The sequence below is a fragment of the Vicugna pacos genome, chromosome 3 (genome assembly GCF_048564905.1).
Source record: "Vicugna pacos chromosome 3, VicPac4, whole genome shotgun sequence".
NCBI classification, from domain to species: domain Eukaryota; kingdom Metazoa; phylum Chordata; class Mammalia; order Artiodactyla; family Camelidae; genus Vicugna; species Vicugna pacos.
Genome location: NC_132989.1, coordinates 14,358,050 through 14,471,079, shown reverse-complemented (window position 1 = coordinate 14,471,079; position 113,030 = coordinate 14,358,050). Strand labels below are relative to the sequence as shown.

Here is a 113,030-nt window from a genome sequence, read left to right as displayed (position 1 = left end):
CTTAAACTGCAGACTCCCTGCCTGAGATTTCTGTCCAGCAGGTGCAGGGTGAGGCCCAAGCACCTGCATTTTTAACAACCTCTCCAACACACAGAGACCCCCACCCTGGGAAACCCTGGCTCAGATAGATGGTTCCTATGGCTTCTAATTCATTCAAAGTCCCAGTGTCTGAGGAATGAACACTTCGGGTGAAACAAGTGCCTTTCTAGCCCTCCCAGCCGGACTGAGCACCAGATGTGCAGTGGAGGGGCAGAGGAGGGGAGCAGAGAGGCCCTGGCAGCTATCTGCAGTGCGGGGGGGGGGGGGTCTGCCCCGCCCCCTCAGAGCCCCCTGCGGAACTTTACAAAAGGGGACAGGGACCCTGAAGTGTGGCTTTTAAAAGCCTGCTGCACAGGGAAGTGTGGGAACACCGAATCAGGTCACTGAGTGTGAGCAAGAGACGGTGCCCAGGCTTGTGGACGGCTGCCACTGGGGCGGGCTGGGACACGGCTGGGAGCTTAGTGCGGGTCCTGTGGCGACAAGGAGAACATGGCCGGAGGCTGCATCAGTGGGAGCAGTGGATCTGCCTGATACACAAGGGATTCCTGCACCAGGTGAGCAGTCAGGCTACATCAGAGATTTCTGAATGTTTTAACAGCTGACTTTTTTTTTTTTTTTAAGAAAAGAAACTGCATTGAAAACCAGATAAAGGCAGGGTGTTCTGATTGGAGTTGGGGTGAGGGTCTGGACTAACCAACTCAGCTCCTCCCCTCTGTCCTGAGAACCCTAAGATGCCTTGAGACACGTGAACGCCCAGCATAGCTGCTCTCAGAGGCCCCAAGAATCCTGCAGTTCTAACAGGTTGAGTGGAGGAAGGCACCCTGGGCCTTCCTCACCGCCTAAATAAGTCCCCTCAGGGAATTTGGTGCCCGAGGGACAGTCCCAGATCCTGGCAAAGCCCTGGATTGGGTTCCCTGGAAACAACCTAGATGTCCATTCACAGAGGATCAGTGGGAACACGATGATGTTGAGTCATCAGCCCCAACTTCCCCCAGGGAAGTTTCTTTAAGACTAGCCTACAGTGTGACCATTTGTGGGAAGAGAATGCTACATCGTGTGTGTTCTTCCTGACACTACAGCTTTCCCTCTCTCATGCCAAACTGATAACGGATTACTTCTGGAAAAGAGGGGGAGGGAACAGGGTGAGGGGAGAGGAAGATTTCAAAGGGGACTTCAGCTTTGGCTGAAATATTTTAATAAAAACAAAGATAATGTATTCATGTGTCATTTGTGGGGTGAAAAATGCCTCAGAAATAACCAGAATTGAGTGAAGCAGAAAAGGGGGGCCCAGGCAGCTGGACTGTTGTGTGATACCGCCCTAAAGACTTGCCTGCTGTCCGCCCAGCCCACAGGCACCGGCAGTGCAGGCCCTGAGGAGACCCTGGCACCGGGTGGTGGTGGGGGGACGTTCCTGCCTTGCTGCAGGTACCCTGAGCACCTGTCAATAGCCTGCGCTGAGGGTCCAGACTTGCTGTGTGGTTATACGAGAGTCTCAGCTCAGAGGTTGGGGAGTTAGAGTGAACATCAGTATTGGGACAAACCACCATCCATCACATGAGAAGAACACAGCCTAACACCTGTGAAAATCTGCACAAAAAACATGAAAGAATGCTACCAGGAGGAAACAGCAGGTGCATCCATGTCGAGGGACATTCTGCCAAGTAACTGGCCTGAACCCTAAAGTGCCAAGGTCACGAAAGATAAACAAAGGTTCATCTGAGAAGTGGTTCCAGATTAAGGAATACTAAAGGGACTGGGCAATCAAACATCCCTGGTGATCCCGGAAGGGTCCTAGACCAAGAAGCAATTACCTATAAAGAACACCGTATGGAAAACAGGCAAAAAGTGAATAGGGCCTGTGTGGATTGGGTAATAGTATCGTACCAGTGTTGAACTACCTGATTTTGATTACTGTACTGTTATGTAAGAGTATGCCATTGCGCTTAGGTAGTATATGCTGAAATACTCATGGGTAAAAGGGAAGCAATAAAGCTGATTTTTGACTGGTGAGCTTTCTCTAATGGGTTACCTGATGCAGTTCAGGCCATGTCCGCCAGGGGGCACTGTCATCCCAGCCTCTCGCTGGCTAGGTCTGCGTGATCACCACCACAGACTGGGCCGGTGGTTACGGTGGTGAGGTCATGGTATTAAGAATAATAACATGAATAAGATAACTTATTTCTTGCTCTGGCAGGAAGGCTCTCTGCTTGTCAAGTATCACCTCTTAATCCTTGCCACAAACCCCAGGTAGCTATTACCAGCATTCCCGTTATGTACATGAGGAGTCTGAGGTTCAGAGAGATTAAGTAACTCTGCCAGAATCACAGAGCTCAGAGCCTTTGGTCTCTCAGACTCCACAGCCTGAAGCCCACGGGGTCGTCCTGCCTCCTGTCATGAGGCCGAGTGGGGGGGGGGGCTCACCGAACCTGCGCCTGCGCCTCAGCAGGCTGGGCACCGGGCAGTCCTGGGGTGCCGTGAAGGCACTTCATGTACATCCATCAGGAGAATAACAAACAACAGTGCCTGCAGTGACATCCAAGGCACCCTTTAACCCCCGACCCTCACTTCTTCCGGGGTAACCACCACTACCAGTTTCTGTGGATCTTTCCACAAATTATTTGACACAGAGAAGGTAAGCACACATCCTCTGCTGGCCTGTACCCCTCATGCCATTCTGCACTTTGCTTTCTCTCTGGGACCTCTGGGCACTGTGCTGCTTTGTGTGGTAGCAGACGGAGGTTCTCCTCTGCTTGAGGTATCTGGGGAGACTCCACTGTATTGTCCCTTTAGGGAGGGCTATGCTGAAGCTTAAATCCTCTAGCCTTTGCCCCATCCTGGGGTGCTGCCCCTTGGGAAGGGAGAAAGCTATATAGCACAGTGGTTGAAAAGTACAGATATGCAGACCTGAGTTCAGACAAGTTCCTGTTGGCGCTGTGACCTTGGGCAAGCGCCTCATATCTCTGAGGTGGTCTTCTCTTTTGTGAAATGGGAATTATAAGGGGTGACAGGTGCCAGGGCTATTCCAACAAGTAAGGCGATAGTGCCTAGAAAACCCTTGCAACGAGTCCACTTCACAAGTGCTCCGTAAAGCCCGATCCAGGTCTTGGCATCAGACTCACGCAGATCCCATGCCTGGGCCTGGGGGTGGCACTGCCACCTTTGTCCCAAGGCTGATGAGGATGGGATTGAGGGGCCAAGAGGCAAACTCATAGGGGAAACTCAGCCTTTATGATTCTTCTTTCTGGGACCCTTGAAATTATAATGGTTTGGTGATACGGGACACTGAGAATGACCCCTCCAAATATATGTACAACTACCAACTTCACAGACATAAAAAGGATACAAGACCACTATGAATTGCCTGTCAACAAATTGGACAAAATGGGGAAACTCCTAGAAATACACAAGCTGCTAAAACTGATTCAAGAAACAGAACATCTGAATAGACAAGTCTGGAGATTTAATCACTTATCAAACAACTCCCAGCATGGAAAAGCCTGGGATCAGAGGGCTTAACACCACTCCTCAAGTTCTTTCAAAATAGTGGTGGGAACACTTCTTACCTCATTCTGTAAGTCTAGCATCACCCTGATGTTGAAGCTAGTCAAAGACTCCACAAAAAAACTATGAACCAGTATCCCTAATGAATATAGATGCAAAAAATTCTTGAAATATTAGTAAACAAAATTCAGCAGCTTACTAAAAGGATGACAGGCCATTATCAAGTGGATTTATCCTAGGAATCCAAGGGTGGTTCAACGTAAGAATCAAGATAATATACCACATTTATAGAATACATGATCATCTCAACTGGTGCAGGGAAAACATTTGGCAAAATCCAGCACCCTTTTGTGGTAAAAACATTAGATGAACTAGGAATGGAAGGGAACTGTCTCATCCTAAGAATGGCCACATATGAAAAACACAGCTATCATCATTCTCAATGGTAAACTGAAAACTTTCCCCCTGGAATTACAGAAGGACAAGAATGTCTGCTTTCATCACTTCTATTTAAGATCAAGAACTTCTGTTCAACATAGTACTGGAATTTCTAGCCAGAGCAATTAGCCAAGAAAGAGAAATAAAAGACACCACAACTGGAAAGGAAGTAAAACCATCTACTTGCACACAACATAATCTTATGTATGCCCGTATATATGTCCACACACACACTGTGAGAGCTAATGCGTTCAGCTAAGTTGCAGGTCACAACATCAACACAAAAACCAATTTCACTTCTACATACCAGCAGTGAATAATCCAAAATGGAAATGAAGAAAGCAATTCCATTTATCATACCATCCAAAAGAATGTATTTTCAGAATACATTTAATCAAGGAGGTGAAAAGCTTGTACTCTGAAAACTGCAAAACACTGCTTAAATTAAAGATGATCTAAATAGGAAAAAAAAATTCCATGTTAATTGATTAGAAGACTTAATATTGTTCCAGTAACAATACTACCCAAAGCAATATATGGATTCAATTCAATTCCTATTAAACCTCAGAGTTCTCTTTTAGAAATGGAGAAAAAAAGTAATATTCATATGGAGTTCCAAGGGACCCAGAATTGCCAGAACAACCTTGGCCAAGGACATAGTTTACTTTAGAGCTAGACATACACACAGGCCGAAAGCGAAGAGTTGGAAAAAGATATTCCATGCAGATGGAAACTAAAAGAACGCCGGAGTAGAAACACTTACATCAGATAAAATCAATTTTAAGATAAATACTGTACAAGAGACAAAGAAGGACACTACATGATACTCAATGGATCAACCCAAGAAGAGGATGTAACTATTGTAAGTATATACGCACCCAACATAGGAGCACCTCATTATGTAAGGCAACTGTTAACGTGAAAGGAGAAACTGACAGTAACACAGTAATAGTGGGGGACCTTAGCACGCCCCTTACATCAATGGACAGATCATTCAGACAGAAAATCAGTAAGGAAATGCAGGCCCTAAATGACACATTGGACCAGATGCACTTAATTGAAACTTACAGAGCTTTCCATCTGAAAGCAGAATACACATTCTTCAAGTGCACATGAAACATTCTCCATCAATCACATGCTGGCCCACAAAGCTAGCCTCAGTAAATTTTAGAAAATTGAAATCATACCAAGCATCTTTTCTGACCACAAGGCTATGAGGTTAGAAATCAACTAAAAAAAAAAAAATCTGCAAACACACGAAGGCTAAACAATAGCTACTAAACAACCAATGGATCACTGAAGAAAACAAAGAGGAAATAAAAAAATGCCTAGAGACAACTGAAAATGAAAACACAATGATCCCAAAACCTCTGGATCATTCATAGCAAAAGCAGTTCTAAGAGGAAGTCTAGCAGTACAAGCTTACTCAGGAAACAAGAAAAATCTCAAATAAACAACCTAACCTCACACCTAAAGCAACTAGAGAAAGAAGAGCCAACAAAACCCAGAGTTAGTAGAAGGAAAGAAATCATAAAGATTAGAGCAAAAATAAATGAAATAGAGACTAAAAAATTTTAGAAAAGATCAATGAAACTAAAAGCTATTTCTCTGAAAAGACAAAATGGATAAACCTTTAGTCAGACTCATCAAGGAAAAAAGGGAGGGGGCCCAAATCAATAAAATCAGAAACGAAAAAGAAGTTACAACCAACATCACAGAAACACGAAAGGGATCATAAGAGGCTACTAACTACAACTAAACGCCAACAAGAAGGACAGCCTAGAAGAAATGGACAATTTCTTAGAAAGGTACAATCTGCCAAGGCTGGACCAGGAAGAAGCAGACAATACGAACAGACCAGTTACCAGCACTGAAATTGAATCAGTAATTTAGAAACTGCCAACAAACAAAAGTCCAGGACCAGATGGCGTCAACAGGTGAATTCTACCAAACATTTAGAGAAGAGTTAACACCTATCCTTCTGAAAATTATTCCAAAAAATTGCAGAAGAACACTTCTGAACTCATTCTATGAGGCCACCATCACACTGATACCAAAACCAGACAAGGATATCACAAAAAAAACAAAATTACAGGCCAAAATCACGTATGAATATAGATGCAAAAATCAACAAAATACTAGCAAATTGACTTCAACAACGCATTAAAAGGATCACACACCATGATCAAGTGGGATTTATCCCAGGCATGCGAGGGTTTTTCAGTATCTGCAAATCAATGTGATACATCACATTAATACATTGAAGAATAAAAACCATACGATCATCTCAATAGATGCAGAAAGAGCTTTTGATAAAATTCAACATCCATTTATGATAAAAATTCTCCAGAAAGTGGGCACAGAGGGAACATATCTCAACATAATAAAGGCCGTATATGGAAACCCACAGTGACCATCATACTTAATGGTGAAAAGCTGAAAGCATTTCATCTAAGATCAGGAACAAGATAAGGATGCCCACTCTCGCCACTTCTATTCAACATAATTTTGGAAGTCCTAGACATAGTCGTTAGAGAAGAAAAAGAAAGAAAAGGAATTCAAATTGGAAAAGAAGTCAAACTGTCACTGTTTGCAGATCACATGATACTACACATAGAAAACCCTAAAGCAGCGACCAGAGGATGGCTGGGGCTCAAGGAATCTGGTGAAGTTGCAGGTACATAATGAATACACAGACATCAGTTGCATTTCTATACACTAACAATGAAATAGCAGAAAGACAAATTAACAATCCCATTTACCATCACACCAAAAAGACAAAACACCTGTGAATAAGCCTACCCAAGGAAACAAAAGGGACCTGTACTCCAAAAACTGTAAGACACTGATGAAAAAAATTAAAGACACAAACAGATGGAAAGATATACCGTGTTCTTGGATTGGAAGAATCAATATTGTTAAAATGGCCATACTGCCCAAGCAATACACAGATTCAGAGCAATCCCTATCAAGTTACCAATGACATTTTTCACAGAGCTATAACAAAAAAAAGTTAAAATTTGTATGGAAACACAAAAGACCCTGAATAGCCAAAACAAGCTTGAAAAAGGAGAATGGAACTGGGCGAATCACACCCCCTGACTTCAGACTGTAATACAAAGCTACAGCAATCAAAGTGCTAGCATAAAAACAGACACAGATCAAAGGGACAGGACAGAAGTCCAGAAATAAATCTATGTGCTTGGGGTCAATTAATCTGACAAAGGAGGCAAGAATACACAATGGAGAAAAGACAAGTCTCTTCAATAAGTGGTGCTGGGAAAACTGGACAGCTACCTGTAAAAGACTGAAATGAGAACATTCTCTAATACTATATATAAAAATAAACTCCAAATGGATTAAAGACCTAAATGTAAGACCAGATATTCTAAAACTCCTAGAGGAAAACATAGGCAGAACACTCTTTGACATAAATCACAGCAATATTTTTCTTCGAACCAGCTCCTAGAGTCATGGAAATAAAAACAAAAATAAACAAATGGGACCTAATTAAACTTAAAAGCTTTTGCACAGCTAAGGATACCTTCAACAAAATGAAAAGACAACCTACAGAATGGGAGAAAATAGCTGCAAATGATGCGACCAACAAGGGACTAATTTCCAAAATATACAAACAGCTCATACAGCTTAATATCAAAAAACAAGCAACCCAATCAAAAAATGGGCAGAAGACCTATACAGACATCTCTCCAAGTAAGACATACAGATGGCCAACAAGCACATGAAAAGATGCTCAGCATCAGTAATTGTTACAGAAATGCAAATCAAATCTACAATGAGATAACTCCTCACACCAATCTGAACGACCGTCATTAAAAAGTCCACAAATGGTTGGCTTTATTCCTTTGATAACTAAGTAAGTTTAAAAGCTAAAGCTCGAGTAGATCACAGTGAAAAAAAGTGTGACAATATACGTATGTACATGTATAACTGAAAAATTGTGCTCTACACTGGAATTTGACACATTGTAAAATGACTATAACTCAATACAAAAAATGTAAAAAATAAATAGTAAAAAAAAAAGCTAAAGCTCAAAACGTTCTTAGAAACAATGAACAGTACATATGTGTAAATTTTAAAATGTACATGCAGTTTAAAAAAATGAGCTATCAAGCCATGAAAGACATGGAAGAACCTTAAAAGACATATTACTAGATGAAAGAAGCCAGTCTGAAAAGGCTACAAACTTTATGATTCCAACCGAAAGACGTTCTGGAAAAGGCACAGCTGCAGACACAATAAAAAGATTGTGGTTTCCTGGGGTTTGGGGGGAGAGAGAGAGGGAGGGAGGAATGAACAGAAAGAGCACAAGGGATTTTTAGGGCAATGAACTTACTCTGTATGATACCATAATGGTGGCTGCGTGTCATTACATCATTATGCATTTGTCAAAACCCATAGAATGTACAAAATTAAGAGTGAATCCTAATGTAAACTATGGACTTTGGTTGATAATAATGTGCTCATGCTGGTTCATCAATTGTACCAAATATGCCACAGTGATGAGGGATGTTGAGGGTAAGGGAGTATGTATGTGTGGGTGGGGAAGGCTATGTGCAAACTCTATTTTCTGTTCAATTTTGCTGTAAACCTGAAACTGCTCTAGAAGAACAAAGTATTAGAATAAAGAATAATATAATATTTTTTTAAAAAAGTCCACAAACGATAAATACTGGTGAAGATGTGGAGGAAAAGGAACACTCCTACACTATTGGTGGGAATGTAAATTGGTGCAGCCACTATGGAGGACAGTATGGAGGCTCCTTAAAAAACTAAAAATAAACTTACCATGTGATCTAGCAGTCCCGCTCCTGGGCATATATCCAGAAAAATATAATTCGAAAAGACACATGCACTTAAATATTCACAGCAGTAGTATTTGCAATAGCCAAGACATGGAGACAACCCAAATGTCCATCGACAGATGACTGGATAAAGAAGTTGTGGTATATATATATACAATGGACTACTACTCAGTTATTAAAAAGAAAAGAATAAAATAATGCCATATGCAACAACATGGATGGACCTGGAGATTGTCATTGTAAGTGAAATAAGAGAAAGAAAATACCATATGATATTGCTTATATGTGGAATCTAAAACACACACACACACACACACACACACACACAAATGAACTTATTTACCAAACAGAAACAGACTCACATAGGCAACAGACTGAATGATTTCCAAAGAGGAAAGGGGACAGGAAGGGATAAATTGGGGAGTGATGGAAATGTTAGCTATCTTGATCGTGGTGGCAGTTTCATAGGTGTATACATCTATCAAAATTCGTCAAATTGTACACCTGAAATATGTGTAGTTTGCTGTACAGAAATTATACCACAATAAAGATGTTAATTAATTTAAAAAATAAAATAGGAAATTAAAAAAAGAGAAGCACATAGTTGAAGTAATCTCATTTCCCTATTTCAAAATTTACTACAAAGCTACAAACAGTAATCAAAATAGCGTAGCACAGCATTAAAATAGACATGAAGACCATGGAGTAGAATTGAGAACCCAGAAACACACCCTCACATCTATTGTCACTTGTTGTTTTTTGGTAAGAGGGCTACAACTGTTCACTGGGGAAAGAAGTCTTCAGCAAATGGCACCGTATCACACACAGAAGCTTGAAGTGAGACCTTACCTTACACCATATACAAAAATTAACTCAGAATGAATCAAAGACCTGAATCTCAGAGCTAAGCTATAGAACTGAAAAAAACAAACACAGGTGCAGATCTCCATGACTTTGGATTTGGTAATGATTTCTTCAACATGACACCAGAAGCACAGGCAACAGAAGAAAAAAAATAGATAAATGGGTCTTCATTAAAGTTAAAATCTTTCGTGCATCAAAGGACACTATCAAGAGAGTGAACAGACAAACCACAGAATAGGAGAAAATGTTTGCAAACCACATGTCAGCTAAGGGTTTAATATCCAGAATATACAAAGAACGACTCAGCTCAAAAATGGACAAAGAACTTGAACAGACATTTCTCCAAAGAAGATACACAAATGGCTAATAGCACATTAAAAAAAATTTGGTGAGGATGTGGAGAAATTGCAACCCTCATACATTGCTAGTGGGCCTGTAAAATGGTCCAGCTGCTATGGAGAATAATTCCTCAAAAATGAAACATTTGTCATAATAGCCAAAGCTGGAAACAGCCTCAGTGTCCATCAACAGATGAATGAAAAAACAAAATGGGGTATATACACATAAAGGGAAATGCTAGTCAAAAAAAGGAATGAAGTTCTGGGCTATGTTACAACATGAATTAACCTTGAAACGTTATGTAAGTGAAATGAGGCAGCGTGGGGCTGCACCCCGCAGGCCTGCGAGCCTTGTAGCTGCTCACCCTCGAGACTGAAGAAACAGCCTGGAGGCAGTGACAGAGACATCAATGATTTTTTTGGGTAGCGGATCTTACATGTCCAAAACAAAGGGTCATAGAATAACTCCCCAGTGTACGGCAGACGCCAGGCAAGGCCTGGCAGCAATCTTTGCTACTTGGGGGAGAAAAAGGCTACCATTTTTAGGGAAAATTGACATCAGGTTGGCTCATCGGTTACCAAGGAAACCAGCAGCTGGGCACATCCTCACAGCCCCTCAGGTTAACGACCATCACGAGGGCATGTTTCCCTTTAATAAGCTCGCAGGTGGAGCTGTTCTGGCCTAAGGATTAGAACCATCAGTAGCTGGGGCAGAGGGCAGGCTCATTCATGTGACTAGGGTGTAGGTGAAGCAGGACTGGCTGAGCAGGGGTTGTTCAAAGAGCAAGACAATAGCCACCTCGAGCAGCCTGACCATACACTCCACCCCTACATACCCTGCTCGGCCCTTAGCATCTTGGTCCCCCTCTTCCGCTGGATCTCTGAGGTCCGGTCTGTACAGGTGCACTGCAACCGAGCACCACACATGCAGCAGAGACAGCAGCAGCCAAGGAGTATCAGGAGTCCAAGCGGTAGGCGAACTTTGGAGCCAGGAGCTTATCGGGTCAGTTTTGTCATGGAATTCGAGGAGGAGAACACCAGCATCTCGCTGTAGACTCAGAGTCAGACTCATTTCACAGTGAGGCCGCTGTGGCCACCCAGTTCTCAAACAGATTTTCTCCACTCGCACTAGGAACTGTAACCAGCAGGACTCTAGGGGGCCTCCCTGGGACCGACCCCTGTCCACGTCCTCTGCCTGCCTCCTCTTTGTACAAGAACGTTAGCCTCCTCGGCCGTCCCTGAGTTCTAACAAATAAATTTAATCAGTAGTGAGAAAATGCAGAAACTAAGGAAAAACAGTCAAAACAAAATAGTTTAGCCATTAAATAAAGTCAAGGACATTTAGCTCCCCCTCAAGGGCTATGGATACTATTTTGAGCCAAATCCTTTGAGCTGTTTTACAGGCGCTGAAACCCCTACCCAGGTGGAGGAAATTAATTGTATGCCGACCACAAGCACACAGACCTCAGACCAGCCGGAGGGGTGATGATGCTGACTCCCCATTTCCTCACCACCAACCGATCAGAAGAATGTCCACGAACTCATCACACCCCCCACCCCTCTCCCTCACCCTGTCTTTAAAATTTTTTCCCTGAAAGCCATTGGGGAGTTTGGGTCTTCTGAGCACCAGCTTTCTGGACTCCTGGTCCGGCATCCTGCAATAAACACTGCACTGTCCATCACCACAACCCTGTGTCGGTGGATTGACTTGACTGTACACAGGTGGGCAGACCGAAGTTTCGTTCGCTAACAGGACAAAATACAAGGTGTTTCAAGGCACAATACAGACAAGATCATGACAGTGAAGGAAAATGCCAGCTGTGACCGCATCCTCACACAGTCCCACCCCTGCCTGTGGTTCCTGTCCTGGCCTGCAGCACCACACCTCCTGTTTACCCGCAGTGCCCCCAGCTGGTGCCAAAAACTGGGCAGGCTCCATAACAGCAGTCCACAGGGGACAGGGTTAATATAACAGAGCCTTTCTTCAGCAGGGAGCCCAGGTTAATTATTTGAGTAGTCTTAGGTGGGGGTAGGCAGCGGGCAGATGAAATCTCTAAGTCCCTTTCTATCCTGTTCCCCACAGGGCGGCAAACCCTGACCCCCGGGGACTTACCTGCCAGTCCCGCAGCCACTTTGTGATGTGTTCCCCTGGGAGTAGATCCTGTGGCCCGGGCAAGAGGAGGTTCCTGTCCCGACCGAAAGTTGTCAATGGTCCTTCCGCGGTCAGTCGTTGAACTGGGAATGTGTTGATTAGTTGTCTCTGGGTTAACAGGCCGGAGGCGCTGGGATGATTGCTCCTGGGTTGTGCCACGTGTGCAGAGCGCCGGCTTCCCGGCTCAGTGGCTGCCTGAGTGGTCCATTCACAGCCCGGCAGCAGGGGGTGGTAAGGCAGGTGAAGCGCCAGTATATGTCGTTTTTATCCTGAAGCACATGGCCCCGTAAAGTAGGCTTCTTGGTTGCTACTGATGGCCACGCAGGTGCCGTGTGTTGCACACAGCGGTTCTAGTCTCGGGTGGCGGTGTGCTCGACAGCCCTCGCAATGTCTCCCAGCTGCTGGAAGGCCTTGTGGGCGGCGTATAGCTGCTGGCCCATCACGCTATACCGTTGCTCTGCCTCCTTCCAAAGCTGGGACCAGAAGTCCAAGAGTACTCTTATTATTTTGCCACTGCCACGGGCCCCAACAAAACCCTTTCAGGTAACTGGCCACGTCCAAGTCACAGGATTGTCTCTGAGGTAACACCCCTAAGGCCTGTGTCCATTACTGTTTAGGGGTGGACGGCCGGGGGTGTGCCTGTCTTACCCAACGAGGCAGCACCCAAGTATCTGATGGGTAATCCAGGTCCTTGCGTTTTGTCTGTGTTCACCAGCCATCCCGGTGCAGTCAGATGAGCCACGAGCACAGGGCTGCTACTTGTAAACTGGCAAGACGCAGAGGTTAACAGGATATCAGCAATTCAACAAAAGAGGAAGACATCTCTCAGGGTCATCGACTACCACAGGGCGCCAATGGTACTGGACGGCCATCCCCGGGAGCACTCCTGCAACTCTCTGTCCACCATCCTTGTTGCCGACCATCCCGGTGCTCGGAGGAGTTTCCTCGGTTGGCTTGCCAAGTGCTGGGCTGCACCCTGCAAGCCTTCAAGCCTTGTAGCTGCCCATCCTTGAGACAGAAGAAACAGCCTGGAGACAGCGACAAATTCATCAATGGCTTACTGGATGGGGAACCTTACACGTCCAAAAGCAAGGGTCGTGGAGCAACAACCCACCGTGTAGGACAGATGCCAAGTACTCCTTGCTACTTAGGGGAAGAGGTTGCCATTTATAAAGGGAACTGACGTCAGATTGGCTCATCGGTTACTAGGGAAACCAGCAGCTGGGGCACATCCTCACAGCCCCGCAGGTTAACGATGACCTGGAGGGCAGATGTTTCCCTTTAATTAACTAGCAGGTGGAGCTGTTCTGGCCTAAGGATTAGAACCATCACTAGCTGGGCCAGGGGGCAAGCACGTTCATGTGACTAGGGTGCAGGTGAGGCAGGGGCTGGTCGAGCAGGAGATGTACAGGGAGCAAGAGGACAGCCATCTTGAGGGACCAGACCATACACGCAGACACACAAAAGGACAAGAATTGTGTGATTCCTCTTGTATGGAACATCTAGAATGGGAAGATCCATAGTGACAGAAAGTGAATTAGCGGTTACCAGGGGCTGAGGGGAACAGGAATGGGGAGTTGTTGCTTAAGGGGCCGAGGGTTTCTGCCTGAGGGGATGGAAAATGTTAGAATTAGATAGTAGTGATGGTCGCACAACATTGTGAATGTAATGAATGCTTAAAAGTGGTTAAAATGGCAAATTTTATGTTATATATATTTTATCACAATAAAAATACATACGGGGGAGGGTATAGCTCAGTGGTAGAGTGCGTGCCTAGCATGCACGAGGTCCTGGGTTCAATTGCCGAGTACCGACATTAAAAATAAATCAACCTAATTACCCTCCCCCACATCAAAAAAATACATACAGAGCATCAAAGGCAGCTTTGAGTTTTAAAAATTCGCATACCATGAAATGATGCTTTCAAGTGCACGGCTCAGTGGGTTTTAGTACATCCACAAAGTTGTGCAGCCATCACTACTGTCTGATTTTAGAACATTTAATCATCTCAAAAAGAAAGTTCATATCCATCAGCAGTCCTTCCCTGTTCCTCCTTCTTCCCAGCCCCTGGCAAACACTAAATTACCATGTTTCTATGGGCTGTTTATTCTGGACATCCACATAAATGGAATCCTACAATATATGGCCTTTTGGTGTCTGGTTTCTTTCACTGAAACATAATGTTTTCAAAGTTCATCCATGTTGCAGCATGAATCAGTACTTCAAACTGTTTTCCACAGCGGCCGAACCAGTCTGCATTCCTGCCAGCAATGTCCAAGGGCTCCAATTTCTCCACATACTTGCCAAAACTTATTACTTTCCATTTTTTAAAATTATATCTATCCTAGTGAGTGTGAAGTGGTTTTTGACTTGCATTTCCCTAGTAACTAATGATGTTGAGCATCTTTTCATGTGTTTGTTGGCCATTCGTACATCTTTGGAGAAATGTCTAAGACCTTTGCCTGTTTTTGAATCGGGTTTTGTCTTTTTTTTTCCTTGAGTTGTGAGAGCTCTTTATACATTTTGGATACTGGACCCTTATCGGATAGATCATTTGGGTCTCTGATCCATTTTAAGTTGATTTCTGTGTATCACGTGCAGTTGGGGTCCAATTTTATCCTTTTGCATGTGGCTAGCCAGGCTCAGGGGAGGATGTGAGACTCATGAGTGACTCGCCCACCCCACATTCTATCCACAGACACTGGGAACTCTGGGCCAGAGGTTCCCAAACACCCACGTGGGCCGGACACAGACACTGCTGGCCTCAGAATCAACAGAGCAATCTCCAAAATTCAAACATCTGGCCCTACTGCTCTCGATTGTGATTCGGGAACTCCAGGAAGGGCCCAGGGATCTGTGTTTTACTAAGTTCCCCAGGGGTCCTGTTGTGTAGCTGAGTTGGGAGCCACTGGGACTGGCAAATCTTGACCATTTTAATCCAGTGTGCTCCCTTCCTGCACTCCCTTGTACCAGTCTGTGCTTCTGGGTTGGAAGATGGACGTGGGGCCCTGTTCCTCATGACTCCCCACGACCAACAGCCCCATAAATCTCTCTGTCAAGTTTCTCTCTTCCCTTTCCTCTCTCCTTTCTTCTGCCTGTCAAATTTGTAGCCCTTAAATCTCTCCTCCTACAGGAAGTCTTCCTAGCTTGTCTCTACATACTCGCTGATCACAGATATCCATGGAGAGGCACTTTAAAAATACAGAAATAAAATATTAGCATATGATACCAAGATATGTAGTATAATGTATGGATTATAGCATAGGTAATTTTGTTACAGCATATTTTACATTATCACGTGGTATATATTTCTATTATATTACATACAGGTAATTATAGGCATTTAGTCCCAGGGCACAGATTTATGAGATAAGAATGATGCAGTAGGGCTGAGAAGGCCCATCTAGTCTCTCAGTTCCTCACTTCTCCATCTTACAGAAAGTTAAATTGAGGCCAAGGGGCATAGATAACAGGGCTCACATGGCTCTGAGGATCCTTGGCCCCCACACCTCCTGCTCACTTGTGTAAGCTCATGCAGGATTGACCTGCCGAGTTCATAGCAGCTTGTGATCTAAGGAGGGGAGGCAGAGGCAAGTCCTCGGGGGCCGGCCCAGCCCCGCTGCAGCCCCCAGCCTGCACAAGGGCCAGGGCCCTCTACACAGCTGGAGTCAGTTACCCAGATGTTTATGGGTCTTTGCCTCTGGTGTTTATAGTTCCGCCTTTGAGTCTGCTCTGCATCCCCGCTCTAATGAGAACAATACTCCAGGAGGCGGTGTGGGGTGGGGGGTGGGGACCGCTGGACCTGCGCCCTGCCTTCTGCCTAGGCCTCGGCTTAACAAGGGTTTCAGGCCTTTTCCAAGGACGCAGGAAGGACAGCAAGATGGCGCCAATTAAAAACGGGTGAGAAAACAGGCGCACGGGGAAGAGGGAGAAAGCAGAGGCCAAGAAAAAGGTTACAAATACAGACAGCTGTGACTTTGACACAATACAGGCAAAATCTGGGGCCAAATCTTTCCTGTTGAGAAAACGCATTCTTCTAATCATGTAAGTTATAGATATCCCTTGTGGAAAATTGAGAACACACAGACAAATGAGAAGAAAATGAAAATGTCTGTGTCCCACCGCTCCGGGAGCACCACTGTTTGTATTTTAGGACTTTTCCTTGCTGTCTGGTGTATAAAGTCATTTTTGTAGAAGTGAGGGTACGCCAACATTCTGTTTTGCAAACCCTTCCATTGTGATCATCGTAAACTATCAACATCTTTACATGCTATTAAGTGTTTTTTTCTACTACATCAAAATATGTCCTTTCCCTTATGATCATGATCCAGGATTACTGTGAAAGAATTGCAGTCATCAATGAAGTACACAAAATCTAAGCATAAGTGTCCCTCTTGCCCCATCCCCTGGGGTAACACGTCAAATCTTGGGTGGGACTCATCTACACGTTTTCCTGTGCACATTGGAGAGCTGTGTTGTAGTTTATTGAAATGATCCCCTCGCATTGGACACCAAGGTTAGCTACACGGCTGTGACTTGAAGCCCACGGGCAGCCAGTGTGATTAGGGAAACCTGGTACCAAGAGCAGATCAACTTGTCCCAGAATAAGCTCATCAGTGTGTCGTAATGAGCAACATCGTCAGCAAGGTGTGGGCAGGAGAGGCGGGAATGAATTCCACCGGTCAGTTTCCTTGGGAAGTCACGTTTGCTTTTATTTTGCAAATTAATCCAAGTAATTCACACTTGCTGCAGAAAAAAAAAATTCAAGTACAAAGAAACAAACCTAAGAAAATTAAAATTACTCATAACACAGCAATAAGATGGCCCGCACTTTGGTATTGATAATCATAAACGCTAATGTCTACTGGGTGCTTCATCTGAGCCAGTCACACTGTGCTAGGTGCCTGGTACACTTCATCGAGGCCGTGTCATCCCCATTACAAATGGCGCAACCCGGCTTTGGAGCTTGGTGCCTTGTCCATCTTCTCCTGGCTGCAGGGTGACAGAGTCCGCCTACAGACCAGGCTCTGCGGCTTCTGAGTCCACACTTACCCCACACCTCCTGCGTCGTTTACACGTCTGCCTGGAGGGTTCCCTCTTGTGTTTTTATCTCCGACCATCTCCTGGTGTCATTAAATACTCTTAGGACTCGGCTTTGTGAATGTCCCACACTTAATTGTTGAATGTGTGGGTTAGTTTTAGTATCATAAACAAAGCCACCTGAATATTTTTGCAGCCTCACCCTTGAGCACATCCATAGTTACTTCCACAGGACCTCTTTCTCCCACCCACAGCAGTCACACCAAGGGCACAGGGGTCAGGGTGAAGGGGGGGGCACCCAGGGAGAAGTGGGAATAAGGTTTGTGCCTCCCCAGACACTTTTTCCCACCCCTCTGCTCTCAAACATCCAGGACCCTCTTCTCTGTGCCAGGCTATGCTGGTGCTAGGGGGGGAGGCGGGGAGGAGGACATGGGTCCTCGGGCCTTCTAGATGGGGCCTTTGGAAGCTCTGTGAGCGGGAAAGGAGCCTGAGCAGGGCTGCCAGGGAGCACTGGCCCCCAACAACCCCGTGCACTGGAGGCCATTGGAGAAGGGGCTCTCAAGTCCCTCGGGCAGGCCGCCTTGTGCCAGCCACCGGGTAGCAGGTGGTGGGGAGGCAGGAGCCACAGGAGCTGCGTCCTATGGCCTCACACTCAGTTCTGCCTCTCCCCAGGCCCAGTGGCTGCGGCCTGGTTGCTTACCCTTTCTGACTCAATTTTGCTATGTGTGAAATGGAAACATCACTAGGAGGAAGAGGAGAATTAAATGAGATGATGTGCAGTGCCCAGCAAGTGTTCAATAAACTTGAATGATTCCTGTCCTATCTGCCCCGAAGCTCTCTTGCTGCAAGAGAGGTGGGGCCACTGGCCAGGCCCTCCTGGTCTACCCCCTGCATGGAACTGAGGTCTGCTTCCACAGCTCCCTTGGTAAGGCCCCTCCGAAGTGTGGAGGGAGCTGAAGGAAACACAGAGCTGATCGCCACCTTTCCCCCTTCACAAAGGAAGTCACAGTGGAGGACAGCCCCCTTGCTCCAAGCTGGGATCCTCGCCCTTCCCCATTAAATGGAGTTTGCGAGGCCCCTGGTCCTCGCCCCCTGCCAGGTTGTGCTGGACTCTAGGTAAAGAGTGTCTACCACGTGCCAGGCCCTTTCTCTGTGCTAAGCCTCAATTCACTGATTCCGCCCAGCCCCCAGAAGGTCTCCCCTTTTCACAGAGGTGGAGCCATGCCCAGAGGGATTCTGTGAGTGGCCCAGACTGAGCTGTGGGTGGCAGGGCCAGGACCCCTCCCTTCTCTGTCTGACCACAGGTCCTGGCTCTTAACTGTGGTGCTGTCCTGTCCCCCAGCGCACCCCCACCCGAGGTGCCCTCGCACTCCTCCCTCCCCAAGGCTGCCCACCTGGCCGGTCATTTGCATCCTGTGAGGAGGTGAGCCCTGCCACGCTCTCACAAGGCACCATTCATCCAGGCAGGCGGCTGATTGAAACCATGTGTGGTGCAGCCGGCCAAGGTGGCGGCAGCTCCGGAAGCCGGGCCTGGCCCATGGCCTGTGGGCCCTGGGAGGACGGGACGAGGAGGTCCAGCTGACCCACAGGCCTGTCGGGCTGGGGGGAGCTCCAGGGCAGGACTGACCTCCCCTCTCTTATGCACATGGCAAGGGGACCCTGGGCTGGGCCCCTGACTCCTGCTCCCAGGCTGGGGATATGGGAGGCAGAGAGGCCCTCTCCAGATGAGGCTGGGGAACTGGGCCTGGAGCACCTCAGGGCCCTTCCCAAGGCTGTGCTCGGCAGGGTTAGGTTATTGGGGACAGCGTGCTCGCGTGTGCCTGTGTGTATGTGTGTGTGTGTGTGTGTTTTGACATCTATGCACTCATGACAAATTAGGGTTTCCAAAGGGCGGTCTGGTGCCGTGGTTAAGACTATGGGCTCTGGAGGCTCACAGACCTGGGTTTGAGTCCCATCTCTGCTGCTTCCCGCTGTGCAACCAGAGGCAACTTGCCCAGCCCCTCTGAGCTCCTCTCCTCATTCACCAAGTGAGGCCTGGTCAAACGGCCTGAGCAAAGAGGGAGCCACACTGACTAGGGTGGGGTTTTGTGCCCTATCCCCCAGCCCCAGGGCCCCTGAAGTAACTCTGGCCCTGACGCCTGACCTCTGAGTTGTTGCTTGTCTGGATGTTGGGAGGGTGCTAAGCGCGGGGCGTCTGGGTTTCCTCTGAGGCCCGAGGTGCCAGTAAGTGAGGGTGAGCTGGGGAGCACTGGCTCCCCAGCCAGAGTGAGGTGGGGCTGAATTAGCCACCCCCTCCTGGGCCAAGAACAGAGTGGGGCATTGTTCACAAGACCTCCTCCCTGGCACTGAGGCCCCCACAGGAAGGGGTGGGCGGGCCAGGCCACGGCCAGCACTGACCACAGGCTTGGCTAAGCTGGACCCTTCAGGGGCCTGGTGTCTCGGAAGGCGCCCTGATTTTGCAAGGAATGTTCTACTGGGCAACTCGGGCCTTGCCCAGTCTGAGGCTGGGGAGGCAGACACTTTGAGGGCATTTGGTCCTGGCTGGTTATCTCCCACGGGATGCCCTTGGGACATCCCCAGGGATGGGACTAACCCCATCACCTATGGATTTCAGACTTGCCTAGCCAGGCCCTACAGTTGTGTAAGCTAATTCCTTGCAATACATTTCTTAATATGTCCCTCCTACTGGTTCTGTTTCTCTGGCTGAACCCTGACTGATACACGTAGTAAGCTAAAATAAGAATCATCATCATCATTATTACAATCTTCTCTAAGTCCCCAGCAGCAGGCCGGCACATAGTAGACTCTTGGCAAATGACATGGAACCCTATCTTATATGGGATCAGAAGTCACGTCAGTTCCTTCCAGGACCAAAGGGCTCCAAGGAGCAAGGACAAGTCCTTTCCCAAGGCCCCAGCAATAGGTAGCTTCTCAGCCCCGAACCATAACCAGGCTGGCACCTGAGGGTGCCACACACACACACACACAGCTCCCCCGTGCACCAGGACCTCTACTAAACACGTCATATATTAACTCATTTAACCCCCCAAACAGCCTTCTAAAGTGGCTACTGTAATTCTCCCCATTTCACAGAAGGGGAAACTAAGCCACAGGGAGGCTCATGGTGTGCCCAGGATCCCACAGCCGGCAAATGAAGGAGCAGAGGCCCCACCAGAATCAGACTCTTCACCCTGCTGCCTTCATGACAGCTCGGGGCCTGCCACTGCTAGAAACTACAAGAGGTTTTGGAGAAATAGTGTTAGTTTCCTTTAATGTTGTCCCTCTTTACAAGATGGCAGTGTGAGTCTCCTTGAGCTTTGATCTCAGTTTGAATTCCAACTTTAACCCTTCAGTGTCTGATGCATCTTTGGATCCTGAGTACTTGGAACATAATAGATGCTCAACAAATATTAATTGAGCAGGAGGGTACAGCTCAGTGGTAAAGCACATGCTTAGCACGCATGAGGTCCTGGGTTCAATCCCCAGTACCTCCATTAAAAATTAACTAATTAATGAAAACCCCCAAACATTGTTACACCTTTTTTTCTGGGCCTCAGTTTTCCCAGTTACACTGTGAGGATCCTGTCCAACTAATTTCCTTCTTTCTCACTTTACACCTGTCAACCACCTGTACATATGTTCTCTCTTGATACCCCTGCCCTCACCCCTGTTTGTGGTGGAAGGAGGGGAAAAGGGAGCCTGAGAAAGGAAGTGGAGAAGCAGGACATAAAGAAGAGAAGGGCCAAGGCAGGATGCCGGCTCTTGCCTCTTCCCTCCTCGTGGTGCTGGAGATTCTGGTCAGGACAACTAGGCAGGAAGAGAAATACTAGGGGTCCAGATTGGAAATGAAGAGGTAAAACGAAGGTCTTTTTTGCAAACGACATGCTCTTGTATATAGACTATCACAAGGAATCCACTAAAAAATGATTAGAACTAATAAATGAGTTCAAGTTTACAGGCAATAGGATGAATATACAAACATCAATTGTATTCCTATATATTTGCGATGAACAATCCGAAAATGTCACAAAGAAAACAATTCCATCCTCAACAGCTTCCAACAGAGTGAAACATGAGAATAAATTTAACGATAAAGGGCAAAGTTTACCTCTGAAAACTATAAACTATTGTTGAAACAAACTAAAGATGATCTCAATAAATGGAAAAGCCTCATGTGGTCATGGGTTAGAAGATTCCATCAACATGATTAAGATGGTAACACTTCCCAAACTGGTCTACAGAGTCAACATAATGCCTAACAAAATTCCAGCTGATTTCTTTGTACAAATTGACAAGCTGATTCTAAAGTTCGTATGGAATTTCAAGGGGTCCAGAATAGCCAGAACAACCCTCCGTAAGAAGAATAAAGTCGGAGGAGTCACACTTCCCAGTTTCAAAACTTACTACAGAGCAGTGGGATCAAGACAGTATGGTACCAGCCCAGGGCAAGGTATTTAGATCAATGGAATAGACACGAGTGTCCAGAAATAAACCCCTACATCTGTGCTCAACTGATTTGTGACGTGGGCTCCTAGACACTTAACGAGGAAAGAATAGTGTTTTCAGCAAGTAGAGAAGAGCAAGGAAAGAGATTGGGTTTCGGATTAGGCAGATTTTGCCGTCATCTTGCTGTGTGACTCTGAGCAAGTGAGTTAACCTCTCTGAGCCTGAGTTTTCTCCTCTGTTAACATGAAGATAATGAGAGAGTGCCCATCTCACAGGTATGGACATGCGAGATAACCTTAAGTGAAGTGCTTGGCTTAGATCTGGTCCCTTGAGCAAACCCACAGACAAGGCAGAGAAGCAGTGTGGGACATGCTACTGAGGGTTAGAGTCTGGCGCTCCTCCTAGGCCCCCCTGGGGAACCCCTTTCTCCAGGAAAAGGCAGGGCTGGTGGGGTTTGAATGTGCAGACTATGCTTGGCAGAGCTCTGCGGGTTGGTAATAAATGGACAGGAAAGGAGATTCCATTACGCAGGAATGTCTGGGGAGGGGGTGGGGAAGGAGCCGGCTCCCCTCCCAGCACCAGCCAGCCCTGCAGCCTTGATTGATGTGCCTCGCATCACAGCCGCCTCGGGGCCTGGCGGAAGGAGGCCCCTCCGCTGCTCACCCCTCCTGGAGCAAGGCCAGCAGCCAGATGTTCCTGGCCATTGGGGAGCTGGGATGGGGGTGGGGAAGGCCGGCAGTGGGCCGGGGGCAGCCACCCAGACGTCGAGCCTCTACCCCCTTCTCCTCGGCAGTTGGACTCAGGCGGCGTTGGTTCTGCTGTTGACCTCTGGCCAGTGGCCATGTCTCCATGGGACTTGACTGTGTTCAGAATTGGGGGGGGGGGTCCTCCCCGACCTTCTCCTGCTGGGAGAGGCACATACCTGCCCAGGAAAGAGCTTTAAGCTCCAAAGAGGAAAATGTCCCAAGACCCTGCCCAAGGCTCTTGTGTTATCCTGGCCCGATCCACAGGGAAAGGTGTGACCAAGGACTGAGCCCTGAGCCCTCTGTGGTGTGTGGAGATCCCGGGGAGGCCTCTGGATTTGTGATTTGGAAAGTGGGTCTGATGATAAGATAGACCCAAGGTTACCGCCTTGTGCTCCTCTCAAGCCCCATGATTGAAGCAAAGAGTTGCATGGCATCTTCCCTGGGTCTCCCAGTGATTTTCAGTACTAAACATATAATACTTGGAGGAGAACAGGAAAATATATATACATAGGGAACAACAGAAAAAGAGAACATCACCCCAAGATGCACCACGTTCAATGATTAACGGTAACATGTTTGTGTCACTTCTTCTGTTATTTGCATTCTGGATCTATGAATATAAATATTTACATAGGCACATTTTTCCAAAAAGTGAGCTCACCATATGCGTCCAGCTTTGTAACCTGCCTTCCTCCACTCAGCAGCACCCCGTGACCACCCGCCCGAGTCCAGGCCTGCAGATCCACGTCAGCCTTGCTGGTTGCCCTCCCATCCTACAGCGGCCCCATGTTGGTTTCTGGGTGATTTCCAAAATCTTCATAGCTATAGACAAGGAGGTCCTGACTCTCTTTATACCTACACCTTTCTACACATGTGGATTATTTCCTTAGGATAAATTCCAAGAAGTCAAATCTGTCGGACAAGTGATCAAACGGTCTTCCTAAAAACCAGAACCAATTTCACTCACATGTGGAGGCTCTTGTTCCTCCAACTTGGATCCTATGCTTCACCCCGGACCCGCCCTCCATGTCCACTGGGCGCCTCTTTGGAGGAAGGTGCCTGCCATGGCCAGCCAGGGTCTGCCCGTGGGCCCAGAAACACGTCCTTCCCCATTGTTCTCTAGAAAGCACCCAAGGGAGTCCCACATGGGAGCTGAGGGGACCTGGGGTAAGTCCTGTCTGGTACTCACTTTGCCTATCTGCAAACTGGGGGAGCTGGTACCATTCTCTTCCAGCTCAGAGGTTAATTGAATGACAGCATCTGCTCTATAATCACGTCCGCTGGCAGGGACTTCTGTGACTCGGGTGAGGACTGTGGCAGCCACAAGGGCAGGACATCATCTCCTGAGCACCGACCCCAGGCCCAGGCCCGTGCAGTGATGCACCTGCTTACCCCCGACAGACGCGGAAGACCTGGCTAGGTGAGCCGCACGGCCTCAGGTGGGCTGTTGAGGAAGACTCAGCCGCGTCCTGCAGTTCTTGGGGCGAGGGCTATGTGACGATGCCATAGGAACTGGGACCTCTCAGAGAAGCACTGGACAAGGGGAATGGCCTTGAGGTGACCTCTCTCTCAAGGGTTCCTGGAACACCAAATCCTGTGAGCTGCGTGGAACTCACACGTTTCACCATATTCACATGCACACTCTCATTCAACATCAACCACTCCTGACAGCATTCCACCCTCTTTCCTCCACAAGTGTGCACGCACACACACGTGCACAGACACACACACACTGAGCCTATATTTTCACTGCTGCGCACGTACCTGACTGTATTATGATAATAATAATAATAATAATAATAATAAAATACTAATTTTACTACTACATTGATTGAGCATTTATTACACGCCAGGCACTGTCTGATCCTCCCTGTATCAGGCACCATCACTGTCTCCATTGTACAGATGAGGTGAATTCCTTGCCTGAGGTCACAGAGGTGGTAGGCAGAGGAATCCCGCCCTCGGCACACAGGGGCCCCTCCGCCCACCAGCCACACCCGGCCCGCTCCCGCTCCCTGCCTGCTGCCTTCCTGCCCAGGCTGCCGGTGGCTGGGTGCTGGCCATACACATCCCTGCACGCCTCACCCAACCCTTGGTACACAGAGAACAGACTCATCTTGTCCAGATTCAGGCAGCTGGAGGCACAGTAAATCCAGGCTATAAACCACCTCCTTGGCGTCTTGTGTAGACCCAGAGTTTTCCCCAGACCGCGCCTCTGGACTGGAAGGAGTGCCACCCCCCCAACCCCAGCCCTGAGTCCTTTACCTGCTCAGCTCACCCCCTCCGCTTCCTCCCTTGTCCCTTCCCCTCCCTCCCTCTGCTCCTCTTTCTCTCCTCCTTTGTCCTGTGGAGCCAACTTGAGGACCTGCTTCCTGTGTGCCTGGCACTGAGGTCGAGGCTGGGCTAGAGTGGGGAGGGGAGCCCGCAGGTCCCCATCCTCAAGGGACCAACAGCTCCACCAGGCATATGAGACCCAGAGCACAGGCTGGCACAAAGCTACACAAGGAGTGAGCAACAGAGCCAGGCCAAATAGCTAAGTCTCCCCACGCCCAAGCGAGGGCTTTTATTTGGGGAGACACAGGAGAACTAAATTCAGAACTGCTTTCTGAACACGGGGCTCAGACACGGAACGCCGCGGGAGTTCAGAGCAGGCTCACTCGATCGTAGGTCCGGTGTATTGGGCGCAGGTACCTTTTATGCCTTCTCTTACTGGTTCCTCCTAAGAACTCACCAAGGTAGACATTATTATTACCGTCTTTCCCCGATTTTACAGACAAGGAAACCAAGGCTTAGGCTAGTCAGGACTCAAACCCAAGACTGATTCTCCAAAACCCCAGCTCACTCACCAGGCTGTGCTCACTGCCTTGGATGAGGAAGGGACTGGGGTGCCCAACAGGTGAAGACTTTGGCAAACTGGGATTTGAGCAGTCTTTTAAAAGGATGGGGGGAAGGATGGGAGGAGAGAGGGGAGCATGAGCATTCTACGAAGTGGCTGTGGCTTGAGCCGAAGGATGAAGGCGAAATGAATCTGTGAGTCCCAGCACCAGAGAGGGGACGGATCAACCTGAGGGGAGGTTTGTGGCTAAGGAGCCACGCAGGCTCTGGGCAACCCTCCTTTCTGGAAGAAGGGGCTGACAGTTAAGCCTGGCCCTGGTCCCCTGGTCTGGGGTGCTCTTGGGGACTCTGCCAAGGCCGGCCTTGGAGGAGCCACAGGAGGCCCCGAGCCGGGCAAAGGTCTCCCTGGCGTCACCAGCCAGGACCCATAGAGGGAGGAGCCAAGAGGCCCTTGGTGGCCATGCCATCCCTAGAGACAGACGCTGCTGGGTGGTGCAGGTACCAGGCTCTGAAGGTCCTCAGGACATCGGCAACGAGCTCCCTGGCACAGGGCTGACTGCAGGCTGGGGTGCCAGGCAACAGAGGTAAGTGCCAGGCAGAGGCTGGAGATGGAGGAGGGAGAAGGGGAAACCACCTCATCTCTGTCTAAGGCAGGGCAGCTGAGACCAGCACTGTGATGTGTTAAGGCCAAATCACAGAGGCTTGAATCAGTCGCACTGCAGAAGTGGTGAGTGACTCAGGCAGGAAACTCCCAAACCACAACCTGTAGGGCCACTTTCCTCCCAGATTTCCTATCTTCTAGTTAATGCTTCTTCCTCTTTCAGGTCTTAGCTCAAGTGACACCTCCTCAGGGAAGCCCACCCTGATATCTGTGCCCAACCCCCACCACACACTGGAGGTGCAGCCAGATTCCTCTGGAATAGCACTCAGAGATCTGGGGCTCCTCCTAGCACGGTGTGTAACTGCACTCTCATTTGTGTGATCATTTGATCGATATTGTGCACCTTCTTGCTGCAAGCTCTGAGAGGGCAGGAGATGCAGCCGTCATGTTCACTGGCGTATCCACAGGCCCCAACATATAGAAAAACCCAATAGATATTTGTTAAACAAATGGGTAGGTGGACGGGTAGATGTTTGTATGGGTGTATATATGGATGGACGGATGGATGGATGGATGGGGGTAGATGTATGGTTGGGTGGGTGGGTGGATGGGTAGTTGGGTAGATAGGTGAGCAGAGGATGACTGTGTGGGAGGCTGGGTGGATGGCTGAGGGAAAGGACATGTGGACAAGTGGGTGCTGGATGGGTACGGAGATGAATGGGTGGGTGGACAGAAGCGTGAGTGGAAGGATGGTTGGGCGAAACCGGGAAATGTTAGATTGTTAGAATGTTAATAATCATGAAACTCTAGATTGCTGAAGTCAGACACTTAAAATATTTTTTATCGTTAAACAGCTCAGCATCGTAATTAGATGGGGAAATTACAGAGCTCGTATCCCTTTTATAAGAGATGAACAGACGGCTTAAAAAGATGGGGCAGATTTTTCCAAGCTCACACAGCAAACCTGATGACCCCAAATCCCTGTTTTCTAAACTTTGTACAAAACAACCTCGAGAAAAGGGGGTCAAAATCCCTTGTTCCAGTGCTCTCTCTTCTGTGGCTTAGGCATGACCTGGGGCCTCCGTTTCCTCTTTAAAAGTCTAATCTTAGGGGTGCATTCTTGGGAAGGCCCGCCTCACTGGGTTTTGTCAGGCCTGGTACAGACCCTCCCTGTGCCTTCCTCAAAGCCCAGTGGAGCTGTCAGGGTGGACTCCGAGCCCCTGCGGGTAGGGCGTGAGGCCCCAGGTCTGGAGCCGGGAGATCAGCCTCCATCTCCCCCTTGTGCCAGCCTGGCCGCCATCCAGCTGATTTTCCGCTTTCAGGGGCACCGCAGGTGGGCTGCAGGTTGGAGGGCCTCTCAGGGAGTTTCTGGCTCCACACATCCTGCCTGGGACTTCCTCACCTACTCGGACACCCGTACCCTCTGCCCCTGAAGCTGGGGGGGAATGCGTTTCATGGAGGGGAGCTGCCCTAGGGTCGGCCTGGGGCTGCCTGGTCCAGCCCCAGGGGAAGGGGATCCACATGTCAGCGAGGAAGGGGACTTCGCGGCAGCCCCAGAACAAAGAGGGTCTTAAGTGGACTCAGATGCCCCAGACATAAGACTGGGGGGGTCAGAAGAGGAGGGGATCTCATCTCGTGTGCGTGTGTGTGTGGGAGGGGGTGTGACTGAAAGAGAGAGAGAGGAGGCAGCCCACGGCCCTGGGCAGAGGTGTGGGGTGGGGTGTGGTTGCAGGAAGGGGCAGAGGAGAGAAGAGGAGCCTGGGGCGGCAGCCATAGGGATTCCTGGGGCCATTACATCAGGTTGAGGCCTTTGGACTTTATCCTCTAGAGTAAGGAATCTTTTTTTTTTTTTAAGGCTTTCACATTTTTTTCAACACTGAAATAATTCATGTTATACACTCATTGTAAAAAAAAAAATAGCAAGCAATACAACTCATTGCTCAGTGAAGAATAAATTTCTCTTCTCCCCAACCAGTTCCCTCCCCAGAAGGCGCCCTTATAGCCAGGTTTTTGCATCCTTGAACAGATATCCTAGGCTGTATTTGTTCACTGTGTCTCCCTCTCCTTTTCACACAGTGGAAGCCTATCCTCCACACCATTCTATTGGGTTGTGTGCTCTGCAGATCATTTCTTAGCATGGATCTTGCTGCCAGGTGTCGTCTGGCCACGTGGACACTCTGCACTGCATTACCTAGTCCCTCCGGATGAACATTTTTTTCTAGCCTTTTGCTTCCACAAACAGTCCTGCATGGGCTGGTACATGCCAGATAAATTCCTAGCCGTAGTGCCACTGGGTCAAAGGAATATATACATGCGACATTCAGCAGACACTCCCAGTCTGTCCCCTTGGCAGGTTTTGAGCAGGGGAATGATGGGCTCCTCGGTCTGGTCAGTTGCTCCTGATGCGTTTGGCAGGGGTGGAAAGAGCAAGGTATTGGATTATGAGCCCCACAGTCTTGAGATCTGAGATGGGCGAGAGGATCTTCAAGTTTGAGTTCACTTGGAGCGCCTGTGGGCTCCCAGATCTGTGCTCTCCACAGTGCCTTCCGGAGCCTGAGAAAGAGGGGCCCCAGATGACACGTTCCTTTGCTGTGGGGAGAGGCCTCCAGCCCCGAGGCAGTGCACAGAACTCGTATCCCCCGGGGGTGGCTGCAAATAGCCTAGTGGGGAGAGGACAGGCTGCCGGCAGCTGTGAGGGGCGTGAGTTCAGCCAAAGCCCGTGCAGAGGGCTGCCAAGAGTTTTTTCTTCTCATTTTTCCAAGTCCTGCACTTTGGGCTGGGCACAGTGTCATCCTCATGTTTCCTATTACTTTACAAGGCTCTGCATCAAAGCGCCAGCGGTGTAGGCCCTTTGATGTCTGGGCCGAGCCTGCCTCTGCCTTTGGGAGAAGCATCTTTGCTGAGGATCAAGAGGGGAGTCAAGCCGAGATGGTCCCCAGGCCTTTCCTGGCCAATGTGCTCCCCTGGCTCCACTCCCGCTGGGACTGAAGGCTCCTGAAGGAGGGTGGAGGGACCAGCACAGCCTGACCAAGTCCCCTGTGATCAAGCCCAGAGGGGACAGAGAGGCCCAGAGAGGGCAGGGGGCTACCCCAGGCCACACAGCAATTTGGTGAAGCGCTCTCTCACAGGAGGTAAACAGATGCTGGTAGAGCCGGTGGACAGGATTTCGACTGGATCAGTGGAGCCTGGTGCCCGTGGTTATTGGTCTCTGTTTCCCACTTGCTTCCTAGAAACTTTCTGGGACTAACATCCTGCAGCTGAAGGAGGTGGTTCAGTGAAGGTGTCTGCGGTCATCCTGCCTGGGTTCAAATTCTGGGCTTATCCCTTTTAGCTGTGTGACCTTGGTCAAGTTACTTAACACCTCTGCGCTTCAACTTTCTCCTCCTCATTAAAAGGATAATGACAGTTCCTTCCTCAGAGGGTCTTGGCGAGGGTGAAATGAGAAGATTCATGGAAGTACTTAGCACAGGGCCTGATAGAGTCTCAAAAAGAATAGTTTTTATCACTTGCTGCTGCTGACAAAACGATTGGGGGAGGGCTTCCTAAGGAGAGGGGTAGACCAGCGTGAAGTGGACTTGCTAGTACGGTCCCCCACTGCTGCAATCCAGGGAGTTAGGTCCTTCTCTGCTCCTCTCCCAGCTCCCCACCTCCAATTCCAAGGCTCTTTTCTAGCCTCAACTGGGGATGCAGGGGACAGATGGGGAGGGGGTGCCAGGCTTCGGACAGGGGCACTGATGGGGTCCGGGCGCTGGAAGGCCAGTGAGATGGGGGAGGGTTGTCTGGGAGGACGTGGCCCAGCAGCCCTGGCTCCCGGAGGCAGCCAGAGTGGGAAAGGAGGGGTGGTTTCCTGGCAAAGCTGAAAAGGTTTGGATTTGACTTGGAAACACATTGAGAAGTCCCTGGCGGCTGCCCCCTCAGAAACAGCCTCTCTGAAGTTAAGCCGGGGCTGGGGAGGCTGTTTTGTATAAAGGGGCTCAGGGGACCTCAGGGATGGAGGATGGGCTGAAACCTCTCCCCCAGAGTTGCAACACACACAGCTGCGGAGTCTCTGCGCTTCCCAAGGGCCTGCCTGGGGATGGGAGAATTCCGCCATCAAGAAGGTGCCCTGTGCCAACAGGGGACCCAGGACCAAGATGGGGAGGGAGGGACCTTGCCCCTCAGAGCTCACGATGGGGAAGACTCACCCCTTGACTTATCCCGTGGGTGCTGGTTTTTGGTCATATCTGTGTTTAGCCTATGATTTTGCTTTAAATTGACTCACTTTTTAAAACTTGAATATATTTCTTTAAAAAAGAACTTTATATTTGCTGCTGTAAATAGAAGACTTGTATCACTCCCCATACAGAGTCACCATATAAATAAAGTACAATAAACAATGTTGTTAAATTCTAGCTAGAGCCCGATACTTGCTCTCTCTTTGATTTTTTTTTAAAGAGATTAGCAAGTATGAGAGCTGTTGTTAAAGTCAGGCTAACACCCAGCAAAGACTTTCTCCTTGCTTAGAGCTGCCAGACAGAATGCAAGATGCCCAGTTAAATTTAAATTTCAGATAAACAATGACTAATATTTTAGTATAAATATGTCCTATATTGCATAGGTCATACTTAGACTGAGAAATAATTAATTTGTTGTTTAACTGAAATTCAGATTTAACTGGGCATCCTATATTTTTATTTACTAAATCTGGCAATCCTATCCTTGATAAATGAAAGACAGTTTTTAAGAGAATAACTTTCTAACTGCTAAGAGATTATAAGTTTGCATGCGCTGTCCCTGTGCCACCAAAAATAATCTTGAGAAGAGCTGTTCTGATTCAAGGTGGAATCAGAGCAACAAAACCCACCAGTGTGGGAATTTAGAAGAGCATTGTGGTCGGGACTGAAAGGCTCCCCGGAGGAGAGGGAGGCACTGGGGCTGGAGTCTGCTGGCCAGGCCTGCGAGTGCAGGGGAGCAGTCCTGGAATTCTGAGCACCCTCCCCCCCCCAACCCCCATCAGCCCCAGGCTTGACAGACAGAGGACACTCCTCATGGCTGAAGTCTCGACTCTGCTCTCAGAGGACAGAGGGGCTTGTGTTGGCGTGACTGTGGCTTGCGAGTCTGAGTGATTATGTGTGTTTGCCCAAATCACACCCTCTCAGGACACAAAGGGGCCTTTGAGTGCCTCCCCTCTAGTACCGCCAACAGCCCTTGCCCGCCATATGTGGGAATCTAAAACCTGCTTGCATTCTCCAGTGATGTGGTGCTCACTACCTCCTAAGAAATCTTTCATTGGTGGGTAGCATTGATTCTGAGCAAGCCCTTCCTGAGCCTGAACAGAAGTCTGCCTTCCTGTAGCATGTCTGTAGATTCACTCTGGCCTTCTGAATGAAGTGTTCCCCTCTGCCCTGCAACAGGGCTTCAGAGATGCATCTTCTATGATGGTGGCCCACTGGAGTCTAAATAGACCCATTTCTTTGAACTGCTCCCCTTGCTTGGTTTCTGGCTTCCTCATTTGCAGGCAGATGGGCTTAGGGCCTGGGACTGGGGACATTGCCTGGGTAGCTCTGACTTGTGCACAGGCAGGGAACAGAGAAGAGGCTGTCTGCAGGGAAAGATGCGAGCCGGGGCGAGGACACATGGGGTAGGGAGGGAAGCTCCTTTCTTGCAGATGCTCAGCCTGCGGGAGCCCTGGGCGCTGCTCCCTGTTCAGTCTCTAATTTGCTGTGTGGCTTCAGACAAGTCCCCTCTCCTTTCGGGGCTTAGCTCTCTGCTTTACACACTGTGAACAGCTTGGCTTGTTCTTATAGGCAAAAACATCTGTGCCTGTTCTGACAGATTGGTGCTGTGCTGGCCTGGAGTTCTGCGATGAGAAGGATTCTGAGGCGGTGTCTGGGTTTGGTGAAAAAACAGGCCACGTATGGGCGGGGGGATAGACGTCCTGGAGTCGCTTGCGGCTAGTTGTGGTTTGAGGGGGCTGCCGGCTCTGGCAGTGCCTGGCTCTGGAATGACAAAGCCTGACAAAATGAGGTGATCCGTGAACCCAGATATGGGACAGGGGCTGTCCCTGCTGGGAAGAGGGAGGTACCATGCATGGTTATGCTGGCCTTGGCCTGTCTTTCTCCAGCCTGCAGACTATCACACGTGTGTTAGCCCACGCCCTGCCACCCAGAGGGCCAGAGGACAGAGGTGCTCTGTGGAATCCTGTGACCCGGCCAAGACTCACGGCTTGAGGGCGATGTGGAAGGTGGCAGGGGAGGCTGGCTGGGTGGGACGGGGGCTGGGGGAGTGCAGATGGGGCTTCTCTGCCAGGGGGCAGGTCTTTAGGAAACAAAAACACGAGTCAGAGCTGGGGCTTGGTTTCTACACAAAGGGGCTTTCTCCCCATCCCTGCCCTGCAGGGCCAGAAGGCTGGAAGAGGGTAAGTCCAGACAGGATCTCAGAGAGACTCCCACTGGATATGCGAGCTGGTAGAACCTCCACGAATCAACAAGTCCCCCCTACAGCCTACGGACAGGGCTTCCTGACAGCTGGCATCTCTTACTTTTGAAGATGGTCAAAGAAGGGGGTCCAGCCATCTCCCTGGCTCTCTCCTTTTGCCCCTGGTTCTGTTGCCATCTCACTGTGTGACCATCATCAAATTCCTTCCCATCTCTCTGGGCCTCAGTTTCCCCACCTGTATGAGAAAGGACTAGGATAGATGGCCTCTAAAAGCCCTGCCAGGTCTCACATTTACAGACTCCAAGTTCTCAGTGGTGGTGATGAGCTCCTACGGTTTAGAGATCACTAACCTATTTCTTACTTAGTCTATCTCTCAACAACCTGCTGGTTAGTGAGGTGGGCATGGTGAGTGCTACCCCCCAGTTTTTTTAGGTGACAAAACTGAAGCTCAGAGACAGGAAGAGGGTCTTCCAACTTCTCACAGCTGAGCAGGGCTCCCACAGCTGTGTCCAGACCTCCGTCCACTGTACCGCTGGTCTGTACCCTCCCAGAGTGTGGGGGATGCAGGGCATGGGTCAGAATGGGCACAATTCCTTCACTTGCCTATTTTCCATGTGGACTTCCCTGTAGCAAGTATTCTGAGGAAAAAGATATTTGTGCTGAGAAAAAATTGAAAGCCTGTACTCTTCCAGGGCTGCTCAGGAGGGAGTGGGAAAGGAGCCGATTCTCAGCTGTGCAAGCTCTGGGGTGGGTAGCTTTACCTGGGGTTTACACAAGAGCTTCATGCGTCTAATGGAAATGAAGGGGATTTGCACGGTTTTTAGTGCGCGATGGCCTTTGGGTGGGTGTCGGAAATCTTTACAACACAGAGAACCACAAGGTAAGAAAATGGCAGTATTGCCAAATGTTAATGCTGGAAGGATCTTTAGAAACCATCTGGCTCATGCATCCCTCACTGCCCTTTACTGAGGGGACACTGAGGCCCAGAGAGGGCAAGGGGTTTGGCCCAGGTCACACAGCAGCAGCCACAGGGACCGGACCAGGTACTTGGGTATCCTAGCTTCCCAGATATTTTCAGCACGTACCACCTTCTGGGGGAGGCAACAGAGTAGAGGGACAGGGGATGGGGAAGAAACAGAGGGGGCTGCAGGCCTGAGGACAGTCAGACAGGAGGTATGTGGGGCCCCACTGCCTGCTGATAAGAGACCCACAATGCCATTCCAAAGGGATATTTTATCAAGATGTAATTCTTCTCGCCGCAGACACTGTTTTCTTTCTCGTGCAGACCATGCTGGCCTTCGAGATAAGGCGCCCAGACATGTTCACACTAAGGCAGCCAAAACATGAGGCAGAAGGAAAAAAAATTCCCTTCTCAATCTCCCCCCACCTAGCCAGCTCCCCCCTCATTTCCTCTCATTCTCTCCAAGTTCTCATGCCCCCCCATCCCCATCCCCACCCCCACGGCTGGCCGGCCTCTTCCTGCCTTCCAGTAAGTCAGCCCCAAGGAGCCAGGAAGGTATGTGGCCTAGAGGAGGTCAAAGGAGAGGACTGTGGAGGGGCCTCCCCTGGGAAAAGAGGCCCAGGCCACAGACTCCCCAACAACGTGCAGGGGTGGGTGGTGAGGGGGGCTTCCCCTGGAGGCTTCTCCCCCAGTCCTTGCAGATGGAACACAGAGCTCTCTCTGGTTTGGGGGTTTAAGCTGGAGGTGATTAGAGCTTCTCCCATCTGCAGATTCCCTACCCACTGACCCCTACTTCTGACCTCCCAATTCAAGAGCTGATGGGAACTTCTAGGGAAGGGGCTACCCTACCTCTTTCCATTAAAACCCCCCATACTTAGCTCTGGCCAGATAGGAGATCTGGGACCACCAGTCACTGTCGACCAATCCCTTCTTCTCTCTAAGCTCTCCAGGCCTCAGTTTCCCCATCTGCCCCTAAAGGGGGTTGGACTCAGAGGTTCTGGTCCTGAAATTCTACTTCTGGCGTTTTCAGAAGACGATGTTCTATCCCAGACCTCCTAGGCGCCTGGCAGGTTGGCTTCATGGCCCACATGTATCAGTACCCCGCCCCTGCTCTGCTCAGGAAGTCCACCCCGCCCTCCACATCTGGATGGAATTTACCCCCCAAAGCAACTCAATTACCGGTGATCTGATCAGGACGGCTCATGTGTCAGAGGGGGCCCTGGTGAATGTTGCTCTGCCAGAGATGAGGGGTCCTGGGCCTGTGGTCCACCCCTCTCACAGCCCCAGGTTGGGGAGGGGGCATCCTTTGGCCCCTGAGGAGACAGGATCTGGTGACCAGGGGACTGAGAATGGGTTGCCACTTCCTGCTCTGTCCCAGGCTCCCTGTTTATTCAAGACTTGAATCAGTGCATAGAGGCTAGAGGGTAAAGGAAGATGATGTATAACTTTTATACCCATTGGTCCTGCCAAGGACCCAATTACTGAGGGTGGTGACCCTCATGACTTCTCTTTACAAATCTGATCCCAAGCAGAGGAGCCTGGAAGGTAAAGGCTGGTGCTCACCTGCAAGGCTGTGATAGGACTTGGGAACCGAATGCTGTGTCTTGGTGTGCGTGCCTTGGGAAACGAAGATAATCCCTGCTTGCTGTCTTTCTGTGGCTTCTGCTAAATTGGTGAGTGGGGGGCCGTGGGCTTTGGGGTTTCCTATTGTTTCAATCCTGCATTTAACACCCCTTACTCTGAGCTCACTGCTCAAAAACTGTTTTCCTAGACACGGAGCCTCCCCATTCCTCACCGTCCACATACATAGGCGGGTCACTGAGCCCTCCTGTGCTCTGGGGTCTAGTGCACTGTGGCCATCAATATAGTGACCTCCTGGGAGTGGGGACCACCGGATTGCCAAAGGAGGGTGACCAGGCCGGGGCTGAAAACACACTGGGTCAAAACCCTCACCCTCCTCAGCAGCAGGATCATATGTGAGTGCCCACCGCCCTCCGACACCACTGTCACGGCTGGGCAGAGCTCAGCGAAGGGACAGCATACAGCTGCTCGTGGCTGCTGGAGTCCAAGAAGCAGTGGACGGACGCGTGCACTGACATGCCAGCCCCTTCCAGCCGAGACCCTCACCAGGTCCACGGCCGCGCTCATGCAGCCCATATCCACTAACGCCAGTTCAGAACAGAGCACTGAGCTCAGCTCTGCTGTGGGGTGAATGGAGAGTCTGAGGCTGAATCTCACTCTTCCAGGGGCTCACACTGCCAATGGGATGGAAAACACTGACTGAAAAGCCAGTTAGGAGCAGGGGCTGGTGCCCAGCAGGCCACGCGGGGGGCTTCAGGCAAACACGTTAGCCTCCCTACCTGCCTCTGATGGGTGTCAGGTTGTCAAGAACGAGCACACAATGCATTGGAAACCCTAGCACAGTGTGGGGCACAGAGGAAGTGCTCCAGGAATAGCTGTTTATTATTATCTTATGAAATAATTAGTACCAAGACAACAACTTCTCACTTGCCTGGGAAACTTCCTCCCTTGCAGAAGCCAGCCAAGAACTTAACCGAAGCCCCCCTTTCTTAAAAAAAGGCCTCTGAGCTGTCATCTGTAAAGACTAGCAAGTTTGTGCCCTGAAACTCACGGACCTTCCTCGTCGGTGAGCTGAGGATAGACGTGGGAGTGACTGGGCAGGTGATGGGGGTGCTGGTTCAGATCACTGGGAGGCAGGAGGGCTTCCTGGGGGCCTGAGGATGGCAGGCCGACACGGGTAGAGGTCTGGGCTGGGAAGGAGTGGGGAGGCCCAGGGGTCTTGACTGCCCCTCTAATTCATTGGCTGCCGCGGGGCACTGGGAGCTGCTGTGGGGTCACTGGCGGCAGGAGGGTGACAATATGCAGGGGCTTCTTCAGAAACCTGACTCTGGCGGCTGATGCAGCTTCCAGCAAGGGACACCCTCTGGCAAGGAGGCAAGTCAGGGCCTGTCGGAACCTAGACAGGATTTAATGCCAGGATCCACGCACAACATGAAATTCCAGACGGGGAAATCACTACGTATGTGGCGAAGCTCCCCTCACAACCTTTATATCACATGACCTTCATAATTCAGTGGAACGGTTATCTCCACTTTACAGAGGAGAAAAACTCTGTCCTTACCGAAGGGACAGCATACAGCTGCTCGTGGCAGCTCGAGTCCAGGAAGCAAGGTCCCTAGTTCCTGCATCAATGCCCCTCTTTCACGAAGGATTTGGCGGGTGTACCTGCCTTCTCTTACAACATTCAATAACAACATGGCACTGGGCAGTCTTGGAACCAGGGTGGGCGGGGGCCATGTGATGAGTGAGTCCCCAGAGGGTTCCAGGCACTGACGCTGGAGTCAGGAAATCCTGGTTGGAGGCCCAGCCCCATAACCTACCACCGGTGTAGCCTGGGGAAGCATCTGAACCTCTCTGAGCCTCAGTTTCACCCCAGATGGAGAGAAGATGTCTACAAAGGAGGTTCTTTCTCTTCCACCAGCCCTGGGAGGGTGTGAGCTTGTCTCATGTGCCTGGCATGGGGCTCAGTGCAGGGCAGGAACTCAGTCAATACCATCATAAGAAACTGTTCACATTTATTATGGGCGCTTACTCCGTGTTAAGCACTGTGCTGATTACTCAGCTAAATAGATGGGCAGGCAGCTGGTGAGAAGGGACTGGACTCTAATAGGAGTTGAGGAAGGAGAATAAACATCAGAGGGGAAACTGCAGACTAGGGGAAGGGGCCCTATCTGGAGGGGCTGGGGAAGAGCTCACCAGTGAAGCGTGCCAGCTAGCACAGGGTCTGAAGACTTGGGTTCAATTTTCCACTGCCATCACCTTGCTGTGTGGCTTTGGCTAAGGTCTGGCCATCTCTGGGCCTCTGTTTTCCTTTATGGAGGACAGATGGAAGGCACAAGGGAACTGGAAGCGGAGCTGTCAGGGAGGGAGGCTCCTCACCTGAGGCCTCCAGGCCTGTTGGGATCTGCCAGCCTGAAGGGGATTTCCTGGGGCCGGCCCAGTCTCCAGCCCTGCTGACGTCTCCCCTGGATGGGCGCCCAGAGCAGCACTGTAGTGGAAAAGGCAGACGGGCACTGTCCCAGCCCACACCTCAGCCCTCCCTCTGGGGCCCTGGGGTCTCCCCACCCCTAACCCAAGGTGAGGAAGTGGGGGATCCCTCCTGTTGAAAGAAGAAGGCACTGCCCCTTGGCTCAAGCTCCTGATTTGCTGTGTGACCTCAGGCAAGTCCCTGCCCCTTTCTGAGCCTTGGACCCCTGTCTTTGAAATGAGGAGGGCAAAGATTTCTAAGCTCTGTGGGAACTCTGACACTCTGGGACCCTGCTAGGGACTGGGGGGCCTGGGAAAGAGGACTGGGGTGGGAGCTGGATTCCAAGGCCTTGCTTTTCCTGCTGCAGAGTGGAAGGTGGATGGGGTGGAGGGACGGCAGTGGGAGAAAAAGAGCCCCAAGGCCTCCAGGTGGCTGTAAGAGGGGGCAAGGCGAGCCTGAGGTTTTGGAAACATATTTATTCTTGAGTGTCCGGTGTCACCGGGGGCTTTTTCTTTGGGTTTTGAAATGCTCCAGAAGTCAGCACTCTGCATGTGCGTGTTTGCAGAGCAGAGTATGGGCTGTATTTATTCATCCTTTAGCCCAAGCCTTTAAAAATATAGACGGCTAATGTCTTCAGTATGTATGAAATATCCCATATGCTCGGAAACAAAAGGGGCTCTGTTATTAAAGTTTCATTTCCACACGCCCCCTCCCCTCCCTCCCGCCCGCCCCCCTGACACCCTGCCCTCCTCCCATCCCTCTCAGCCTGCTTGAGACAGAGCGGGAGTGAAGAGGCAGGCGGGCAGCCGTGGCTGGAGGCCCGGGCATAGCCGGTCCCTGCGAGACGGGGTGCGGATTCTGGCTCCAGGTGAGCGAGAGACCTCGGAGGACAAGACCAGGGTCTTCCAGGGGCGAGGGGCCCCCCGGGTCCCTGGGATGGCCGGTGGAGGAGTGAGGACCAAGGTGGCCCTTCTTGCGGGCGCCTGTGGGGCCGGGGCCCTGGCAGGGCCCCGCTGTCTGGGACGGAAATGCCCGCTCTGCTGCTAACTGAAACCACATGTGTCTCCCAGGCAGCGGGACAGAGACTCCGCCAAGCCTGGGGCTTGGGACTGGGGGGAGGAAAGATGCAGGCTGGACCCCACTGTGTGCCCCGGGATGGTGGGGTAGGGAGGGTAGGGGTCATTTGCATTTGTACAGGAGACAGCATGTCAGAGGGTGGGTGAATGTGTGAGTTCTGTGTGTGCATGTTGCATGATGTGTGTGTGTGTGTGTGTGTGTGTGTGTGTGTAAGCATGTCTGCATGTCAGTGGGGCGTCCCTGCTCACAGGGCCAAAAGGGCCTCCCCCTTGGCCTCCTGTGGCCTGAGTCCTGGGCAGACCCCTACCTAACACCCAGAGCCCGGGAGCCTGCTGGCTGCCTCCTGGGAGGGTCTTCTGGGGTGAGGAGACACCCAAGCGGAGTTGGTGGCTGTCTTTCTATGCTGGGACTACCCAGTGGCCACCATCCTCCCTTATTTTCCCTCTAGCCCAGTTCAGTCTTCTCACACCCATACAACCTCTATCCTTTTCCCAGAGAGAAAGACTGAGGTGTAGAGTAAGGGGCTGATAACAATCTCTTCTCCTGCATCTGCTGTCATCTTTTTCAGAGTGCTTGTCTCTGGGAGCTTGGCATCTTCACTATAGCCCTAGAAGGTGAGGAAACCAAGCCCAAGACAGGGGCCAGCTTGCCTGCAGCATCAGGGAGACAGCATGGGGGCTGATCAAGCCCGGAGGGGTCAAGGATGACTGGGACAAGGGCTCCTTGGAGAAAGGCTGCACACAGATTCTGTGGCAAATAGGGGCACCCCCTGGGGGGCCCTATGACCTGAGTCCTGAGTCTTCTTTCCCTAAAGAGCAAGCCTTGTGGGGAGCTGGGCTCTGGGTTCTAGTGGTGGCCCTGCCACTGCCTTGCTCTGGATGTTGGACGGGTCTCCTCCCGACTCTGGGCCTCAGTTTCCCCATCCGCACAATGACAAGGTTGGACTAAGATATTATTTCCCAAAATGTGATGTGCACAGTGCCAGCAGCTCAGGAGAGGATGCCACATGAACTGCCAGTTTTTGTTTTAACAAGGGTTGTGTGTTATTTTTACCTACATTAGGGGAAAATATATAAAAGCACATCAAACCCAGGGGTGGATTTAAACAAAAATATAAACCACCTAAGATGAATGAAGACTAGGGACTGCTAGGAGACCCCTGGGCTCCTGTCCATTTTGGCAACAGGATCTCTTTATGCTTCTATCATTTTAAATGCTCGTGAGAGTGTTGGTTCTGGCTATCTATAACCCAGAGATACGCTCTGCTGTGTGGATCATCTTTTGGCCTCCACAAATTAGCAGACTTAAAATTCTGTGATTGGAGTAAAAGTCTGTGTGTGTGTGTGTGTGTGTGTGTGTGTCTGTGTCTGCATGTGCGTGCTGTGTATGCTGCGGGGGAAAGGACCAGGAATGGAATGAGCAGAGCTGGGAAAAAGATCAGCCCATCCCAGGTTGAGGCTGGGTGCCCAAGGTCAGAGGCAGGGAGTTGGAGAAAGAGGTTGTTCCCTGACTGACATTCTCAAGTGCTTTGTCTGGCCTCAGCCTTGCACTGAATCGCTGCGATGGGTGGGGAGGCGAGGGGCCGCCCTAGCTTCAGCCTTTCCTGCCATTCAGCTCCAGCTCCCTGGCCATTTGGCTACATTTTATGTGCCAGCCTAGGACTGATCCAGGAAAGGTGCACTGGGAGGATACAGGGGTGTGGGGAGCACCTTAGTAAAGCTCCCCGCCTGGGGCTTCTCTGGGCTGGGCTGGGTGGAGCTGGTACCATGGAGGACGCACTGCCCCATGCCCACCACCCCACTCCTTTACTGAGTGGCCCACTGTTGTTACTCATGATGATGCTTGTTTTTCCATGGATTTCCACTGGTGATTTGTCTCATCACCAGCTCTCTAGGCAAGCACGGCGCTGCCCTGCTGCAGGAAGTACATCCTCCCAGACTGCCTGCCCTGTCTCATCCTGCAGTGGGAAGAGGGCATCCAGAGGGCTCAGGGGTGTGGATGGAATCCTTGGTGGGGATGAATGCACAGCCCCTTCTTGGGGAGGAAGCAGGTGCAGGGGAGGTAGCCCAGGGCAGGCTCCTGCCCTCTTGGGGCCTCAGTGTCCCTACTGGTCCTTGGAGACATTGTCCTCAGTGAGGCTGAAGTAATTTTCTAGCCCTGCCCTCGGATGGAGCAACATCCATTTACCTCTACAGGGTTCTTGTTCCTCTAGAAGGGTGCCTTTCCGAGGAGCTGGGGGACAAGCCCTGTGAGTTTGGGGTTGGGCTCCCTGGAGCAGGGATGGGCCACAGGGAGTCATCCACACTCCTTGGGCCCAGCTTCCCTTGGGCCCTGGCCTAGATTTTTCAAACCCTGGGGAAGCAGCTGGCCAGGGTCAGGGGCAAAGTCCTTGCTTGCAGAACTTATCACATTCTAACCGGCTTTCAGTGGCCTTGTGGGTCTTGCAGAACTACCAGCAGCTACACCCAAGGCCAAGGGCAAACAGAGACCTGGGCAGATTTACGGGCATCATTATAGAGAGATCAGCCTGGCCGCGGTGTGGGAGGGGGCACTGCTTAGTGGGGAGGATGTGGGCTTAAAGAGCAAACTTTTCCTAAAGAAACATTCTCATTCAGAAAATGAAACTCTTCCAGTGACCATGGTCTGCTTAAGTACGTCGTCCCCTGTAGTGGGATAAGCCATGGGTTCAGATGGAGGCAGAGGACTCCAGTTAAACTTAGCGTCTCTACCCAAAGCGATGCCCTGGGGCTCTACCTCCTTAGGCTTCACCTTTTTTCCTAGGTTTGCTACAGGCTGAGTATGGAGGGGAGACAAAGCAGTTCACCTATAGAGTCCCACCCAGATCTACCAACAATATGAACTTCAGGCAAGGGAAGCTGAGGTTTGTTACTGGGTTAGGGAAAAAGAAAAAGGAAAGAGATCAGGTGGACCAGTGCTCTGCTCCTGCCGCAGATGCGGGATATGGCCAGGTCACTGCATCTTCCTCAGTTCGACTTTCCTGATCTATAAAATGGGTTGTCACGAAGAGTCAGGAGATTATGGGACAGAAGGCCTGGCACATGCTGTATCCAGCACTCGATAAATAGTAGCTCAAAGGTACCAGGCCTGTGGATAACTCCACTGACTTAGGGAGCATGTGTCATTGCCACTTCACAGAGAGGAGAAGGAGACACAGAGCCACGTGCCCTGAGAGGAGGGGAGGGCCCCAACTCTTTCCCAGGCCTGGGTTCCACTGGCTCTGTCACTTCTAGTAGGTGACTTCACCCTCTGAGTCTCAGTTCCCTCAGCTGTAAAATTGGGCCCAGGAGAGCACCTACCAATCTTACAGGGGATTAAACCAGCCAACGGGAAACTTCCAGCACATAGTAGGTGCTCAGGGAACACTGTTCTAGCTGAGTGGGAACCTGGAGGCCCAAGGCCTGGTCCTGGGCTGATCTCAGGGGCCCCTGCCCTGGAAGTGCTCACTCCAAACAGCCCTGTTAGTCCCCAGTCAGGGCCACAGGAGAGAGGCCAGGCAGCTAGCGGCTCTGGAACCCCAGGAGGGCTTCCCCCCTCAGGATTGGTTGCAGGTCTTGCCACAAATACCTCCTAGAGGAATGCTCTGCCCTGTCCCCGTCCCCGGGCAGAGCAGGGGCAGTGCCAGTGCTCCTCACTGCCCCTGCCGGCAGGGCTGGTGGGATGGCTTCCTACCTGGAGGGTCTTCAGGAAAAGGAAAACGGGGGAAACTGAGGGTCAGAGAGGGACGGTGCCTGTGCGGGGTCCCGGGGAGGTGAGGCAGAGACTGGAGAGGTGGAGGCGAGGGTGGAAACCTTGTGGGGAGAGGGGAAGGGGAGGGCCCTGTTCCAACCCTGCCAGGGCCTCCTTCCAGCTCTGCTCCCTGGAAGCAGGAACCAGCTGAAGGGGGACCGGAAAGGAGAGAGAGCAAACAGAGTCAGAGGAAAGCCTGGAGCTCCAAGTGCTGGGGTTGTTTGGTCTGGCCGAGCCACCTCCTGGCCCCTCCCAGCAGCTCTGCAGACAGACTCCAGCAACTCCCGCCACATGCGTGCGTGTGCCCGCGCTCACACACACACACACACACAGAGACACAGTGACACACAGGTATACAGACCCACACAGTCACACATAGTCACAGAGAGGCACACAGATACATGCACACACAACACACATATACACGCAGATACACACATACAGTCACAAACAGGCACATACACACATATATACACAGACACATACAGACGTACACATGTATACACAATACACACATACACATACAGACACACACACACACACACACATGCACAGACACATGGCACAGAGCTCCGAGCTGGAGGGCAGGTGCTGGGACAGAGGGTTTGTGCAGCTCCTCTGGCCTGACCACCTCGCTCCCCTCGGCCCCCGCAACACACACCAGCTCAGCCCCTCGCTGCGATGACTATAACACCTGCTGCACACTTACTGTTCGGTGCTAAGCTCTCTACTTGGATGAACTTGTTTAAGCCTCACAACAGCCCCACGAGGCGGGCGCTGTAATTAGCCCCGGTCTGCAGATGGGAAAGCAGGCTCCTAGCGGCAGGGCCCCGGGGCACGGGCCCCGGGGCACATCCCCCTCGCCGCCCCTGAGGGCACTGGGTTCTGGCGCCGTGCCAGGCCCTGGGATCAGCACTTCCACCCCCACCATCCACGCCATGTGACCAGCAACATGATGCTGCCCTTCTCAGGCCCCAGGAAGGGAAGTCACAGAGAGCAGAGGGAGCAAGGCTGGATGTCTCTGCGTGAGCTGAGCCAAGGCTTCAGCAGAGAGGAGAGGCAAGGGGTCGAGGTCAGACAAACACATCATCACATTTAGGCTCAGTGCCCTCCTGCTTCCTCTTCCAGCATCTTCCTCCATAACTTGTAGCTTCCTTTCATCACCTGCCCTGACCCCTGAGACTTACCTCTGTCCCCTAGACCCTACCTGCCAGTACCTCTCACCCTCACACTTGTTCAGCTGGCTAGCCATTGCCTCAACAAGTGTGTCTTGAGCTTCCTTAATAGTAGCTTTGGATGCCTGTTGACAAAACATGTTTCCCTTCCATTATTTTATTTCATTTGTATGTGTATATGGAGGGGTGGGTGGTGGTGGATATTATTTTGTTTTATCTTGGCTCAACCACTCACTGAGAATCCTTTCCAATAGAGGGCCAAACTAACTAAAATACATATCAGAGTCCTCCACTGGGCTTAAAATGCCAGCTGTACAAGTACAGGGTGTGGGAGTTGTAGCTTAAAAGTAGCAGTGGTATAGTGATGTCTTTGTGAACCATGAGGACAATATAATCCAGCAGAGGTGTAGCGATTGAAAGGGAGAAAAAAAAGCTAATGTGATGGTAGGCTGCATTAATAAAGATAGCATGCCCAGAATGAGGGAGGGGATGGTGCCAAGTGCTTCTCCCACATTATTTCATTTAATCCTCACAAAAATGCCTAGAAGGTGGTGCTGACATCGTCCTAATTTTCAGATGGGGAAATGGAGCCTCAGAGAGATTGAGTAGCTCCTCATGGCCCTTGTCACCTCCCATCTCATATTATAGCTATTCAAGCCCCTGTCTCATGCCCTTCTGCCCACACTACACTCCTGGATAAGAGGAACCACCTCTGCTTCCCCTCTGTTCTCCCCAGTGTCCTGCACGGTGCTCGTTCCCAGCGGCACCTACAGGCGTTTATTACATTCAGTTGGATTGAATGAATATTTGAGAAGGGCAAGGAGAGCACGGGGAGGAAGAAAGGATGAGGAGAGAACCCCAAGCCGGGGGCAGAGAGTAGCATAACGCAGTGGCTGTGCTGGGAGCCAACTTCAAAGACCATTCCAGCCTGGAACTCCCCTACCTGCATTCAACTTTTGGACTCCCACTAGAGCAGCCTGTCAAGGTGTTTCCCAGGCTCTGCTTGATCTCTGCCAGTGACGGGGAGCCCAGCACCTACCGAGGTATGAGATAATCCAAGCATATCACTTATCCCAGGGCCAAGTGGTCCCCTGACAGCTGGCCTTTACTGAGTGCTTTCCCCGCACCAGGTACAACGAAGCCATGAGAGGTCGCTACTATCATTATCCTAGTTTGGCAGATGAGGAAACCGAGCATAGAGAGGTACATAGCTTGCCCAAGGTCTCATAGCTACTGAGTGACAGAATACAGAACACAATTCGAAGCCCAGAGGGTGGCTCTAGAGAGGCTGCCCTCCTGATCTCTACGCCAGCCCTGTTCATGGAAAGAAATGCAAGCACATACATCTTGTTATGTTTTCTAAAAGCCACTCTAAAAAGTAAAAAGTACAGGTGAAAAAAAAGACTGAGAAATTAATTTTCCTAATACATTCCTTTAAATCCCAAAGAGCACCATTTTAACATGTAATAAATCTAAACAACAAAGTCATTAATGAGACCCTTTACACTCTTCTTTGGGTCTAAGTCTTTGAAACCTGGTGTGCATTACAGCACATCTCAGTATGAACTCATCACCTTTCAAATGTTGAGCGGCACATGTGGCCAGTGGCCACCACATTGGACAGCGCACTTCTATACTAGACTGCCTTTCTAGGTGCTCACTGCGCTATACCCTAGTGCATAAGAAGCAGCCAATAAATGTCAGGCACTATTATGATTATTTTTATCACTGGTTCTTGTTGGTGGTGGTCCAGGGAGAAGCTGGGCTGAGGCCCCAAGCCCTTGGCATAAGCACTGCTTCTATTCTTAATCTGCGTCCTACAAGCCAACAGCTTGATGTCTCCCAGGCTGAGCCAAGCTTTGTGAACCTTTGGCCTGTGGGTCGAGAAGAGCCAGTCAGCTCTCTCTAGGAGGGGAGACCAGGCTGAGGTCTCTCCATCTCCCCAGCTGGCCAGCTGAGTATCACATGAAATGAGGCCTCCTTGCGGTTTAGAAGCCGGTGGCCCATCTGCTGTGGAGTGTGGGGTGGCCAGGCACACATCTGGAAGCGAGGGGGCAAAGACTCCTCCCTCTGTGGTCCCTGAAAGCAGCACCTCCTGCGTGTTTTAGGCAGATTAAGCCTTTACACAGAACAAGCAAGCAAACAAACAAATCACTACCACTTTTTAAATACATTTTCCCCCCATGAAACCCCATGAATTAAATGGAGCAGGGATAAGGGGTTGACATTGCCCCCTGTCCCTCTGTAGTTCCTGGACAGTTGCTGAATGCTTGCAAAGCGGTTCCCAAACCTGTCTACACAGTTGGAATCACCTGGGAAATTTCAAAATACACCGATGCCCCGGGGAGGTTGTGATTGAACTGGTCTGGGGTGTGGCCTGGGCTTTGGAGTGCGTAAAACATCCTCGCGAGAGCTTCAGGCAGACGAGTCAGGGAGCTGCTGTGCTAACGCTTCGGGGCACACACTCATCTAGCCCTCGCAGTAGCTAGGACGCAGGTCGGTTATGGTTCCCGCTTGAAAGAAGGAAACATGGAGGCTCACAGAGCTGAAATAATTGGCCTCAGTTCAGACAGCCGGAAACAGGCCAGGTAGGGGTTCACCAGCTACGGTCTTAGCCATGGTGTGCTGTTAAATATTTCACAGTTGGCTCCCTGGGAGGGAAAAAGCCGTGATGTGTAGCTTTTGCCCCATCCCTGATGTAATGACTCTCACTGTGGCTGATTTCAAGCTGCCCAAGTGATGTCACTGAGCGCAGAGTTGGGAAGTGGTTCATCCAACTAGCTGTTGGGTTGGTCCACTGGACCACAGCACATGGATGGGCCACTCTGCACGAAGAGGAGGTTCTACTGAGTGGCAAGAAAATATGGTTGGTAATTTGCTGAATTTTTAGTCATAGAACACCTTCTCAAATGGACATTTTCGCTATTTCCAACAGATAAAAAGCAGTATGTTATCAGCAGAGGTTTATCTGATAAACTGAAATTATAATATCTTGCTCTTATTACACTGGGCAAGTCTCAGGGCGCACTGGGGGGACTTGTGACCGTGGGCAGTAGGTGGCGTGAAGAGCAGCGTCTACTCAGACCGGGAGCCTCATGGTCCAGGCCCACCTCTGACCTCCCTGCCTGTGTGGCCTTGGGCAAGTCTTGGCCCCTCTGGCCTCCATTTCTTGTGTGTTCGGGAGGAGACTGGACTACACATAGGACCCATGGGGCATGGTTTTCCAGGCTGGTGTTGGCCCCGTAGCAGCCCCTGCCCGACTCCAGCCAGCCTTGGCCCTGTATTTATAGCCATGACTTCAGTCTCTCCAGTTTCGCTGAAGCTGGTTCCCTGGCCCTTATATTTATAAACCCAGTAGGGTAGAAATAGATGTGACATGCAGGGAACTTGGCTGATTCTGTGAGCAAGCTGGATTTGGTGCGTCCATTTGGAACAGGCTTGAGCCCCCGGTATCCTTGGTGTCGGGATTCATGGGCAAACCGGGGCTGAAAACGCACTTGGAGACCCCGAGCCCAGCCCTGCATTTGTGCAGCTGGGGCTCACTAAGGCCCACGAGTGGAGAGATGTGGCCAGGGGCACAGAGGGCATGGCAGAGCTGGGCCAGAATGAAGGGTTTTCTTGCACTGTGCAAAATAGCCTCTCCCTGGAGTGTCAGAGAATCCCTCAGTGACCATCCCAGGACCCAGGTACCCGGCAGGTCCTGGCTTGGTTGTTTTCCTGCTCTGGGATCACGGGCAGACATCATCCTCCCTCAGCCTCTGTTTACCCATCTGTTAAGTGGGACTAGTAATTGGTACCTGCTTTATAAGGTTCTTGTGGGGAGTAAACAAGATCATACTTGACATAACTTTCCAGGATGGTGCCCAGTGCATAGCCAGTGATCGAGAGATGGTGGCTCTGTTCCTGATTAGTCACCCCTTAATAAAAGTAACTGTTATGACAACAGCTGCCTCTCCTCGAGCCCCTATACATATTAATTTAATCCTCTCCACCATATGATATCATTATTATTATCCTCAAACTCATTGTATAGCATGTGTCTTATACCAAAGAGACACTCGATCCATTTAGTGAACTTGGAAAAGAATGTTCTCAAAGAAAAAAGCTAATATGTGAAACCATATTTTTATGTACCAGACCATAACAAATACTCAGTCCTAAATGGTAGACATGTTCACAGTGGAACGTGAAGGTTCTAAAATGGTAAATGATTGAATAATCAGACATCTCTCAGGGGTTTGCAGGGTCTGTGTGACTGATTTGGCCACTTAATTTTGATTTTGTATATTCCTAATTGCATATGAGAATTTAACATAATAGTGAACTTGAAATGCGTATGCCATACGAAAAAAAAGATAGCATCTGTCAAGGTTTTTCACATCAATACCACTGCTTTTTCTGTCCTAATGATACACAGCTCTTCCCCGTCCCCTTTCCTGCTTAATTATTTTTCCATCGCACTTATCACCATCCAATGCGCTTTCTTATTTGTCTGTTACCCGTCCACCCCAACGAACATGTGAGCTTCACGTGGGCAGGGTTTCTTTCTCTTTTGTTCACTGTGTACTGCCAGGACTTAAAATAGAGGATGGCACATAGCAGGCGTTCAGAGAATATGTGTCAAGTGAATGAATGAATTAGTGAATGCGTAAGTCTCCATTTTACCCAGGAGGCAACTGGAATTCAGTGAGATGAGCTACTCAGCTACTGAGAGGCTGAACTCAGGCCTGGTAACACTCATCTCTCCTGAGATCACCCAGCGCGTCCAGCTTGGGGAGCTCTTTCCAGCCATCACGGCTACCTCTTGTCAAGGAATGGATTCCTGATACTTCCAGAGCTCCCCCAGCTTCACACGATGCTCATCCAACACCGGACGCTTATGTCCCAGGAGGAAGGAAGGGCGGTCAGAGCAGGCTGGGCAGCCAGGGCGGGGATGGCTGGAGGCCGAGGCAGGAAGAAGGGAGGCCACAACTGGTCAGTGTGTCTGACCGGACAGGGCTGGAGGGCCAGGTTGGTAATGTGGGGTCATGTTTGTACCTCCCTCTGGAGACTGACTCTGCCCTCTGGAAAATGCCGGGACAGGGCAAGTCCACAGAGGATTCAGGGATGCCTTCCTCCTTGGTCGCTACCATCTCTACCAACCACTCTGCCCAAGACCTTCTTCAGCTGGGGAAACTGAGGCCCATTGAAAGGAAGTGACTCTTCCAGAACACATAGCAAGATAACCCCAAATGCCAGGTCTCCTCATTCTCACGAGTTCTGGAGGCTGGAGGGGTTTGAGATTCCCCCTTTGGAGTCATGGGAAAGAGGTCCACCCCTAACTTGGCTCCCACCCCATCCTTGAGAGAGAAGCGCTCAGGCAGGAATTTACATTCAGTGCAGATTCCTGAGGTCAACAAAAGCTCTCTTCCTAGTGGCAGAGAGAACCCAGCTCTGGACAGTCCAGACCCTTCCTTCCACCCCATTCCTGATGCCAAGGTGCTGCAGGACAGGCATGGGGGGTGGGTGCACCCTGAGCCATCCGGACCAGTTCTGGGTTACCCTTCCCCCAGAGTAATTCCATTTTTGCCCCTAGCTGTATATACAGTCAGCGCCTCGGTCACTCCACATCGTCATTCCACTTGATTAATATTTATTGAGTGACTACTATGTGCCAGACACTGAAGATAATCTCCCCCCTCTCTCCCTCCCATCCTCCCATCCTCCCATCTTTTTTCTCATTCATTCCTTCATTTAGCAATGACTGAGGCAGTACAGCCTTATGGATAAGAGTGCCGTCTGGAGCTAGACCCCTGACTCAGCCACTCCCTGGCTGTGTGAGCTTGGCAAGTCACAGAAGTGCAGTCTCCTTATCTGTAAAATGAGGATAATAATAGCCTCTTCCTTCCAGGGTTGTGATGAGGATGAAATGAGTTAATGCACACTAAGTGCCTGGAGTAACACCTGACGCAGTAAACACTTCATAAACTTCAGCCATCCTCACTGCCGTTGTTATTATGTGCCTGACACTGTGCCAGGTGCTGGGGAAATGGCTCCAAAACGCTCCTCTCACAGGGATGCCTGCACGTCGGCCCCCATTTCAGCCTCCACCTTCTGCATTAGCCTTGCTGCCTCCACCCCCAGAGCCGGGCCTTGCAGTGGCCCCCTCAGCTCTGCAGGGCTACCCTCCACATCACCTCTCAAGCCAGCAGAAGAGAGTCCAGGCAACTGAAGCCTGTCACAGTCTGGCCACCTTCTCTCCCGGCCTCACCTCCCTCTGCCCTGCCACACGTGCCCCAGCCTCAGCCTCTCCAGGGCCTTGTGGTTCTCCGGATTCATCTCCAAGTGGTCCTGCCTTCTTGCCTTCACTGGGCCTTGATGGATGGAGTACCCTCTATTCATCAGAATGTCAAGCACTTCCTGTCAAAATCCTTCAAATCTGAAACATCATCCATCATCTCCAGGAAGCCCTCCCTCCTTCCCCTCAGCCAGGAGACCTGCCTTTGGCTCTGAATTTCCTTTTGTTTGTAGCTGTTCTTTACTCTCTGCACAATGGGGAGCTGTGGAGGGTTCCTGAGCAGGTGAGTAACACACTCAGAGCTGCTCTTGAGAAGAATGGACCAGACCTCGGAGAGGATGGAGACAGAGAGAGATTGCAGGTGGGGAGGCCAGATATGGAGTCTTCAGAGGAATGAGGGTCTAATCTTCCCAGCTGTTTTTCCCCTCTCTGCCTACTCTAGTCTCCCTGCTGTAAAATCAGAACCTGTGATTTCCCCGGTACTGGCTCAGTAAGTCGGTGGGAAAGTGAAAACTAGGACCCCACGCCTGACTCTGCAGTGCACCTCCCCAGGCCCTGATCCCCAGCATCCCTCAGGCCCTTTACTTCCTCTGCAGCCTCAAAGCAGGCTGGGGGCGCTGTGGACGATGAAGAAGCAGGGGAGGCCAGACTGTGCTTTGCGCTCCCCCAGCCTGTGTGCCAGGCCTCCCAGGGTCCAGCAGGTGCGCAGCAAGCAGCCCTGCTCCCTCATTCCCTGCCGAGTGGAGGAACCAGCCTGTACTTTTCAGTGAATCCCCATGACAACCCTGTGAAGCAGGCCCTGTTTTAACCCATTTTCTAGATGAGGAAACCAAAGCTTACGGAGATAAAGAGACCTGCCTGGGTCTGCAGTGGGTCTTTCCCACTGAATGGGAAAGTCAGAATTTGAACCCAGATCTGATTCCAAAGCCAGTGTCCCTCCTTCACCATGTAGGAAACAGCAGAAAGGATGTGAGTCTCCCAAGGCCACATTCCCTGGGCCCACTCTTTGCAGCAGCCAACCACAGAAGGAGCCCTGGGAGACCTCGGAGGACCCTCAGGGCTGCACGGACAGGGGCCTCTGGTCCTGGGGGCCCTGCTTGGACTCACAGGAGGTCAGAGGAGGGAGGAGGGGAGGCTCCCAGCTCAGGAGGGAGCAGGGCTTATGTGAGGGACTGGCTGAAGGAATTTGGGTGTCTGGGCTCTGGTGCCAGGCCTATGCCTGACATTCTGTGCAACCCGGGCGAGCCCTTCCCTGTTCTGGGCTCAGGGCCCCCTGACCTGAGATGAGCACAGGAAGTTTGCTGAGGCTGGATGTCTTACAAGCTTTGGCCTGTGGTCAGAGGAGTGATGTGGATTTGGGGAAGATGGCGTTAGAGGACCCCTCTGCCATCTGTGCTGAGGCTGGAGCAGGCTCTCTCCTGCCCAGAGCGAGGCTGTGCCCACACAGATGGGTGAGCTGAGTCTGAGCCCACACCCTCCATGGCTGTGTGGGGTCCTGGGAGTCAGCCTGCTGCCACTGAGAATGTGAGTAAGAGCACAGGGCCCAGCAGCTCGATCCACCACCTGCCCTACCACTCACCACCCTGTGACTCAGGCAGGATTTACCTCTCTGTGCCTCAGTTTCCTCGTCTGGGCACAGCACTCACGTGGCCGGCCCACTGGAGTGTCAGGTAAAAGCCTTGGCCGAGCACTGGCAGAGGCTCAGTGAGCGGCGGCCGTCACTATTGCAGTGGGTCCTGACACCCCCGTGCCTGCCCCGGGCTGCAGAGCAGGGTGGGTGTTCCAGGGCTGGAGCCCACATGGGGCCTGCCCCAGCCCCCCAGCTGGGTGGGGAGTCCTCCCTCCTTGGGAGGGAGACTTGAATTGGAGAGTTCCTGCCAAATCCTCCCTCCCGGCTTGGCAGTGTGAAGACAACGCCGGCCAAAAATATTTGTGTGGGTGGCGGAAAGTTAACTTTTCCGCCTCTCTCTTCTTTCCTGGAAACCGTGGCCACCGTCAAATACAGCAAAACAGAAGCAGGCATAGGGTGAGGTGAGGCCCCGTGGGGCGTCAGAGGGAGCCCTGCCCCCCCCATGCCCACTCCTGCCTCCTGCCATCTGGCTCGATGGTGGGGTAGGTGGCAGGGGCGGGGCAGCGTGGTGAGGGGCTCCAAATGCTTAGAATCGTGGCACTGTGCCACGCCAGGGGTTCAATGGACCGTCCAGCATCATCTGGCTCAAGCCTGCTGGGATGCCTTCGGGCAAAGTGACTCCAGAGTGCAGAAGGCACCTGCCCACGGTCACAAAGCCAGTAATCTTTTCAGAATTCTACTGGATCTTCGTGAGATTCTAAGGTTCTTTGAAACGCTAATGGCAGAAATGTGGCAGTGGCTGGTGAGTGAGAAAGAATTTGGAGAGGAGTGTGGCCTTGGAGCCATCTCTTCTACATCTCTGTGTCCACCAGCACGGTCACGGTGTCAGGGCTGGATTTGGAGCCTGGCCCTATGGTTACTAGCTGTGTGACAGGCCAGAAGTCACTTGGCCTCTCTGATCTTCAGTTGCCTCACCTCTGAAATGGGATAATAATAATGGTACCTCTCTCATAGGGTCGTTCTGAGGATTTCTTTCGACAACCTAAGTGAATAACCCAGCATGGAATAGGTGTTTAATATCGTGAGCACCCATTCTTCTCCAAGCAGAAAGTTGGCTTCTTTGTTCTGATTCCCCGGCCACTGAGGCTGCTGTAACAGGTGTCTGTTATCTTCCTGACAGCGACGCTTGTTTGCCTTCTCCTGGTTGGCGCTGATTTGCCCCGGAGTCTGGTAATGTGCTTATCTTTCCTCTGGCTTACCAGACTCTCTGGCACTGCTCCTGCCAGAGGCCGAGGCCTTGACCCAGCCTGCTGGGGTGGGGGGGTGCCTGACCCTGCCTTGGGGCAGAGGCGTGGCTTCCAGGTCAAGTACCACAGCAGCTGAGCTCAGCCCAGACCCCGAGGTCACCAACGTCCCCAGTGTTCACAATTCTGAGGCTTCTCACTGCCCACAAGGCAGCCAGTGTGTGTGCAGGGGTTCTCCTCTCCCCGTTCTGCAATAGGATAAGTGAGATTCAGAGAGTTCAGACTCTCTGAAGCTTCCACAGCTAAATAGTGATGAGATCCAAGATCTGCTAAGCAAGATTTATAAACTTCAAGGTTTCCTCCCATGTGTAATTGGCTCTACCTGCCCGTCCTGGGGCATCTTGTCCACTTCTGCTCTGTGCCTCCACAAAGGATTTTCAAACCTTTGTCTCCAACCTGGAACTCTCCCCTGATCTTTAGGCCTCCATGTGGAGATGACTGCTCATCTCCCCCGGAAATCCCAAATCAAACTCATTTCCCTGCTCCCCTGAACACCTGCTCCTTCCCATTTATTCCTGATCTCTATTAACGAAATCACGCTGTCGCCAGAGCGACGAACTGGGCTGAGTCCTAGCCGCCTCCCTCTTCCTCCACACCCACTCTCCATCTGCCTCCCAGCCCAGCCAATTCTTCCTCCCAAGTTTCTCTCCCATCCATCCCCTCCTTGCCTCCCTATAGGAAGCCTCCATCCCCTCTCTCCCGGATTAGCATCTTGGTTAACATTTCTAAATAATCATACTGTTATTATTATTGTCCGTGTTGTCATTCACAGCTCCTCCCACCAGATTTAAGGCTTCATGAGCCAGAGTACCATACCTTCTTTATCCCCACCATAACTCCAGTACCTTTTATGGGGTCTGAAATACTATTGGAGCTCAATTTTTTTGTGTGTCATGCAAGAATAGCCATCATATATTAAGTCATATCTCAGAAACTGTCCTAAGTTCTCTGCATGCCTTTTCTCACTTAATCCTCATTGCACCACTGCAATGGAAATATTACAGTTCCCATTTTATAGATAGGGAAGCTGAAGTTCAGAAAGGTCAGCGCTGATGGAGGTGGGATTATAGGCCAAAGCCTGGGCATGCAAGCATATCACTGCACCATATCCCTCGGTGCAGAGCCTCCTTGGGGTGGGGTGGGGGGGTGGCCCCAGCCTTTTACCACCTGCACCACCATTCCTGTGGCATATGTACCTTTGGCGACACATAAAAGAATATTTCTTAGGAGATGCCCAGATAAGTATTTTTAAATAACCAGATACTTACTTAATGTACATTGAAGGGGAAATAACTTAGCACGACATAGCTGCAATTACTGTTTAAGATAAGTCTAAAGTAATAGAAGTAAATTATTTAAAGTTGATTTACAGAAAGATATTAAGCAAATAAAGTGTCAGGTGGCACAAGGATAGGGCAAAAATTTGGGGTGTTGAATGACTGAGGCTCCGGACTTTCCTGTGGACACAAGAAACCCTTGCCCTAAACCCCAGTCAGTTTTCAGGATCCCCTTAAAGTGGACAGATCTCAGAAACTCAGCCAGGAACACCCGGTGCACTGTCTTATGTGCTGTTTCTTTTCTGCCCCTGCAGACAGATCACCTTGAAGTGAATTCTCACAGACCAGAAACCGGTGAAGAAGGAGGGCTTGGGGGTCCACCACCCCACCCAGCCCAGGAAGTCTCACAGTTGGACCTCGCCCCAGCTCTGTGAGTCGACTGAGGGAGACAGAGCTGCAGACAGCCAGAGAGGAGCAGAGACCAGGGCTCACTCAGGCGACTCCGGCCCGGGCATCAGTTTCTCTGCGTCCCTCAGGACAGGCAGAGCCATGCTGGGCCCCCACCTCCCACCCCCGCCCCTGGGACCCAGTGAAGGCAGGTCTACCCCCTGCACCTTTGGGATTCCTGATGGGAGCTACAGGTGTCTGGCCTTGGAGGCCGAGGAGAGCGGCGGTGAGGAGGGCCTGCTGGGAGAGGCAGGGCTCACGGACTTGGAGGAAGACAGGGTGGCCAGCAGGAGCGGGGACAATGCCTGCAGAGCCACCCAAGGGGCACCACAGCTTCCCAGGGCCCTGGGCCTCCAGCCACCCAGCTGTTCCAGGGAGGCACGAGGGGATTCCCAGCATGACGACAGAGCCAGCCAGGACTGGGACACGATGAAGGCCCGGCAGGTGATGACAGCCAGCCTCAGCCCCAGCCTTGGGCCCAGGGTTGCCCAGAAACCAGGTAAGTGCATGTCCCTTTTCCCCTGGACTGCCAGAGTCACAGGAGACCCCCATAGGTCCTTAACACAGGGGCTCCTGACCCTACTTTCCCATGACACGTAACAGTGCATCAGAGCCGCACAGGCATGCCCAGATTAACAGCTGTGGACAGACAGGGGAGATGGTGCCACACGTGTTGTTCCAGCTGTACCACAGCAAAGTCCACTCTTCTCTGCCAAAGAGGGCACGTGAGAAGGCAGAGAGAGAAAGCCACGTTATCATGCTTGGTTAAAAAAAGTCCATCTCTCACTCTTGTCTGCCCTTTAATCACTCGTGCTAACAAATGACCTTGGAGTTTGAGCAAGTGATGGGGCGGGGCCACCTCACTGAATGTGTTGAGCACCAGCTATTTGAGGGTGCTGGGGCTGCAGCACTGAGCGAAACAGACATGGTCACCGTGCTCGCGCAGCTTTTGAGGTAAAGACTGAGCCTTTGATCTAATCCAACCTCCTAATTTGACAGCTGGGAAAACTGAGGCCCGGGGTCAGGAAGAGACTGCTCCAGGTCACTTGGCCTGTCTGTGGCTGAGCTGAGCCCTCACTCCTCACCCAGGCCTGGGTTTTCCATCTGTTAGAAATGACAGAGACAGGGCCCATGTCACCTGGGCTGCAGTGAGGGCCCAGGGCTGGGGAGAGCTGCACGGAAGGAAGGAAGGAATGATGATAAATTTCCCACAGGCGGCAGGAGTTGGAAGGGCAGGGCAGGACAGGGAAACCCACACTGAATCACCTCCACTGCCGGGCCCACGGCAACACTGAAGTGGGTCCAGATGGGGAGGACGTGAGCCGGGCCATGCTTGCCTAGGCGGAAGCCGCTGCCAGCATATCCTGGGGGCGCAGGGTGTGCGGGGGACACAGGCCTGGGAGGGCTTGTGCGTCAGGAACTGAAGGAGCACTTCATTTCTGTGCAGGCGTCGCTGACGCCCAGCCTGGCATCTCACCAGCCCTCCTGCCCACTCTCTTTTCTGAAATAATTCTCTCCAGGCTCTGACCACCTCCCCGCCCCCAAGGCCACCATCCCCACCCCTACTCCCAGGCTTGGGTCATGCAGGGAGCCAGGCAGGAGTAAGGAGGGGCCTTCAGTGCATCTGGGGCAGGAAGGAGGAGGATCCGGCAGCCTTGAACTTGGAGACAGGCCTTCTCACCAGCGTCAGCCCAAATCCAGGTCCCCTAGAGCCTGAAGCCCCCAGGACCTGCTTCTCTTCCTCTCACAGACCATGGTGGGAGGAGGTGTCAGGAGACATGCGTGCTGGTTCTGGACCTGATGCCAACTAGCCAAACCCCAGGAAATCCCTTCCCAGTTTCTTCATCTGTGAAAACAAAATAAAAATAAGAGCCCTATCTACCTCACAGAGCTATGGTGAGGTTGCAGGGTAATCCAGACAAGCATGTAAGGGATGTTGATGATAATTAAAATGATCATCACCAGCTCAACGATACAACAGCTATTATTGTTAAGCCCTTCTGTGCCAAGTCTACCGTGCTAAGAGCTTTACACATATCACTTCATTTAATAACCATCCCCATAAGGGACATACTGTTCTCTCCATTACACAGATGAGAAGACTGAGGCCCAGAGAAGATAAGTGACATGTCCAAGACGCATGACCAGTAAGCTGCTAAGCTATGATTCAGTCACGGCATTTTGAATGTGGGGCTTTGCTCTTGGCCACCACTATATTCAGGATTTATACAGGGAGAGTGCTGTCTGCTGACATCCTGGAGCAGAAGAGACATGTATGGAGAGGGGAGAAGCAGGGCCTTCCACTAAGGCCCTCTGTTGGCTTTTCAGTGCAGCTGGCCCATTGCATAGTATCTCATTCTTGTTGATCTTACTCTAGCCTTCCAGGCAGGCAGTATTCTCCCCATTGTACAGGTGAGGCAACTGAGGCTCAGGGACTTAAGTCCCTTGCCCAAGATCACAGTCAGTGTTGGAGCTGAGACTGCGGTCTCATTCTTCCTGCCTCACAGTTTGCTTCATTTCTTTCTAGCCAGATGGTTATCTAGTTCTGTCCTGAACAGTTCTAGGGACAGAAGAGGCAGGAGAGAGCTCAAGAGGATGGAATTGTTAGGGAGGACTTCTCAGACATGGAGGCAGGAAGGAAGCTGGGTCTTGCAGGAGAGTGGAAATCTGGGTGGTCTTGGGACAGAGCCCACACTGGCCTTTCTGCTCCCTTGGGAAAGGGAGTGGCCAGAGTCCCTTCTCTCTGCCTGGAGATCCGGAGGGAAGAGGCCTGTGGAGCTGCCAGGTTATTAGTGGATTAGGGCTTCCTTTTAAAGCTTCCTCCCATTACCGCCAGAGGATTATAAGCATCTTCAGACAATTACACCCATCCTTCTGCAATTTTACCTGCCTCTCTTGAGTGCTCTCTGGCACTTGTAAGTATGGGTCATGGCATCGTCTGCCTTGGGCATTCACCACTTGGGGTGGATGGGTTCCAGTGCCATATCTCTAAGGCCTGAGTACCACTTAGTAGGGCACAGTGGGGTTCATGGCAGGCTGGAAGGTCAGGGGACGCGAAGAGATGAGTTGGGCAGCAGCCTGCAGCTCAAATTGCCTGCCATCACCTGCTGCTCCCTTGAGAGAATTACATGTGGGAAGGAAAGTGTCACGTAGGGCCCCTCATCAGTGGCGCTTAGTCCACAGCTCACCAAGACAGCCCCACACTACAGCTGCCCTTCCCACAAAGTCTCAGCTGGTCATAACTGGCAGCTTTTATTGAGATTACTGTGTAGATTCCACAGATGGTAAGCGACTTGTCCAAGGTCACACAGTAAGTTGGTAGCAAAGCTAGAGTTGGAACCCAGGGTTTCCACCTCCCAGTTCCACTGCCAGGCCCTGTGCTAAATGCTTTATATGGGTTATTTCATTTCATCCTCTAAACAACCATGTGAAGTTCATACTTTTCTTATCTCTGTTCACAGACGAGGAAACTAAGGCATAGCAAGTTTAAGTGACTTGTCAAAGTCTCAGGCCTGTGGGTGGTGGAGGAGCTGTGAGATCTGAGCTCCGGGAGGTCTGGCATATGCTTTTAACCACCCTCCATGCTGCTTTGTCTCCATGGAGACAAGCCAGCAGGCTGTGTTCTTCCACCCACCTGGGGCTGGGAAAATGGTCAGGCTCTGGGAGATGACGGGGGATTCTGCCAAGCCATATCCCCTCCTCCTTGGAGATACTCAGGGAGACCTGGGATCCACTGCCGATTCAGCGCCTCCTCTGCCCTTGGCTTCGGGAGACCCACCTTCCCTCCTCTCCAGGCCATTTGTTTTAGAGAGTCCAGGGTATCTGGAGGGTTTAGAGAACTTCCCAATTCTAGTGGACACAGCTCTGAGCCTCTGGGGTGGGGATGAGGTTGCAGATCTGGGTTGTCAGGGGAGCCCTGCCCCTGGCCATGTCTATCTTGTTGAGGCAGAGGAATCAGCACCCATGATGAGAGCTGACAGTGGTCACTGGGCCAAGGACAAGGCCACTGCTCCTCAGGCCAGTGGAAAAGAGGGCAGACAGAGAGGTAAGGTGTCTACAATAGGGAGTGACGGTGTAGGAGCAGGGCTCACAGGTTCACGTATAGCTTACACATGTCCCCACATATATATGTTCACCCCACACACACAAACTCATGTGTATGCACACGTGATGTACACACACCATGTTCTTCTGCAAACACTCACATGTAAATGCTCACACCTGCACACATGTGCATGCTCTCAGACACCACGGGGTAGACATTGGCACACACCATCCCATAGACCCACCCCCAGCCATGCATGCCTAACTTTCACACGTGGACACATGTATCAGATTTGCATACAGAAGACTCACCTGAAAATATACAAGCACACATATTCCCTCCCTTAGGTACAAATTAAAAGCATGTTCTTTTCTCCATTTTCTTTTGCTCACATACTTACACTTTGCAGTCTCTCTTGCATGCACACACTCTCTCCCTCAGGCACATCCACTCCACACACCCACTGTCACACACCCACGTACAAACCGAACCACTTTCTGTCCTCCGTCCTTTTCCCCATCTCTTTCACTTTCATACCCACCCACGCAGTAATCCTAGCCTCTCTCTCTCTCTCTCTCTCTCTCTCTCTCTCCCACACAGTTTGTTTCCTGGTTTCCCACAGGCTGGGCTGTAACACGTGCCCTCACAGGCAGGCAATACCCTGCCTGATGCCAATCCCCAAGACCCCTTCTATGCCCACTCCCCCTTTCACCTAGGGTAGCCCCGCACAAGAGCAGCCACTGGGTCAGAGGAATTCTTTGCAGCCATGAAGCCAAGCAGAGGGGCAGGAGCAGCCAGGAAGGGTTTGTCCCCTCTGTCACCTGACCCCAGGCACTCTAAGCCCACCTAATGGGGACAGAAGTCATCTCAGAACCAGGCCACTTGCAGCTCTGTAGTTTATAGAACCTTGGGTGGGTAGGCTTCCATCAGCACAGTTCCAGCTTCCTTCAGGAGAAATCTAAACACAGAACCTTGATATAAAAGACGTCAAAATGGAACCACCCTGGTTAAACCCTGGGTACTTGGAACCCAGGGAAACTTCGGTGAAAACCCAGAACAGCATTTTTTTCCAGTGTGGTTTTGTTTCAGAATTGCTGGGAGCGTTAAGGGTGCTTATTATCAGCCCTGTTTCCAAGCCCACTGCCAGCTCCTCCACCACTGGGAGGGGGCACCTGATTGCGGGAATCCTGACTTTCAACAGCGTCCCCACGTGATTCTGAAAAGCACTGACCCCCTGCCACGGGGCTCTCAGCGCCACTGCCCTTGTCGTTGCTGGCCCACCAGTTAAGTCAGGGGATGGCTCCAGACTGCCAGGGAGGTGACAACCCTCCTTAATCTCCATTTGCCAAAGTCCTACCAAGATGGACAGTTATTCCAGTTCCTGGGGCTGAGGCGGGGACAGGACAGGCCTGAGAGGGTACTGTATCTGGGTCTGAAAGGAAACGGCCTGGGAAGGTGGGGGCGGTGTCAGGTATGCGGATAGAATCACAAAGACATATTTAAAAGGGGGGTTACGTGAGAAGGATAGAGAAAAGAGAGGGAGATGAGATAGATGGGTAGACATGGAGAAACTGATTGAAATAGAAAGAGGATTTAGGGACCGACCTAGAGATACAAAAATTGAGCAGGAAACAGAGAGACAGACAACCAGGCAGCAGAGAGAGAGGCCAGAGAGAGGAAAGGAGAGAGAGCGGGACCCGAGGGGAGACGAAGGCCGAGCCCGGGGAGAGGGAGGCGCACCTCGGAGGGCTGGGCGGGGCGCGCGGGCGGGGCGGCGCTAGGGCCCCGGGGAGCGGGCGGCAGGAGCGCCGCTCGCCCGCCCAGCGCTCCCGGCTCCGGGTCCTGGAGCAGCCCGCTAGGCGGTAGAAGGGGCTGTGGCGGCGGCACGGAGGGGGCGCCCGATGCGGGGCGTGGGTGGCGGGGCTCTCGGGGCGGGGCGCGCTGACGGACGCGGCCAGGTGCGCGGAGGTGGCGGCGCTGGTGAGCTCGGGGACCGCGCGCTGAGGCTGGAGGTGAGTGAGGGGCGCCGGCCTGGCAGGGGTGCCGGCGCCGAGCGAGCCTCGCCCCTTCCCACCTGCGCTGGTCCCGCAGCCGCCCAGGTGGAGGTGGCGCGTCTGGCTCCAGTCCCCGCACGCCAGGTGACCTTGGCCAAGTCGCTGTACACTCGGGGCCTCAGTTTCCCCATCTGTACGGTGGGGCGGAGGCGGGGGGCTGGAGAAATCTCGCAGCTCTGTAGCTGCTCGGTCCCGGGAGGACACCTCGAAGCCGGGAAGCTACTCCCCGGGGCTTCGTGGGAGCTCCAGACCTCGAGCGCCAGCGCGCAAGCGGGCCGCGGCCGGGGCAGCCCCGGGCCCGCGGGTGGGCAGCAGCCGGAGGTCTGCGTGCCCCGGCCGGCTCCGGGGGAGAGGGGAGCGGCTTGACTCCAGAAAGCGGCGGGTTGGGCTCTGCCCTGGGTTAACCAACATGGGCGCCTGTGGGGCAGCGGGAACGGCGTGTGCTGGGCCCGCGCCCGCCCCTCTTTCCCGCGGGCGGGGCGCCCGGGTCTGGCCGTGCGGGCGAGGCTCGCAGGACGCGGAACGGGCAGACCGCGGGGCACACCGGCCCGGGCCCCACCTGGGGAAATCAAGGCCTTTCCTGAGCGCCTCAGGGGAGAGGGGGACCGGTCCTAAGGGCTCTACATCAAATTCTCACAATTTGCCCCCTACGCCAAGGCGAGCACGGAAGCCCTAGAGGTGAAAGGAGTGGAGGGTGGGGCTCCTTTCTAACCACTACACCGTGGAAGCTGGCGGCTCCATCCAGCGCCCTGACAGGACCTCCTTGGGGACTCCGAGAAAAGGTCTCCCTTCCTCCCCACCCCCACCCCCACCCCAAGTTATGGATGGGGCCAGGGACCTCCTGTGTTCTATGTCTGGGTTGTTCACAAGGGACAAGAGCCAGTGGGGAAGCAGCACGTGCCCCACTCCCCATCCTACCCTGAGTGGCAGGTGGTACTGGAATATACCAACTTGCTGTGTGATCTTGGGGTGAGCCTCCTGCCCATTCTGGCTCCCAATGTGGGGGTGGGCAGGGTGGTCCTGTGAGGGAATAACTGCACTGGAGACAGCAGTACTGGTGGTGGCTGTAGGGACAGTTGGAGGGTGCCCCACCCCTGTCGTGTTGCAAGGCGTAGGATGAGATAGGATGCTGATCAGAGGGTCTAGCATACCCTAGCATAGGGGTAAGGGGCTGGAAGCCTTGCTGGTTCCAGCCTGCCTGTCACCAGTCCCAGGCTTGGCTCCCATCCTGTGTTGGGGGGGGCATTGCCACAAACAGATGACCTCCTCCTCCCGCTACTTGCCACATTACCTCAGGCAGTGGAATGGGACCCCTCAAGGGAGAGTTGAAAATACTCTGCTGGGGGCGGGGGGGGGGGGCTTGCCTCTGTCTTATATCTCAACCCATATGAGATTTTGGGATGGTTTCTCCTCCTCTCTGGCTCCTTGTCTGTACAGTGAGGGGAATGGACTAGGATCACTCTAGTTTGATATTCAGAGAACTTCCCAAAAGCAAATTGTTTTCTGTTGTTCCACCCTGGCTTCTATTCACCACTTGGCAGGCCATGGGCTAGCTCCTCCCCACCTCTTAGACTAGCACCTAAATTAAGCTGTGGTTGGAATCAGCATCTACATGGTTAAAATAAGGCCTTTAACTCTTTCCCTTCCTTGTTGGTTATTACCTTTCCCCTAAGTTGAAAGAAAGAAGGAAAAACAACAAAACAAAACACCCCCTCTGTGGCATTCAGGTGCCTGGTTTCCAACTGATCCCTAGCCTCTTCAGTCAGCATTTTATCTAAGTTGCCCATTTCTGAGTTGTAGGGACTGAGCCTGGGAGGGGAAGACTTTTGCTCAGGGTGCTTCTGTGAGGAGCAGAGCCCCCTTTCCTTGGAACAGAGCAGCTCTTTGACAAGTAGGAGGGGGCAGCGTGGCAGAGGAGCATCTGGAGAGACGGAACGGGCACGGGAAGAGCCTTCTCTCAGTCTCTTCTCCGTCCCCAGTCATGCCCCACCTCCCTGGATGACACCTGTCTCCCTGAGCCCACTGTGTAGCCCCAGGGGCTGGGCCCAGCAGCAGGGGTCAGAACACTCTCTCCACCTGCCAGGGCTGCCATCCCACAAGGCTGAACCCACCTCTCAGCCTAGGGGCTGGGCCTGGGAGGCACCTTTTCCTTCGGGGCAGCTCCCAGGCTTCCAGACATGAGCTCATCAGAGCTGCTGATGCCAGGAAGGGAGGGACTGAGGGGAAAGCAGGCTGGGCTGCCCAGATTGGGGCACTGAAAGCCCTGGGGAAATGGAGGGGCACTGTTGTCAAGGACTTGCAGGCTCTAGCCCCACTGTTGTGTGGAGGCAGGGGCCAGACAGGCCAGCGAAGGGTCAGCTGGAGTGGGGATGGGGACAGGCCAAGTGCCCTGGGCTGCAGGGCAGAGCTGCAGGTGCTAGGCCGACCTCTGTCACTTGCTTGAGTGAATCCCTTGCCTTTTATGGACCTCAGTGTCCCTGTCTAGCAATGGGGTGGGTGGGTCCTTAGGCACTGGGGTTACAGTAGTGAACAGGATAGATTGGTCCCTGTTCTCAAGGAGATTACATCTTAATTGGAGAGATAGACCTGAAAAAGGGAAGCAAAGAAATCAGCAAGTTAGTTTCAAATAGACAAAAATAGCATGAAAAACAACTGGAAAACCGTGTTGCCAAGATGGAGAGCACTTAGAGGGGCTACTTTGTGCTGGTGGCTAGGGAAGGCCTTTCTCTGGAGGGGACAATGGCTCAGAGACCTGAGTGTTATTTGAAGTGTGGTCACGGCTGGCTTTGTGGAGTTGGCATGTCCAGAACTTGGGTCTAGAAGAATGGGAGGGATTTGGTTGGGAGGAAGGGTATTTCAGAGGATGGTAAATGATCTAAACTAGAAGCTGAGAGCAGGGGGTGGCATGAGCATCGGCTGGAGGTTATGAAAATGCTTTCATCCCTTGGGGCTTAAGGCTTTAGACCCAAAGGGACCCAGGCCATGTGATCTGGTCTCAGGGGTGGCCGGGCTCTGCTGAGTTAGGCCTGTGTGTGTGTGAGCTCAGAGTCCTTTGTGAACTGTCCCTGGACGCTATGGATCAATTGCTACCCAGTGTGGCCAGAGGAGGAGTCAATGTGGGGACAGCCTCCAAGCTCTGTAATTCCAGAGGCTCACCAAAGCCCTCTCTCTCCGGGATGAAATCTTTACCAACTGGCCCCTGCCTGAAATTCCACCATTCTAGCTTCATCTTTTCCACTCGGGGAGGCAGCAGAGTGTAGTGCTGTTTTGACCCTACCCTACCCTGCCCAGCCTCCCAGGGTTGCTGCCGGTGAAACAAAATTCAGTCTCCTCCTGAGCTACCTGCTTCCTGTGTGTCTAATGGGCAGATTCCGTGGTGGGAACCCTGCGTTTTCTTCCCAGCTTGCTGGGAGCTCTTGAGCATGTTATATAATCTCTCTCGGCTTCAATTTCCTCATCTATAAAACAGAAAAAATAATAGACCGTTTCTTGTACTGTCATTCTGAAAATTAAATGAGATGATAAAAAATAACTATTGCTTATTAATTAGTATTATCATGTTTTGATCTCTGTTAAAATAGCAAGCCATGGAGGAGATGGACTTTGGCTCAAGACTCAGATCTCAGCATACGTTGCTTTTGGAGGGTTGGCCAGGAATAGGTTTTGATGGTGGGAGGACAGGCACAGCACAGTGGAGAAGGGCCTGGCCCGAGCTTCAGGAACGGATACTTGAACGTCCAGTCTTAGCTAACTGGCTGGTGGTCTTGGACAAATCAGTTGCTTCCTCTGGGGCTCAGGCTTCGGTTCGGAGCCACGACGAAATGGCCTAGGAAGGATATGAGGGAATTGTGGGTGTGAAAGAGCTTGACAGACACCAAAACAACAGGGCCGGCAGGAGGGGGTGTCACCAGGGTGGGTCAGGAAGGGGTGGGCTGGTTAAGCCTCACAGACAGGAGAGTGGGCTGACCTGGGACTCCCGCGTGTGATCCTCTAGAATAAAATCTCTTGGAGACTAAGAGTGTTCAATAGATAAAAGCCAAAGTTCTTGAAAAATAATTCACGTTTATCGTTACTTACATATGCCAGGGAGTTTTAAGTTCTTTACATGTCAACAACTCTATGAAGTAAGTACTGTTATCATCAGCATTTTACAGATGGGCAACTGAGGCACAGAGAGGTTAAGTGAGCTTCCCAAGGTCACACAGCTGGTAACTGGCCAAGTTCAAACCTAGGCAGTCTGGCCAGAAAGCCTGTGTGCTTAACCTGCACAACACGTTCTCTCCTGCTTTAGATGAGTACCAGAGGCTCAGAGGGGCCAGGACACCTGCTTAGGAACACACCTCATTCCCCTTTGATCCTTGTCATCTCTGTCCCTCAGGTGCTGGGAGGAGGAGCCTCGCTGGGCCTGGGGTTCTGAGGTTGACCCTTGAGCCAGCTCAGCCGCTTATCTTCCTCTCTCCTCCTCCCCTGGGAGTAGGTCAGGGAGGATCAAGTGTGCCCTGGGAATACTCTGGGCACAGAAGGCTCTGGGCCAGGGCCTGACGAGTGGGCGTCATTAGTGTTGTGAAGCTTGAGTGGATCCCAAAAGCCTGAGCTGTAATGAACTCCCATGGAGCCTGGCATGACTCCCATCACTGTACAGAGCAGGGAAACTGAGGTCAGAGAGTCTAGGAACAGGCCCAGGTTCATTCAGACTGGAGGTGCCCTTCCTCCGGGGGTCTCCTGTCCTGCTTGCAGGGCTGCTTCAAACTTGTGGGCTTCATGAACTCATGGGACTTGGGGACCCTCCCACCGATCTCTAAGCTCTCAGCCAGGACATGATTCCTGATATGGGCCCTTTGGGAGGGCACAGGGAGTTGGAGGATGGAAAGGGTGATTAAAAAATAGACTGTCACGCGCATGGGGAACAAGCCTGCCACCACCCAGCTCGTGCCAGTTGGCTCCCCCATGCCCAGCTGCCAGGGCTCCCGCTGGGGGCCCCACCCACCCCAACCCTGGCTCTGGGCCTGAGGCTGGATGCTCCCAGCCACCTCTCCTCTCCTCCTCCACCTCTGCACAGCCTCCAGGCAGATGATGCCCTCGCTGAGCTGAGTGGGCTTACTGAGAGTCTGGCATCCCCATTCACCAGCTGTGTGGCCCTGGATGAGGCCCTTTCCCTCTCTGGGCCCCAAGCATAGATGAGTAGTGCTACCAGTTAAAGCTCTTTTCAGCTTTCAGAGCCTTTCCCAGCTTCCATGTCTCATGCAGACTGACAAACAGTGCTGTAGGCCCCACTCAGAGAGGTGATGTGACCTGTGAAAGCCACTCAGCTGGAGTGGAGCAGAGCAGAGGGCTACACCCAGTTAATCCTGCAAATCTCAGCCCTGTACAACTTCTCCAGGGTGAGCAAGGTCACTGGGAACCACGGAGGTGGAATGCTTTGCAACGGCAGTGTTTTTACTCATTTATTCCCTCAATCTGTCTGCAAAAGTATACTGAGCCCAACTCTGGCCGAGGCATGGGGGCAGGGACACAGTGGGGAAATGACAGCTAAAGCCCCTGCCTTGTGGGGGCTGTGTATCACGCGGCAGGGCGGACTGACGCTAAAGCAAATAATGATGGAATTATTAATCTGATGAGAGTTTGGAGGAGAGGGAGAGGGTGCTGTGGCAAAGGAATGTGACCTCCCAGGGCAGGCGAACCCTCCCCGGGACCTGTAAACAGACCTGAAGGATGAGAAGAATGGCCAGAAAGGAATAACTGAGGGGTTTCAGCAGGAGAGAGTTCTAGGCAAAAGTAGCAGCCAGTGCAAAGGCCCTGAGGTGAGAAGTGTGTGGCTCCTGTCTGAGGCCCAGGGATGCAAAATCAGCCTCACCCAGAAGTTTCTTAGAAATGCAGACTCTGAGACCCCACCCCAGACTTCCTGAACCAGAATCTGCAATTTAACATCCCTGTGCAATTACTACGTACATTGAAGTATAAGAAGCACTGCTCTAAGTCATTTTTAAACTTAAAAAAATTTTAAAATTAAAAGCTATAGAATCTTCTCTCTCTCCAAAGTTTTACAGATGAGACACATAAGAGGGGAACCACCCACTCTATATTTATTCGTCATATGAACAGGGAACAGGAGGAGTGTGGGGGCTGGGTTGGGGCACAGGCATTACTGGGACGGGTGTCAGAAGAGAGAAGAAAAAAATGAACAATCCTGGTGGGAGAGGGTGGGTGGTGCCCCATCTTCTCAGGCCTCTCCTGACCAGGTGCCTCTAAGAGCCCTTTCAGCTCTGACCTCCAGGGTCCTCAGTCTTACGGATTTGGAAAGGTGGGCTTGAAGGGAGGGCACTTGACAGTCCACAGCCTAGTGACATCTTTCTCTGCTTGTCCCCATCTTGGTGTCCTGCTCTCTTCCCCGAGAAATCCCTGAAAGGGTGGCCGGTGCTATTCTTAGTGTGACAGGGCGACAAGGAGAAACCATGCTGGTGCATTATTTATGCCTCTGAGTCAACAGGATTACATTCAGGTCCCAGAACTTGGCCCTCCTGGGCGGCCTTCGTCACCACCGCGGCAGACAAGAGGCTATGTCCCAGGACCTGTAACCGTCCCTCTAGCCCTGAGCATCCCTGCTCCGAGCCTCCAGCCCCGACTCTGGGAAATGGGTCGTGAAATACAGCGGTGAGCTGGGACCAGGAAGGAGGTGCTTTGGTGATATCATTTCATTCCTATCCATTCAGCGCATACTAACCGAGCATTGACGTGGGGTGGGTGTGGGTGCCCTGATGACTGAGACAGGACGCCTGCCTTCCAGGAGGTCACGCTTTAGCCTGCGACTTAATGGTGCTCCGTCACTGCCAGAGCGTTTGTGCCAGGCCTGATGCTGGGTACTTCGTACATAAGACCTAATCTTCACAGTCACGCTGCTGCAGGGTAGACATTTGGACAACCCTTCACAGAGGAGAAAACTGAGGCTTAGCATATACAAGGCTTGGCATATACAGAGTAGTAAGTAATCTGCTCAGCTGAGATTTGAACTCAGTTTGGCTAGAACAGAAAGACCATTCCAGATCAAATGGTAGCAGGTAGCGTTAGGGCCTTGAGAACCCCCTGCACAACCCAGTGAGAGGGTCGTTATGTCTGGAAGGAAATTAACTGGTTGAGGTTGTCCCATTCTCAGTGAACCCAGAGTCCCTGGAGAAGTCATGTATGTCCAGGGCTTTTGCAAAGCTGGAATGGAAGACTGTATACACTGTGTACACAATGTCCACTGTGGGTTAGAAATCAAAACCAAATGTTACGAGGTGATAAGGCCCCGAGGTAGCACATCTCAGGAAGCTGAGCCAAGGTCTCTGGAGGGGAGCCAAGGACCTGTGCTCTGTGAGATCCTGGCCAGGACCCTCGGTTTTCTCTGCCTCAATTTTCTTGTCTGTAAAATCGTGTCACTATCCCTGCTGTAGTTCTTTGTCTGACGGACATGAAGGTGTTAGGAAAACTATTAAAGTATGTGAATATTCAAAGGATTGTAAAAATTACTTATATATATTTTCTTAAGTGTATTTTTTGTTAACATGGGGTCTATTTGCCAGACAATGTTCCCAGCATTTTCCTGTTAATTTACCTATAAACACATTTATAAAATCATGAGCTCTAAAACCCAGTGGGTCCCCAATCTGGCTATGCTTCAGAACCCCTCGATGAGATGGTTAATGTGTATATTCTGTGGTCCGGGGTCTGGGGTAGAGCCCAGGAATCTGCAGTTTGGACCCACTCTCTGAGAAATTCTGCAGCACCTACAGGTTTCTGATCTGGGCCAGAGGAGACAAGACTTGCCCGAGGCCTCACAGTGAGTTGAAGATCAGGTTGAGATTAAAACCCGGGTCTCCAGCTCCCAGTCTGGCTCTTTCCTCCTACTCTTCAGCTGTTCCCCTCCCCCCCACCCCGAACACCCTAAACGGAGGAAGCCAGGGATGGGGACCTACGATGCTGGTTGTGGCTGGTAACGTTTACAGTGCTGTGCTAGGCATTTTACATGGCTTGTCCATTTAACTGCAGGAGGGGTAGAAAAAGGGACATTCTCTACAGCAACATGATCCCTTGGGACATTTGAGCATCAAGTGGCTGATTTTAATGTAGCCCTGGAAAAGAAAAACCGGGACTAAGGTGCAGAGATGTGGAGAAGTGAACTTAAAACCACACCATCAGTGCACTTCCCATTTTCCAGGAACATGTGCCATCTAGGTAAAGGTGGTCTGGTGACTCTGTTACTTGGAGACAGAGCAGGCCGGCAGGAGGGAGATATGTGTGCCTGCCCACAAGGTGTGGACCTGCCGCATGTGCATCTGTGCCAGTCTGCCACCTGAGCGTCTGTGTATCTCCACATGTACACTGGCAGGTGCTCTGTGTGCACACATTGGTGTGTAGGTCCTGCCCCCTCTGTGGGTGTGTGTGCTGGCTGCACCTTTGTGCGCAGGCATGTGTGCAGAGGAGGATGTGCTGCTGCCAGCTAGGTTCCCACCAGCATGAAGAAGCTATACAGAGTGTGTATGGTGCAGAGTGTGCATACGTGTGCACACAAATGGTTGCAATGCAAGAGGATCCCTGAGATCCAAAAGGGCAGAAGTAGAAAGGCCACTAGAGAACCTGTTTTCCTCATTCAGGTGCCACCTCCACATTATGTGCACTATCCTCAAACCAGCCAGGTGCAAGCCTGCCTCAGGACCTTTGCACCAGCTGTTCTCTCTGGTCTCTCTTTCCCTAGACATGCTGATGCCTCACTCCCTCACCTTCTTCACTCAGATGTGACTTCTCAGTGATGCCTACCTTGATTACCTTATTTACCTTTGCACACTGCTCCCCACCCTATGCAGTCCGTGTATCTCCCACCCCTGTTTTATTTTTCTCTATAGCATTTGCCATCTGACCTACTTGTACAGTTACTTATAAATTTATTATCTTGCTCCCCTGCTAGAATGCAAGCAGGGGTTTATCTGTTTCTCTTCATGGCTATGAACAGTGCCTGGCCCTTAGTTGGTGTACAGTAAATAACAGTTGAATGAATGAGTTCGTGCACCACCTGTGCTTACTCGTTTTCTTTACTGTCTAACTTTTGTTACTGAAATATCCACTTTTACCTCTCCCTAAGCAGTAATATACCTTCACAGGTTTGGTATGCTTATTATACTCCTTTCCCAATACCCATGTGAAATTTATATAACCATTAAGATGTTAAGTATCAGGGTACCACTTAAATCCTTTTGCTGACTCCAGAGGTGTGGGGGTGCTACACTCTAGGAACCACTGGTCCAGTCCAATTCCTTCGCTGAAACACACGGACAAACTGAAACCCAAAGAGGGTCCGGAACTAGTCCAATGTCTCACCCAAACTGTGACAAAACAGACAGTGGAACCGAATTTCCTGACCTCCAGTCTGCTTTTCTTTTGCAGTTTGAGGGACAAGAGGAGGGTGGGGCTGGATGGTTCAGCTTCTCTTTTGGCAGGAGACTCCTCCTGCAGGAGGGGAGCCAGATATGCCTGGTAATTGGTGAATGGCACGGGGTCAGGGGGACGGCAGGGTCAGCAGCCTCCTGCAGGCCCAGGGCCCAGTGCCCTTCTGGCTACAGGACTGTCTGTGTACTGAGTGGTGGGAGCCAGCCTCAGCTGCACCTCCCCTCCCAGAAGTCTTGGACCTGGGGGCTGCTCCAAGGGGGCCTGGGTGCTAACATTTAACAAGAGGCAGAGCTGGGATTCAAACCTGGTTCTCTCTGCTACAGCCCATTAGCTAGAGGTTGACATGGGGGTCCCCCGGCAGAGAGGATGCTGGCAGGTGAGGGGGTGGAAAGGGGAGGGGAAAGTTGAGCTGTGTCTGACTGTGAACAGAAGAGCGAGACCAGACCCACAGAGGGCTGGAGAAGGGAGGGAGGGAGACAGACAGAGCCCTAACTTGGTAGAGTTATGCAGATGTAGGTTTGTGCAAAAGGCTGAAGTTAAATCCCCCTCAGGTGTGCACAGAGCTTTATCCTATAAAAATCATTTCTGCATCTCGTTTGTTCAGCAGTGACTCTGCAAAGCAGGTATAATCATCCCTGGTTTACTGATAAGGACGTTGAGACTCAGAGAAGTGATTTACTAAAGGTAGCTCGAAGAGCTGCATGTGGGAAGGAAAAACACTGCATCTATGGTTCGATTTGGTAAAGGAGGGTTGCCTAGGGGAGGGCAGGCAGGCTGAATGAATATGGGAGTGAGAGGCAGGAGCGGAGAGCGTGGGCAAATTACCTTGGTAAATCACAAAAACCTTCCTGAGCCTCAGTTTCCTCATCTGTAAAATGGATCTAACAGTACTTCCAGTCCACAGCTTGCAAAGATAAAATAAAACATAATCAAATAATGATAATAATGCCTGGAACTTAAGACGTGCTCAGTAAACAGCAACCTAAATAATGAAAGTGAGGGCGCCGGCCGCTGACAAGTTTGCCCACGGTGGTCACCGGCCACGACGCAGGGATTCCCAGCGCCTTCTTCCGCAGACGTGAGCGAGCCTGAGAGCGCGAGAGAGCTGGCGGGCCTGGGGGAGCCCGAGGGGCCGAGAGAGAGGGCTCATCTGTCCCAGAGCCGGTGGCCAGGACGCCCCCCCGGGGAGAAGCAGTGGCGCCGCCTTCCCGGCCGGGACCCGTACGCGCTGGGCTCTGCGAGCGCTCTGCTCCCTCCGCTGCCGACCGCGCTCCGCGCTCCGCGCGCGCGGACTGCAGCGTGCTGGGGCCGTCATTATCATTCCTCCAGCGTTTTTCTCTCCCGGCTTATTTATTTTTCTGTGAGGAAGGAATGCGGGGAATTTACCACTGGGCGCTGGCCTTCGCTTTCGGCAGTGCGGCGGCCTCGTCTGTGAGAGGGAAGCGGCAGAGACAGATGGCTGCGGAGGCGGCGGCGGAGGAGGAGGGTCCCGGCTGCATCTGTGGCCCCGGCGGCGGGGCGGTTATGTAATCCACCCGGAGGCCCACGGTGCCGATACCTCGGTGCTTCGGCGCTCTGGGCACGAGCCTTGCCGTGTACACAGATCCTATGGAACTCAATCTGGACCAGCCCATTCACCTACAGCCTCTGGGCAAACCCACAGAGTGGGCGTGTTCCTCAGTCTTTCTCTCCAGCTGTCTTGATGGGGCTGTGAGTGGAGTTGAGGGTAAGGAAAGAGGGTGAGGATAGCTTTGAACCTTCCAGGCCCCGCTGGGCTATCCTGTGGCTTGGGATTTACACATGTCCATCTTTCAAGACCTAGGGCACACGCCATCTCCTCCAGGAAGCCTTCCCAGATTGTTTCATCCTGATTCAGTGCTCTTAGACTCTATATTTTTCCCGACACTCAGTGGAATATTCTGCCTCTTAGATCCAACGCTGCCATTTGAGATTTCATCTTCTTCTTCACCCACTTGTTGCTCCCTCCCTCCTTCCTCTCCCGTCTTTCCTCTAGGAATCAACCTCTAGATCTCTGATCTAGAATCTAGATGAGTCTCGGATCTAGAGAAATCTGGATTTCATCTCGGGGGATGAATGGTGGAGTAAAACGTGAAGGTGGATTTGGATTGTGGGAGTGCTCAACTTTCAGTCATTTATTTAGTCAACGCTTAGTGAACCTGTCCCAGGTGATAGCCTCTGCTGAGTCCAGGGCATTGAGAGAGGATGGGACCAGCCCTAGCCCCAGGCTGCCACAGGGCCAAAAGGAAGAGCTGTATCATTGTAGAGGGCCCAAAGTGTGCTAGGCCCTGGGCTGGGGGCTGAGGACCCAGAGATAGACTGGGCCCAGCCCTGCCCCTGGCAGAGGCACAGATTGGGCAGAATTCTCTCTCTCCTGCCCTGGTGCACCACCTTTTTGTCTCCTGGATTAAGTGTTTTCTCTGGAAGGGTAGGGTTTGGCATCGTTTCTGTTCCTTCAAGGCCTTCAGGGCTGGGATGATGGAGACTGATGCAGCAGGAGAGCGCTAGGGGCCTGAGGGGAGGGCAGGCCTGGCTTACCAGGGATGTACTGGGAGGTGGGAGGCTGGGTCTGAGCTTGGCTCCCTGTGAACCAGCCCTTTCCAGTTTGCTGTGCACCTGGGGTGGAGCCTGCCTCTCTCTGGGTCACCATTTCCAAGTCCCTAAAAATCTAATTGTAGATTAATGTTTAGTCCAGTATAGTAGGTAGGAGGGAGGTGGTGGCTCCTGGCCCTTGGCAGAGGAGGACCCCACAGCAGGGTCCTCGTCAGCCAGCAGTGAGTAGTGGTCTGCAAGGATAGCTGCTACCCAAGGCCCATGCCGACCTGGGGGCCCTTGTCTTAGGTTCCCCCCAACCCACCCATCCTGCCCCGCCTGATCCCGACCTCCTGCCAGCAAGAAGCTACTAGGAGTTGGACCAGCCTCAGCCTCCTTCCCCTTGGGCCTTGGTTCCTGAGCTTTCTCAACCCATTGCTTCCTACAAGCCCCTCTCTTGTTCCAAGGCCCCTGGGCCAGGTTGAGCAGGGGAGGAGCAGTCATCTAGGAGTCTGGATGGACTAATGAGAGCTTCCTGGAGGAAGTGGCATTTGGGCTGGGCCAAAGCAGTGGGTGGGGAAAGTGAGTGTGCTCTGTGGGCTGAGCTCTTCAGAAGGAGGGGCCCAGGCTTGGGATCAGTAAGACTCCCAGCTCCAGCTCTGCTCTGCCTGTCCCTTGCTGGGTGTGAGAGCCGGGGTGAGTTTGCTAATTCTCTGGGTCTCATTTTCTTCGTCTGTAAAACAGAGGTAAGGGGGCCTCCCTTGATGAGCTCTGGTGAGGATTTGATGAGAAAATACATGCTAAACCCTTATCTTGCCAGCATCTGTCACTCCTCTTATGTTGGCTGTTATCATCCTCATGGACTTCATCATTGTTCTGCAAGCCCCGGGGAAGGTGTAGGGTATAAGGCAGGACACAGGAATGACGCTTTTGAGGCTCCTGCCCCCAAGGTGCTTGCAATCTCTGGGGGGATATAAGACCCAGACACTTATTGCTGCAGGGCAAGATGTTGGGAGGAGGCAGCATGGCCCACGTGATGGGCCTCGGGCTGGGTGCTAGGCCACCCTGGGCTTGAATCCCAATTCTGCTCTGATTAGCTTTGCCATCTTGAGCAAGTCACTTTACCCCTCTGAGCCCATTTCTTCTCTAACATGGAGGTGAGGGGACTGCTGGCCTTGTGGCTGCTGTAAATGAAACCAGGGCCTGGCATGTGGTGAGCACGCCCTGGAGGGAACCTCTTACTGAAATGAATAATATGCAACGTGGTGAGGTTATTAAGGGTGCAGATAAAACAGGGAGGCTTTCTGGAGGGGGTGGTGCCATTCAAGTTAGGTGGGAAGGCTGAGGGGGTTGAGCATGTAGAAAGGAGAGGAAACAGAAGGGTTCCAGGTGGAGGGGTGTGTGCAAACCCCACAGCGAAGGCCAGAACTCACAGGGCAGGTGTGGGAACGTGAGCCGTTGGACTCCCTCTGGCTGCTGAGGGTACAGAGAGCAGGTGAGCAAGCCTTCAGGCAGGCCCTGACGTCAGGGGCCCTGAATGCCAGGATGAGGAGTTGCCGCTTGATCCTCCTCGTCCTGGAGAGGCAGGAAAGAGGCATGACACCGGTGGAGCCAGGGTGGGGGCTGGGGGATGAATCTGGCAGCGTGGGGTGGGTAGATTGGCGGGGGAGAGACTTTGTGGCGGAGAGGCCATTTAAAAGGCTGTTGCAAAATCATTTTTCCTGATAAAGAGCTGAGCTGAGTCATCTGTGGAGGAGAGAAGTCACATCGAGCTCCTCCGCGCTGCCGTCGATGTGGGATTTTCCTCTTTGTCAGCTAGTCGACTGGCTGCCTTCCCCGGAGGCTTTGGGAACCGAGGCCGGCTCAGTATCCGGGGGAAGCTGGGCTGCAGGGAGGACCCAGCCGGAGTGAGTAAGGTGAGCACCCAAAGGTGCCTTTGCGGTTTAGGGTGTGTGACTTGGGGCATTCTGCATCCCTCTTTGGTCTCAGTTCCCCTCTGGACATCAAGGGAGAGGCACGTGATGATTTCTGCCAGTTGGTTAGTGGCAGGGCTCCCCACTTCCATTCCTATGCATCTTTCGTGTCTGGCAGTCCTTCCCACCTTAGTATGAATTATTCTCCTCCTGAGACGAGGCCTAGCAGTCTGCCGGGGCTCCATCAGGTTGCACTCACCAGGACTTTGGCATGGATGGAGAACTCCCTTGGGAATGGAGGCTGTGTCATTTCCTCCTTTCAGCAGGGAGGATGTGGGGCAGGGGCTGGCAAGGTAGCCAGGCCATTACTCAGGCCCAGTTCATCTTCCTGCCCCAGCTGAGGCTGAGCTTGTGCAGCGGCCAGCCATTGGTTCCTTCCTGACCCCACCAGGGGGGCAGTTTACCCAGCCTGTTTACCTGTCCCGTTGCCAAGACTCCCAGGCAGCCACAATGGGCCGTCTCCAGCCAGTCTCTATTCCTACCTCTGGCTCCCCGTCCCTCTCCACCCTACCCGGGGCCTGGGCACTCCCACTGACGGCAGCCGTGTGAAGAAGCATTTCCTTGAATTCTCTCCCTGACCTGACCTTCTGCTCTGGCCTCCGTTCCCCTGCCCCACCTCCTTTGGATCCTCAGTCCAAAAGGCCTGTGGCCGGCAGAACTGATTGCCTACAGAAATGATAGGGGTGGGAGAAAGGGCTTATCCCCATCAGAGCCCGACTTGAACTTGGGTCTCCTGACTCCCAATACTGTGCTCTTTCCACTCCACTGGTGTTTTAGTCCTAGCGGTCATTTCTGCCTTAGAAAGAATGCATTTATCAGCTCTTCTCCCGAGAGGCAGAAGGGAGAGAAAGCATGAGCTGTTCTAGGCAGCTGAGCGTGCAGAGGAGAGGGCACTGCTGGGGGTGCTGATCGCGAGCTGCGGAAACAGAGGACTCTGCAGACCCCCATCCGGGTGCCCCAGAGCATCTACTGGTGCACCTCCTTCTAGAGTCAGGGTCTGGAGGGCAGGGGAGTTAGGAAATGAGATTCAGCAACTGAACTTTGAGTTTTGAATCCCAGCTCTGCTATTTACAGGTTGTATGACCCTGGGCAGGTCTCTCTGAGCTCTGGTTTCAGCTGTTAACTGGGAAAACAATCATACTTCTCTCTTGGGGTTGTTGGGAGGACGGAACAAGAAGATGGGTACAAAGCGCATGCACAGCACTTTATACGGGGTCCTGGGCCACAGTGAGGGCTTCATAGTTCCAGCAGTCCTTGCCATCTTCATTCCAAAGGCTGAACTCAGGGCCTCTTGTCCCCCTTCCCAATTCAGGGATTCAGCCCTGTCAGACCAGCTCTTCCCTGTATCTGCCCTCACCCCTTTCTCTCCTGAAGGCCTGTCTTCAGAGTTCCTCATCCATTGTCCAGAGTGGGTCTTTCAAGGGCCGGCACCCCAACTTGGCCCTGTAGAAGCTTAGAGAAGGGTTATGACTTGTCCGGGAACAGACTGCAACCAGGCAGACTTGGGGGGGGGGCAGGTCAGCAAGGACCTCTTCCCTGTGGCCCTTGGCCATCTCTTGCGTCTCTGATGCTAGGGACCACAATCTTGGAGCCTGGTGGCTAGGGCATCACTGGGGTGGCAGTTCCCTAGGCTGGGGAATTTTGGATGGAGCTGCCTCCCTTGGTGCCCTGCACTGGGGAACTCTGGGGTGCCCATAGTTGGCTCAGCCCCCCGTCTCTCAGCTTTGTTTGTGCAGGGTGGCAAAAATTGCCTGGATTGCTGGCTGGGTCTGGTCCAAGCCTCCTGCCGAATTCCTTTTCTGTGGAGTCACTGCGGGCTGGGATGGAGGGCGCGGGAGCTCCGTCAGAGGCAGCGCTCTCTCCCGACCTGGCCCGTTCTGCTGCTTTCCTCTTGTCCCTAAACCCCAGGTCCTGGCCCACGGTCTCCCCTGAGACCCTTCCCCTCTCCAAAGCCTCCCAGACCAGCTTCTCCCTGAGGGCCCTTCGTGCTCTGACATTTGAGCATTTTCTATCCCCACATCCTGGGGGACTGAAGCAGAGAAGTAAGGAGAAAAACAGAAAAGAGCAAGGACTTTGGGAGCTCTGGAATACCCCAACACTGAAGCCCTTCCTAGGAGCCTGGCACTGTGGGAACCTGCTAGCCAGACAGCTTGGTGCTCTCTGGAGTCATGAAGAGCCAGGGGGAGCTGCCCCACTGCTCTCCGGCCCTGTGACCTTGGACAGCTCACGCTGTTTCTGAGCCTTGGTTTTCTCACCACTACAAAGTGACTAATAATTTGTGCTTCATAGAATTGTTGTGGGAATTAAACAAGATAGTATGTGTGAAGTGCACGTCTGGGTAGACAGTAAGAGCCTGATCGGTGTGAGCTACGATGGCTGCAGCTGCGCCGTAAGAAGCAGAGGCAGGTCTCGGGATGTGTGTCCTGACCACGCTCCATGGGGCTGTGACTTGTGGCTGAGTCTCTGCAGGGCTGTCAGGCTGGAGAGAGAAAGCGCTTTACCTGGGGAGCAGGGGGGGCTGAGCCGTGTCAAGAGGTGAAACGAACGTGAGGAGTGACTTTATAGCTGAGGAATGTTCATTAGTGGAAGACACTTCTTCCGGGTAGCGAGCTCCCTGTCAGTTGAGTGTGTAAACAGAGGCTAGTACCTCAGGGGCATGGCTGTAGGGGAGCAGGAATCGTGTAGGGAACTGGACCCGATGACAGCCACCCCTGAGATTCTGGTTCTGTGACTTGGGGCAATAATCCCGGCTTCCAGTAACTCTGGAATCCCCTGCTGTGTGACCTGAAGGGAGTCTCATCCCCTCTCAGGACTGAGATCTGTGGAGTAAATCTCCTTTGCTAGAAGAAGCTCTAACCCCTCCCAGGAGCTGAGTGGGGTCACCAACTGTCAGCTTATCCCAAGGTAGCATGCGCCCTCTGCCCGTCCACTTGGGCCAGACGACAGTAATCTCTTTGGCATTCATGACTTCAGCGTAGCCTCCCAACCCCAACGTCAGTGCTTTTATCACCTTCTTCTCAGTTAAGGAAACTGGCTCTGAGAGGTGCGGTAACCTGCCAAGGTCATGCAGCTAGCAAATAGCAGAGCCTGGATTTGGGCCGGGAGGCCTGGTTTCTAAGCAGAGCAGAGGACATGGGCCCTGCATGAGCCGAGCCACCTCTCAGGGCCCTCCTGTGTGGCTGGCTTCCCCCTACCTAAACTCCCTCCCAGGTAGCAGCCTGGCCCAACCCCCAGAGCCTTCGTCTTTTATAGATGGGGTGATCCAGGTAGGAGGGGAGTCCTACCAGGAGAAAGCAGGTGTCAGGGGTGCGTGGGGCAGGCTGTGTGCTGTCCCTGTTCTGGACAGGTGGGTGCAGGTGTTGGGGGGGGGTCACATTGTGATGGGAGGAGGGAAGTCGGAGGTAGAGGACAGAGGCCTGTGGCTGCTGGGCCTGTTCCCAGTAAAGCTGCTTCTGTGTGGGCTCTCTGCTGACCCAAGTGTGAGCTCCACCCTGCGCCACTCTCTGGACCTCAGGCCCTTCATCTGTAAAATGGAGGTGGTAGTGAAAGGCCTCCTCTGTAAGGGCTCTTCCAGCTCCGAGAGTCCATGAGTTCTGAGCCTCACTGGCAGGAAGCCTAGAAAAACTGTCCCTGGAGACCCACTCAGGAGGTCATGGCCGGTGCTAATGAGGGCAAGGTAGGAGGGAAAGCAGGGTCAGATTCCTCAAGAACTAATTAGCTGCCCACAGTGAGGGTGGGGTGACAAAGCCACTGACTGAGCTGCCATCCCTGGCCACAGGCTGTCCCATCCATCTGTCCATCGGACCATTTGTTCCCACATTCATTTCTTTATTCCTTATTCAATAAGCACAGATTGAGCACTGACTGTGTACCAGCTGGGCACTGGGGATGTAATGAAAAATGGTTGCATGTAGTGAACTTACAGATTAATAGGGACCTAACCCCTGACCTCAGGCCTCAGACTCCAGCCCCAGACTGAACCCCAACTCCCACCGACTCTATCCCTGTATGTCCCAAAGGGATCTTTGGGACAAGCAGGCAGCTTGAGCATGGGCTGTGGACCCAGTGAGAACTTGTTATGACTCCAGCCTTGCCACCTTTTTCTGTGTGAACTTGGGTGAGTTTCTTACAAGTCTCTGGACCTCATTTTCCGCTTCTGTAAAATGGGCGAGTAATGCTTGTGTCCTAGTGTTCTTGTGAGGATAAAATGAAGTAATGCAATGTTCTAGTAAAGTCACTGCTGAAATTAGCCCCACTTAGGACTTTTATAATATTTTAAATTTTTATTATTATTTTATAATACTAAAATATGAGAATTTGAAAAGATTGTTTAAATGAAGATGGGAAGAAATTCTGCAGGGACTTAGAAGAAACTAATAAGGGTTGTTATGTGACTTGTGGTATAGGGCATTCAGAGATGGAGGGACATTTTTCACTGTATACCTTTTGCTATTTTAAAATTAAAAAAAATTTAGACCATGTGAATGTATTACCTATTCTAAAAAGAAGAAGTGTTAGTGTTAGTATTAACAAATGACTACTCTATGAGTTTGAAGGTATAAAAGGCCCTAAGATATGCACATAGAAAATGTCCTGGGGGTCCACTCATACATTCAGTAATGCTTCCTGAGTGCCCACATTTTGCCTGGCACTATTCTAGGGGCCAGGGTTAGAGTAATGAACAAGTCAAGCAAAGTCATTGCCCCCTTAGAGCTTATGTTCTAGGTCGGGGAGACATAATAAACACGGAAATGTGTAAAGGAGATAATTCTGAATTGTGTCGAATGCTGTGAAGAAAATAAAACAAAGAGATGGGTTAGGTGAGGGTAAAGTTGATTATAGAGCAAGGTCCCTCTGGAGAGGCGTTATTCAAGTGAGTCCTGAGTGGTAAGAAGGAACCAACATGGAAGCCACTTGGGAAAAGATCATTCCAGTGCAAAGGCCCTGGGGCAGAAGCAACTTGGCATTTTCAAGAAACAGAAAGCCAGCTGGGCAGAGTCCAGTGAGAGAGGAGAAGGGTGGTGGGAGATAAGTCTGGGATGTAGTGGGGACTTGACTGCTAGGGTGAGGTGTTCCTGCTGGGTATGGTAAAAGGCCATGTCAATAACCTTTCGGGAGGAATCCAAACAAGGAAGGGATTGGTTAATATTGAAAAGGTAATCAGGGGAAGTATTACACAGGCTGTGGCATTTGAGTTGGGCCATGATGATTGGGTCAGGGATGTTTATGAGGAGAGGGGATTCTAGGAAATAGTGAGTAAAGATAAAATTCCAGGGGAAAAGGCCGTCTGTAGGAGGAGCACGGGTGACTGTCTGTCTGTCTGCCTGTGTACCCTGTGGCTCTGCAATTCCATTGCTAACTGGGCCTCTGTCCCTCCTGCAGCATTGGGCCGGAGCACCAGCCTCACCGAGAAGGATCTAAAAGAGGCCAAGGCGAGGAGCCAGCAGATCGCAGCCCAGCTGACCACCCCTCCCAGCTCCAACTCCCGCGGAGTCCAGCTCTTCAACAGGCGCCGGCAGAGGGTGAATGAGTTCACCTTGGAGAGCCACGGCCAGAGGGGACAGAAGCCCAGCCAGGAGTCCCTCCGAGTGACCCCTGCCAGCCCCACAGGCCATGCCCCAGGGCTCAGCCTGAGTGCCACCTCAGTCCCTAAGCCAGGCCCTCCGAGAAACCCCAACTGCCAGAGCTCTGATATAAGGGTCCCTGGTCACAGCATGGAGGGCTGCTCAGAGGAGGCCAGCTTGCTGCGGCACCTGGAGAAGATGGCCAGTGAGGAGGAAGAGGTACCACTGGTGGTTTATTTAAAGGAGAACGCCGCCCTGCTGACAGCCAATGGGCTCCACCTGTCCCAGAACCGAGAAGCCCAGGAGACCCCACCAACCCCACCAACCCCACCAACCCCACCCCCGGAGGTCCACAGCCCAGCCGCAGATGTCAACCAAAACCTCCCCTCATCCAGCACCACGCTCATCACTCCAGCTTCTAACAGCAACCACAACCTGCCAGCCACAGATGTCAATCAGAACCTACCGGCAACTGTCACCCCGCAGAGCCTGCCACTTTCTAGTGTCCAACAGAATTCTTCAGAAGCACAACTCCCGCCTAATGGCACAGTGCCAGATTTCAAACCCAGCACCCTGTGTGCTGGTGGGCAGCCCCAGGAGCCAGCTGCAGAGGTGAGATCCAGCACCCTCGTAATTGATAAGGTATCAGCTCCATCTACCACCACCAGCGCCTTCTCCAGAGAAGTTACTCCCATCTCCAGCTCCGGGCCCCCAGCCCCAGATTTCATGTCCAGCTCCCTGCTCATCGATGTCCAGCTCGGCGCCCCAGTGGTGTCAGCAGAACAAGAGATGTCCGGGCAGGCAGCCACAACCATGCCCACCAAGCTGTACAGTGAGGTCCACCTCACGCTGGCCAAGCCCCCATCCGTGGTCAACAGGACAGCCAGGCCCTTTGGGATCCAGGCTTCAGGGAGCACCAGCCAGATGGAGCGGAGCCCCATGATAGAGAGACGACATCTTGGGGAGAAGGCCCCAGCTACCCAGCCCCCCAGCATAGCAGACCGGAGCCCTCGGCCACAGAGACACGTAATGTCCCACAGCCCCATGCTGGAGAGGAGGCCCATGGCACAGCGAAGCCCCGCCTTGGAGAGACGCCCCTTGGGAGCCTTCACCCCGCCCCCTACCTATGCTGAGACCTTGTCCACGGCCCCCCTGGCTTCCCGGGTTAGGTCTCCCCCCTCTTACTCTGCCCTGTACCCCTGCTCCGACCCTAAGCCTTCTCATCTAAGGGGCCAGGTGGTTCCTGCCAGCAAGACAGGCATTCTGGAGGAGTCAATGGCCCGCAGGGGCAGCCGGAAATCCATGTTCACCTTCGTGGAGAAGCCCAAGGTGACCCCGAATCCAGACCTGCTGGATCTGGTCCAGACGGCTGATGAGAAGAGGAGGCAGAGAGACCAGGGGGAGGCGGGCGTGGAGGAGGAGCCCTTCGCGCTGGGGGCCGAGGCCTCCAACTTCCAGCAGGAGCCCACAGCCCGGGACAGGGCCAGCCCCGCGGGCGCCGAGGAGACTCTCCCCGAGTGGGCCTCGTGCCTCAAGTCGCCGCGCATCCAGGCCAAGCCGAAGCCCAAACCCAACCAGAACCTCTCCGAGGCCTCCGGGAAGGGGGCTGAGCTCTACGCCCGCCGCCAGTCCCGGATGGAGAAGTACGTCATCGAGTCTTCGGGCCACACGGAACTGGCCCGCTGCCCTTCGCCCACTATGTCCCTGCCTTCATCCTGGAAGTACTCCACGAATGCGCCTGGTGGCTTCCGAGTGGCATCCCGAAGCCCAGCTCGGACCCCGCCTGCCTCCTTCTACCATGGCTACCTGCCTGAGAATGGGGTCCTGCGCCCAGAGCCCACCAAGCAGCCACCCTACCAGCTGCGGCCCTCGCTGTTCGTCCTCTCACCCATCAAGGAACCTGCCAAGGCCTCGCCTAGAGCTGCCTCGCCCAGAGCCGCCTCACCTGCCAAGCCGAGTTCCCTGGACCTGGCACCCAGCCTGCCCAAGGCGGCCCTCCCGCCGTCTCCTGCCTTGCCTCGGCCCTCCCGCAACTCACCGGGCCTCTACACCTCCCCTGGCCAGGATGGCCTCCAGCCCACTACCGTGAGCCCTACCTACAGCAGTGATATCTCCCCCGTGTCTCCCTCCAGGGCCTGGTCTCCCCGAGCCAAGCAGGCCCCCAGGCCCTCCTTCTCCACCCGTAATGCCGGGATCGAGGCTCAGGTGTGGAAGCCTTCCTTCTGCTTCAAGTAACGGACCCCACGGGGATCCCGCTGCCTGTCAGGGCCCCCCTCTCAGAGGGCTGGATGGAGAGCTGATATGGCAGGAGGTGGCACAGGGCTGACAGTCAGGAGTATGTGGACTCAGGGCTCAAGGGCTGACGCTGCCAGCGGCTAGCTTTGTGATCTTGGGCAGGCCACCTCTCCTCTCTGAGCTGCAGCTGCCCCTTCCCTACCACAGGTGGCTGGGCTCCATGTCTGAAGGATCTGAAGCCTGCTGCTGGGTGGGGAGGAGGGTCCCTGAGAGAAAGCTCCCTTGGAAGGCCCTAACGAGGCTGGGGGACTTCCCTTGGCCTTTGTGAGCAGTAGGGATGCCAGCGTCTTGCTGGGTAAAGGCCTACAAGGGAACTAACAGGGGCTTCTGGAACAAACAGAGCCTGCCCGTGCCTGTGGAACCAGCCAGCCAAGGGCCTGCCTCCTCAGCCGCCCCGGTGGGCCTGCCCTCATTGTGGCCCCAGCTCTGGCATCTTTCTGCCTGTTGCTGGATTCTCACCTCCACAGGTCTCTCTTCCACCTCTGCCTTCTGGACACTGTTTCTTTTCTGCTGCTTCAGAGACCTTTGCCTTGGCCTTCATATTTTCTTCTCTCCTGGGTTCTGCTGGATGAGGACTTAGCCCACCACTGCTGTCTGATGCTTTTCTTCCTGCCCCTCTGCTCAGCTGCCTCTGTGCCCTCTCCAAACATCTGGCTCCGCTTTCTAGACAGCTAATGCAGTTTATCCCAGACCTCAGTCCTGATTCCACCTGGCTTGCCCTCACTGTTCTGGGGTGTGGGAGGCCCCAGGGGATCCCTGAGAGAGAGCCCTGTAAAAGGATGTGCAGTGGTGGGTGTGCAGCTAGAAGAGAGCCGCTAGTGATGTATCCATTGGCTGTTTTGGCTTAACCTCAGCCAAGATCTACACGACTAAAAGCAGCCATTTCCGTGCAGTAGTAGAGGCCACAGGGGGAGAGGCGGGAGAGGCAGACTCTGGTCCCATCTCAGCCTCCCACTTGCTGTGTGACTTTGGCCAAGTCACTTTCCCTTTCTGGGCCTATTTTCTCAATGGGGGCCCTCGTAGCTGTGAGAATCTGTGAGAATTGAGAGGATAGGCTGGTGCTTTGGGAGAAAGGCCTTGTAAGTGGTAAGACAGCCCCCCCGGGAAGAGAGGGGAAGGAATGGTCCTAGTTGCTGTAGGACAGATGGGGAGAAGATGTCTGCAAGGGTATCCTGGGGAGGGTGTGGCTGGAATGAGCTGCTGCAGGAGGCCCGGGATCAGAAGTTTAGGTTGGGATGGCTCAGGCTCAGGACTGCCTGGAGACGGTGGGAGCACAGCAAGGGCTGGGTGGGAGCACAGCAGCTAGGGACGGGACCTAGGAGACCTTATGGTTTTGAGGGAAAGGCTGGGACTTATGAGATCTAGATTCTAAAACGTGGTCTCCATGTGTATCCTTGGGTCTCAGTTTCCCTATTCACGCTGTGAGGGTTTTGAGTCAGGTAGTCTGAGATCCTCACCACCTCTGAACCTTTGATGTGCTGCAGCCCCCTCCACCAAAACCAGGCTTTGTGGGGGGATGAGAGAATATAGACGCAAGAGGCAGAATTCAGATGGAAGCTTCCCAAGACTGGGGGCCGAGCACCACCCACTTTCCCTTTCCCAGCCCTATTTCTGGGCTCCCCGACGAGGCGAGGGGTGGTGGAGGCGGTGCCCATGCTGGGCTGAGCCTGCAGTTTTCGTGAGCTCTCAGCTCGTCTCCATGGGAACAGGGGTGCCTTCCCAGTGAGTTCATTCTGCCCAGAACATGGGGGCATGCGTGGGGGAGTCATGAGTGAGCTCAGCTCCTTCATGCCAGGCCCCTCCCAGGACAGAGTGAAGCCCCTGTTCCGGACCCCTGCTCCCTTCGACCCCTGAGGGCCAGCAATGGAAGAGCCCACCCTTCATCCTGCAGCTCCTGCGGCCAGGCTGGCCAAGCTCTTCCCTCAACTTTGTTTTCTCTCCTGTTCTCAATACATTCTGCCTCAAATCTGTCTTGCTTCTTTCTTTCTTCCGCGTTCGCTGGCTGGTGGTCAGGGCCCTCTCCCTCCTCCCTGATTCTGGCCTGGGAAGTGGGTGGGGTGGGGGCTGCTCAGTTACTGCGTGTGAGCCTGTGGTACATCTCCGCGTGCTGCCTGCATCTGCTGAGTGTCTGGATCTGCCAAGGGTACAGCTGTGTGCTGGCTTGGAAGTGAGGGCTGCCCTCTTCCCTCCCCGGGTCAGCACTGAGGAACCAAGATCCTGTGGAAATTGCATTCTTCTGTTTTCCTTCAAAGTTTAGCCAAAAAGTCTGTAGAGCATGGGGAAAACCCATGCCCCTTAAGGCCCAGCTTTATTTTAATTCCTTAAGAGTAGAATTTAAGTGCCTTTAGCCAGAGCATATACTCTTTCCGGTTTCCTCAGGTCACTGCCCCCCCGCAACCCTCCACCCCTATTATCTAAATCTGGCCACTTCCCACAGTCATCACCACCTGGCTCCTGAAAACAGAGTTTCTGCCCCTGGTGGAGAAGAACAAACTGCCATCAAGAGTCAGAAAAATGGGTTCTAGTCCCAGATCTGCACCTGACTCCTTGTATGACCTTAGACAACCCCTTCCACCTCTGGGCCTCAGTTTCCCCTTCCATGCAATGGGAGGATTACAGAGGCTGTCTGGGAGCTAGCTCTCTGTGCACTCTGATAGTTCCTGTCTGACTCTGCTCTGCTCATACCCTCACCCCACACACATGCCCTGCTTTGGGGCTGGGGCTGGGTTAAGTGGGTGCTCCTTTCTGAATTTTCACCCACGTGCATTTCCAAGGAGTTCTGGTGTGTACAGTGCATTAAGGTCGTTGACAGAAAGTGAATAGTTCTGATTCCCTGCAGCCTTTTGGTTGGTATTATGCACCCAGCCGCCAACACACAGACACAGACACAGACACACACACACACACACACACACACACACACACACACACACACACACACACACACACACACACACACACACACACACACACACACACACACACACACACACACACACACACACACACACACACACACACACACACACACACACACACACACACACACACACACACCCCTGGCCCAGCTCCAAAGGATGAGGAGCTGCTCGCCTCGCCACTGCCCCCACCATTCCAGCCTAGGGTTCTGAGAAGTTAATTCCTTCCACTTGCTGGCCTACCCTTCCCCTTGTGGCTACTAAAGGCAGAGACAGCCTTTAGAGATTTCAGACAGTTATCATAGCTCCTCCTGCCCCAGTCTGCTCTTCCCCTGACTGAAAGCCCTGGTTCCTCTGCCTCAGTGCTCGCTGATGGGCTTGGATCATAAACTCTTGGCTCCACTTCCCACAGACACACTGACTGAAAGATCCCTGAGGTGTCTCAGGGACAGCAGCTCCCAGTGTCTCTGGCTCATGTATGACAACTCTGACCCTGGGTGTAAAGGAGGGTAGAGCCCATGCTGAGCTTTAACTTTCCTACTTGATGATTGGGGCCTTGGATGTCCCCAGGAGATCCCTAACATTACCATCTCGTGAAAAATCTCCTGTTCACACATTCACACCACATTCCTCTTTAGGTTAAAGGGCTCTGTTTCTGAGTCTGTTATCATCTAATAGCTGCTGCATTGTTTGGAGAAGACATATTTTGTTGCTTCTTTTTGATTGGGAGAAATTAGAGTCTGATTGGATGAGACGATTCTGATTGGACAACTGGCTTGGCTGTGGCTGGTTACTGATTGGATGAGAGAATGGAGCTTATGAATGGTTCTAGATTTTGATTGGGTAGGAGACACTGAATGGACTCTGAGGGATGACTGCTGGTGAATTTGGATTGAAGACTGAGTGAACCGGCTTATTGCTGGAATCTGATTGGCTGAACAACTGGATGGTTTAGCAGATACATGCTGGGCATGGATCTCCAAGCCTTGTACTTTCAAGCCAGTCAAGCTGTTTAAGCCTGGTGTCCCTGCCTATGAGCAGCAGATAGTCTCTCTCACACAAACACACATATCCCGGTGGGGCAGAACGCACCGGATAGTTATTTACACCTCTGAACTTCATTTTCATCATTGTAAAATGAGTGTGAGAATGCAGGCTACCTCACCAGGTTGCTGTGAGGAGCTAGTGAGAGAGTAAGGATGAGAATGAACTTTGTAGGCTGGAAAGTCCCTAAGGAGGTAGGACGCAGGAAAGGTAGTGTATAGCAGAGCAGTGCTTTATAACCTCAAAGTTCACCAGCTTGGCCTCACCCAGTCCACACTCCTCACCTCATGCTGGCAAGAAGTCCACTGAGGGGGTTGTGCTGCCTAGGGAGGAACCACCCAGCATCCCTTTATGTTTCCATCTGTCAGTGGGAACTTCCTCCCTGTTCAAGGTATCCAAGGAACAATTAGGAGGTGACCATGGCAACCCAGCAGGGGACTGGGACTGAGAGGGCCTTTCCTCAAGTCCAACCTTAGTAATAATGACCAGTATTTTTGGTTTTAATTTTTTGAATAGATAATATAGCCATATAGTTCAAAACCTTAAACTTATTTAAAAAGTAATACCTTAACAGCTTTATTCCTACCCCTGTGGCTGTGTACCCTGCCCTGTTCACCCAGTTTCCTAATAGGGAACCACTCTGGTTGGTTGCACATGTATCCTTCCAGTATGCCTTTACCATAACTAACATCTGTTGCACCTTACTCTCTTCCAGGGAATTTTCTGATACAGTGATACTGCTTTACATGAGTTATCTCATTTACTCCTCACAACAGTCCTGTAGGGTATGTGCTGATGCTATACTCCCATTTCACAGAGGAGGAAACTAAAGCCCAGGGGCTTTGAGTTGCTTCTGTAGCTGAAGCAACTTGCCCGAGTTCATTTAGTAAGCAAAGTGGTTTATCTCCAAAGCGAGCGTTCTTAATCGCTAGTCAACCCCTCCCCGTGAAGCACAGGGACAGGCAGCGTGGGCTCTTCCCAGCATCTGGGCTGAGAGTTGGAGCACCTGCGTTTCACTGCAGGCACTACCTGACTGTGGTCGCTGGCTTCTCGATTCTGCACAATGGACACAACAGAGTAGGTCCCTTCTGAAAGCCCAGTACAGAGGAGCCCAGCACTAACGCCTGCCCCCACCCTCTCTGCTCTCTCCCCAGGACCGCCGGGAGAGCCTACCCACCTCCCCGCCCTGGACGCCGGGCACATCCCGGCCCCCCAGCAGCCTGGATGGCTGGGTGAGCCCGGGGCCGTGGGAGCCGGGCCGTGGGAGCAGCATGAGCAGCCCCCCGCCGCTGCCGCCACCGCCGCCCCCCATGTCCCCGTCGTGGAGCGAGCGCTCAGTATCCCCGCTGCGACCTGAGACAGAGGCGCGGCCCCCCAGCCGCCAGCTGCAGGCGCTCCTGGCGCGAAACATCATCAATGCGGCCCGGCGCAAGAGCGCCTCCCCGCGGCCGGCGGGCTCCGAGAGCCTGCGCCCGTTCTCCCCGCCTAGGGCGCCTCCGCCGCCGCCGCCGCCGCCACCGCCGCCGCCGCCGCGCATGCGCTCGCCGCAGCCCGCCCGCCCCGGTTCGGCCGCAGTGCCCGGGGCCACATTCGCTCCCATCCCGCGGAGCCCACTGCCCACCGGGCCCTCGCTCTGCACCAGTCCCCAGAGCCCGCTGCCCGTGCCGCCCAAGCCATTCCCCTACCGCCGCTCGCCCACGGACTCCGACGTGTCCCTTGATTCCGAGGACTCCGGGGCTAAGTCGCCCGGCATCCTCGGCTACAACATCTGTCCCCGCGGGTGGAATGGCAGCCTGAGGCTCAAGCGTGGCAGCCTCCCCACCGAGGCCTCCTGCACCACCTAAAGCCGTCCCTGCCCCCGCCGCATCCCTGCCCAGGGAGGGCCAGGCGGAAAGAAGAATCAGGACTTGCAAGATCCCAGCACCGCATCCCCAAGGGGTCTGGCCTCTTTGATAGACCCAGAGATAAGGGGTCAGAGGATGAAAGCTCTGGGCTTGGGGTTAGGGTAGTGATCCAAGCTTGAGTTCTAGCCCTTGCTCAAGTCACTGTGGGAAAGACCCTTCCTCTACTGCCCCTCAGCTTTCCCATCTGTTTAATGGAGTTTTGGCCAAGGCAATCTCCAGAGGTCTAAATTCCCCCTTCCATCAATACACGCACATAAATGCCTTGGAAGAGGTAGGGTGTTGTACATATGGACCCCCAGACTTGCTGCATTGAAAGATTCTATATCCCTCCCTCCCTGCCCTGCTCCTGTCTCTGGAGTCTGGCAAATGAGGGGTGTGTTCAGAAGATCCTATGCCTAAATTCCCTGTCCAGGCCCTGGCTTGACCATCCGCCTCCCTGGCACCAAGTCCCAGGCAAGAGCAGCTGTTTTCCATCCCTTCCCAGACAAGCTCTATTTTTACCATGGTGACCTTTAGAGAGGGTCTCCTGGGCCAGCTCAAGGTGCCCTGCTGTCCTCTCTGAGAAAAAGAGGCGGGAAGATTCCTCTTCTCAGATCCCTCTCATGCTTTTCTACACCCCAGCTCAGACTGTCCCGGGCATCTTTTCTGCAGCCAGAGAAGAAAGCTGTAAGGCAACGATTTCCCCCATATGCAGGACTTGGGCCTCCAGGAATTCTACAGGGTCCTCCAACCCATCTGTCTCTTCTGGGCCCTTTCACGGCAGGCTTGGCTCAAAGTTTAGCTGGGGAGAGAAGAGTTAATATGGAGCTAAATGCTACCCTCTGGCTTTACCCGATGTTCCTGAGTTTGAGGTTGCCCATTTGGAAGCAGGAAGGCAAAGAGTTCCTGGTTATGGGAGGTATGCAAGCAGTGGCCAGGATGCATAGAGGAGATTCTAGTAGGGAATGGATTGGCTCAGATGACCTCTGAGGGCTCTTCCCATCCTGAAATGCAATCCATGGTATTAGGAAGTGAGGGAGAGTAGTGCTAGAGGACTGGCTGGGCAGATGAGCTTGCGTGGGTGGGCTGGCCTGTGTTTCTGGTTTCTTAGGAAGTGGCCCACTCTTCAGTTGCAGGCTCCAGCATCCATATCCTGCCCAGATGAGTGGGCACTGTTCTGCCTCATCTCTTTCCCATCTAGCCTAGCCAGTGCCTGGTGCCCAGTGACCTTGGGGAGCCTGGATGCAGCCCCTGGCCTGTCCCTTAAGCCATAGTGACTCTGACTCCAATCCCCAGGAGGGATGCAGGTAGGCATGTGCCTTAGTCCTACAGTTCCCAGAGTTGGCTGGTGGTGCCCTCTAGAGGTTCAGAATATCAGCTTCAGGATACTAAGTGTCGGGGTGTGGGTGGGGGGTTGGAATTGGCTGATGATCAAAAGTTTGTTTGTAGGTGAAAGGATACCAGGATGTTGCCAAAGGTGAGGGACAGAGTGTGATCTGAGGTTAGGGGTAGACTTACCCACACACCAGGGTGATAGCAAACCTGGAACCCCTAAGGGAGGCTAGGGCAAACTGAGGTCAGGATGGGAGAGACTCAGGGGTGGGGTGGGTGGATGTTTTGGAATAAAGGGCTGATCCTGGAGGATTCCTAGGGCCTAAAGATGGGGAACACAGGCCCTGTTGGTAAGAAGATAAGAAAGTGCTCCAGCTTGGTCAATGATGAGTGATCACATTTACTGAAGTCCCCACTTGCTGTAGGGACCCTTGTAGCATGGGAGGCTGGGGCTAAGGGCTTCTTTCAGAGAAAAGATACTATCAGGCCACTGGTTGAAACAGTGGCATAGAAAATCCACTTATACCTGCATTTTCCTCAAAGAGCCAACAGGAGGCAGCCTTGGGAAGCTCAAGTTCTATCTGGCTGTTCTCCATCACTGCCTTTCTCCTCAGTCCTTTCCTCTAATCCACTAGAGACTGCCTGTGCCCTGCCTCTTGCCTCCTGTAGAATTCAGCTCTGGCCTTTAATAAATGCTTCCTGCGTCCTTCTGCCTCCCGTGTCATTTTCAGCTATGTCTAAAGCCCTGCCCCTTTCCCCAACCATGGAAGATCCATGGGACGCTGGGTGGCTGGGAGCTTGGGAAGTAGCAATCATGAGGAGAGATGGGGAACAACGAAAACACCCGGCCATAGAAGTCCCTGGGTTGAAGTTCTGGTCCGGTCATCTACTAGCTGGGTGACCCTGGGTAAACCCACTCCTCCGGGCCTCAGCTTTCCTATCTGTGTAATGAATGAGCTGGGCGGCATGATGTCTCAAGGTGGTATTTCCCAGGCCTTGACCCCAGGGCACTGTCCCTGAAGTGGCCAGGTCCAAGCTGCATCAGGGGCTGCTCTGGGGCTGCTTCCTGGCGGCAGGTGGGGGTTTCAGGCAGGAAGAGGAGCCCCTTTGGGAGGTAACGTCACAGTCCAGGCAACTCTGATGAGCTCAGAACCCAGACCATCAGGAGTGACCCCTTCCTGATAGGGGTGTCCTTTGCCCAGAGAAGGGGATTGTGGCCCCACCCCCTGTGACGGCAAGGCTGTCCTGGGGACATCCTTCACCTTCCCCTCCAAAAGCTCAGGCCCAGCAGAGGCTGGGTAAAGGACTTTGAGGAAGCCGAGTTCAGGTGGTCCACAACAGAGTCCAGGCTTCTTCTTAAGAGGACGTCAGAAATACGCCCTTGCATGGTCTGCCTGGCACACAGGTACAGCCCCTGCCCTGGACCCAGCACGTCCCTGCTGGTCCGACCCTTACCCGGGAGTGGTTAGTATACCTCTGACCCAATCTTTATCTTCAGCAGACATCTCTCCTGAGCACAGTATCCTCCTACCTACTGGTGATGCTGGTGCCCAGACACCTCAAACCAAGTTCATCCCGCACTGAACTCAGCATCTGCCCCCACCCCAGTCTGCCTCCCCAAACCCCCACTGTTATTTTCCTTTGTCATCCAAGCCAGAAATGGAAGTGGCCCTTTCCTCACCTCCCACATCCTGTCTCTCCCCCAAATACCTCTCAAGCCTCTCCTCCTCCACATGCCCTCTGTCACTGCCCCAGTCCAGCCACCCCATCTCTCACCTGACCACAGTGACATCCTCTTGCCTGCCGTCTAGCTCCTGCCAACCCACTTTCCACAGGGCAGCCAGAGATATCTTTGGAAAATGCCAGCCTGACTGCTCCATTTCGGCGCTTTAAACTCCAACAGCCCCTTTTAAAATACACTTTACTTTTGAAAAGCCTGCTGTGATCTGGCCCCTGTCCACCTGTCTGGCCTCATCTCTCAGCACCACCCCAGCCCCCAGTTCTAGCTCTACTCCCTGACCCCTAACATCCTTACACGGGACTTGGCCTTGGCCTGAGATACCCGTGCCCCATGAACTCCCACTCAGCCTTCAAGGCCCAGCTCAAATGTCTCTTCCTCTAAGAGGCCTTCCCCACCCCCAGGGCTGAGCAGGTGGCTCCCTCCCCTGGGCCCTCCCAGAGCATTTCCCATGATGCGTCGCAAAGGCTGTTTACGGGTCTGACATGGGCCTGGCGGAACTCCTTGAGGACAGAGCCCTGCCTTATTTATTTTCAGTCCACAGAGAGAGGCTCAGAGAATGTGAGAAGGAAGAAGGAGGGAGGGAAGAAGGAAGGAAGGAGGGAGGAAGCAGAAGGAAGGAATGAAGGCAGGAAAGAAGAAAGGAAAGGAGGAATGAACAAGACAAGCAAAGATATTGGAGGACAATTCATTCTTCATCCATCCACTCATTCATTCATTCATTCAACAACTATCTGTTGAGCTCCTAGCAGGAACAGCCCTGCTTGGGGCCCTAAGGACACAACTAGCAAGCTCAGGTGACCGGTGACCTCCTCTCAGCATTTCCAGGTGACTTTGCTGTGTGCATGTATACGTGTGCTATACATACGTGTGCAAAGCCTTCTGTCTGCAAGGGCTTGCTGCCGGGGCACCTGTCTTCCCTGGGGCCTGGTGCTTTTAGCATCTGTCCCTGGATCCTGTTGCAGCCAGAAATAAGGCTGTAAGCCACGACAAGGCAGGGACGATTCTCGTCAGCTGAGGCCAGAGCTGGCTGCAAGGCACACCCTGCTTGTTGCCCGCCGACCGCCTGCACCAACACCGACCACTCAACTCTCAGCTTCCCAACAGAGGTGTTAATCTTGAGGGTCTGACACTCCCTCTTGCCCACTGTGGTTCCATCTGTCAGGTACTCCTAGGGGAGCTCGAGGGGCTGTGGGGAGTGGGCAGAGGAGATGAGCCAATTTCCAGAGCAGAGGAAGAGCTGCATAGGGACGTCCAGGGAGTGTGAGGCCTCATGGAAGACTGGATCCTCCGTGGAGAGGGGAGGGATTCTAAGCTCTGGGTTACACTGGCTTCAATGGGGAGGGGGTGGCTAGGATTCAAGATTGGGGGCAGGAAATGGCTCTGCTCAGGACTCCAAGATCTTTAGGCAGTAGACAGGGCACCTGTTTGTAAAATGAGGGATCTTTCCCAATGTCTGTGAATTTCTGTAAGAAGAGTATTTGTTAAGAAACAGATCCAGGGGCTGTGAGTGCTAAGTGGTCACAGCTGGAGCGCTCTCAACCATCTCATGGTCTCACCCTCACCCCAAGTGCATGCCAGCGTGCTCATGTTTGCATGCAATTTTAGGGGGTCTGTGGATGCCCTAAAGCCCACCTATGGATCCCCACGATCTAGCCTAACCTCTTTACGTGACAGAGGGGACACAGAGACACAGAGTTGGAGACCTACTTGCTCCCAGTGACAGAGGGAGTCAGGCATATCGGTCGGACTGCAGGTTATCCAGCTCAGCGCCCGCCGACCTGGGGCCCGGGGTGGGTGTGGGGGGTACTGATGGAGATAGATTGTCTTTCTAAAAGAAGGAGTGTAGAAAACCTAGAAGCAAAGCAGAGGGGCACAGGAGTGCATAGGCAGTCAGGAGGGCAAGGGGGCAAGTTAGGGAATGTGGACTCGGGACCTGCAGGGCTTCTCTGGGACTTTGGATCTCATTTGATTTGTAATATCCTCCAAGGTTCCTGGACATGCCATGAGATGCCAATGGGAGAATGGGGGAGGAGGGAGAGAAGGGGCGAAGGCAGAAAAGAGCACGATGTAAGTTAGCTGAAGGATGTGGGAGAGAGGATGGGCGCGATGGTTCTCTCAGCTTCCTTGGACCAGCCTGTGCCCTCAAGCCTCAGAGGACATGAGTCTGGGGACATGAGGGGAGGACCAGCCTTGCAGACCAGCCTAATCACCCAAGACCCCTTTACCTGCTATCTTAAACCTCCAGCTTCTTTCATCCTCTGATTAGAGCTTATCTAAGTCAGTGGATGACAACGTCTGAGACCCCCGCCTCCCCTAACCCTAATGTCCCAGAAACTAGCTGAATGAGTGAGTGCTACCCTAGCAACATGGAAGCAGATCTGTGTGACCTTGCATCTCCCTCACCCTCCCTGGACCTCAGCTTCCTCTCTCCAAATCAGACAGCCCTTGCCTGAGACTTTAGGGTGGGGCAAAGCTATTCAGGACTGGGGCTGGGTGGACCAGGGACTGGGAGGTCTGGGGAGGAATGGAGGCAGCCTGGCCCATTCTGGGGAGTCTCTCCTCCACAGGATGATCCCCAAGGAGCAGAATGGACAAGTGATGACTGCCATGGGGGACCTCACTGGACCAGGTAAGGGTGACCCAGACTTTGTGTGTTCCTCAGAGCCCATCCTTTCTTGGTCCCAGAACACAGCCGCTCAGGCTTGCTGGCCCCAGGCCTGGGCAAACAGATTTGAGCTCCAGGCCAGCCCTGAGGGAGTGTCTGTGGAATCTGCCGCCTGGCCTGGGAAGCTTCCCAAAGCACTGGGAGGGGCCTTCCCCTGATGTCTGCACATCCAAGAGCTCAGTTTGAGTGCCCTAGACTGGGCCCTGGCCCCAGCAAAGTTCTTACCTCAACCCCAGATCGAGTCCAAGCTCCCCACACACTTGCCCCTGCTTGTTGTAACTGGGGGTCTCACTGAACCCCCATGGCAAGAGACAAGGGGTCAGGGGCCGGTACGGCAAGGACAGGCTTCCCAATCTGACTCAAACCATCTCACTTAAAACCCGATTCATCCAATGGATAAATCATCTAAAACACATTTTTATCAACTTTATAAGACCTCTTCCAGAACTCTTGGTGTAATTTTGGAGTCTGTTTATTTGGCCTACTTTAGAGCATTTCCAGTATTTTAAAAACAAATTCAACTAAGTCAGGGCTCTCAGACTTTAGTGTGAGCTGTAGCAGCATGGCATCATTGGTTAAAAAGGCAGGTTCCCAGCATCCACCCCCAGGGATTCTGATCCAGGGGACATGGAGAGGGGGCCATGTATTAGCCTTTTAGATTATTACCCAGGTAATTCCAATGCAGGCGGGCAGTGAACCAAGCTCTGAAAAACCCGCGTCTAAGGGCAGTGCTGCAGCTTTGCCTCCTTCATAGCTCTAAGAAGCCCTTAATGTCGTAGGACTTTATCTGTGTGTCGTACTTGAAAGTTGTTGTGTATGTTCTTGCCTCCCTTTGTTGTTGGTGTTGTTTCTCTTTTTCATTTCACAATTTTTTTCATTTCATGATTTTCATTTCCTGTGTGTTGAAATAGTCAAGCTTTGGGAGCTACTGATGCTCTAACTAGAAGAATCAGGCAATGCATTTTCTTTTCTCTTGTCTAAGTAATTAATTAGTTACAGACCCCCCAGATATTGACACACATCATTTACGCCAGACTAGAAATACATGAATCGTTGACTACTGGTCGGATATTAATTAAGGACAATTTTGAAACTAAAGAAAAGTAGAAAGGAAAAAAATCTCATGATACCACCAAAAGCTAGCTGTTGTAGAAGAACAATAAAACACTAACCATGACTGAGTGCTAACCATGTCTCAGATACTGTGCTAAGAGCATTTGCACTTTATGGTATCTAACCTCACAAATACTCTGTAAGTTAAATATGAGTATCCCCATTTTGCAGACAAGAAAACTGAGGCTCAGAGAAGCTAGGAAGTCACATATTTAGTAGCTGGTAGAGCTGAGATCTGACCTCAGATCTTTTTGTCTCCCAAAACTGCTCCTTTACCACATGCTTATATAAATAAAACATTTATTTTATGAAATATTCAGATAAAACAGACATGAATGACTTTGAAAGTGCAAGTTCCTCATAACGGAACCATCTGGAGATAACCATTGTTAACAGATTTGTGTAAATTCCTCTTCTGTTCATATATAAACATATTTATATAAAAGCATATACATGTGGGCTAAATACCATGCACTGTGTTCTTCATCGTAATTTTTTTTCACTCAGCGGCGCGCCACAGACTTCTTTCCACCCTAGTACAACTTATCTCACCATCTTCCCTCCCCTGGCTCCCCCAGAATATACTACGTTATACACATTTATACACACACACACACCCGCTAAGGGTGGTCACGACGAAGGCTCGCCCCAGGGTGGGACCCTGAGGATTCCTGGACAGGTGACTTATTGAGGTCTCGCTCCCAGGAGAAGGGAAGTGACAGAAGCAGGATCGGGCAGAGGTAGTTGCTCAGTAAGGATGTGGGCCCCAGAGCATGAACTGATTGCCCCACAGAATTCATCCCATCTTCCACAAGGGGGCCGTGGCAGCCTCTACTCACCGGGGCAGTTCTCTGCAGAAGGGGGCCGTTGTGAGCTGTTCGTCACTGATAAAGACCATCTGGGCAGCATCCACCACAAGGCTGAGCCCCGGTTTTCACAAGTTGAAACCTCACTGCAGTAAACATCCTTGTACGTTCATCTTCAGGCATGTTTATTCAACTTTTCTCCCCAAGAGTGAATGCCTAGAAATTGAATTGCTTAGTCAAATAGCTTTTTATTGATAGTTTTAAAAAATATGTGTGTATATATATATATATATACATATACACACATATATATATATATACTGAGCTCAGTTCATCTGACTAGTATTTGAGAATATGATGCCAGGGGACTTCCATTATGCATTTAGGTATAAATAGTCTTTCACATTTTTAAGTATGCAGTATATTTTCTTGTTAAAAGACAAAAACAGTGCAAACAATTTTCAGCCCTCCTCCTTCTTATGTCCCATGAGTGGGCACTGCTAATATCTGGCATGTCTCCTTGCAGATCTTTCAATGTCTGCATAAACATATATCCATCTTTTAAAATACATGGGTGGGATCTTAGAATGCAGATTCTTCTGAAATTTACTTTTCCCCCCTCTTAATCTACAGTGGATTTCTTTTCCTCTTGTAGAAGGTGCTCTCTATATATTTGCTGAAAGAAAACACGAGCCTTTTTTTTTTTTTAAGGCTGTTTAGGATTCCATTGAAAGAAATGGAGTCACAGCACCTGAACGGCCCTCAGTGCTGCTGGTAACCACATCCATCTCCCTGACCCATTCACTTGCCCCTACTGTTCTCTGAGACAGTTTGAGCAACCTTTTCTTCTTAAACCTCCAGTACCTCCCCCACCTTCAGTCTCAGCTAATGACCTTGCTTCTTATTTCACTGAGGAAAATAAAGTGTCTGAAAGAGAACTTCTGCAGCTCCCTCCACCACATCTGTCCACGTGTTTGCATCTGTGTCCCTGTTCTCAGTTTTCCTTCCTGATGTGATCAGTGCACTCTCCTGGCACCTGTCTGAAGCTAACCCCTCCAGTTGGGCAGCGGACCCCCTCTCTCCTCTCTCTCTTGCTCAAGGACATCCCTTCAGCAATCCTCCCCTCTCTCTGTTTCACTGTCAGATTTTCTCATCCGCTAACACACATGCTATTGTTTCTCCCTCTTTAAAAATAAACAAACCCCTCTTGCTCCCACAACTGCCTCCAGCCACGCTCCTTCAGAGCACAGCTCCTCAAAACAGCTGTCTTTACCTTCTTCCTCTCCTTTTCTCCTTTTAACATTAAGCAACTTACACACACACATAGAAGTAGAGATTTCAAATCCCCACGGCCCCCCTTTTTTCCCTGGAGTCCAGAGCAAATCCCAAAGAGCATGCCATTTCATCTCTCAAATATTTCATAATGCATCAAAAAGTAACAAAAAGGACACTCCCTTACAGGCCACAAAGATATTAGCACAATGAACAAAGTTAGCAATATTGATTTAATACTATCTAATAACCAGTCCCTTAGTCAACTTTCTCTGATTTTCTAGTTTGTTAATGAGGATCCACGAACAATAAGAGCCACTTTTTAATTGAGGTAACAATGGCTGATAACATATAGTTTCATATATAAAAGATACGTTTCTATTTCCCCATTCACCACAGCGTGCTTGCCACCAAAAGGCTGGTTTCTGCCCATCACCACACAGTTGATCCCTTTACCCACTTACCCCTCCCCTGCAACCCTACTCCCTTCTAGTAACCACTCCTCTGTTCTCTGCAAATACATGTTTGTTTTTGTTTGCTTTGTTCATTTATTTTTTGATTATTTGTTTGTTTGTTTTTATATTCCACATGTGAGCAAAATCATATGGTACTTGTCTTTCTCTGTCTGACTTCACTTAGTTTAATACCCTCAAGGGCCATTGTTTTTATTTGTCTCTTAAATCTTGCCTTAATTCTAAAATACTTACCCCCACCCTTTTTTCCATTTCATTTACTCCTTTGAAGAAACCAAGCCAGCTGCCTTACAGAATGTCCCACATCCTAGATTTGGCTCATTGCTTCCTCGTGCTGCGGTTAAGCTGTGTTCCTCTGTCCCTTTTCTCTTGAACCCTTTCCAATAAGGCTTTCACAGCCAAATACCCCACAGGAACTGCTTTTGTGGAGATAACCAATAATAACACCATGTTACTAAATATAATGGCCAATTCTCAGCTCTCATCTTACTTGACGTATCAGCAACCTTTGACTCCTTTGATGAGTCCACCTCCCCTGAAGTGCTTTCATCGCTTGGTTCTAGGACACCACACTCCTGAGATTTCCTCCTACCTGGCTGGGTGCTTCTTCCCAGGCTCCAGGGCTGATTCCTTGTTTCCTCCCTCTACATGTTGGAGGCCCCAGGGCTCAGTCGTTCAATCTCTTTATCCATCCTCATTTCCTTGGTGATCTCACCCAGCCTCCAGGCTCAAAATACCACTTATAGAGCTGGAATATGAACCTACGCGTATGTGATCTTAGAGATGACAACTCTGGCCGTGCTGCCCGGAGGTGCCCCCTCCTACCAACACCCCCACCATTTGTCACTCCTTTCTTCCAAAAGGCTTCCCGTTTTGAGCCAACATAAAAGGATGCATTTTGCTGGTGGGGAAAGCACAAAGGATGGGCCCCCAAACTACCAAGGACAGTCATCATTCCTGGAAACCCTCTACATGCCTATAATGACTGGTCCTAACTACGAGAAAAGTGATAAATGTGACCGTCTTCATTAAAAAACAACAGCAAATGCCATTTGTCCTCTTGAGCTGCCTCAATGTCTATGTCCAGGTCAGTCTTCTCCCGTGAACACTAGACTCACAGCTCCCTCTTTGGCACCTCCACTTGGATGCCTGTAAGGCTCTTCAAACCTTATGCCCAGTTTTGGAGACAATTAGGGGAGTCTGAATGCAGACTAGGCATTATATAAAACAAATCCATTCACTTGGGAAGGTAGAGATCTTTAGATGATAAAAGCAAGTGACAAAGAATCTATGCTATGATTCCATTTTGGTTAAAAAGTCACATATGAATATATAGTCACTGGAAAAGATATGAAAGGCTAAACACTGAGGTGTTCACAGGTGTTCTACTGGGTGGTAGAAAATGGTATTTTCTTTTTCTCATACGTCTGTATTTTCTAACTTTCTTCAATATGATATTTTTATAATAATAAAAGGCTATTTTAAAATGAAAAGAAAAAGTGTCTAGGACCGCATGCCTGGTCTTTCCCCACTCCTCCTCCTCCAGCCTTCCCATGTCAGGGAGCAGCTGCTCCATCCTCCTCGTGGCTCGGGCCAGAAGCCCTGCTGTCACCCTCCACTCCTCTTTCTTATATTCCATTCCCATGGCCTGCCTTTAAAAGATATCTACAACCTGATCATTTCTCACTAGTTTCACCCCTGTGGGCAAAGAGCTGCACGGGAAGTGCCTGGAATCAATACAACTGGCCAAAGAACATCTGAAATGATGCTCAATTTCACTGAGCATCACATACGTGCAAATTAAACTTAGGGACATCATTTCTGCCCACTGAGTGGACAAAGATTCCACCCCGTGTCGGCAAGTATGGGGAGAAATCGGCCTTCTCATACAGAACGGGTGGAGCTGTGAGGAGGTCCTCTTAAGGGGCCGCAGCCCTAGCGCCCTGAGGGTCTGATGGTAAGAGCTGGCTCTGGCCTCTCCTGGCAGTCCCGGTGCTGGACCTGGGCAAGAAGCTGAGCGTGCCCCAGGACCTGATGATGGAGGAGCTATCACTGCGTAACAACCGAGGATCCCTCCTCTTCCAGAAGAGACAGCGCCGTGTGCAGAAATTCACCTTTGAGTTCACAGACAGCCAGCGGGCGGTGAGTAAGCCCACATTGTGCTCACAGGCAACTGAGGCCCAGAGAGGGCCCCTCATTAGCCTAGAGCTAAACAGCCAGGTGAGGACCTCTGGCCCCTCTGGGGGGGTCCCTCAAATCCCAGCTGGGGCAAGCTGTGATGTTGCCATCAGACTGACCCCTACCTTGCTGTGTGATCCTAGAAAAGGGTTAGCTCTTTAGGCATCTCTCTCCAGATACAAAATATAAAGTGGATTGGGACAGATGAGCCTTGGAGTGAAGGGACTCTGGCTTCTACAAAAAGTGCAGAACAGCCAGGTGCTCAGGACTGAATCTGCAGCAAGCAGGACTTAGATTGGACCTAAGCTTTATCTAAAAGAGAAAATGCAGACCCCCTTTCTCTTCTTCCCACTGGAAGAAGCAAAGGCCATGAGACAGTCTGCTGGTAGAGAAAGGAGGCAAGAGTGGTTTGTCCCCAGGCTTCAAAAGGGCGGCAGGCAGTCCGAGGCACTTCGAATGAACTCAAGGGCCTTTCAACCTGCTCCACTCAATTTCTGGTGAGACAGGAGGGGATGAGAGGGAGCGATGTGGCAGAATAATAAAGATGACCAAACATCTACTTTTGCTACGTGCCTTAGGACAGTGCTAGCTAAGCATTTTACATATACCATCTCATTTAATGATCATAGAGTGATACTATTATCATCATCTCTGTTTTACAGAGAAGGAAACTGAGGTTCAGAGAAATTAAGCGTATACCCAGGGTCAATATTATAATAGCAACTAACACATATAAGAGCACGTCTCTGTTCCAGGCACTGGGTTTAGTGCTTTACACTATTAATTCATCCCCCGAGCATCCCTGGGAAGTGCGCTCTAGGATTATGCCCCCACCACTGCCCACCTCTTTTTTAGTGGAGGGAGAACTCTGGACCCTTGTCCTGCTGAGCCTCCCTGTGGTTTATCTCTCCCCCTACAGACAGTGGCTGGAAGCACCAAGGGGAAAGTGACCGGAACAGCGGAGCCTGGGATGGTGAGCATAGAGGGAGACCCCACAGGTGGGGAAGCCATGAGGAAGGGGCCAGACAGCTCAGCTTCCTCAGCCCACTGCCTCTGAGCTCCTGCCCCTGTGCCCAGGTTGCCAACAGCCCTGAGGGGCAGAACTACCGCTCTGAGCTCCACATCTTCCCGTCCTCACCAGGGGGCACTGAGGATGCCCAGTCTGCAGCCTCTCGGGTGGAGAGCGCCCACAGCCCCAGTGCCCTGGCGCCAGGTGAGTGGCCTCCCCCCATCCCAGGACCAGGACTGTGGGACTGGAGTGAGGATGTGCTCCGTGGCAGGGCAGGAAGGATGCCCAGTGAGCATCTAGCTCACCTCTTTCCCAACATACACACACACACACACACGCATGCACGCATGCACCCCTCCGCATGCCCAACAGAAGCCTAGAGAGGTGCAGCAATGCAGCCAAGGTCACACAGCGAGCCAGAGTCCAAACCAAACTACAGTCTGCACCCCAACTCATGATTCCCCTGCCCTAGTCCTTGTCTCCAGGGAACAACGTTGGCATCACATTCCAGCCCCTCCCCCTACTCCCCTTTTCTATCTCTTGACTTCAGACCCCTAGACAGTGTCTGTGGGGTGGGCAGTGGCGCCGAGCGAGTAAGGAAACCAGGCTCCCTGCTCCACTCCTAGGCTATGCTGAGCCACTGAAGGGCGTCCCACCTGAGAAGTTCAACCACACAGCTATCCCCAAGGGCTACCGCTGCCCGTGGCAGGAGTTCATCAGCTACCGGGACTACCAGCGCGAGGGCTGCAGTCACACCCCCAACCTGATGGAGTATCGAAATTTCAACAAGTAAGGGGCGGCAGGCTTGGGGAGGGTCCTGGAGGGAGGATGGGCCAGGAGCCGGTCACAAGCACTGCAGGTGGTTTCTACTTGCCAGGCTCTGTCCTAATGTCTTATATGTTTATTGAGCTCTTGCTGAAACTCAGTAGAACTCTTCCCTTAGCACATAGTTGGTGCTCAATAAATGTAAAGGAATGAATGGGTGAATGTGGCACACATCTTGTTGGATCCTCCCCCTACAACAGGGTGGGGCAGGTGCTACAATTTTTCCTATTCTGCCATGAAGGGTATTATCCACAATCTGCCCCAAAATCACAAAGCAAGGAAGCAGTGACAAGGCGGGGATGCAAGTCTAAGTTTGTTCAACTCCAGAGCCCAGTTTCTTGTTTTGCATCACTGCTGTGTGCCACCTCCTCGATGTGCGCATCCTTCGAGGTGCGGGTCCTGCCCTGGATGAGGGCCGCAGGTCTATCAGTCCTAGGCCAGCTCAGCCTTTTCCCCACTTTGATCAATGGTCTGGAAGAGGCCTGGAAACTGGCCTTGAGGCTGTACCATACCACTGTGAGGAGTGGAACCCTGAACACCAGAAGTGAGAGCCACAGAGCAGTGGCTCATAGTGTTTAGAATGTGGGGCCTCGACAAGAGCTTAATGCCATCTCTGCAGCTGGCTGTGTGATTGTTGGTAAGTGACCGAACCTTGCTGGGCCTCCATTTCCCCACCTGTAAAATGAGACTATTATAGTAGCTAGTTCATAAGATGGTTGTGAGGCTGGCATGAGACACCAAAGGCAAAGTTTCTAGCAAGTGACAAGCTCTCAATAAATGGTAGCCATCATTATTCCTGTTCCTATTATTATTATTATTATTATTATTATTATATTTACAGGTTGAAATGATGGCTGGAAAAGCCAAGAGGGGAGAACTAGAAAGGGATGACTTTAGCATTCTGCTCTGGGGGACTGAAAACAAATCATAGCAGTCAAGGCGGGAGCTTGGCACTGGAGGAAGGGCCTGGGCTGAGGGATGCATTTCAACTGCGATTGGCTTCCTCTGTCTGATGCTATTTCTGAAAAATGCTCCTCTGGCTTGGGCTGCGTTAAGTGAGAACGAGGAGGGTCCGCAGAGAGGAGGCCACAGTCCAGCTCTTCTGGCACCTGCTCAGACCACACGTGGAGGCTGTCTGTCTGACAAAGGCAGACAGATGGGCTCCAGAGCCTGGCTAGGCCTGGAGAGCAGGCCCTCTGAGGGAGGGCTGAAGGAACTGGCGGTGCTGAGCCTTGAGAAGAGACTGCTCAGGAGGGCTGTGACTGCCCTCAAACAGCTGATAGCCAGGGAGGACCCTGACGGGGAAGAACTGGGCCCAACAGGCACTGTGCAACCATGAGCCACTGGCAGACATTGCAGGGTTTCCTGCCAGGCAGGACTATGCTGTCGCTCCTTCTGGGGCCCTTGGCCATGCCTGTCCAGCTATTTAAAACCCTCAGCAGACATTCAGTACTGGTAGCCAGCTTCCAGGCTGGCCAGTGTAGCTCACAGCTCCTCCATCTCACACCTCAGCTATGACAGGCTGAGGCACGTTCCCGCCAACAGCAGGAGGGTCTTAGGGAGCCCTGAGCCCAGGCCCCTCCTGGGACAGAAAAGGCAACTGAGGCAAAGAAAGAAGGAACAGCAGTGTTGGTGGCCAAGCCCTGTTCAGGATCCAGGGCTCTGGGCTCCCTGTCAAGGGCCCAACTGTGAAGCCTGCTCGACTTGGAAACTGCCCAGCCTGTTCCTGCAGGGCCTGGCTGTTGCCACCACAGCTGGGGTGGTCCAGGCAGAAAATGTCCTGGCTGGAACCCAGGCTCTGGCCGAAGGTTTGCCTTTCTACCCTGGGGCAGGCATTCCCCTCTTTCCATTGGTCCCAGGCTACAGGGAAAACGCTACATGAGCAATGCTTCTTATTTTCTTAAAATTAAAAACTAAGTAAAAAATCATGTACTTATATCCTCTTAAAAAAAAATAAAACCTAGGCAACTGCAAATAAAGATAGGTTCCCTTTGTTCCCCATCCTCCAATCCCAGCTCCCTTCCTAAAGGTAACACTGTTGTCAGGTTAGTGTGTATGTTTCCAGAACATTCTCTACAAGGGGAACATTTTCTGTGTGGCATTGTTTAGTGTGTGTGTGTTTTAACGCTTTGTATTTGCTTGATTTTTTTCACTCAACATTATGTTTTTGAAATCTCTTTTTAATACATAGAGCTCTTTCCCTTCCTTTTAAGCTGCTGTATAGTACTCCACCATGTTAAGCTATGACATATATCTTATCCATTCCTCTGCCAATGGACATATGGCTTGTTTCTGGTTTGTCACTAGCCACTGCTCATATCTGCTTCCTTACATAAGAGCATGTTACCTCCCTAAGCCACAGGCTTACAGGTGGAGTTGCTGGTTGATAGAATTTGCACATTTGCAGGTTTAAAAGATCCTGCCAAATTGTCCTTCAAGGTAGCAGCCCTAATTTACCCTCCAACCAGCAGTATATGAGCGACACTTTACCCTACCACCTCACTAACTTTTGCCCCATTACCAAATTATTTCTTCTTGCCAGTCTTATGGGTAAGAAATGGCATGTCTTTGTTGTAATCTATATTCCTTGATTCTCAGAGTTCTTTCTCATCCTCCCTTCTCTCTCCAGTTTGTGATATACCGTTCTAAGGGGAAGTGACAAGCGGAAGGAAAAACCTTATTCCAATTCCACTCCGATCTGGACCTACCTGACTTAGGGCGAGTCTAGAGTGTTGCCTAAAACAAGACAATTCTAACTCTGAAAACTTCACTCCCATTTTTAAGCAACAAGCCACCCTGAGTAGGGGCAGACTTGGGAATATGCAGAGCTGCAGAAACCTGTTAAAGATAGCACAAAACTTGCTGAATAGCAGGGGACACTGAAGCCAGAGAGAAGCAGGGAGGGGCTGTACATGGTGGCCCACATGCCAGTGTTCTGCCCTCCCTTTCTCACACAGCCCCCCTCTCCTGCTGCTTTTCTTTCCCCAGGACCCCCGTGCCCTTTGGAGGACTCCTGGTGGGGGAAGCCACTCCGAGGGCAGGTACCCCCTTCGTCCCAGAGCTCACCAGTGGCTTGGAACTCCTCCGCCTCAGACCCAGCTTCAACAGAGTGGCCCAGGGCTGGGTCCGCAGCCTCCCAGAGTCCGAGGAGCTGTAGCCCCAGCTTGAATCTTCAATCCCCCATCCCAGAGTTTGAGTAACATCTGGAGCCAAGACTTGTGGACAGCACTTCACAGTTTACAAAGGGCCATCACACACAAAACCTTCTTGCACATCGCCTCGACGGTCCCAAAGTTCAGTAGTCCCCAAATGTGGTATGCTTCACAATTACCAGGGAGTGTTGTTTCTAATACAGATTTCTGGCCTGTCCCAGACTTGCAGCATCAGAATCTCCTGGGCTGGGAAGTCTCTACTTAGTAACTAGTACTCCCAGGTGATTTGAGTAAAACTTGCCCCCGGTTCGTATCTTTAGGAATCCAAACCACCAATGACTTCACGTCCATGCGTCCACTGTCCCCTGCTCCTATACTCCAGCTCACACTCCCCCAGTAACAGGAGGCTCATTAACTGCCCACTGACCTGTGAATCACTCTGAGAATTAGAAAGTTTTTCCTTTTACTGAGACACAAGTGGTCTTTATCTAGTCATGCCGTTAACATTTACTAAGCACTTACTGTGTGCTAGACACTGTGCCAGCCCAGGGAGAGTGTGTGGGGGCCTGGGGAGGAAAAGACAGATTTGTAAAGGAGTAAATCATCTAAGATTTCCCTAAAGTGTGCTAACTGATGACTGAGGAACAGAGCTCCGTGAAGCAGAGGAGGGAGTGTCTAACCCTGGTGGCGGGGGCGGCGGGGGGGACAGCAGGTTCTGAGAAGCTTCCCAGAGCATCTGAGTGGACCTCAGAAGAAGAGAGACAGTCCCTCAAGGCAAGAGGGTGCGAGGGGGAGGGCATTCCTGGCAAGTGGACCGCTTGTGCAAAGGTGTGGAACTGACATGGGTACAGGTGTTCTAGAGAAGTGGGGGCGATGTCAGAGGAGTCGGGGACTCCTTAGAGGGCCAGAGTCGGGTGCGCTGCACTAGGGAAATGGGGAGGTTCCTAGGCTGGGGAGTGAGGGGTCTCGCTGGTTGCTGTGTGGGGCACGGATTGGAGAGGCGTAAGGAGGGAAGCCAGGAATCCTTCAGGGAACAAGGCCTGAACTGGAGAGGCGGCTGTGGGGTTGGAAAGAAGGGGTCCCCGACACCTTACAGGACAAGTGCAGAGTGGGGTGCTGACAAGGATAAATCCTCTCCACCCGCTTCCACTCACCATTTAGAGCAGGCCCCAGGGCAGATCTCATCCTAGTCGTCACCAGGAGTAGCTCCGCGTCTGCCTGGCTCACTGGGGAGAGAAAGAAATACGCTTCAGGTGGTGATGATGATGCTGGTGGCTGCTTTCTTTCTATTGGGCGCCTCAGTGCGTGGGCTGGCGGTAGGTCCTCTACATATCCTATTTCTAATTCGCAGTACAACCTGGAGACAAAGTTACCTCCCCGTTTTACAGACGTGGATACCCAGGCTCAAGAGGGGCAAGTGACTTGTCCTGGGACAGAGCCAAACTGGGAATCTATCTGACTCCAGTGGATGTTTCTCATCACCCTGCTGGGCGGCCAAGCCAGTGCCCATTCACTCTGGAATCACCTAACCATGGTGCCTTGCTCTAGAGTTTAGAGGTGAAGAGTGCAGGCTGAGGGGTCAGACTGGATGGGGAGGGTTCTGACGGCTGCTGCTGGCTGTGTGAACTCAAGCAAGTCATTTCTCACCTGTGGGCCTCTGTTTCTCCACCTGTAACATGAGCACAAGAATAGAAGCCCCTGCACAGTTTTGTGAACATAGTGAGGGATGCATAATAAGCAATCATTATCAGATTTCACGTAACTGCTGCCCTGGGCTGGGTAAGAGGTTCTTGCAGTGAATGCAGCTTGAGAAGAGGCTCATGCAAATGTCACTGCGGGTGAGCAAAGCTGAAACCTGAAGGAAAGCCTCTGATCACGGTAGGGCTCCACTTGGACATGACTTACCTCCTTCACCCGCTGCCTCCCTCTGCCTCCTCGGGGGGTGGGGGGAGAAGAGAAGGTCAGGAATCCAGCTGGTTGCCAGGGTGCATGGGATAGTGGCTGCATTTTCCTTTTGCTCTGGAGTTTCGCTGTGCCCCACACAGACTCAAGGGGCCAGCAGCCTGACTCTTATATTTGCTTGCGACTGATGTGCTGTCTTAATTTGAGGGCTGCCACTTAAAGGTATGTTTCCATATGCCGAAAGTCAAACATTCAAGTGTCTGGAACCCAGAAGAGAGGATCTGGATTGCCTTGGGTTGGCTCTGCTGTGCTCTGGAGGGTAATGGCAGCCACCACGTACAGCAGAGGAGAGCCTCATGGGGAGTCTGCTGCACCCCAAAGCTAATTCTCATTCCTTTCTTCTTCGGATGTGACTTTCGCCAATGTTGTTTTTTTTAAAAAAATGCTTATTGTAAAAATAAATAAACAAAGATGTAAAATGTGAAGGTATCTGCCCACAAAGCTCCTCCCCTGCACGTACATAGACCTTCCACCCTCCGGCATTCTGCCCCATTCCCACATGCCAGAGGCAACCGCTGAGAATGCTTTGGTCCCTCTAGAATTCTAGACTTACTTGAATAAATATATACATGTGTATAGATGCGTAAGTACAAAGATATGTCTTTCTTTTAATGCTACGATATTTGTTTTTCTGTATTTTGCTTCTTTATTCAACAAGTAAAATTTGGATCCTGAAAAAGGAGGTCATTAACTTTTCATTTGGGAGTCTAGCAAGCCCTTCATGTAAACGCTATACTTCTGCTGTTTTTGTTCTTTATATAAATGAAATCATACAGTGATATGGAAATGAAACGGGCTGAGAATAGCCCAGACACTGGGAAACCTGACATGAGACATGAAAGGACAGTTACATGCAACAATACAGATGCATCTCAGAAACAAAATGGTGATCAAAGGAGGCAGATATACAAATATGCGTTTATTGATGCAATGAGGTGTTTAATACAGAAGTCAGGATAGCGGTAACTTGGAGGAAAGAAAGGTTTGTGATTGTGAAGGGACAGAATAAAATGCTTCTGAGGAAAGCTGGACAATCTCTGTTTCTAGATCTGAGTGACTGTTACATACATATTCACTTTAAAATATTTAGTTGTACGTCTGTGTTTATGCACTTTTATGTACCTGTTACATTTTACCAAAACAATATCTCCTTTAAAAAAGTTAATGGACAGATTAGTAGTGTGGATCAGATGTACTGAAGAAAGAATTAGTGAACTAAAAGTGCCCACATGCATCACCGAGAGGTAAAGGGAAGGAAAATAGGGAGAGAACTGAAAAGACATGGCAAATAAAAGCAAAGCAAGTGTCCAACAGTACTAACAGGAGTTCCAGAAGGAGTTTAAAATGACTTGGGATTTTCCAGATTTGATAAAAGACATAAATTTACACAATCCTCACCCTGTCATGAGAAGGACAAATTAAAGCCACACTGAAGAATCACTGTAGTGAAATGGCAGAACTCCACAGTCACAGAGGTATTTCAAAGGCACCCAGACAAAAGACTTAGATTACCTACAAAAGAACAACACTTAGAATGACTAATAATGGAAAAATACCTTCAGGAAGTGAGGGCAAAATAAATTAATTTTCAGACAAATAAATATGACGAGAGCTTTCACTAACCCCTGAAAGAACTACAAAAGAACGTGCTTTGCAAAAGATCAACAAAGAAAGTACAAAATCTAAGAAGAAATGGTGACCAGAGAAATCAATTCAAAAGACAGCAGGAAGGATGAAAAAGAAGCAAAAAAAGGCGCATAAAATAAAGTGGTATAAATACATTTAAATATATCAGGTATCACAATCAATGCAAATGCATGAGACTCACCAGTTTAAAGACAGAAACTCACACAGTGGATAAAAAGTAACTCCAGCTCTGTGCTGTTCACAAAGCAGCATGCCTAAAAATATGACACAAAAGTGAAGTAAAGAAATGGAAAAGGATGAACCAGTTAAATCCTATTCCAAAGAAATGTGTGCTAGCCATATTAACATCAAAGGAGACTTTCTGGCAAAAAAAATTTCTGTGATAAATATCCTTACATCATAATAAACTCATTATCACAGGGGAAGATTTAACACAATTCTTTCAATTGTTGATTGGTTATCAGACAAATAATGAATAAGGATATAGAAAATTTAAACAATCAAGTGAAAATGGAGAATTCCACACCACCAAATTAGACAATATTCATCTTCAACTACCTGTGAAACACTTTTAAAAATGAACACACAAAATTAAAGACCTTTGTGCATCCCCCAAGGTTCATAGCAGCACTATTTACAATAGCAAAGACATGGAAACAGCCTAAGTGTCCATCAACAGATGACTGGATAAAGAAGATGTGGTATATTTATACAATGGAATACTATTCAGCCATAAAAACCGACAACATAACGCCATTTGCAGCAACTTGGATGCTCCTGGAGAATGTCATTCTAAGTGAAGTAAGCCAGAAAGAGAAAGAAAAATAACATATGAGATCGCTCAAATGTGGAATCTAAAAATAAATAAATAAATAAATACAAAACAGAAACAGACTCATAGATATAGCATACAAACTTATGGTTGCCAAGGGGGTGGGGGTGGGAAGGCACAGACTGGGATTTCAAAATGTAGACTAAATAAACAAGATTATACTATAAAGCACAGGGAAATATATACAAGATGTTATGGTAGTTCACAGTGACAATGAATATACATATGTTCATGTATAACTGAAAAATTGTGCTCTACACTGGAATTTGACACAACATTGTAAAATGACTATAACTCAAAAAAATGTTAAAAAAAAAACCTTTGTGCATCAAAAAATACTACCAAGAGAGTGAAAAGACAACCCATGGGAGATTATAACTCTAATAATAAACTAAATATTCATGAATTCAGTGATATAAACAAATGATTGAATAAATAAATAGGGAGGGGGAGGGGCAAATCTTCCTTCCTTACAGAAGACCTCCAAATAATATATGTAGATACTGCCCCTTTCAGGAAGTGGAGCTTAATTCCCCTCCTATTGATTATAGACTGGATTTACTGATTCGCTTCCAAACAATAAAGCATAGGAAGGCAAAATAGTAACTTTACAAAGACACCACCTTAACCAAATGATCAAGGTTAACATCATGAGTGAATTAAAATTCCTCATATAAAGTGATGAGAAGGGCACTCCCCCTTGTGGTATTTTCACCAAATCCATAACCCTGTCTAAACAGGGTTTAAAAGAATAAGTTTAAACAGAAAGAACATCAGACAAATACAAATTGAGAGAGATTCTACAAAATATCTGACCAGTCCTCTTCAAACATATCAAGATCATGAAAAACAAGGAAAGACTGAGAAATTGTCACAGGTTGGAGGAGTCTAAGGAGACACAACAACTAAATGTAATGTGGGCGCCTGGATGGAATACTGGCACAGAAGAAGGATATCAGAGGGGAAATCCAAATCAAGACTTAATTCAGTTAACAGTATTGTACCAATGTTGATTTCTTAGCTTTGACAAATAAACCATGGCTACATAAGATGTAAATGTTAGGGGGAGCTGGGTGAAGAGTACACAAGAACTCACCATTAACTTTGCAACGTTTCTGTAAATCGAAAGGTTTTTTTTTTGTTTTTTGGTTTTTTTAAGTTTTAAAACTAAAGGGGAAAAAAAAAATCCCACAAAGAAAACTCCAGGCCCAGATGGCTTCACTGGCGAATTTTATCAAACATATAAGGAAAAAATAATAGCAATGTTACACAAACTCTTTCAGAATATAAAGGAAGAGGTAACATTTCCAAATATATTTTATAAGGCTAGAAGAAAATTGATGTTACAGAGAAGAAAATTCAACACCAATATCTCATATGAACACAGACACAAAAAATAAGTTATATACTTAAATTTATAAATATGTCAATATATGCTTTTTAGATAAATATATGACTGTATTGTGTTATATGGCTTTAAATGAGTCAAGGTGGTCAAAAGGTACAAACTTCTTGGTTACAAGATAAATAAGTTTTGGGGATGTAATATACAGCATAGTGACCATAGTTAACAATACTGTGCTATAAATTTGAAAGTTGCTGAGAGTAGATCTTAAAAGTTCTCGTCACAACAAAAGGAAATCTAACTATGTAAGGTGATAGATGTTAACTAAATTTATTTTGGTAAGCATGTCATAATATGTACATATATCAAATCATTATGTTGTACACCTTAAGCTAATACAATGTTATGTGTCAGTTATAGCTCAATAAAACTGGAAAATATAAAACTAAAAAATGTAAATAAATATATAAAAATAAAAAACATTATGGCTAGGTTAGGTGAATCCCAGGAATACAAGCTTGGTTTAACAATTTAAAAATCAATCAGTGTAATTCACTACATTAACATAGTAAAAGAGAAAACCATAGGACACAGAAGAAGCACTGGCAAAATTCAACACAAATTTATGGCGAAAACTCAGAAAATTTGGAAGGTAAATTCTATCTGATAAAAGGCAGCTACAAAAAAATCTATAGTTAATAAAGTACTTAAGGGTAAAATACTGAATACTATATACTCTGAAAAGTGGGAAAAAGACAAAGACGTCCACTCTCACCAGTTCTATTTAATATTTTACTCAGGGTCCTAGCCAGGTGAGTAGAGGCAGGAAAAGAAAGAAAAGGCATGAAGATTGGAAATAAATAAGTAAAATGGTTATTCCCAAATGATGTGACTTACGTAGCTCATCACAGGAATCTACAAAAGAACTGCTAGAAACCCTGAGTGAAGTCAGCAGAGTCACAGGATGCAGGGCTGATACATAAAAATAAAACCTATTGTCATGTATTAGCTGCAACAACTGGAAAACAAATTTTATGAAAGTCCATTTACAATAGCAACAAATCGCAAAATTTTTAGTTATAAATGTAACTAAGGTCGTGCAAGCCCTGTACACTGAAAGTACAAAACACTGCTGAGAGTAATTAAAGAAAACTTAATTAAGTATACCATGCCCATAGACTGGCAGGCTCAATATTCTCCCCAAATTGATCTATAGATTCAACACAATCCCAATCATAGTCCTGTGTTTTTGTAGAAATTGACAAATTGATTTAAAAGTTTATGTGGAAATACAAAAGACCTAAAGAAGGAAAATCTTTTCAACAATAAATGAAGTCATTAGAGTGGGCCCTAATCCAATGTGACTGGTGTCCTTATAATAAGGGGGAGTTTGGACACAGTCGTGCACACAGGGACAACATGGTGTGAAGATGAAGGCAGAGATCAGGGTGATATTTCTACAAGCCAAGGAATGACAAAGACTGCCAGCAAACGCCGGAAGCTAGGAGAGAAGCATGGAACAGATTCTCACTGTCTTAGAAAGAATCAACCTCGGCAACACCTCAATCTTGGTCATCAACCTCCAGAAAGGTGAGACAATAAATATCAGCTGTTTAAGCCACCCAGTTTGCAATACTTTGTTATGGCAGCTCTGGCAAACTAATACAGATTTTGGTCTACTACACAATAAATTAGGCTTCAATAAAATGAAAAACCTCTGCTCGTCAAAAGACATCATTAGAGAAGATAATAGGCAGGCCACAGACTCGGAGAAAATATTTGTAAACATATATCTGATAAAGAACTAATTTCTAGGACATATTAAAAAAAAAAACCTCCTGTAACTAGTTAATAAAAAGATACCCAGTAAAAATGGCCAAAATATTTGAGCAGATACTTCACAAAAGATAAATAAATGACCATAAGCATTAGAAAAGGTTCTCAACTTATTTGTCATAATAGGAGTGCAAATTAAAAACACAATGAAATACTACTATATGCCCACCAGAATGGCTAAAATTCAAAAGACTGTTTACACCAAATGTTCATGGTGTTGCAGCACAATTTTTATGCATTGCTGGTGGAAATGTAAAATGGTACAGCCAGTTTGGAAAAAGGTCCAACAGTTACTTTTAAAACTAAACAGGCACCTGCCTCATGACCCAGTAATTGCATTCCAAAATACTTATTCAAAAGAAATAAAAACATACTCACGAAAAAAATGTGTAAAAGGATGTTCGTAGCAGTTTTAAGTCATAATAGCAAAAAGTGCATAGGTAAGTGAGGGTATAGTCATACACTGGAATGCTAACTCAACAGTAAAATGGAGGAAATTATATTTAATATCATGGCTGATTCTCCAAAGCATCATGTTGCTGTAAAGAAGCCAAACACAAAGAGTTCTGCGGCATGATTCCATTTATATTAAGTTTTAAAATAAGTAAAATAATCTATGGTGGAAAAAATCAGAATAGTAGTTGCCTTTGGAGACTGGTGGGAAATGGGTATTGACTGGGAAGAGCAGGGGGAAATTTTCTGGAGGATAGCAATGTTCTAAATCTTGGCAGGGCTTTGGGCCAGATAGCTGTATACAGCTGTTAAATGTCTTGAATGGCATACTCAAGAACTGTGCATTTCAATCTATGTTAAGTTTTATCTAAAAAATTCATAAACAAATACTGAACTCTGGGTAATTATACAAATGCTTACATGTTTAAAGGTGAAGTGTACTGATGCCTTCAATTTATTCTGAAATGCATAAAAATCGATTAACGAATGCATAAAGAAATGGATATGTGATGCAGCA

At 50.9% G+C, this 113,030-nt stretch overlaps 2 protein-coding genes and 1 long non-coding RNA gene across 8 annotated transcripts; 2 read left to right on the top strand and 1 right to left on the bottom strand.

Annotated features, from left to right (window-relative positions):
- Positions 1 to 25,062: 25,062 nt before the first annotated feature.
- On the top strand, positions 25,063 to 89,910 carry SYNPO (synaptopodin). 5 transcript variants are annotated; one of them, XM_072954678.1, is made up of 4 exons: positions 25,063 to 25,077; positions 53,994 to 54,625; positions 79,551 to 81,937; positions 87,144 to 89,910. In XM_072954678.1, exons 2-4 carry the CDS (start codon positions 54,229 to 54,231, stop codon positions 87,831 to 87,833), a joined length of 3,474 nt encoding a protein of 1,157 aa, XP_072810779.1. In that variant the 5' UTR covers positions 25,063 to 25,077; positions 53,994 to 54,228; the 3' UTR covers positions 87,834 to 89,910. The 5 variants fall into 5 exon arrangements, 4 of the variants coding, with proteins under 4 accessions (XP_072810779.1, XP_072810774.1, XP_072810765.1 ...); XM_072954673.1 differs by lacking the exon at positions 25,063 to 25,077 and adding an exon at positions 37,339 to 37,445; XM_072954664.1 differs by lacking the exon at positions 25,063 to 25,077 and adding an exon at positions 38,024 to 38,120.
- LOC140691333 (uncharacterized) lies at positions 63,671 to 106,928 on the bottom strand. Its single transcript, XR_012066953.1, has 3 exons — positions 105,593 to 106,928; positions 95,563 to 95,745; positions 63,671 to 64,051 (listed from the first exon to the last, which is right to left on the bottom strand). It is a non-coding gene; the product is annotated as an uncharacterized lncRNA (long non-coding RNA).
- MYOZ3 (myozenin 3) lies at positions 90,680 to 105,071 on the top strand. 2 transcript variants are annotated; one of them, XM_072954699.1, is made up of 7 exons: positions 90,680 to 91,770; positions 93,513 to 93,574; positions 99,262 to 99,416; positions 100,372 to 100,425; positions 100,530 to 100,665; positions 101,088 to 101,250; positions 104,275 to 105,071. In XM_072954699.1, exons 2-7 carry the CDS (start codon positions 93,514 to 93,516, stop codon positions 104,441 to 104,443), a joined length of 738 nt encoding a protein of 245 aa, XP_072810800.1. In that variant the 5' UTR covers positions 90,680 to 91,770; position 93,513; the 3' UTR covers positions 104,444 to 105,071. The 2 variants fall into 2 exon arrangements, with proteins under 2 accessions (XP_072810800.1, XP_072810789.1); XM_072954688.1 differs by lacking the exon at positions 90,680 to 91,770 and having other exon boundaries at positions 91,798 to 93,574.
- Positions 106,929 to 113,030: the final 6,102 nt, after the last annotated feature.

Excerpts from the sequence above, each read along its gene's own strand:
- SYNPO (XM_072954678.1), top strand. The coding sequence starts at position 54,229 with ATGCTGGGCCCCCACCTCCCACCCCCGCCCCTGGGACCCAGTGAAGGC. Across the intron at positions 54,626-79,550 it reads CAGGGTTGCCCAGAAACCAG|CATTGGGCCGGAGCACCAGC; the intron begins GTAAGTGCATGT and ends TCCCTCCTGCAG. Across the intron at positions 81,938-87,143 it reads ATGCCGGGATCGAGGCTCAG|GACCGCCGGGAGAGCCTACC; the intron begins GTGTGGAAGCCT and ends CTCTCTCCCCAG.
- MYOZ3 (XM_072954699.1), top strand. The coding sequence starts at position 93,514 with ATGATCCCCAAGGAGCAGAATGGACAAGTGATGACTGCCATGGGGGAC. Across the intron at positions 100,426-100,529 it reads GAACAGCGGAGCCTGGGATG|GTTGCCAACAGCCCTGAGGG; the intron begins GTGAGCATAGAG and ends CCCTGTGCCCAG. Across the intron at positions 100,666-101,087 it reads CCCCAGTGCCCTGGCGCCAG|GCTATGCTGAGCCACTGAAG; the intron begins GTGAGTGGCCTC and ends CTCCACTCCTAG.